The 121,896-nt window shown below is 45.3% G+C and overlaps 2 protein-coding genes and 1 long non-coding RNA gene across 3 annotated transcripts; all 3 read right to left on the bottom strand.

Moving 5' to 3' along the window:
* Nucleotides 1-15,655: 15,655 nt before the first annotated feature.
* On the bottom strand, nucleotides 15,656-52,779 carry LOC142824860 (maestro heat-like repeat-containing protein family member 2B). The gene is made up of 19 exons (XM_075916649.1): nucleotides 52,370-52,779; nucleotides 51,775-51,910; nucleotides 51,510-51,605; nucleotides 50,556-50,660; nucleotides 45,267-45,390; nucleotides 43,746-43,855; nucleotides 41,184-41,336; nucleotides 39,845-39,999; nucleotides 38,196-38,358; nucleotides 37,556-37,752; nucleotides 34,614-34,751; nucleotides 34,294-34,405; nucleotides 29,666-29,812; nucleotides 28,484-28,666; nucleotides 27,444-27,599; nucleotides 26,277-26,411; nucleotides 23,979-24,081; nucleotides 22,940-23,005; nucleotides 15,656-15,984 (listed from the first exon to the last, which is right to left on the bottom strand). Exons 1-19 carry the CDS (start codon nucleotides 52,390-52,392, stop codon nucleotides 15,911-15,913), a joined length of 2,376 nt encoding a protein of 791 aa, XP_075772764.1. The 5' UTR covers nucleotides 52,393-52,779; the 3' UTR covers nucleotides 15,656-15,910.
* A 72-nt stretch (nucleotides 52,780-52,851) lies between these two features.
* On the bottom strand, nucleotides 52,852-58,103 carry LOC142824850 (maestro heat-like repeat-containing protein family member 2B). Its single transcript, XM_075916638.1, has 5 exons — nucleotides 56,650-58,103; nucleotides 56,193-56,312; nucleotides 55,809-55,931; nucleotides 54,497-54,649; nucleotides 52,852-52,986 (listed from the first exon to the last, which is right to left on the bottom strand). The coding sequence occupies exons 1-5, from the start codon at nucleotides 56,863-56,865 to the stop codon at nucleotides 52,852-52,854; spliced, it is 747 nt and encodes a 248-aa protein (XP_075772753.1). The 5' UTR covers nucleotides 56,866-58,103.
* Nucleotides 58,104-87,045: 28,942 nt separating this feature from the next.
* Nucleotides 87,046-89,401, bottom strand: LOC142824837 (uncharacterized). The gene is made up of 2 exons (XR_012899405.1): nucleotides 89,175-89,401; nucleotides 87,046-87,188 (listed from the first exon to the last, which is right to left on the bottom strand). It is a non-coding gene; the product is annotated as an uncharacterized LOC142824837 (long non-coding RNA).
* Between the last annotated feature and the right edge of the window lie 32,495 nt (nucleotides 89,402-121,896).

Genomic DNA, 121,896 nt, shown 5'->3' with positions numbered 1-121,896 from the left:
TTTATTGCTTAATTTGATTATTGCAAAAAGATACTGCTGTATTTAGGCATTTTGTTTTATAGACAAAACTCACTTGCACTGCCATACCTCCATTAACAACAAATGACTGCAAATACGATAAGAAGATTGTGAATCCATAGGGTTGAAAGACATTCTGCCCTATTGCTTAATTAGTGAGGGCTCAAGTTCTTCTCCAGTGTCATAGTAACAGGAGTGGTCTCAAAGAAGATTTTGGGGCCTTATTGCAATAGAATGTGCAGAAAGAGGATTTAGGGGAGGCTAGAGGATTTAGGGGAGAAGGTGGCCTCCTTACTAGCCCCCAAACTAGGCAAAGGACAAGCACACTGGCCCATATTCTCAAGATATTTAGGAACCTAATTCCCATTGAAATCCAAGGGGAGTTTGGCACTTAAATATCTTACACAAGCAGGGACAGTGCCTCCAAGCCTTCTTGAGGGAAGGTGACTACTAAACACCTTTCTAGAAGATGAGGCATGTAATGTAGTAAATAATGATGGTGAGAGACCAGCATTGCACAACATCTTGGCTGCATCTAGACTGGAAAGTTTTTCCATAAAACCATGCGCTTTTGTGCAAAAACTTGCCAGCTGTCTATACTGGCCGCTTGATTTTGCGCAAAAGCACTGACGTCCTACTGTCCGAAATCAGTGCTTCTTGTACAAATGCTTTGACGTTCCCATTCGGGCAAAAGCCCTTTTCCGGAAATGTTTTTGCGCAAAAGGGCCAGTGTAGGCAGCTAAAAACTGTTTTGAGCAATAAAGCCCCGATGGTAAAAATGGTGATCGGGGCTTTCTTGCACAAATCCGCATCTAGATTGGTACGGATGCTTTTCCGCAAAAAGTGCTTTTGTGGAAAAGCGTCCGTGCCAATCTAGACGCTCTTTTCCACAAATGCTTTTAACGGAAAAACTTTTCCGTTAAAAGCATTTGCAGAAAATCATGCCAGTCTAGACGTAGCCCTTCAGCAAAGGATTCAAATCAGTCTTGAGCTTAATTTAGTTAGAGCACAATGACACTCTGGTTCTGCTGGCAAAACAGACTATAAAGTTGACACCCTGTTACTTGTCACCTACAGAATCGAACAACAGTAGAACCTCAGAGTTACGGGCACAGTCTGGGAATGGAGATTATAACTGAAATATTCGTACTACTGAACAAAACAATATGGTTGTTCTTTCAAAAATGTACAACTGAGCACAGACCAGTATAACTTTGAAAATTTACTAGACAGAAGAAAAATGCTGCTTTTAATCATCTTAATGCACATGAACAAGCACAGAAACAATTTCCTTACCTTCTCATTTTCTTAAATTTCCCCCCTTTATTGTTTTAGTCCTAAACATTTTTCATGGTACTAGACTGTATTTTTTGGGGGGGGGGGGGTGGTTTTTTGGGGGGGTTTTTTGTCCCTTCTGCTGCCTGATTGAACAGTTTCAGTTCCAAATGAGGTCTGGGGTTTGACTGGTAAGTTTGTAATTCTGGTGTTTGTAACTCTGAGGTTCTACTGTATTTCTAATTGTTAGATAGCTAGAAATGGGCATATCTGCTGAAAGAATGTGAGTTTGAGAAGACAGCTGTCTGAAAGCAGCAGTCCTTTCCCTCCCTGAGAATCCTTTGGTGTACAGTGAAAGTCAGTGTTAAGTTAATTTTTTTCCCCCAACATTACTATGAGGTGGTTTACACTAGAATATTAGATCAGTTTCACTACTTCAGACAGAGGTGTGAAGAATCCACACTTCTGAGTGGAGTGAGGTGACAGAACTAGCTACTGCCTCATGGGAGGGAGGATCACCTACTTTGGCACGGTAATCCCTTTGGTTGGCATAAGTAGTATCTACACTTACCTGCTACAACGGGTCTCCTGCAGTGGTGCCACTATAGTTTAAATGTAGACAAACTATTTAAAAGTGCCTCCACACTCATCTGTTCTGTCAATCTGTCCAGTCAAAGCAATAGTCACTTCCTTACTTCCCAAAATACATTTTTACCATCTTTAACACCAGGTACCACTGCAAAACCAATACAGATATGGGAGAGTCTAATGTGGCTGCCCCGGCTCATCCACTTCTAATGGAGCAGTTAATTAAGTTTCCTGTGCACGTGCTTAGCTTTTCCTTCCCAGCTCCAATAAAGACAATGAGCTTCTGTGGGTGTAACTGAACACACATAATGAAAACAATGGTATTGAATAAGTGTAGCAGAGTTATCATCAGACCTGCAAAGTCTTTATTACTGGAGACAATGAGCAAACTAGAAAGAACATAACCTGAGTTCCTATTCCAGGATAGAATTTGTATGGATGGCAATTAGGAAATAATATATGTACTCATAATTGGCATAAAACCGACATGAAAAACTTTTATTATTAACAACAGCATCCCAGTAATGCCTAGAGACCCCAGATAAGATCAGAGACTCATTCAGATAGGAATTGTGCAAATATGGAAACTACACCTCGCCTGAGGAACTTTCAATCTAAATAGATCAGCAGAAGTGAGGGAGAAAAGAAGCAATTTGATCCCTATTTTACAAATGAGGAACTGAGGCAGAGTCATTTAAGTAACTTAGTCTAGGTCACACAGGAACTTTGTAGCAAACCCAGGCATCAAACCCGGAAGGCCAGGAACAATGATTTAACCACATGCTCAGACTTCTTAGGTAGATTCACCATACTGAAAAAATGACCCCTCCCACGTCATTTATTTTAAACATAGATTTTGTTCAGTTCCATAAAATCTATGTGGGTTCTTGAAAGTCATGAGCTTCCAAAGGCTACTTCTACACTGTTCGTTTTTTGCAGAAAAGGAAATGCAAGTGAAGTGCTCATTAGCAAATCTTGCACTCTCATTTGCACATTCTCTTCCGATCCTTTTTGTGGAAGAGGTTTTTGAAAAAAAAACAAAAAACCCCACAGTGAATAGGAATAAGGGTTCTTGCGTAAAAGGTTTTTTTTTTTTTTCCAAAAAATGGCCCCATTTACACTGCATTTTTTCCATAAAAACCTCTTCCGCATATGCAAATGAGAGTGTAAGATTTGCTAATGCACACTTCATTTGCATTTCCACTTCTGCAAAAAACGAATAGTGTAGACGTAGCCAAAAGGAAGCTTAAAAACCTGTTAAAAAGGGAAGAATCCTACGCACTGGGGTTATAATAGAGGAGATGTTTGCAACAAAGGGAGACAGTTTACATAGAAGCTGAAGTTAACCTATGGAATTCACTCTTGCAAGAAATAAGTCTGATCACAGACTTCTCCCCACTTGCAGCAAGAAATGCAAACTCATTTATTTGACTGAGCTGCTTGTGACAGATGCAATAATCACAAACAACAAAAAACCCATAAGCCAACTAAACATTTTCTCCTAAAAAAAAGAAAGAAACATTTTGCATACTGTGATAAGGATTAGAAAAACAAACAGAATAATGAATAAGTGGCACCCCGTGTGAAGTTAATGCATGGGAAATCTTGTGGGGGTTGCCTCTGCTGAAATAAACTTGGTTAAGAATAGTTAGAGAGCACAAAAGCAAAAGTGAGTAAAAAAATTAACAGAATAAGTTCTTCATTTCAGCCTATGGAGGAAGTTCTGAAAATGAGTCACTTTAAACAGGACTCTTGAGTTAAACAGTACTTCAGCCTCTGTTTCAAATATTGCCAGCGCCTGCCTTTAAATATGGGACATTTGAGCCTACCGTAGGTGTGAAAGTAAAGTTCCTGCACCAGGGTTTTTCTAACTAACCTGACAAGTGTAAAAGGCGTGGTCAGGTAGAAAGTACTACCACTCCTTTCCTAAACTATCACTACACAAATCCCAACTGCAGGAATCAAATTTTCCCCCTTTAACATGGAAACTCAGGTCATTCAAGTAGCAGACTGGCAACCGTCCTCCACAGCACCTCAGAGCTATTCAGAGCACACAGGCAGGCGTAAGGGCAGGCAGCCCAGAATGAAGCACTAATAGAGCCAATAGCAGCCTCTGTCCTCATCAGGTCTGGGGTACAGGTTGGAGGAAGTGTCTTACAATCACCTGTATGTAACTGCCTCTCTGTCCATGCCTGCGTACTAACCAGACAAGTGGATCTCTCCTGGTGGTGCAGAGGTGAGCCCTTCCTCTTCAGTTTTCACAGCCAGAGAATGCACTCTCCTGGTCAACGAGAGGACCACATGTACTTTGCCCCGGGGGGCTGTGGAGCAAGTTCTTCAGCCGTCACCTAGGACTTTGTGTGGAAATGCTGGGGGAGAAGGACCCACTAGCAGTCCTTCTGGGATTTGGCTTCACATTGTGCTTTTCACAAGGAACCCATTCTGGAAACCATTCAGCATCTAGTTTAAGGCTAGTTTTTGCCCTCCTCTTATGTGGCCGTGCAAGAGACAGTAAGACCCTGTCTACTCTCAAATGGCCATGGAAAGGGCCACACAGAATGGCAGCCTCTATGCTGAGGGAAGTGCAAGGGCTAATGCAAAGATGATTTCCCCACAAACCTCAGGGAAAAATTCAGCAGAGGTGGGATAGGGAGAAAGTGAACTCATGCTTCCCTCCTCCCTGCATGTACCAGCAAATAAAGCCTACAGTACAGGGCAAAGAGGCTGCACCCCTTAAAGGGGTACGGTGCATCAGTGCTGCGTCTGAAGTGGTGCAGCTTCATTTGGCACCTAGTGTGTATAAGACCTGCTCCAAAGCTTACTGAAGACAATGGAAGTTTTTCTGTTTACTTCAGTGAACTTTGGAGCAGGCCTATAAAATGGATGAGCCTCATTTCAGGAAAGATCATAAGCATTCAATGAGTCTACCCTACCATTACTTAATTGTACGGGGTCCTAACTTACCACTTACCAGGCCCAAATATGGAATGAAGACCAAACTGAGGGACACACAAATATTATTCATGTAGAACACTTACAATGTTGTGAGATTACTGTAATCAGCTCTACATCTAATCTCCCTCTTATGACTCTGCATTTGTAATCTTCGTCATCTCCAGCAATAAAAGTGGAAGGACAGAAAATTTGCCATTTGATGGGTATAAAGGCGAGATTGGAAGGTGAATGACAATTTGGCTCCGTGTAAAACTTCCAGCAGGCTCAGAATGTAGGAGCAGACTCTGAATATAATCTTCATAAATGGTCAATTTTTCATAAATAAAAATGTGAACTGTAGCTTTTCCTGGTGAATTTAATAAATGCAGATATGAAAAATATATTTGTCAGACTGAATACTCAGACAGCATAGCAAAAAGGATTGAATGTCTTAGCTATCAAAAGTCTTGTAATAACAGATGTACAGTATAATAAAGTTCACAAGTGGGCTAACAGAAACGTTTCTCATGATTTCATGACTTTTTATGGTAATTCTTTCTTCCGAGCATCAGCCAATACACTTGAGTCACTCTTGAACTCTTCATTAAGGACAGGGTCAAGTGTTGCCTAAAATACATGTATTCAGAACTTGTCTCAGTTCTCTCATCCAACACAATGACCAGTGAATATTCAACAGTGAATCACTAGATTCTACTTCACTTTTTCACATATCTGAAGAAGATTAAAAACACTGAATGACAAAATATAGAATGTATTGTATCAGAAATTATAGATACTTCCTAGTTCAATGGGAAAATGCTGATAGGCACTTTTGCCTACAGCACTAAAATTCCCTGCTCAGTCAGTGGGACTATTCAACAAGCATTGTTTCTCATAGAATGATTACTTACCAGCATAAAGATCCTAGGTATGAAGCTTTAGATGGCAAAGTCATGAGGTATTTTTATATAGGATTAAGATGCTTCATTGTGTGGAAAATAAATATTACAAAATAAATATTACAGAACAGCTTTTAGTCTAACATGCTATCGCTTTCAATAACTTTCATCTCCGAGGTTGAAATTTCCCAATTTGGGGCCAGACTTTCTATTGCCCTCAGTTTCCATTAAGTACAGCAGAGTGAGGGGTGCTAGTGAGCTGGTTGTGGCTCCCTGATTCTCTGGTTCAGCTTTGGCCCTTGCCCCTGTAAGAGAATCCTAGATGCTGCTCTAATTAGTGTGGGCTAGTCATGGGCTTCATTGACCTTGGAATTTTTCTGATTTGTATGAGGAACAAGATCATTTCCCTGAATGACATTTCCTCAGAATGACAGAGCACAACGTGGCTTACATCTGTCTTTTAAGTATCACCCATTTTCAGCTGTGCCAAAGCACAGCTCAGCCACAGGCATCTTTGTATTAGCTTCAGTCAGAATAAAATGGGGCCCTAGGGGCCCTCTTCTGCAGTTAAATACACGCTTAACTTTATGCATGTGAGTAGTTCCATGGTGAAATACAACAGATACCTCTTACGCAGTCACAGTGCCGGATACTGCTGGGAGGAGGGCTATTTCTCCTTGTGCTGCAGCTTAGCTCCATTGTCACTAAGCTGTGCACCCAAAATGCAACAGTACGCTGATATTTGGCTGAAGTACCCTATGAAAGAAATTCATCCATTGCTTGCTGTAGCATTCCATGGAGCGCAAATGAGGCCTGCTGCTCACTGAAATCCACCATAACTGAGTACGGCTCCTTACTCTTCCGTAGAAGCATCTGGGATTTTTTTCCACATAGGATCATTCTAGCTCCTTTATTTTATACTAAATAATCCTTTTTAAAGACTGATTCATCAGAGCTCATCAGATTTGAGGTCAAAAAACTTTAAGGGACTCCATAATCTTTCCACATATAGAAGTGGCCAGATTCAGAGCTTAGTTAAATCTGGACAAACCTTATTAGCATCACTAAATTTCCTCTGGATTTTCAGAATTTGTACTAGAATGCTTAAATAGAAACTTTCACACGGGCAGGTATTACAAAGCATGTAGTTTTCAGTGATTTCGCTCGCACGGCACTTACACTTATGTAGTCACGTCCTCTGCAGTCAATCAACACATGTAGACTAGATATCAAGCCAGAAGTGTGCTGCAATGTGCATTAATGGCACCAAGGTAATGTTGGAAAGCTGAGATTGGTCAGCAAGCAAATTTGTTGACTGAGGTTAAGAAAACTACCATCCCTCTGCCCCTGTGGTTTTTGCACCTGAATCATATGAAAGGAAGATAAAGAAAGTTGGCTGCTCTTAAATATCTCCAGAGATGGAGATTCCACAACCTCCCTAGGCAATTTATTCCAGTGTTTAACCACCCTGACAGTTAGGAAGTTTTCCTAATGTCTAACCTAAACTTTCTTTGCTGCAGGTTAAGCCCATTGTGTCTTCTCCTAGGCTACGTCTACACTGGCCCCTTTTCCGAAAGGGGCATGGTAATTTCAGAGATCATAACAGGGAAATCCGCGGGGGATTTAAATATCCCCCGCGGCATCTAAATAAAAATGTCCGCCGCTTTTTTCCGGCTTTTTTTGCCTCATTAGAGACAAACACAAATACAACACAGCTTCTTTCCACTGTAGTCCAACGCAAGGGGGACTATTTTGGATTACAGTTTTATTTTAGGCTTCCAAGAAGTCTGAAAGGGGGAGAATGTGTGTGTATACGCACACATGCACATACTTTAGTTCCTCTCTCACTACAACTACAGGGCACCCCTCTTTCACAAAAGCCTATGCAACTGAAGCACCGATTAGCATATTGTCATGCTTCATTTGCATAATTCATTAGTGGCCATTTTTGCGCAAGAGTCTTTGTGCAAAAAAGAGCCATCTACACAGCTCCTTTTTGCACAAAAACACCCTCTTGCGCAAGAGCTATTCTTTCTGAAAAAATTGAGAAGAATGGCTCTTGTGAAAGAGGGTGTTTTTGCCCAAAAAGGAGCTGTGTAGAGGGCTACTTTTTGTGCAAAAGCCTCTTGCGCAAAAATGTCCCCTGATTAATTATGCAAATGAAGCAGGGAAATATGCTAGTTTGCATAGGCTTTTGTGCTAAAGAGATGCAGTGTAGACATACAAGTGTTAGTCCTCCTCTTAAGTGCTGTTTACACTAGTTTTTTATTTTGATAAAGCTATGTCCCTCGGTCGGCCGTGTGAAAAATCCTGACCCTTGAGAGTCATCTATACTAGCCAGTGTAGACTAGTGCTAGGTCAAGAGGAGACTTCTCCCATTGACCTAGCTACCCCTTCTTGGGGAGGTGATGTACCTCCACCAAGGAGAGAACTCCTATTACTGTGGGCGCTACTTATGCTGAAGTGCTACAGTGGTGCAGCTGTAGCATTCTGAGTGTAGCCAAACCCTTAAAGATTCATCCCCAAACATCCAATAGTACAATAATGTTGTACTGTCTTCCTGGGTTATGAATTTTTGACAACTGTCCTGCAAATCCTTGAATTCCAGCAAGAAATTGTAGCCCTTCTTATAGGCAGAAGAGGAGAGTCAACCTTTTCCATCCAACCTCCAGCTGAAGATCCAGACACCTCAGCCACTCTTACGGGAGATTCTAACAGAAGACACATTAAATTAGTTTACCAAATGAGAGGCTCAGTTTTTCAAAGCAGTGGTTCCCTAAAATCATGCACTTGAAGTAGTACAGATAGTGCAGGTAGCATAATCTATCCTTATTATTGCCCAATGCTGTCAATTCTAGGACCTTGCCTTCAGACGCTTATAACTTTGCAAAACTTAAGCCAGACATTTTCTCACTTGGTTTCAGCCTCAGGCTGAAATTTTGGAAAGTTTCAGAGAAGATGATTCAGCCATTGCTGAGAAAATGCCCTTCATGAGACAGAAGTCCATGGGAAAAAATAGTTTGCAATCATGGAATTAAAAACTGGACCATAATGTGCACACACATGGGAGCTGAGTTCATTGAACAGGCAATCTTAAGTGTGACATTTCCTACCTTTTGAATGTTTGACTTTGCAACCTTAACATCATTTTAGTCTCATTTTAATATATTATTATCTACAATGAATAAAAGCAAATTCTAAACTTCAAGATATGTAACTGTGTTTAAAATGAATCATTGTGTTAATTGATGACATATTAATTTCCTTTCCTATGCAGCACACGGCGACCAGTCTCCCTTTGATGGAAGGGGGGGGGGAGGGGGGGAGTACTGGCTCATGCCTTTGCACCAAGCCCAGGGATAGGAGGAGATGCTCATTTTGATGAAGCTGATAAATGGTCACAAAATCATATAGGTAAAGTATTTCCTGTGCCCTTCGCAACAAATTCAGCTCCTTCTACACAAAGCCCTGGCGTTTTCTTCCTATAACTGTTCGTCCCTCTCTCTTATATATAATGTAACATACTTACCTTTGCCTGCCATAGCATATATATAAGGTCTGTATTCTGTGGAGCTTAAATCACATTACAAAAGTGGGAGAGCAATATTATCCTGGTGTTTTTGTAAGTTAGACACAACTTTAAGTGATTTGCCTATGGTCAAAAGGTGGGCCATTAACAAAAGGAGAGTCAGGAATAGATTGCAGGTTTCCTGACTTCCCATTCATGGCCTCTGAAAAATACTTACTAAAACATGGGAGAGCAGATAAACTTAAATTAAACCTATAGGATTTCATCACAATGAAAAGATGTGAATTCTTCTGCTTGTGATTCTCTGTTCCATTGTATGTTAACAATTCTTTTCCTCTTTTTTATATATGAAAAATTTAGGAACAAATTTGTTCCTTGTTGCTGCTCATGAATTTGGCCATTCTTTGGGACTGGGTCATACAAATGTTCAAGGTGCTCTGACGTACCCTATTTATCGCTACTGGGATCCAAACACCTGTAAGCTCCTTTTCCTCCTCCGTGTCTTGGCCAAACCCACATACGGCCAGACCTTCAAATATGTTCAAACCATGTTCATATATGTTATGGACTGTTATAAAGAGAATGTGATCAACTGTTCTCCATGTGGACTGAAAGTAGGAGAAGTAGCAATCAGCTTAATCTGCAGCAAGGGAGATTTAGGTTCAATATTAGGAGAAACTTTCTAAGTAACTATAAAAACAGTTAAGCTACGGAGTAGGCTTCAAAGGGAGGTTCTGGAATCTCCATCACTGCAGGTTTTTAAGAACCAGTTAGACAAAAGTGTGTAGGAATACTTGGTCCTGCCTCAGCACAGGGAGCTGGACTAGGGGGTCTTTCTAGGTCACTTCCACCCTGCATTTCTATGATTCTCTGTAGAGCTTAACTGGTGATCATCACAGCGAAACTGACCCTCCAGCCTTCACCCAGCTCCCGTCCAATGTGAATTATTAACAAATGAGCTGGTCCCTGATATAGAGAAGTCATAAGACCAGTGAGCCTAGCAGCCCTGTCAGTGATATCTCAGGACAGCCATTCCCTCATAGAACAGTGGGGGAAGCTAGGGGATCCAATCGTTCCTCCCTGATAAAGGTCTGCAAAGCACAAACAGGGACTTAGCTTAAAAAAGCAGAGATGCCTTCCCTCAATCACTATTACAGGCACCTATCCTAAGTCTGTAAGTAAACACATGGGCTACGTCTACATTGGCCCCTTTTCTGGAAGGGGCATGTTAATTTCAGAGGTCGTAATAGGGAAATCCGCGGGGGATTTAAATATCCCCCGCGGCATTTAAATAAAAATGTCCGCTGCTTTTTTCCAGCTTTTAGAAAAGACGGAAAAGAGCGTCTACACTGGCCCCGAACCTCCAGAAAAAACACCCTTTTCCGGAGGATCTTATTCCTACTTATTCAAAGTAGCATCTACACAGCCAAACTGCTATTTCGAAATTAATTTGAAATAGCGGAGCACTTATTCCAAATTTGGTAAACCTCATTCCATGAGGAATAAAGCCAAATTCAAAATAGCTATTTCGAAATAAGTGCTGTGTAAACACATCAAAATAGGGGGCCTCCAGCCTTCCCAGGGTGCCCTGGTGGCCACTCCAGCCTCAACCAAGATCACTCCTCTCCTTCCTCCCTCCCCGGAGCCTTTAGGGGTTGACTCTGGCCACAGTGTCTGTGCCAGTTCCAAGCCTGCCAGGCCAGAGCCAGCAGTCACTACCCCTGACCCATTGGCCCCCAAACATGAGCCAGCAAAGACTGGCAGCCAGCCCTCCACCACTCGCCAGGAGCAGTCTGCCAGCTCCCAGGAGCCTGACAGGGGCTGGAGAAGGCGGGCGCCTTCCTTGTCCAGGGTGGAGATCATGGACCTTATTCAGGTTTGGGGGGATTGGCCCCAATGTCCATGATCTCTGCGCTAGAGAGAGGAATGCGGCCATCAATGGCAGGATAGCTGCCAGCGTGGCACTAAAGGCCACATGTGAACCCAGGAGCAAGTTTGCGTGAAAATCAAGTTGGTCTGGAGAGCCCCCCCAACCCTGAGCCTTGACCTTCCCCTTCCCTTTCTTCCCCTTGCTTCCTCCCCCCAAGTTTTCACCCTCCCCTCTCCCCCCCTCTCTTCTCCCCTCTCCCACCTCCGTTCCCCAGTCTCACCAGAGTTTCATTCTCCCCCCTCTCCCCCGGGGTTTTGTTAAATAAAGATAGTTTGTGTTCATGAAAATACGTGTATTTTATTTGACATCAGGAAGGGGGGTTAGGGAGAGGTCAGTGGAAGGACGTGAGGGAGGAATGAGGCACAAGCCCCCAGTGGGGCAGACCAGAGAGGCTCTGAGGGCTCCTCAGGATGGAAGCTCGCCCGCAGGGCCTCCTGGATACTGACAGCCCCCTGATGGACCTCTCAGATGGCAGCCTGCAGAAAGTTCAGACAGGTCCGCAGCAATGCGTCCATGAAAAGCACCAGAGTGCCCAGAGGCAGCTCTGGCTTCATGTTGCAGAGTGCTGTGATGTCCCGAGTGAAGGCAACCAGAACACACAGAGACAAAATGGTTTCCTGTCCCTCATGGAGGTAGGCAAGCAAGCAGGGAAACCTGAGAACTGGCTGTCCAGGGGGGTGCCTTTAAGCACAGGCCTCAGACAGCCTCAGGCAGCAGCCACACGAAGTAACTCCTGACCTGATGCCCTGCCGGACCTGGTTCTGTCCGGCCTTAAATGCGATTCACCGTCCACTCAGTGTGGACGCTCTATTTCAAAATAGCAAAAGGCTATTTCAAAATGCATTTTGTGTGTAGACGCGCTATTTCGAAATAAGATATTTTGAAATAATGCTGTAGTGTAGACATACTCTGAAAGAAGAAATCAGGCCCCTGAGTAATTGAAACAGATACTTCAAAGAGTTTAATTGGAAACATGTGCACAGTAAATACAAACACTATATTATTTACAGGGGAGGGTTATTTACAGGTGACTGTTTGTGACACACAGCATGGCCAACACCTGAGAAATAAACTTAAAGAGTCATCAGCATTTGTACAATGCCCCTTAATAAATATAATAACATGGGTTGGGATTAAGCTGCTGGATATGGAATGGAAAACAATCTCCAAAACAGGAAACACCACAAGATTAGGGGAACTCCTATTACCTAATATAGTGAATTATCAGAAAGTGTCAATTCAACAGGGGAAAACACTGATCCCCTTCCCATATTCAGCCATCACAGGAAGATTCTCTCCCCACTGAGAACCACAGACAATGATATCCCAGACCCCCTCAGCCTTTTACCCTCCTTTGCTAACTGTTGTCTGGTGACTCCTCATAGGCCCAGAACCCAGGAGGGCAAGAGTAAAGTGCTGAGAGAGACTAGAAACCTAACTATTCAGGAAACTTTTTCTATAAGGTGGAGGATCATAGCCTCTAAATTTGGTGGACGAATGATAAGTGCACAGTAAATACAAACACTATATTATTTACAGGGGAGGGTTATTTACAGGTGACTGTTTGTGACACACAGCATGGCCAGCACCTGAGAAATAAACTTAAAGAGTCATCAGCATTTGTACAATGCCCCTTAATAAATATAATAACATGGGTTGGGATTAAGCTGCTGGATATGGAATGGAAAACAATCTCCAAAACAGGAAACACCACAAGATTAGGGGAACTCCTATTACCTAATATAGTGAATTATCAGAAAGTGTCAATTCAACAGGGGAAAACACTGATCCCCTTCCCATATTCAGCCATCACAGGAAGATTCTCTCCCCATTGAGAACCACAGACAATGATATCCCAGACCCCCTCAGCCTTTTACCCTCCTTTGCTAACTGTTGTCTGGTGACTCCTCATAGGCCCAGAACCCAGGAGGGCAAGAGTAAAGTGCTGAGAGAGACTAGAAACCTAACTATTCAGGAAACTTTTGCTATGAGGTGGAGGATCATAGCCTCTAAATTTGGAGGACGAATGATATCTGCTGAGTACCTTCTTTGAAGGGCAGAGTGTTCTGAACTCCCAATAACATCAGAGGGAGTTTGAGGACACTCAGCAACTTATGGGACTGGACAATACAAGCACAGTTAAAGGCCCTGGATATCTAAAGGAAATCACCAAAATCCACAGTTAGATGTTTAAATGCCAATTAAAGCCACCCTTAGTGAATTCCTCCCGCATGTGTAATCCCCTAAGTAGTATAAGGGCCCTACCATCAATCAAACGTTAGCCCTGCCCCCTGCCCCCGGAAGTCCCGCCCCCTGACCGCCAGAATTCCCTTCTCCCCTGTCACCGGAAGTCCGGCCACTGGATGGTAGTACATCCGGGTCAAGAGGGACAGCTGACCGGGTGTCATGTGACCCCCGTTAGGCCCGTCCCCTGTCACCGGAAGTCCCGCCCTTGGGGGTAATACATCCGGGGTCAAGAGGGGCAGGTGACCGGAAGTAAGGGGTGTCATGTGACCCCTCTAAGGACTTGCCCCACCTCCCTCTACCAATCAGGAAGGGTTTTTCCCCTGTAGGACCGCCCCGCGAACCGCTTTGACCAATCGGGGGGGCAGTTCTGGGATCCGATGACTCGCCGAGCAGTGGGTCGTGTGACCCCTCTAAGAACTTGCCCCGCTGCCCTCTACCAATCAGGAGGGGGTTTTTCCCTGTAGGACCGCCCCGCGAACTCCTTTGACCAATTGGGGGGCAGTTTTGGGACCGGATGACCCGCCCAGCAGTGGGTTGTGTGACCCCTCTAAGAACTCACCCCGCCTCCCTCTACCAATCAGGAGGGTTTTTTCCCTGTAGGACCGCCCCACGAATTGCTTTGACCAATCCGGAGAGTGTAGTTCCGGGACCCGTTGACCAGACCGGAGGCGGGTCGTGTGACCCCTCTAAGAGCTTCCCGTGACACCCTTTGCCAATCAGAGCATAGAACTTCCCCGTAAGTTCTAGCACCACACAAAAGAGGCCCTCTTGTTCCAAGAGCGCGTGTTTCAGAGAGCGTGCAAACGCTGAGCGGAAACATGGCTTCTTTCACCAACTTTGTTTTGGTGCCGAGAAGAAAGCGCTACATCAGCGACAGTTCCGAGGAGGAAGGAGAAGTTGAAGGGAGCCCTTTGGCCCAGCCGCTGATGGATACACCAATATCTGACGCCGAAACCCAACCGCTCACGATGCAGCCAGACAAGCTAGATGGCCTGGAGGAAGAAGGTGCCCATGGCTCCCAGGAGTCGGACAAGATGCATGGAAAAGAAGCCAAATAGGTAAATGAAAGATCGAAGTTGGGGCATCATGGGGTTAGGAAACCGGGATTTTGAAAACTTTAAAAAAAAAATGACCAGAGCGTCTTACATTATTTCTTTCTGGCAATCTTTTGACAGCTTGATGATGCCTTTCTAGCTGACCGTCAGACCCGGGACAGCATTGCATCGGACGAGGAAGACGAACCGGGCCCACCTTGTTTTTGCTCAATACTGATACAAAGCATTGAAGAGAACGCCAAGGATGATACTGGTGTATCCAATAGCAGAGGGGGCAAAGGGCCCCTTTTCGCCTCTCCCTTGTCCTCGGAACTGTTGCTGATGTGGCGCTTTCTTCTCATGTGGTGGAAGGCCCTTGTCACCAAAACAAACTCCAAACTTCTGGTGGGGGTGGTGAAGGAGTCCATGTTTCCGCTCAGCGTTTGCACGCTCTCTGAAACACGCGCTCTTGGAACAAGATGGCCTCTTTTGTGTGGCGCTAGAACTTATGGGGAAGTGCTATGCTCTGATTGACAGAGGGTGTCACGGGAAGCTCTTAGAGGGGTCACACGACCAGCTTCCGGTCTGGTCAACGGGTCCCAGAACTGCACCCCCCAAATGGTGAAAGCGATTTGTGGGGCGGTCCTACAGGGAAAAAAACCTTCCTGATTGGTAGAGGGAGGGAGGGTGAGTTCTTAGAGGGGTCACACAACCCACTGCTGGGCGGGTCATCCGGTCCCGGAACTGCCCCCCGATTGGTCAAAGCAGTTCACGAGGCGGTCCTACAGGGAAAAAACCCCTCCTGATTGGTGGAGGGAGGTGGGGCGAGTTCTTAGAGGGGTCACATGACCCACTTCTGGGCGGGTCATCCGGTCCCGGAATTGCCCCCCCATTGGTCAAAGCGGTTCGCGGGGCGGTCCTACGGGGAAAGCCCTTCCTGATTGGTAGAGGGAGGTGGGGCAAGTCCTTAGAGGGGTCACATGACACCCCTTACTTCCGGTCACCTGCCCCTCTTGACCCCGGATGTATTACCCCCAAGGGCGGGACTTCCGGTGACAGGGGACGGGCCTAACGGGGGTCACATGACATCCTTTTTACTTCCGGTCACCTGTCCCTCTCGACCCGGATGTACTACCCTCCAGGGGCGGGACTGCCGGTGACAAGGGAGAAGGGACTTCCGGGGAGTCGGGGGCGGGGGGGACTTCCGGATTCAGGGGGCGGAGCTAATGTTTGATTGATGGTAGGGCCCTTATACTACTCCCTTACCCCATAGAGAGCTAGCAGATATATCGTTCAGTCACTGTAGCTGGCCGCATACCACCAAGCTGAAACAGAAGCTGGCACAGACAGAGCACATTGTTCTCCAGCAATCCCCAGTGAAGCAATTGATGTGACAAGGTAGCAGGAGCTCTTCGTTCTATTTGTCTGTGCTTCAGTCCCCGAGCACTCATCCAGGTCAGATGTCTCTTAGGACCTGAGTTGCCACCAGCTGGACAATGGGACTTGGGTCATTCTGTAGGACCTGGAGAGCTGGAATTACAGAGAATATGACTCACTTTTCATATAGTCACCTATGTGTAAGGGGACTGTTACCCCTTACTAAAACTCTGTGGGAGTTTTTTGGTTTACCAGCTTCAGAAGGGGAAGGGTTCATGAGACTGACAGACCCCAGAGACAATGGAAAGCAGTCAACACTCCAGCTCAGCCTGACTGACAGGTTGTAAGTGGGGATTGTTCTGGCTCTGTCTCTGAACAAACAAGCTGTGTGCAGAAGAGGTCCTGCAAAGACAGAGAGCTGAGGGTATGTCTACACTAGAAAGTTAGTTCGAACTAACGGACGTTAGTTCGAACTAACTTTCCTATGCGCTACACTAGCGCTCCGTTAGTTCGAACTTAATTCGAACTAACGGAGCGCTTAGTTCGAACTAGGTAAACCTCATTTTACGAGGACTAACGCCTAGTTCGAACTAGCTAGTTCGAACTAAGGGCTGTGTAGCCCTTTAGTTCGAACTAGTGGGAGGCTAAGGCTTCCCAGGTTTCCCTGGTGGCCACTCTGGCCAACACCAGGGAAACTCTATTGCCCCCCTCCCGGCCCCGGAGCCCTTAAAGGGCCACGGGCTGGCTACTCACTTTGTGCCAGTTGCAAGGCTGCAAGCACCCGTGCCTGCACAGCCTGCACCTGCCACACTATGAGCCAGCCATCCGAGGGCTCCCAGCCCTCCACTGCTCCCCACGACCAGCCTGGCGGCTCCCGGGAGCCTGCCCGGGGGCGCAAAAGGCGGGCGCCCGCCTGGTCAAGTGCGGAGATCGTGGACCTCATCGAGGTTTGGGGGGAAGCCTCAAATGTCCACGATCTCCGCACTAGCCACCGGAACGCGGCCGTCTATGGACGCATGGCTGCCAGCCTGGCCGCCAGGGGCCACCAGCGCAGCCGGGAGCAGGTGCGCTGCAAGATTAAAGACTTGCGGCAGTCCTACTCCCGGGCCTGCCTGCCAGGGGCTGACCCGGAGGCCTGCCCCCACTTCCATGCCCTGGACCGCATCCTGGGGCCTCATGCCGTCCCTGCCCCCCGGGACGTGATTGACCCCGGGGCAGAGGGACCGCTCCTGGACACCGAGGAGGAGGAAGAGGGCTCTGAGAGCCAGGAGCCTGCTGCCAGCCTTCCCAGGACCCGGGACCCCCGAGGCACCCCACAGAGCCGCTCGCCTGCATCATCAGAGGCCGGGGAGGCGTCCACCTGTGAGTACCCTCGTGTTCCCCTTATGTGTACGGGGGGCTGGGGCGAGAGGGAGCCCCGGGACCGTGCGCCTGGGCCTTGCCCACTACGGAGCAGCAGCTGGGGATCCTGCAGGGGCCCTGGCCTTGCAGAGGGGAGCTGGGTTTCACACACCTGGGCCCCTGGGGTAATTGACCGCTGGTCTTCTTGCACCACAGCTGCAGCACCGGGGACTGCAGGGCGCACCACCCCGCCTGCAGCAGCCGCCCGCGCCCGGGCAAGCAGGACAGCCAGGAACCAGGAGGACTACCAGAGGCGGCATCTCCGGTTCCTGGACCGACAGCTCCGTCTCCAGGACCACTGGGTCCAGGAGGACCTCAGGCTGCGCCAGAGGAGTCTGGAGGCCCTGGAGGAGCAGGGCCGTGCCCTGCGAGGCCACCTCCAGAGCCTGCTAGACCGCTTTCCATTTCCTCCTCCCCCTGCTCCCCCTCTTGCTCCCCCTCTTGCTCCCCCTGCTCCCCCTCTTGCTCCCCCTCTTGCTCCCCCTGCTCCCCCTCTTGCTCCCCCTGCTCCCCCTCTTGCTCCCCCTCTTGCTCCCCCTGCTCCCCCTCTTGCTCCCCCTCTTGCTCCCCCTCTTGCTCCCCCTGCTCCCCCTCTTGCTCCCCCTGCTCCTCCTGCTCCTCCTGCTTCCGCTCCTGCTTCCTCCACACCCCCTGTCCTCTCTGCCCCCCCCTCCACAACCATTCCCCACCGACGCCCCCGGACCCGCAGTGTGGCGAGACGGGAGAGGCACCCAGACTCCCACCCCTGAGCTTTCCTTTCCCTTCCTCCCTTCCCTCCCCTCCCCTTCCAGCTCCCTCGTCCCAGGTTTCCCCCTCCCTTCTCCCACCTTCATTCCTCCCTCCCCCACCCCAGTTCTGTGAAATAAACAGACGTTTTTGTTGGAAAAACAGGTGTCTTTATTTGACAGTAGGTAGGGAGGGGAAAGGGGAAGGGGGGGGTAGGGTGGAAGAAGGCCCCGGTGGGGCATGCAGGGAGAGGTCAGTCCTCCTCCTCCTCCACCTGGAAGCTCTCCCGCAGGGCTTCCCGGATCCGGATGGCCCCCCGCTGGGCTTCCCGGACGGCGGCGGTGCGGGGCTGACCGTAGTGTCCAGCCATGCGGTCAGCCTCAGCCATCCAGGCTGGCAAGAAAGCCTCCCCCTTCCGCTCACACAAATTGTGGAGCACACAACATGCCGCCACCACGGGAGGGATGTTGTGCTCGGCCAGGTCCAGACGGGTGAGGAGGCATCGAAAGCGGGCTTTCAGTCGCCCGAAGGCCCCCTCCACCACGATGCGGGCCCTGCTCAGCCTGTTATTGAAGGCCTGGCGGGAGGGATTGAGGTGTCCCGTGTAGGGCTTCATGAGCCAGGGCTGCAGTGGGTAGGCGGCATCCCCCACCAGGCAGACGGGCATGTCCACGTCCCCGACCCTGATGTGGCGGTCGGGGAAGAAGGTCCCGTCCTGCAGCCGCTGGCACACGGAGGAGTTCCGGTACACCCGGGCGTCGTGTGCTTTGCCGGACCAGCCCACATTTATGTCCGTCAACTGTCCCCGGTGGTCACATACGGCCTGCAGGATGACGGAGAAGTACCCCTTGCGGTTCACGTACCGGGACGCCTGGTGTTCCGGGGCACGGATGGGGATGTGCGTCCCGTCGATGGCCCCCCCGCAGTTGGGGAAGCCGAGGGCGCCGAATCCCCGGATGACGGCATCCGGGTTGGCGAGGCGGACCACCCTGCGGAGCAGCACCCGGTTGATGGCCTTGACCACCTGCGGAGAGAGACACAGCAAAGCGTCAATCAGTGGGGCGCCCGGGTGGCTGGGAGCGTGCGTGCCCTGGCAGTGCCCCGCGCCCCACTCCCGGAAGCAACCCCCCTGGCGGCGTGTAGTACGGCCGGGACAGCCCGACCCCTCCGGTGCGGGGCGCCTTCGCCTCCTCCCGCCCCCCCCTTTGTCCCTGGGGCGGCCCATCCCCTCCTCGCAGCCCCCCTCCCCCCCGGCTCGGTGGCCGACGAGCGCCGTACCTGCATGAGCACTGCTCCGACAGTGGATCTCCCCACGCCGAACTGGTTCCCGACGGATCGGTAGCTGTCCGGCGTGGAGAGCTTCCAGAGGGCGATGGCCACCCGCTTCTGGAGGGGGATGGCGGGCCTCATGCGAGTGTCCCTTCTTTGCAGGGCAGGGGCGAGCCACTCGCAGAGCTCCAGGAAGGTGTCCCTCCTCATCCTAAAGTTCTGGGTCCACTGTCGGTCGTCCCAGTGCTCCAGGACGATGCGGTCCCACCAGTCGCTGCTGGTGTCCAGACGCCAGATGCGGCGGGGCACGCCGGTGCCGGGGCGCTGCCGCGGCTCCTCCACGGCCCCCAGGGCGGCCAGGCGGAGAGGCAGGGGGCTGACGTTCCCCAGGTGGTGCCAGGCAGCCTCGAGCCATTGCTGGCAGGCTTGCAGCAGCAAGTCCAGAACGTGCACCAGAAGGTGCAGGGCGAGCCGTGGCTCCATGTTGCCACCTGCGGCGGCCCCCCCGAAGGGAAGCACCGACACAGACGGGCACAGAGACCGACGCTTTGCTGTCCCTCGGCGAGGTTGGCAAGCAAGCAGGAAAAGCTGAGAACCGGCTGTCCAGGGGGGGTCCCTTTAAGCACGAGCCTCAGATAGCCTCAGACAGCAGCCACACAAAGCAACTGCTGACCTGATGCCCTGCCAGAACCGGTTTCAGCTGCCCTTAAATGCCCCCCTGCGTCCAATCAGTGTGGACGCGCTAGTTCGAACTAGCAAAACGCTAGTTCGAACTAGTTTTTAGTTCTAGATGCGCTAGTTCGAACTAGCTTAGTTCGAATTAACTAATTCGAACTAAGTTAGTTCGAACTAGCGCTGTAGTGTAGACGTACCCTGAGAGAGGAGTACAAGAAGAAGTCCTGCAGCGACAGAACCAGACACAGACTGGCTAAGCAGTGCAGACCCTGTGTTGAGCAGCAGACTGGCAGTGCTCAGAAAGCCAAAAGGAACAGAGAAACAACACAAGGAGCTGGAACTGGCCAAGCAGCACAGCCTGCAGCCGGATGTGGTGAGCTACTGGGACCTGCAAAGTGTGGGGAAAGGCTCTGGACTGGGAGAGGGGTCTGGCCACTTAGAGACTGAGGCTGTGTGGTCACTGCCAGTGCAAGTGTGTCCAGCCTGCAGCCCCTTGCAGCACTTCCAGGGCTTCTAAGGAAGAGACTGTGAACTGTCCTTAAACTCTGCAGACTGCTGTGTTGATGTCCCTGTGCTACAGAGCAGGGCTGTGTGTTCTCATTTAACCATTCTCATTGTTTCTTATTCTATTCTCTTTAATCAGCTGATGTTTAATAAATTGTATTTGCTTTGAACCTTATGAAGTGATCACTGGGCCAAGAAGGCCTGCAGTGTAAAGAGAGCACCTCGGAGTGGGGACACCCTAACTCCTGCCCCTAGTGATTACAAGGTCAGGGATTAAGCCCCAGGAAACCTGGGCCCAGCCTTGTTGGGGTTTCAAGGGCTCTGCTACTCAGGAGAGTGGAGGGGGAGCCCTCAGGATCAGGGAGCCGTGGGGTAAAGGAAGTGGGAGCGGGGACTCAGATCCTTTCGCTGGTTCATTTCACCGGGGTGTATAGAAGCCAGGAAAGTTCCCCACAAGAGCGGGACCATTCCCCCGCTTACATATGCCTGCAGTAGCTGGAGATTTAGTACCAGTGAGTACCAAGCTACAGCAGCTCTCTGTCCAAACAAAGCTTTAGGTTCCTCCATTGGGATCCTTCCAAGCTCCAAACTGAGATGGAGGAGGGGGGAGAGGGGAGACCCTGACCCTACCAGAAACTCATCCAATTGGAAGGTGCTCCATTGACTCAATAGCTTCTGCTTTTAAGTTATTTTACATCTCCTGACAGAAATAAATCTGATGGTGTGGAGTTTGGGGTAGCAAAAAGTGGCTCCCAGGGAGCCGATGGAGCCCAAAGAGTGGATCACACAGGTTGGGAAGAGGCATTGCCAGGATAGCCAGGAGATGCACTGACTTATATCACACTGGCTGCAGTTTCCTCCAGGTACGTCTACACCACAAAGTTAATTCAAAATAACAGCTGTTATTTTGAATTAACTTTAATAGCATCTATACATGCAAACCGCTATTTCGAAATTAATTCGAAATAGCAGAGCGCTTAATTCAAATTTGGTAAACCTCATTCTACGAGGAGTAACACCAAATTTGAAATAGCTATTTCAAATTAAGTGCTGTGTAGACAATTAATTCAAAATAGGGGGCCTCCAGCCCTTCCCAGGGAGCCCTGGTGGCCACTCTGGGCACAACCAGGAAAACTTGCTCTCCTCTCCCCCTGGCCCCAGAGCCATTAAAGGAATAGACCCTGGCCCGTGCCAGATCCAAGCCTACCAGCCAAGAGCCAGCAGTGGCCACCGGGGCCCCTGAGCCAGTAGCCACAAAACGTGAGCCAGCAAGGCACTGGCAGCCAACCCTCCACTGCTCCTCAGGAGCAGTCTGCCAGCACCCAGGAGCCTGACAGGGGCTGGAGAAGGCGGGTGCCTTCCTGGTCCAGGGTGGAGATCATGGACCTTATTCAGGTTTGGGAGGGATGCCCCAGCATCCATGATCTCCGCACTAGACAGAGGAACACGGCCGTCAATGGCAGGATAGCTGCCAGCCTGGCCACCAAAGGCCACATGCGAACCCAGGAGCAGGTTTGCATGACAATCAAGTTGGTGCGGTGAGACCCCCAACCTTGGGCCCTGATCTTCCCTTCTCCTTTCTTCCCTTTGCTTCTCCCTTCCAACTTCCTCCTCCCAGGTTTCACCCTCCCCTCTCCCACCCACTCTATTCCTCTCTCCCACCTCCTTTTCCCAGTCTCCCCAGAGGTTCACCCTGTTGTTCAATAAACCCAGTTTCTATTTTTGAACATACATGTCTTTTATTTGACATCAGGAAGGGAGGCTAGGGAGGAGTAAGTAGATGGACGTGAGGGAGGAATGGGGCACGAGCCCCCGGTGGGGAGGACCGGGGTGGCTCTGAGGGCTCCTCGGGGTGGACACTCTCCTGCAGGGCCTCCTGGATCCTGACAGCCCCCCGATGGACTCCCCGGACGGTAGCCTGCAGCAAGTGCAGCTGGGCTGATGGCAACAACCCTACGAGACGCACCGGTGTGCCCAGGGGCAGCTCTGGCTCCATGTGGCCGAGTGCTGTGGTGTCCCGAGTGCAGGCACTCAGGGCACTCCAAGACAGGACTGCTTTGCTGTCCCTCATCGGGGTAGACAAGCGAGCGGGGAACCCAAGAACTGTCTGTTCGGGGTGGGGGTAGGGTCCCGTGAAGCACGGAGCTCAGTTAGCCTGAGGCAGCAGCCCCACACACTATGTCCTAACCTGATGCCCTGCCAGCACTGGTTCCGGCCAGCCTGAACTTCGGTTCAGGGTCCACTCAGTGTAGACACGCTATTTCAAAATAACAAAATGCTATTTTGAAATAGGTTTTGTGTATAGATGCATAATTCGAATTAGCTTATTTCAAATTAACTATTTCGAATTAAGTTAACTTGAATTAACGCTGTAGTGTAGACGTACCTCTTTCAGAGCAGACTAAAGCTGAATCTGTCCTTTGATGTGTGGCTGATGCACTTCACACCTGTGGTATCAGTTACTGCTTGCTTGTCAGCTAAATTTCTTTATAACTCACTAATGAATAGGATTTCACCTGTATTTGTTACTTACAGGTCAACAGATGTTCCATGTCCAGCCATTTCATATTCTTGGTGTCCGTATGTTCCAGGATGATGCCTAAATAAGCAGTGTAAAATAAACATCAATAAAAAACCTTCTCTTGTTAAGTGCAAGGTGATAACATTGGCCCTTTGGCTTCTATTGTGAGTCTAAGGTGAGCTGTAGGCAAGACAATACTAGAAAAGTTTAGCGTCCACACTGAAGAGAATAAGAGAAAAAAATTAAGAATGTTTACATAAAACCTCATTTGCTTTAAACAATCTATGTTCCTCTTGCCACTGCTGTCAGTTATTGGAGATATACTAGGATAGTGTATTAATCTAGTGGTGTGAACAAAGGGGCTGGGGCCAGGAATAAGTGCGTACTAAGCAAGGATCTCACCTGGATAAATTAATTAGGCCACACTGCTTGCCTGGCTTGCATGGGTGTGCTAAGGAAAGGATGGCACAGGGCCAAAGGGGAGGAATCTAGTGCTTCCTGGGCAAGGCAATCAGGAACCTGCAACAGCAGGCACTGTGTGGCGGTGGGCTGCCTACCTCCCAGTGATGAAGCACCAGTCAGGAACAGTGAACAACACTGAGCTTAGGTCTATAGTTTGAGTCCACACTAACTCTGACTACTAAAAATAGAGTGCAGGTAAGATGACAGAAGCAGTCGGAGGAGCTAGCCACCTTGAGAACAGACTTTTGGGTTTGGATGGGATCATCCTTGGAATAGTTAACCCCTCCTGCTACTCCTGCCACAGCAACTCTATTTTTAGCACACTAGTTTGATCGGAGAATAAACATACCCTACGTGACAGTGTGCCAGCCTCTGCTACTAAATGACTGCGCCATCTCAAAGCATTCAATTGCAAATTACAAATTCCTCCTAACACCACACTGAAGAAGTAGGAGAACATTAACATCTCCATTTATGCATGAGAAGTCACAGCACGGAGAGATTAATAGTAGCTCAGTGCTGCACACAGGGACTTTTTCTGTCTACCTCAAAGGGAATACCAAAAGGGACACGGCACACTTTCTCTCACCAGCTAACTTGGCTGCAGCTGCCCGGATCTCTTCCCAGCTGCTGCGGAAGTATCTGATGGTGCTTTTGTAAAAGTTCTCCAGTAGCTCAGCCTTCTCTTTGGCCTAGAGAAAATCAGGGACACATGAGCTCTCTCTGGCTAGAAATGCCCTTTGACTGCCAACACATGCCTTTACAAACCACAAGTAAACAGTCTGTGTTCCTCTTGCCACTGCTGTCAGTTATTGGATTCACTCAGACTTTTTTTTTAATTTAAACAAGTAAATAGAAGAAAGGACAGGAGGCTGTGTAGAAGTGGGGAAAGTGGGAATCTATGGCAGATTTACATTCCTCTCACCCTCAGTCCTGTATCCCACTCTAATAGGGTACGTCTACACTCCAATGTTAATTCGAACTAACTTAGTTCGAATTACTTAATTCGAACTAAGCTAATTCAAACTAACGGATCTAGACTAAAAAACTAGTTCGAATTAGCATTTTACTAATTCGAACTAGCATGTCCACATTAAGTGGACCCTGAACCGGGCTTAAGGATGGCCGGAAGCAGTGCCGGCAGGGCATCAGAGGAGGACTTAGAGCGTGGAGATGCTGTCTCAGGCTAGCCGAGGGCTGTGCTTAAAGGGTCCCGACCCCCACCCCGGACAGACAGTTCTCAGGGGTGCCCCGCTTGCAAAGCAGTCTTGGCTTGGAGTGCCCGGAGTACCCACACTGGGCACATCACAGCACTTGGCCATCAGACCGGCTGCACTTGCCGCAGCCTGCCATCTGGGGAGATGGGGCAATTGGGGGGCTGCAGGAGAGCTTCCACCCCAAAAGCCCGCAGAGCCAGCCCAGTCCTCCCCATCGGGGGCGCGTACCCCATTCCTCCCTCAACTCCTTCCCCTTACCCTTCCCTAGCCCCTCTTCTTGATGTACAAAATAAAGGACAATTGTGTTCAAAAATGGAATATGTCTTTATTGAACAAAACTGGGGGAGACTGGGAAAAGGGGGTGGGAGAGGGGAGGGCAACTAAAATGATCAGGGGTTGGGAACAGGTCTCATATGAAGAGAGGCTAAAGAGACTGGGACTGTTCAGCTTAGAAAAGAGGAGACGGAGGGGGGACAGGATAGAGGTCTCTAAAAGCAGGAGTTGGGTGGAGAGGGTGCATACAGAAAAGTTCTTCATTAGTTCCCATAAAGAAGGACTAGAGGACACCAAAGGAAAGGAATGGGTAACAGGCTTCAAACTAGTAACAGAAAGTTGTTCTTCACAAAGCACAGAGTCAACCTGTGGAACTCCTTGCTGCAGGAGGCTGTGAAGGCTACAACTAGAACAGAGTTTAAAGGGAAGTGAGATCAAGCCATGGAGGTTGGGTCCATGGAGTGGTATTAGCCAGGGGGTAGGAGAGGTGTCCCTGCCCAAAGTTTGTGGAAGGCTGGAGAGGGATGGCACGAGACAAATGGCTTGGTCACTGTCTTCGGTCCATCCCCTCCAGGGTCCCTAGGGTTGGCCGCTGTCGGCAGACAGGCTACGGGATAGATGAACCTTTGGTCTGACCCAGGATGGCCATTGTATGCTCAGGGCTCAGGGTCGTGGGGTCTCAGTGGACCACCTTGATTTTCATGCACTCCTGCTCCTGGGTGGCCAGGCTGGCAGCTCTCCTGCCCTAGCCGGCCACCTTCCTGTGCCTAGTGCGGAGATCGTGGACGAGGTCCACGATGTCCGCACTAGCCCAGGAGGGAGCCCGCCTTTTGCGGTCCCGGGCAAGCTCCCAGGACCCGCCAGCCTGGTCCCGGGAAGAGGGGGAGGGCTGGGGGGCATCGGGTGGGTGGCTCGATCCGCACCAGGTGCAGGGTCTGCTGGCTGGGTGCTGGCAGGCTTGCACCTGGCACGGGCACCGTAGCCATCCCGTGCCCCTTTAAGGGGTCCGGGGCCGGGAGGGGGGCATAGAGTTTCCCTGGTGTTGGCCGGAGTGGCCACCAGGGAAACCTGGGGAGGGCTAGCCTCCCACTAGTTCGCATTAAGGGGCTACACAGCCCTTAATTCGAACTAGTAAGTTTGAACTAGGCTTAATCCTCGTGGAATGAGGATTACCTAGTTCGAACTAAGCGCTCCGCTAGTTCGAATTAAATTCAAACTAACGGAGCGCTAGTGTAGCGCCTATGAAAGTTAGTTCGAACTAACGTCCGTTAGTTCAAACTAACTTTGTAGCGTAGACATACCCATAGATACTTACATTGCCCATCACACATTCCCCCTGCTTCTACATCACAAGCCTATGCTGTCAATAATCTCATATAATTCTATAGGTCACTCACAAGGTGTCTGCAGATATCCATCTGGAGCTCCTCAGGGTTCAGCTCGGTTCTCCAACTAAGATGCTCATTAAGTATAGTTTGGAGCCTCTTCAGTCCCAAAAATGGGGCACAGAGATGAAATGTAGCTCTGCACTCCTGAAAAAGAGGGTTGCACCAGTGAATTGTTCCATAACACGTATTGTGCTCATTCAAATGGAACTCATGTCCTTGACTGCTCATCTACCCCAAGAATAAAAGGGATTCCCCTGAAGTAATAGACAGAAAATATGCCAGCATGACTTTAATAGGGGGAAAGGGATTCTACTTCTGGAGTATTGCATCCAATTCTGGGCACCCCATTACTTAAAAAATGTTGATACATTGGAGAAAGTCCAACGGAGGGCAACAAAAATGATTAGGAGGCTGGAACACATGATTTACAAGGAGAGGCTGAGGGATTTGGGATTATTTAGTCTTCAGAAGAGAAGAGTGAGGGGAGCTTTGATAGAAGGCTTTAACTACCTGAAGGGGGATTTCAAAGAGGATGGAGAGAGGCTGTTCTCAGTGGTACTAGATGACTGAATGAGGAGCAATGGTCTCAAGTTACAGTGGGGGAGGTCTAGGTTGGATATTCGGAAAAACTATTTTACTAGGAAGGTGGTGAAGCACTGGAATGGGTTACCTAGGGAGGCAACGGAACCTCTAAATCTAGAGTTTTCAAGTCCTAGCTTGACAAAGCCCTGGCTGGGATTGTTTAGTTGTGGCTGGTCCTGTTTTGGGCAGGAGGTTGGACTCAGTGACCTCCTGAGGTCTCCTCCAAACCTATGGTTCTATGATTTTATAATACTGAAAACTGGAGATAGCAGCAATGTTTTTTCAGAACAGATGTAGCTATGAAAGCTGCTTCACTAGGCATAGCTGTGATCTTTCCTCTGTTGTGGGGAGGCAGGAACGTGGGGTGCAGAGATAGGCAGGAATGAACTCTTGGGATCAGACCCATGACCTATCCTGAACTCCAGTGAGACAACCCTGGCTGCTAAGGACCAGCCTGTCTGGGATTGACTCAAAAGGAGGGCAATGAACTGAGGGAAGAATTTAGGTCTCCACTGCAGGAAGGAATAGCAGAGCTCCCCTGGCAACAGGAGGAAGATTCTTTTTGCTTAGTATTTAAGTCACTGTCATTCTTACCATTGAAACTTCAGGGCTTGGATCTTGCAGGTGCAGCAGAAGCGTGACCCAGCTCTGTCTAACCTGCTTGGCAAAATAGTCCTTCCATTTTCTCTTTGCAGAGCCGGCCAGGATACCAAACAGGACAAAGGCCAATGCACGAAGAGTGTTGTCCTTCTATAGCCAAGAAAGCCACACAGGTTGGTAACGAAGAGATAACCACATCATGTATCTAGCACAGCTGTCTCTTCTACATTAGAGTAGAGTGATTCCAACTACAGAAGTTTAGAAGAACTGGAATTAATCAAGTTTGGGCCAAATGTGTTGATTCTTCAAAATACTTTGAAGACAGTTCAATTTTGACAAAATTCTTCCAGAAGCCAAGTAGGGGTACTTGGTCAGCTTCTTGGTGACCCATCTAGCAGGCTAACTGAGATCTTGGGCTTCCTGGCCCTCACCTTCAGAACAGCCTGTTTGGCAGGCTGACAAGGAGCCAGGAAATGTGTACCCTGGCACCTCTAATTCCCAGTGCTTCCAGGTTCCCTGTCTCCAGCATAGTCTGCCAGTAGACTGCCCTCAGGCAAGGCTCCCAGTAGAGCTGGGTTGAGAATAGTATTACTGTTTCACAAAGAGATTTGAAATTTGGGCTGGGGGGTGTGTCCCCCAAATAGGAACAAAACCAAAATTTGAAATCTCAAACTTCTCTGCAAAATGGAATAATTTCAACCAGGTGACATAAAAATCGTATGGAGCAGGCCCAAAACAGTCCATTACACCCTGTATGCCCATTTTCCTTGTTATGCAGCTACCTAATCTAGTATTCATACTTCCTTTGCCATTCTCATTGGAAATAAAGATGAACAGAAGGGTGAGACTGAAGGAGCAGGGATGGCATCCTCATTTTCTTAATTCTCTGCTCCGCCATAAAACACATCTCTTCCCTAAGGCCTAAAATCACTTCATTCTGACATGAACAATGCCCAGTGAGGACACATCATGCATTGTAAATGGAGCCTCATCAATGTCAGCTGAACTGGGGTTGAAGGCTTCTGTTCACGTACATTATCGAAGTACTTCCGGATCTGTATGGTGAGGTCTCTGAAGGAAGAACCTATGTCCTTCCCTTTCAGCTCCTTCAGGACTTTGGCCAGTGCCTTCATGCATTCGATAATGATTTCAAAACTGAAAGTCTCTTCTAAAGTCCTGATCAGTGTCTCCAGAAGAAACTTCTTGTACTTTTTCACCTGTTCAGACATATGACATTAAAAAACACTTTCCACTAACCACATTTCTAATATGTTTTTTTAGCAATTATGAAGCAGTGGGAATTTCATCTGCCCCCTAGTGACCTATAGCTATATTTTACATCAGGTACTAGCTACAATAAGCCAAACTCTGTGCCATATTACACCTATGTAATCCTATTCGATTTCTAATTACTTAGATTTGAAGGCCAAAAGGGACCATTGTGACCTCCTTCACAACACAGAACCTCCCCAAAATAATGTCTGTTTGACTAGAGCACCTCTTTTAGAAAAACAGCCCATCTTGTTTTTAAAGTTGCTACTGATAGAGAACCCACCACAACCCTTGGTAAATGGTTCCAATGATTAAAATTACCATTAAAATGTATGCCTTACTATCAGTCTGAATTAGTTTAGCTTCATTCCTCCCCCCCCCCCCCCCCATTGAATCTAAAGGCACATTTTCTAGCCCTTTGAAAATTCTTGTGACTCTTCTCCAATTTATCAGCATCCTTCTTGAATTGCAGGCATGATCCTGACATAGTATTCTAACAGTTCTCACACCAGTGCCATAAGCAGAGGTAAAATAACTTCTTTATTCTTATTCAGAATCCCTCTGTCTATGCCTCCGAGGATCACCTCAGCTCTTTTGGTCACAGCTTTGTACTGGGCGCTTACGTTCAGCTGATTATCTATCATGATTTGAGTTTTTTAGTGTCTCTGTTTCCTGGAATAGAATCTCTCATCTTGGAAGTATGGCCTACACTCTTCATTCCTAGGAGTATACATTTACATATGATCATATTAAGTACATATTGTTTCCTTATGCCCAGCTTACCAAGGGAACCAACCTGCTGTGTATTGACTGCAAAGAGGTTACAGGGGTATGAGAGAGCAGAAGTTGGCCTAGTGCATTGTGCATGGCCTCTGTAAATCCTGAGCAATTGTTTCCTTTAGTTTCTCTAGTTATGCTGCATTGTATTCAGTATTCTATCTTACCTTCTCAGGTGCCCCATAGACTACATTTCCCAGGCCTCTTACAGCCATTCGACGGACAATCCAGTAGTTGTCCTCTAACCTTTCTTCTAAGATGTGTAAGACAGACTTAAGCAACTTCTTCTCCCTGAGTATGGGATCAGTCATTAGCTGAAATAAAATCAACATGTCCATTAGCTCTAATATGTTCATTAAGATAGCGAATATAATTTGAGGAGACACGCAATACACTGTAATTTATTATTCTATATGAATGAGTACTGTGTTAAAAACATGGATTTTTCCTTTTAGGCACTATAATGGGTGATTGCTCATCCCTTGAGAGCCTCTCAGTGACTGCATTTGATACCACAGTCCTTTTCTCGCCCAGGTGCATCCTGCCAGTCGATCTTAGTGAGTCTTCCATGGCTCAGCCCTCTGGCCAAGTCCCAAAGTCCAAACAAATGCCTTTTAGGTCCTGTTGCCCTCACTAGGGTCTTCAGCCCCAACTCTGGACCCTTTATATTCTGTTCTTTGTTCAACCTCTCCATAAGCCCTGTCCCCTTCATCGGGTTTATGCCACTGGGGAACCTGGGCCTGCCCACTACTCTTGGTTCCAACCTAGAAATAGCAGCGAGTCATTGCTTCATTTCAGTTCATTGCTACTTTTTCCTTGGGTTCTTCCTATGGGGCCACTTTCAGTTTCTCCCTCAAATTATATGTTTAAGGCTCGTAAGGACTCTCTCTCTGCAAATTCAGCTTCAGAAAATGCTGCCTGAAATAAACCCCTGTGAATTGGTTTGGCCAGAGAATAGCATCCTTTCTTGGCCCTCCACTTCCTGAAAGAAACTGACCTAATAAAGCCCTGTAGCTCCATATATCTGAGCCAGCTGGGCTCTGATTGGCAGCTTTCATGAGGCCTCTCTAGGCAGACCTTGAAAACCCACGTTTGTGACTCCTTTCCTAGGTGGGGTGTAGAAAGATTTTGGGGCACAAACAGATTCCTAGAACCACCAGATGAGCCTCTAAAATAGCGACTTAGCGTAAATGTGAAATATGACACAGACGTTATAGCAAGGCTGTGGAGAGGGAGGATGCTCCAGTAGTTAGCAGCCTAGGACTTAGGAGGTTCCAGTTCAATTTCCTGCACCCTCAAAGACTTCCTAGATGATGTTGGGCAAGTCACTTAGGCCTTCTGTGCATCAGTTTCCTCTTTGCAAAATGGGACTAATAGTGTTTCCCTGCCTCACAGGGGTATTGTAGGGATACATACTTTTAAAGAGTTTTGAGGCACTCAGATACTACATTATCATTTTGAAGTACTCAGATAATACAAGTTTCTAAAAGGATGTTTTAAGGAAGATGGAGAAAAATTGTTCTCCTTGGCCTCTAAGGATAGGATAAGAAGCAATGAGCTTAAATTACATCAAGGGAGGTTTAGGTTGGACAGCAGGAAAAACGTCCTGCCTGTCAGGGTGGTTAAACCCTGCAATAAATTGCCTCAGGAGGTTGTGGAATCTGCATCACTAGAAATATTTAAGAGCAGGTTAGACAAACACCTGTCAGGGATGATCTAGACTGTGCTTGGTCCTGCCGTGATGGCTGGGGATTGGACTCGAAGACCTCTCAAGATCCCTTCCAGTTCGAATGTTCTATGAATCTATTATTCTACATTAATGAGAATCTAAGATAGATGTTAATGTATTTGTATGTTGCTTATTTTATAGTATTAGGACACTAGATTCATTTAGAAGATTTGCTGAGCTAGACCAAAATCAGGAGCTGTTGGTTAGTATTAGCCCTAGGAATTGTCAGAAAAGGTCTAGTAACTCAAATTCTATGGCTACATCTACATTGGCATGATTTTGCGCAAAAGCAGCTGCCTGTCTACACTGGCGGGGAGTTCTTGCGCAAGAACACTGACATTCTAATGTCTAAAATCAGTGCTTCTTGCGCAAAAACTATGATGCTCCCGCTCAGGAAAAAGCCCTCCTGTGCAACTGTTCTTGCGCAAGAGGCCAGTGTAGACAGGCCACATTAATTTCTTGTGCAAGAAAGCCCAATGGCTAAAATGGCCATCGGAGCTTTCTTGCGCAAGAGAGCGTCTACACTGGCACGGATGATTTTGCACAAAAGCGCCTCTTAGCGCAACAGCACATGCCAGTGTAGACGCTCTCTTGCGCAAATATTCTAACGCAAAAACTCTCACGTTAAAAGTATGGGTATGTCTACACTACAAAGTTAATTCGAACTAACAGCCGTTAGTTCGAATTAACTTTAATAGCGGCTATACATACAAACTGCTAGTTCGAATTTCAATCGAACTAGCGGAGCGCTTAATTCGAACTAGGTAAACCTCATTCTACGAGGAGTAACGCCTCGTTCGAATTAAGTAGTTCAAATTAAGGGCTGTGTAGCCACTTAATTCGAACTAGTTGGAGGCTAACCCTAATCAGGTTGCCCTGATGGCCACTCTGGGCCAAACCAGGGAAACTTTTCTGCCCCTCTCTCAGCCCCAGAGCCCTTAAAGGGGCACGGTTTGGCTACAGTGCCTGTGCCAGTTGCAAGCCTGCCAGCACCCAGCCAGCAGACCCTGCACCTGGCATGGCATGAGCCAGCCACCCGCTGCCACCCAGCCCTCCGCCTCTTCCCAGGACCAGGTTGGCGGCTCCTAGGAGCCTGCCCAGGGCCACAAGAGGCAGGCGCCCGCGTGGTCTAGTGCGGAGATCGTGGACATTATCGAGGTTTGGGGGGGAGGCCTCCAGCGTCCACGACCTCCACACTAGGCACAGGAATGCAGCCGTCTAGGGCAGGATAGCTGCCAGCCTGGCCACCAAAGGCCACATCCAAATCCAGGAGCAGGTTTGCATGAAAATCAAGTTGTTCCAGTGAGACCCCCGACCCTGAGCCCTGCGCTTAGAACATAAGAACATAAGAATGGCCGTACTGAGTCAGACCAAAGGTCCATCTAGTCCAGTAGCCTGTCTGCCGACAGCGGCCAACACCAGGTACCCCAGAGGGGATGGACCGAAGACAATGACCAAGCGATTTGTCTCGTGCCATCCATCTTCAGCCTTCCACAAACAGAGGCCAGGGACACCATTCCTACCCCCTGGCTAATAGCACTCCACGGACCCAACCTCCATGAATTTATCTAACTTCTCTTTAAACTCTGTTATAGTTCTAGGCTTCACAGCCTCCTGTGGCAAGGAGTTCCACAGGTTGACTATAAGAAGAACTTTGTGTGAAGAAGAACTTTCTTTTATTAGTTTTAAACCTGATGTCCATTCATTTCATTTGGTGTCCTCTAGTCCTTATATTATGGGAACTAATGAAGAACTTTTCTTTATGCACCCTCTCCACACCACTCATGATTTTATAGACCTCTATCATATCCCCCCTCAGTCTCCTCTTTTCTAAGCTGAAAAGTCCCAGTCTCTTTAGCCTCTCTTCATATGGGACCTGTTCCAAACCCCTAATCATTGTACTTGCCCTTTTCTGAACCCTTTCCAAGGCCATATCTTTTTTGAGGTGAGAAGACCACATCTGTACACAGTTCTGAAGATATGGCGTACCATAGTTTTATACTTCCCCTCCTCCTTCTTCCCCTGGCTTCCCCCTTCCAGCTCCCTCCTCCCAGGTTTCCACCTCCCCTCTCCCACCCTCTTTCTTCCCCTCTCCCACCTCCTTTTCCCAGTCCCCCAGAGGTTAACTCACCCCCCCCCCCCGCCCCCAGTTTTGTTAAATAAAGAGAGTTTCTATTTTTGAACACGTGTCCTTTATTTTTTACATCAGGAAGAGGGGGCTCGGGAAGGGTAAGTGGAAGGAGGTGAGGGAGGAATGGGGCACGAGCCCCCGATGGGGAGGACTGGGGTGGCTCTGCGGGCTCCTCGGGGTGGAAGCTTTCCTGTAGGGCCTCCTGGATCCTGACAGCCCCCTGATTGACCTCCCCCAGATGGCAGCCTGCGGCAAGTGCAGCCGGGCTGATGGTCGAGTGCTGTAATGTGCCGAGGGCATTCAGGGCACTCCAAGACAGAACTGCTTTGCTGTCCCCATCGAGTTAGACAAGCAAGCGGGGAATCCTGAGAACTGTCTGTCCGGGGTGGGGGTCGGGTCCTTTTAAGCACAGCCCTCGGCTAGCCTGAGGAAGCAGCTCCACACCTTAAGTCCTAACCTGATGCCCTGACGGCACTGGTTCTGGCCAGCCTTAACTTCGGTTCAGGGTCCACTCAATGTGGACATGCTATTTCGAATTAGCAAAATGCTAATTCGAATTAGTTTTTAGGTCTAGATGCACTCATTTGAATTAGCTTATTTCGAATTAACTAATTCGAATTAAGTTAAATTGAATTAGTGCTGTAGGTTAGACATACCTTATTTGCGCAAAATCTTGCCAATGTAGACGTAGCCTATCTATATCTTTCTCACTCTCTCTTAACCAGCAACTAGAATAGGCAGCTAGGCCAGGCTAGTATAGACCCCAAAAATAACAAAGAGAAAATGATTAAGAAAGGTGTAATGAAGTTCCTTGTGAGATTTCCTTACAAAGGACACATTCTACTATCTAAAATGAATTCCTATGAAGTGAACTGTACAACTCCTCAGAGAAAGGTAAACAACAGATAACAGCCTAATGGTGGAACTGCTCATACCTGAGCAAAGAAAGCTGTGCTGGTGCCTCGCTGATTTTCTGATGGGGAATTTACCCAGGGGAGGAGGCTCTGTATGATCTCCACTGTTATTAGTCCAGATCTTTGCAGAACACTGGAAGACAAAAGGAACCACTTATGGGGCAGACTGTGCACTTCAAAAGCTTAGCTGCTATGACCATACAACTCTAAAACCTACGCATGGAAGCTCTGTGTTTCTCACCCAGGACACCCCACACAAAGCTATACCTGAAAGTTCCCTGTCAGTCACTCTATTTGTTGCCGATCCCTGAGGATGAAATGCTGTCTCCTAGATCTCTTACCTCACCAGCAAACACACCCCCTCGTGGTGAGTCTGCGGATTTTCAAGAAGCATCCAAGTTCTCTGCTTCCAGAGTGTTCTTATCAGCTTCTCATTCACAGCCTTGAAAAGCACAGCCTCTAATGCTTCAATAGAAAGCCTGGGGGAAAAGAGGCACAGAACTGTAGTAACCAATAGAAAGGCACAGCCTAAGCAGTCAGGAAACCCCAGTTACTTGTCAGGTCTGTTGTTCATTGACAGTTCATCCATTGACAGTATCCTGGGGACCACTGTTTTTGGAAGGACTTAATTCCAGGAGGTATTTCAGTCTCATACATCTCATATTACTAGTGTTGCTATGGACAACATTTTGCAGTCACTTTCTCCTATCTGCAAGGCGTATGGGCACTAGCACAGTACAGTAATATGGAAAAAATTCACAATCAGACCCCAAAAGCTGGGACACAGAGAGATTAGTGATCACTAATGGATATTTTGGGGCCCTATCTCCAGCGAGATGTGACAGGGTGCTGAGAGCTTGTACTTGGGGTCAGCACTCTGGTAACTACTAGTACTAATTAGCTTCCCCAGAGAAAGCCTAATTGGATAGAAATGTACCTGATTGCCTGGCTAGAGTGGGGCTATAGAATCAACAAACCTATTATCCCATTAATAAGGAATCTGCCTAAAGGGACACACAGAGGAGTGTTTGAGGGAAACAGAGAGCAAAAGAGACAAATGCTAGGAGAGCCTTTCAAAGGGAGTTCTCTGAATGGAAACACTTTCCCTCCATCTGGAGGAGGGACTAGAAAGCTGAGATATAATGTAACGGTGCTATGCATGGACAGGCGGATTAAAACACTGCACATAGTCTACACATCGGTATGTACAGACAAGAAAGTCTCAACACGGGCAACGACTCCTCCGAAGTTTGGAGAGTTTTATGACAGGAAATGGAAACCAGCCACAGAAGGTAGCGTTCTGCAAAGTGGGGCCTGAAAATAACCCTGATGTAGTTTTGGCTACCCTTAAAAGAGCAGCAGGTGGACCTGCGAGACACAGAGCAATGTGTGCCCTTCAACTGACACCACACAGCAGTGCGGATGGGAGGAGCTGCTGGTGCAGGACACTGGTTCCCAGGCATGACAGGGCCATGCGCCTCTCTGTTGGTCACAATGGCTCTTGGGAGCAGAGCCCTGTGGATGTGCAGAACCCAATGTCTATCTGCAGATCTCCATGTCCAGGGGTAGATGTTTGTATTCGCGCAGGGCTCTAACCATTTTTTGCCTGTATTCTAACTCATTATCACTGACATCTCTGTTCTTTGATAATATACCAGTTCTTGTTTTCCCTATAAATACATCTAAGTGTTGTATGTTTTCCAGAGCTGAGTTCTAAAGTATAAGTGTAAGCAGGGCAGTGTGTGCTGAGCTTGTGTTTCTCTGTTTGGTTTAGTTTGGTGTTTGTTTGTTTGTTTGTTTGTTTGAAGGAGCTTCTAAAAGGTTTGAAATCTAGAAGCCTATGTTAATTGGCTGAGCCTCAGTGGGGGGAGGGGCTACCAGAGCTATATAAGCCTGTGAGTCCGCGAACAGGGAGCTTGGAGAGGGACTTTGGAGTGGGAGTTTAGAGGGCACTAGTGACTTCTGATCTTCTTTAAACCTAACTTTTATAATAATCTATATTCCAGAGATTTAATAAGCCCAGTTTTTACTTAAATTTATTCATAAAAAAATGGAGACAGAAGCCCAGCAGCAGAGTGGGGGCTATCCTGTTTATTACGTCGAGTGTAACATGTATGATTACCTGCCCTGTGGGCGAGTGGCGTATGTGTGCACCTGTTGCAAGGAGCTCCTGGCCCTCAGAGACCGAGTTCGGGCTTTGGAGGCCAGGGTGGCTGAACTGGAGGAGCTAACAGAGGTAGAGAGCTATGTTGATGAGACTTTCCAGGACACTGTAGTACTGTCCCACCTCCAGTCTGAGAGTCCCAGTGCTCTTAAGGAGGATGAAAGTCTCAAGGGAACAGAGAATTCAATGGGAGCAGAGGGAAACCATCCCGTAGTTGGGACCCTCCTTCCCGAGGATGTTGCGGTATCCTCTCGCACCAACGATACCTCTGAGGGGGAGGGAATGCCAGATGTTAGGAAGAGGCAGGTGTTAGTAGTGGGTGATTCGATCGTTAGAAACATAGATAGTTGGGTTTGTGATGACCAGGAGAACTTTATGGTCACTTGACTGCCTGGTGCAAAGGTTGCGGATCTCTCGAGGTATCTAGATAGACTTATGTCTAGTGCTGGGGAGGAGCCGGTGGTCGTGGTACATGTAGGTATCAATGACATAGGGAAGGGTAGGAGAGATGTCTTGGAGGCCAAATTTAGGTTGCTAGGAAAGAGACTGAAATCCAGGACCTCTATGGTGGCATTCTTGGAAATGCTTCCAGTTCCACGCGCAGGACCAGGTAGGCAGGCAAAGCTTCAGAGTCTCAATGCGTGGATGAGAAGAGGGGTTTGGATTTATCAGGAACTGGGGACACTTTTGGGAGAGGGGGAGCCTATACAGGAAGGATGGGCTCCACCTAAACCAGGGTGGAACCAGACTACTGGCACTAAACATTAAAAGGCCGTAGAGCAGTTTTTAAACTAAGAGATGGGGGAACGCTGATTGGTGCGGAGATGCACGTACATCGCAGGGAGACTTCTCTTAGAGGAGAATCCGTTGATAGAGATTCTCTAAGCTGTAGTCAGAAAGAGAGGACAAAGAGACTGAGGCCTGAGGAGACCTAGATAGTAGTGTTTGTATTGCCAGAGGTTGGTGGTTTCAGGGAACTGACCTATAGCAAGCACAAACAAGACTTTCTCATATTAAAAGCAGGTGATGGTAAGGTGCCTCATAACCCTGAGAACTCCTGGGGAGTGTCACACAAATGGACTGGGATTCTCTTTGTTTTGCTCCCTTTCTTCTAATTACCTGCAAGGGTTGCCCTCACATAGTTGTTGTCCTTTTCTGAATAACCTCCTTCGGCTGCTCATCCTGGGCAAAGGCATCTTTTGTCTTAGGGTTTGGCTGATCTGCTGCAGGAGAACAGTAAACAACTCCGGGAACAGCTCCTGCACAGTTTTGCTCAGCTGCAATGCTGACACCACTTCAAAGATGGCACATGTTGCCTGAAAGGAGAGCATGGTAAAAGAAGAGGTCTCTTCCTAACACTATCACACTCTCTCCCCTTCTGATACCTGCTGGACTAAATTCTCACTCCTGTCACTAACTTGATGAATGACCGAGAGCAATTCACTCCATGTGTGCCTTAGCGTCCCATAGCTGTAAAAATGTGTACGACCTATCAAAGCATGTTGTGAGTTGTACAAAACATCTGCAAAGCACTGTAAGAAATCTGATTCAAAGACTTTCTAATTGCCAGATAGTATTAAGTGAATCAGCCACATACTCTAAATCTGCCATCTGTTGTTCCACAGAAAGCACAGCTGGAATCCAGGAAACAGTACTTCAGAAAAGAAGTGCCCATATGACAATATTATACCACTCATCTAGCTTTCCATCAGCATGTTTGTCACAAGGCAGAGAAATACATGTCTGTCGTCTAACTTACTGTGAGAGGTACAGCAGCTGCTAAATGCAGGTCAGTTTTTGTCTCTGAGGTCATCCTTCCTTCTTGGCTTGTTGGAGTCTTTATTTTTTCTATTAGGACCTTTAGGACTTGAGGGGCGAGCAAGGGATCTGTCCCCAGAGATCTCCACAGCTCAGTGGTGTCACTGCAATTTAACATAAGTTATATGTGACCCCCTGGAGACTTTTGTGGCTCTGACTATATGCATCATATTCAAGTAAAGAACACATTTTCTCCTTGACTATGATCAGGGCTCACCAACCGCGCTGTCCGGCGAACAGTGCATGCACAGATCGTTCTGCGCATGCACAGGTCGCCCGAACCCGGCTCTTCCAGGTTACAATCTACACGCCATGGGTGAGTAGATTGTATTATTTGTCAAGCCCTGCCTATGATGAGCAAGTTCAGAGTGCTGTCCTCCTTATATGGTCCTCATGTTTTACATATTGAGTTTCTAGTTACAGAACTAAGTTAAGTATCCCGAAATAGCTACCCCACATTTACACAAGCAGCCCGTTATTTTGAAATATTTTTCAAAATAATGGGCACACTATTTTGCCATCCCAAGAAACTTTGTTGCATGAGGGATAAGGGATGGCTTGAAATAGCGCATTATTTCGACATTTGGTGCTGTGTAGAAGCACCACATTACAAAATAGGCTATGCAAAATATGATACGCAATTTGCGGAGTGCAAATTGTGCATCTTATTTCAAGTTTAGGGTGCTGTATAGACACAACCCTAGTCTTACTGCACCATAACCATTAATGCTAGACTTCAGAAGGAAAGGACACAGAGCTCTAATCACAGTTCCTGTTTTCCTACTTCTCAGTAGATATGGAATCATGAGCATATGATGCCCAAAGATCTGGGGCCTGGGAGACAAGTTGAAGAAAGAAAAATGATCTTCCTACTAACTGGATGTACAACTACGAGAACAAATATTTGTGGCTAGCCCATGACCTCTTCACAAATGGCATTCCCTGGCCTCTATTTGCCAGAATGGGCATGTTCTGTTCACTCCCTATGGGGCACCTGGCATTGGCCACTGTCTGAAGACAGGGTCCTTGGCTAGATGGACATTTGGTCTGACCCACTACAGCCGTTCTTATGTTCTTAGATTCCAGCACTGATGACTGATAATTCAGCTAGGGATGTTTGAATGAAATGATAGATATGCTTACCGCCCTGTCTTTAAGTACCAAGAATGACAACTCCATTCCAGCAGCCATACCCTTGCTGATACCAAAAGCCTGGTACCCTATCCTGGCTAATCAGCCAGGAATTTGGATTTGAAGCTTTCATGCTACCAGAAAACGAACAGTCACTGGCAATTTCCAGGGTGATGTTAGTTCAGGGGTCTGGAGAGGCAAAAATCCACTCCAGTGATGCCAGTAAAGGGAAGTCTTTAGGATGCCAAAGCAACTATTAATTAATGGAAACAGAATGACACTTAATTTCTCCCTGCACCCACCTTGACATGGTCTTGGACCTTTCTGCAGAAAGACCCAAGCTATTAACCTTTAGGAATGATCTCAAACTGTCTGTGGCTTAAATGAAGCCTTACATCTTCCAGTGAAGCCGTGGGATCCATGGTTACCAAAATGAACACTGTAAGGAGCAGTATATACCTGTCCATCGGCAGATGTTTGATGAGGAGGCTGAAGATCACTGCCTCTAGGTGATGGTGAGCAAGAATGGACACTGACTCCACCAGGAACTGCCTCAAGCTACCCTGCTTGATGGTAGGCATATAAATATATATTCTACTCAGGATATCTGACACCTGGACAGAATAAAACCAGAAAAAATGTCCCTTTTCCATTCTCTCCATTCATTCTGCAGAACCAAAACGTTTATTTAGTCGTTTAGCAATTTGCTGTTCTTGTAGAAAATCCTCCCTTCAAAAAACAAGTATTTAGACATGGCTGCATAGATTTAACCCACAAAAATTATACATATCTCTGCGCATACCTGGCTGCAACACCGGGTTAAGACATGCTGAGGCCCGAAGCTATGTCAAGTTAAAGAGGCCTCATTGCATTTCCAAAAAAACCATGTATTATTCTAACAGAAAGGAAAATGAAAATAGAAATAATAAAGTTATCTATCTATCTATCTATCTATCTATCTATCTGTACATAGGCAAAGAGGCAAGTAAAAACTAGCAATTTTGGGGTATTTTTAGAGACCCCTCATTATCTGAGGCCCTAAGATGTAGTTCACTTAGCTTGTCTCTTGGGGCCGGATATTCTCTTTTTGCATTTTACTCGGAGTCTAATTTTTCCAAGCCTTTCATGGCTGGAAACTGTGACAACAAGATAGACAAATAATCAAGCATCTTCCTTTTCACTTGGGGTACGGTTACACTAGCTCGTTAGTTCGAGCTAGGTAGGGTAATGAGGGCAAGCAGAGTTGCAAATGAAGCCCAGGATTTAAATATCCCGGGCTTCATTTGCATGTTCCCGGGTGCTGCCATTTTAAAATCCCCCTTAATCCGAACACCGTGCCCGCGGCTACATGCGGCACGGAGTAGGTAGTTCTAATTAAAGATCCTAATTCCATGAGGAGTAACGGTAGTTCGAATTAGGATCTTTAATTTGAACTACCTAGTCCATGCCGCATGTAGCCGCGGGCACAGAGTTCGGACTAAGGGGGATTTAAAAATGGTGGTGCCAGGGAACATGCAAATGAAGCCCGGGATATTTAAATCTCGGGCTTCATTTGCAACTCCGCTTGCCCTCATTACCCTACCTAGCTCGAACTAACGAGCTAGTGCAGATGTACCGTTAGATTATCTCTGTCTTCTGCTGTTGATTCCCCCATTGCCTGACTCAGGATAGGAACACAGATGGAATTAACTTCCAATCCCAGGGGGAGAAACAGCAAGACTTGTGTTCACTGCAAATGATGGCAAAGACCTGAAAGCCTGCAGGTTAGCCAGAAAAACCTCTCCAGCTTCTATTTTACCTCATCCAGCATGGCACCTCCACACTCCTTCAGGATGATCTTCATCCACAGACCGGCTGCTGTGGCACAGGAGGGACTAGCAGACAGCATACCATCCAGTATGGCCTCAATAAAATCTGTGGCTTGGTCAGAGGGAAAGTACTTACTAACCACCTGTGGACAGATCAAAACCAGGAAAGATTGCAATGATAGTCGGCTCTAGTACTTTTAAGAAAGGAGGCCTAAGAGCTGTATAGGAAAATATGTATTCATCAGCAAATTGCTAATTGGGCTCATATCTGGCAAGGCAGTTGCAATTAAAATTTTCTCTGTAATCTTTCTAGCTACCACATCTCTATTCTACACTAATAATATCAGGTTAGATCTTAGGTTGTACAGTTAGCACAACATTGTATGGGACAAACAGGATGTAAATTTCCAGTTTATATTCTATGATGTACATGACATCTTTTCACAAAATATAAAAATATGCAAAGAGATGCATGCACACAAATATAGGTTCAGGAAAACACACAAGGTGCCAAGACTGGTTTCTCAGCTTGATGTCCCGCTCACATATTTCCCCCCTGGATGGATGGATGGCTGGATGGCTGGATGGATGGATGTGCGCACGCACATGCATGGGCATGTTCATGCAACTGTCTGGAATCTGTTTTTTACATGGCATTCATAGCATATACCTATGAAAAGCATGTTACTGATTACACATGAATGCCTCACTCCCATAGCTCGCTCCCAGTGTGGAAAGACATCACGAAAGCATAAAACAATCATGGAAACATAGAATACTAGGACTGGAAGGGACCTTGAGAGGTCATCGAGTTCAATCCCCTGCCCTCATGGCAGGACCAAATACTGTCTAGACCATCCCTGATAGACATTTATTTAACCTACTCTTAAATATCTCCAGAGACGGAGATTCCACAACCTCCCTGGGCAATTTATTCCAGTGTTTGACTACCCTGACAATTAGGAACTTTTTCCTAATGTCCAATCTAAATCTCCCTTGCTGCAGTTTAAGCCCATTGCTTCTTGTTCTATCCCCATAGGCCAAGATGAACAAGTTTTCTCCCTCCTCCTTATGGCACCCTTTTAGATATCTGAAAACTGCTATCATGTTCCCCCTCGAGCTTCTCTTTTCTAAACTAAACAAACCTAATTCCTTCAGCCTTCCCTCATAGGTCATGTTCTCTAGACCTTTCATCATTCTCGTTGCTCTTCTCTGGACCCTCTACAATTTCTCCACATCTTTCTTGAAATGCGGTGCTCAGAACTGAACACAATACTCCAATTGAGGCCTAACCAGCGCAGAGTAGAGCGGAAGAATGACTTCTCATGTCTTGCTCACAACACCCCTGTTAATGCATCCCAGAATCATGTTTGCTTTCTTTGCAACGGCATCACACTGCTGACTCATATTCAACTTGTGGTCCACTATAACCCCTAGATCCCTTTCTGCCGTACTCCTTCCCAGACAGTCGCTTCCCATTCTGTATGTATGAATCTGATTGATCCTTCCTAAGTGGAGAACTTGGCATTTGTCTTAAACTTCATCATATTTACCTCAGACCATTTCTCCAAGTCATTTTGAATTATGACCCTATCCTGCAGATTAGTCGCAACCCCTCCCAGCTTGGTATCATCTGCAAACTTAATAAGCGTACTTTCTATACCAATATCTAAATTGTTGATGAAGATATTGAACAAAGCCGGTCCCAAAACAGACCCCTGTGGAACCCCACTTGTTTGCCTTTCCAGCAGGATTGTGACCCATTAATAACTACTCTCTGAGTATGGTTATCCAGCCAGTTATGCACCCACCTTTTAGTAGCCCCATCTAAGTTGTAAATACCTAGTTTATTGATAAGAATATCATGCGAGACTGTATCAAATGCCTTACTAAAGTCTAGGTATACTATATCCACCACTTCTCCCTTATCCACAAGACTTGTTATCCTATCAAAGAAAACTATCAGATTGGTTTGACATGATTTGTTCTTTACAAATCCAGGCTGGCTGTTCCCTAGCACCTTGCCACTTTCCAAGTGTTTACAGACGATTTCCTTAATTACTTGCTCCATTATCTTCCCAGGCACAGAAGTTAAACTAACTGGTCTGTAGTTTCCTGGGTTGTTCTTATTTCCCTTTTTATAGATGGGCACTATATTTGCCCTTTTCCAGTCCTCTGGACAAGGGAAAATGAATGGTGCACAGCCACTAGAACAGTCACTTAGGGTACGTCTAGACTACAGGCTTCTGTCGACAAAGAGCGTCTAGACTACATTGAGTTCTGTCGACAAAGCAAGCTGCTTTGTCGACATGGCAGTGTAGTCTAGACGCAACCCTACAGGCAATAACACCATCTGTCGACAGAACTCTGTCGACAGAAGGTGTTATGCCTCGTAAAATGAGGTTTACCAGCGTCAAGAAAACTGCTGAGTTCTGTCGACGTTATGTTGACAGAACTCAGCGGCAGTGTGGACGCAGGTATAGTTTTGTCGACAAAAGTCCACTTTTGTCGACAAAACCCTGTAGTCTAGACACACCCCTAGTGTCTGTTACCTTAGCCATTTTGCAAGATGCTTGAAACAGAGCCTCAGGGTCTGGAGTTGTTAGTGCCTCACGGAGACATCTCAGCTCCTCCTCTGCTGACCCCAGGTTTCTGCACTGACCTAGGATAGAGAAAAGGAGAAAAAGTATGGCAACATTTAATAAAACTGAACCTCTGATCCATAGATAATCATACAGGCGGATCTATGGGGGTATGTTATTACCAGCTGTGTGTGAAATTTTGGCCCCACTAAAGCCAATGACGAAATTCTTGTTGACTTTAATGGAGTTAGAATTTTACCATCAGGCTATGTGTGGACTATATCCCTTTTTCGGAAAAGGGATGTAAATTAGACGTATCGCAATTGCTAATGAAGTGGGGATTTAAATCTCCCCCACTTCATTAGCATAAAAATGGCTGCAGCTTTTTTCGGCACGGAGCTTTGCTGGAGAAAAGCGCCAGTCTAGATGCTGATCTTGTGGAAAATTAAGCCTTTCCCGAAAGATCCCTTATCCCTCCGAAAAAGGGATGTAGTCTAGACGTAGCCCCTATGTCTGAAAGTTAACAGTAATGGCATATGATTCATTGTGATTCATACAGGATTAAACAGGCACTGTATTCTGTGTGGAGCATCTTTCTCTGTATATCTGGTTTCAGTAGCCACTCTGCTCTCAATATTTAAATCTAATCTCTTAGTCAAGCACAACTCATGTAGATTGTTCTGAGGTTCTGATTTGGAGGAGAATCCCTCTACTGAACTCTCATTGTAAAAGAGATGGGGCTGACCAAAAGCTTAGGTAGGAAACCCAGGCTCTTCGCTCACTTCTAAATCATGAACTGTCTCTTTAAGGGAAAGCTGTCCTGCTCTGTCATCTCCCTCTCCCCACCCCACTCTGCAGAGGGGGGGACATATGGGCATATGGCAGGGGAGAGAGTGTGTGTGAGACAATGTGTGTGTGTGTGTGTGTGAGAGAGAGAGAGAGAGAGAGAGAGAGAGAGAGGGACATGCTGGCTGCCAGAGAAATCTTAGAAACAGTGCACTGCCTCTTTAGATAGGCACTCCGTTACTCACCATACTTCAGACTGGAGCAGCACTATTGTATGTGTCCCTCTCCCCAAACTCTGCTCTGCAGAGATGATGACAGGGGCAAAGGGGTCACCCTGACTTCTGCACGCCTCCCTGCTCACCTCCCCTCCACACACCACTAGCAGCAGATAGGATGGAGCAAGGTCGGAGAGGGGCAGCTGAACACATGCTGCTGGCATGCTTGCTAATCAGCTGAGCGCTCCAGACAGAAATTCTGGGGAGAAGGGCAGATCTGGCCTGTGTGCTATATTTTGCCCACCCTCTAATATTTGCAGATTATTTATTATTTGTGCAGTTCTCTTCCAGCAATGTACTTACAAGGCCCCAATCATTCTGTTATATAAGTGTCGCTAACAAGACAGAAAGAATTACAGATGGAAAAAAGGGTCATTACAACAATGAAAGAAAGTGAAGGGTTACTTACACCTGCTCATGGTCTCCTCACCTTGTATATTGAGAATACAGTTGATACAGTCAACCACCCACTGACGCGATGAGGTAATTGAAGCACAGGTATATGGTGCTAATAGCCCAATCAGATATCCAAAGTGATCAAAAGTTTCCTGAGGCTAATTAAAAAAGAATGAAGAATGAAAGTTCTCCGGCTATACTGGACATTATTTGCCTTCCTTATTGTGAACTCCATTACTGTACCTGGGTACGGCACATTGGAAAACATAATCCTTGTTGTACATGCAAATTGATGGGGTCTAAATTAGCTGTAGCACTCAAGAAAAATCTCAGAGTCATTGTGGATAGTCCTCTAAAAACATCTGTTCAACACGCAGCTGCAGTTAAAAATGCTAATGGTATGTTAGGAACCACTAGGAAAAGGGATGAATAATAAATATGATAAATAATAATAAATTAGCAATAGGGATATATTACCGACCACCTGACCAGGACAGCGATACTGACATTGAAATGCTGAGGGAGATTAGAGAGGCTACCAAAATAAAGAACTCTATAATAATGGGGGACTTTAATTACCCCCATATTGACTGGATACATGTCACCTCAGGAAGAGAAGCGGAGATAAAATTTCTCAATGGCTTAAATGACTGCTTCTTGGAGCAGCTGGTGCAGGAACCCACAAGGGGAGAGGCAATTCTCGATTTAGTCCTGAGTGGAGTGCAGGATCAGGTCCAGGATATAACCGTTACCGGACCGCTTGGGAATAGTGACCATAATATAATAACATTCAACATTCCTGTGGTGGGAAGAACACCTCAGCAGTCCAGCACCCTGGCATTTAATTTCAAAAAGGGGAATTACACCAAAAATGAGGAGGTTAGTTAAACAGAAATTAAAAGGCACAGTGACTAGAGCAAAGTCCCTGAAAGCTACATGGAAACTTTTTAAAGACACCATAACAGGGGCCCAACTTAAATGTATACCCCAAATTAAAAAACATAGCAAGAGACCTAAAAAAGAGTCACCGTGGCTTAACCACCATGTAAAAGAAGCAGTGAGGGACAAAAAGGTATCTTTTCAGAAGTGGAAGTCCAATCCTAGTGAGATAAATAGAAAGGAACATAAACACTGTCAAATCAAGTGTAAAAATGTAATAAGAAAAGCAAAAAAAGATTTTGAGGAACAGCTAGCCAAAAACTCAAAAAGAAATAACAAAATGTTTTTTTAAGTACATTAGAAGCAGGAAGCCTGCTAAAAAACCTGAGGGTCCCTTAGATGATTGAGCTATAAAAGGAGCAATCAAGGACTATAAAGCCATTGCTGAGAAACTAAATGATTTCTTTGCTTCAGTCTTCACGGCTGAGGACGTTGGGGAGATTCCTGAATCTGCACCGTCCTTTGTGGGTGATGAATCTGAGGAACTGTCCCGGATTGAAGTGTCTTTAGAGGAGGTTTTGGAACAAATAGAAAAACTTAATGTTAACAAATCTCCGGGACCGGATGGCATTCATCCAAGGGTTCTAAAAGAACTCAAATGGGAAATTGGTGAGCTATTATCTGTAGTTTGTAACCTATCCTTTAAATCGGCTTCCGTACCTAATGACTGGAAGGTAGCTAACGTGACACCAATATTTAAAAAGGGCTCTAGAGGCGATCCTGACAATTACAGACCGGTAAGTCTAACTTCAGTATCGGGCAAATTAGTAGAAACAATAGTAAAGAATAAAATTGTGAAGCATGTAGAAGAGCATAATTTATTGGACAAAAGTCAACATGGTTTCTGTAAAAGGAAATCCTGTCTTACTAATCTGTTAGAGTTCTTTGAAGGGGTTAACAAACATGCAGACAAGGGGGATCCAGTAGTTATAGTATACTTGGATTTTCAGAAAGCCTTTGACAAGGTCCCTCACCAAAGGCTCTTGTGTAAATTACATGGCCATGGGATAAGAGGGAAGGTCCTTTCTTGGATTGAGAACTGGTTAAAAGACAGGAAACAAAGGGTAGGAATAAATGGTAAATTTTCAGATTGGAGAGGGGTAACTAGTGGTGTACCCCAAGGGTCAGTCCTGGGACCAATCCTTTTCAACTTATTCATAAATTATCTGGAGAAAGGGGTAAGCAGTGAGGTGGTAAAGTTTGCAGATGATACAAAACTGTTTAGGATAGTCAAGACAGAAGCAGACTGTGAGGGACTCCAAAAAGATCTCACCAAACTGAGTGATTGGGCAACAAAATGGCAAATGAAATTTAATGTGGATAAATGTAAAGTAATGCACATCGGGAAAAATAACCCCAACTATACGTACAGTATGATGGGGGCTAATTTGGCTACGACAAATCAGGAAAGGGATCTTGGAGTTATTATGGACAGTTCTCTGAAAACTTCCACGCAGTGTGCAGCGGCGGTCAAAAAGGCAAATAGGATGCTGGGAATTATTAAGAAAGGGATAGAAAATAAGACCCAGAATATCTTATTACCCCTGTATAAAACTATGGTACGCCCACATCTTGAATACTGTGTACAGATGTGGTCTCTTCACCTCAAAAAAGATATTTTGGCCTTTGAAAGGGTTCAGAAAAGGGCAACTAAAATGATTAGGGGTTTGGAACGGGTCCCATATGAGGAGAGGTTAAAGCGACTGGGACTTTTCAGTTTAGAAAAGAGGAGACTGAGGGGGGATATGATAGAGGTCTATAAAATCAAGAGTGGTGTGGAGAGGGCTGATAAAGAAAAGTTATTTATTAGTTCCCATAATAGAAGAACTAGAGGACACCAAATGAAATTAATGGGTAGCAGGTTTAAAACTAATAAAAGAAAGTTCTTCTTCACACAGCGTGTAGTCAACCTGTGGAACTCCTTGCCAGATCAGGCTGTGAAGGCTAGGACTATAATAGAGTTTAAAGAGAAGCTAGATAATTTCATGGAGGCTAGGTGCATGAAAGGCTATTAGCCAAGGGATAAAATGGTGTCCTTGGCCTCTGTTTGTCAGAGGCTGGAGAGGGATGGCAGGAGACAAATCGCTTGATCATTGTCTTCGGTCCAGCCTCTCTGGGGCACCTGGTGCTGGCCACTGTCGGTAGTCAGGATACTGGGCTAGATGGACCTTTGGTCTGACCCAGTACGGCCGTTTTTATGTTTTTATGTTCTTATGTTCTTATGTTCTTATCATGCCACTGTTTCAAATCCATGGTACACCCACACCTTGAATACTGCAAGCAATTGTAGTCCTACAACTTAAATAAAGTTAGGTTATAATTGGAAAAAGTTCAGAGAAAAGCAACAAAAATGATATGGGATATGGGACAACTCATACAAGGAGAAGTTAAAAGGACTGGGACCATTCATCTTAGAAAAGAGATGCTTACAGGGGGGTATGATAGAGCCATATAAGATGATCAGAGATGCATGATATGGGTGTCCCTATATCTCTGACTGCCTGGGGCTGGGACTGGACAACAGGGGAGAGATCACTCAACAATTGCCTTGTTCTGTTTGTTCCCTCTGATGCATATAACACCCACCACTGTCAGAAGACAGGATACATGAACCATTTGTCTGGGGGATCCAGAATGGCCATTCATGTTTTATGTTCTTATCTGATTAAATAGAAATAGAAATTCAACTTTAACAGCCTGAGAGTATAAGAATGCATCTATGACACTGACACAGCCAACCTATGTGTGACCCACAATAACTTAACAAGCGGCACTGCAATTGTATCAAGACAAGTCACTTATATGTTATTTCAAAGGGTGTGTCTAGACTACTGAGTTTTGTCGACAAAAGTGGACTTTTGTCGACACAACTATACCTGCATCTACACTACCGCTGAGTTCTGTCGACATAACGTCGACAGAACTCAGCAGTTTTGTCGACGCTGGTAAACCTCATTTTACGAGGCATAACACCTTCTGTCGACAGATTTCTGTCGACAGAAGGTGTTATTGCATGTAGGGTTGTGTCTAGACTACAGGGTTTTGTTGACAAAGCAGCTTGCTTTGTCAACAGAACTGAATGTGTCCAGACCCTCTTTGTCGACAGAAGTTTTGTCGACAGATACTGTCGACAAAACTTCTGTCGACAAAACCCTGTAGTCTAGACGAACCCAAAGAAAAGTCCTAGACTAGCGATCACCAACATCATGCATTTTGGTAATAGATATGAAAGGTAGATGTTATGTATTATTGTCTGTATTTATATCTTGCTAGAAGTTTAACATAACCAAATTAGCTTGTAGATTCCAATTCCTTTTCATGTCTTAATTGCCTTAATGATATGTAACTGTCTTCAGTTAACCTTAAGATCAAAGATATAAGACAGTACAAGAAAATATTTTTTACATTGCCTTCAGCTTAACTATCTGTGTTGTAATGGAAGACCACGATCGGCTAATTACCTTATGTGAATGACTATCACCCATTTACCAGTGTATGCATAGGAAATAGAAAATTAACTTCAAAACAAAGCACGACAGGAGATCTGCATGACCTATTCTTTCTCAGGGAGAGATCCTGCTTCGACAATTTCTGTGAGGAGGCTTGCCAACCGGCTAGAATAACTATAAAAGACAAGTTATGGGACTGATCTTCTCTCTCCAGTCTGCTTAAACTTTGAACAGGGGACGTGTAAGCCATAGGACATAGATCTTCCAAATAATTATTTGGAATAGTCTGGGAAATGCATGGAAAAACTAACAGCCTTTGCATCTAAACTGATTCTGGATGTTGACCGGTTAGCATGATTCCAGAGAGACTTTTACAAGCCAGCCGTTTATTCCACCATGGTTGTGATCCTGAACTATGAAAAGTGAAAGTCATTTTAACAAATATCTATCACTTAACCATTTGTAACTCTCTTCTTTTTCCTTTTAACAACAAATCTGATATTCGGTTATTAAGGATTGGCTGATATTTAGGGAAGACCTGTGATTCATATTAACCTAAGGATAAGTGTCTAGTCCTTTGTGATTGGTGATTATATTAGACTTAGTTGTCTAGATGGGAACCAAGGTCTGGAATGCCTAAAGGGTACTATTGTTTGGTATTTTGTTAACCAGAGTAGAAGCTCTTTTCTTACTGGTTTGGTGAATCTAATTATAAAATCACTCGTCTGGGGAACTGCCTGCCCTGTTTCTTATAGTCTGGCCTGAGTGCTGTCACAGCACTCTTATGGAAACCTTTCTCTTATGGAAGCAGAGGGATCTTAGTCACTTTGAGGCCCCAGCTGCAGGCCTAGTAGAATTTCTCATGCATTCACGTTGAATGTCAGATTTGATTTAAGTGGGGAAGTCAGCTCAAGGAAGAGTAGAACTATACTCACTGTGCTATTAACTATCTCCTGATAGGCAGTTAGCAGCCAGACACTGGCCTGCAAGGCCCTTCCTCTCTCCCACTCCTTCTCTGAACTGAGCCAGGTCTCTAGTAGCTGTTGGCAAAGCAGGAGAATGGACAAAGTTAGTACCAGAAAATCCCTCCCAAACGTTTCTTTTAAATAGGTTTGATTGTCACTAAAATCCCTCTCCAAAGCATTTAACTTCCATATAGCAAAAGATTTATATGTCTCCAAAAAGAGACCCTTGTATATACAAGTCCCAGGGACCAGATTCACCTCTGGTGTACATAACTCCATCAAAGCCAAAGGAGTTACATGAGAGATGAGTCTGGCTCTGTGTATGTGAGGGCTTCTGTAGACTGTCTGATGGCAGCTGTCTAGCACATTGCATGCAGTTTGGGGTCCGGTGCTGTGTTCTCTTTCCTGGACAGCTTCTCCCATGCTGAGTGGCAAATGACAGAGAGGAGCAGAGAAGTCTCCCCAGCCCAGCTCCTTTTATAACTTTATTTTCATACCAACGTTGCACCTAACTCCCCTCCCCTCAGCTCTTCAAACTATTCTGTTTATGTCTGAAGAGCAGGAAGTCTTTGGTGAATGAGTTTCCATACACAGAGCTTAACTCAATACTAATTCATTCCTTTTACAAGAGGTGATCAGTTCTCACTGGTCCTCTTGAATTTGGTTACTGCACTGATGATTTTCTTTCCTGTCCATGTAGTGTTAACTATACTGGAAAAACTAGATCTCAGTCCACCACTGGCATAAAATGGAACAGCTCCCATGGATTTCAATGGGACACATTCCCACTTACTTCAGGAAAAAATTGATGCTTTCTCCCTAAAATTCACCCGCTGCGGAAAATTCCTCCACAACAGAAGCTTGAGCATCATCCCTGCTATAACACAAGAAACAATTATCACCCTGGTCCTATGGGCTACTCACATGAAACATTTCCTGGAACCAGTCTGGGGTTGGTTCTTCCTCAAGCAGGATCTTCATTAGCTCACTAAGGGCTTCGAAGGAGCACTCATACATCAACTGAAACCAGAAGAGAAGGAGTGAGGCTCAACACCAGATAATTTCTGCAGGAGGTGGAGGTGAAGTTAGCCATGACTTTGCAGGGAGGCCATGTGTGGCTGCTATCACCCAGTGCTTGCTGGGCAGAGATCTCAGTGGAGTCTGCCAGAGGGGAATTGGTGTCATATACCTCTATGTGCAGAGTATCCTCTAGTTTCTTGCCTTCCTCTTTCATCTTCTCCAAGGGAGGAAGGGGAAATACACTTTTAAAACACAGATCAAGGATCTCACGGTTTTCCTCCAGGGTCAGAGATGGTTTGAGTTTGCTGTCAGAAGACAGAAAGAGAAGTCACGTGTTAGATTCAATACCATAGCCAAGTAAAACATGGGTTAAATGAATAAAGATTATCCCAATCTAGAACCCCAAATGCAAACAGCCCTTCACTTTGCAGCTGTGCACCTCTTTGTACCTCTGTTAATTATTTGCTCATCTAGAAGTAAAGCTAAAACTTCAATTCCCTTTTTAGAGGAATCCACCAGCTTCCTTCCCCCTGCCAGCTAGCCAGACACCTCCATCCCCACCTGAACTCTTCTCCGTAGTATGGCATGCCCCACAACCTCCACTCTTGTGCCTTTCAAGCACAAATCTCCAAACAGACATGACGCATTCAAACCCTCAAAACAAAAACACCATGTGAGCATCAGCCTGCTCCCAACCCGACACTCATGAATTAACAAATGAGAAGACATCACAGTGCCAAGAAATATGGCATAGAATATCCTACCACAGCTGTCCAATCGCAAACATTGCCTCGTAACGAACTGGAGACACCAGGGAATCCAATGGTTCCTTTTTAATGAAGTCCTGAAATGCATGAACAGAGACATAAAAATAGGAAGTGGGTTTGAAAGGCAGAGAAGCCTCCCCCTCACCTTCTGAAACAGGGCTTTATGCCAGACCTGTAAGAAACAGACACTGTTTCAGTGGCTCTCTGCCTCAGAAATGGACCGTAGAGACATCTGCTATACACAGGTCAGCAAGCTGTATCCTGGCAACTCATCAGACACTATCCATTCCTTCCAGTTACAGCCCACAATATGCCAGCATCCCGGCCAAGCACAGTGGACCCAGCATTCTGGGTGCCAGGCAGGTAAATCATGACACTGCAGTAGTATAGCTACAGCCAATGGAAAGAATAACATCTACCCGGACAATCAGTCTCATTACATAATAACAAAATCCCTGGTAGCTCAGGCTTCAAAGTTCCTAATCACTCACCATCATGTAATCAAGGAGCTCAAGTTTGTAAGAGAATTCAAATGCCTGGGAGTCTCCAGTCTTCAAAACTGCACAGCTAATCTCTGTTGCATTCTGGATGAGGGTTGATTTCAGGTCCATGTCCTACATTTCCAGGAAAAACAAGAGGATGTGGGTGAGAAACTGAGAGAATCAGATTCCAGAAGAGTAGAAATTAGATCTAGTCTCAGGAGAAGTGTCTGCAGACCCCAGAAGACAGAGAACCCCAGCTCTACACCCATCTGAGAAAAAGAAAAGGCCCAGGTTGATCAAGTAAACCCAGGTCCATTTACACAGAGTAGTCATGACTCCTGCTTGATGTGGGAGGGAAAACAAATTTTATGCAATTTAAACAAGAAACTTGTGCATAGTAAATGCACAAGATACGAGGGCAGATTATTTAGAATTTAACTTGTTCGCAACATTGATCCCCAACACCTGAAAAACAAAATGTAAAACCGCTACTAGCAATTTCTATTGTGCCACATTATGCACATTCTACAAATATCCTGGTTAATGAACATGAAGTAGAGAGATATCACTATTACTGACTCTTCCAAAAAAGCAGGAAATGTGCCCAGTCTGGGTGTGTTGCAGTGGACAATAGCAGGGGCCATAGTTCTTAATATTTGTATTTGTGAACTACTGGAAAATGTCAACTTGGTTCATTTGTGATCAACTTTTTTTGACAATGAGAGTCTCAGTTAGGCTAAGTCTAGACTGCAAAGTCTGAAAAAGATATGCAAAGTATGAATCTTTCTCTGCTTTTCTTTCAAAAAAGGCTTTTTCGAAATTTGGAAAAACCTGCTCTTTCAAGCCATCCCTTCCTTCCTCATAAATCAAGGTTTACAGGGATGGTGAAAGAACGCATCCACTTTTCCAAAAAGTGGATGCGGTATTGCTTTTCTGGGATACCTCTGGGATCCCGGAAAAGTACTGCAGCCTAGACATAGCCTTAGACAGAGTAGAATGGAATGGCAAAGTGATGTGGAGAGATTAGAACTATGCACTGAGACCAGAATCAGGGCTGGCAAGTGGACAGCCATATATCTAAGGAGCAGAAATAATGAGCAGGCAGACAAATAGGAAGACAGATATGGGGAAAGGGAAGTAGATAGTCCAAGAAACAGTGATAGCAAATAAACTAAATACAAGCACTATTCCAAAAAGTCCCTTAACCCTCGTGGAACAAGGTTTACAGGGATGTTGGGATAGTGAGCCCGTTAGATTTCAAAATAACAGGCGCACTCAAAAGATGCGGAATAGCTATTTCGGGATACTTCTGATACCCTGAAATAGGTTCACAGTGTAAACATAGCCTTAGAGTGTTATACTGCACAGCCTGAGTGTGACTGCATCTGAAATACTAACTGTGACCTAGAGAATTTCAGAAGAACACAGAAAAACTAGAGAAAATACAAACAACAGCAACAAATAAGATATTTGTTACAGCTCACACTCCATCCATGAAGGTTTTAGATTTGATGCACATGACAAACAGTTGTTCAAAGGAGATTTTTAGAAAAATAAGCCCTCTCTTAGTAAACTCAGGTCCAGTGGAGGCACTGATCTAACTTCAGAGTAATATCCCCAACACTTATGCAAAAACTCTTACTTGGCAACCGGTTCTATAATGGTGTAGGATGTTCTCTGTGATGTCTGCCTCCACCCGAGACAGAAGTTGCTCTTTTGGAGCATGCATAGCCACTTTGCTGTATGTCAGCATCAGCGTGCTGCGGGTCTTGGCTCTTTTCCCATGATGGTAGTCCTGGACAATTGGAAATGTCACAAGAGACAATTACTTCTGATTCATTTTGCCTTGAAATTCTGATCTGTTGCTGACTGAGGAATTGCTTTTGGCAGCGATAATAGCTTGTACTTGAAAAATGTATTTAAGCCAAACCATAACTGCGTGAGGCACAGAGGTATTGGTGTCTCAAACATACTGATTGGATAATTCTGACACAGAGAGCCCAAAGTTTTGACCCTACCCCAGTGACATAAATGGGAGATTTGTCATTGACACTGATAGGCACAGAATTAGGTGCTAAATGATATGCCTAGATCTGCACAGTGAGTAAACAGCAAATCTGGCAATGGTGGCCAAGAGACCTAATATGCTGTTTTATCCTCTGGATAAATGGTTCTCAACCAAAGGTACGCAGAAGTTTTCGAGGAGGACAGATCAGATCATTTCGATATTTGCCTAGTTTTAGAGCAGGCTACCTAAAAAGCACTAGCAAAGTTACAAACTAAAATTTCATACACACAATGACCTATTTACACTGCTCTATATACTGCACATTGAAATGTAAGGAACATATTTATATTTAAATTAATTTATTTATGAAATGGCGTATGGCATATGAAAATGGGAAATTAAGCAATTTTTCAGTAATAGTGTGTTGTGACACTTTTTTGTATTTTTATGCCTGATTTTCTAAGAAAGAAGGTTTAAAATGAGGTGAAACTTGGGGCACACTAGACAACTCAGATTTCTAAAATGGGTATATTAGTGTGGAAAGTTTTAGAACCGCTGCTCTAGAGCACAGGGTCCATAACAGTTGTCCAGAGAGCAGGTTGGTTAGTCACATGTTGCTTGCAACACCTCCTCCTTTACAGCTACTAACCTGGATTGAAAAAACAGCTACAAATACATTCAACACTTTTCCATATAATTAACTGGTATAGTTCCTACACACTGTGCATAGGAGAGGCATTCAAGCCATGAAACATCAGATGCTAAAAATCAGTTGAGAGAGCCACGGATCCAGATTGTGCTCCTCTCTGCTTAAATGTAAGCATCACACAGAGCACATCCATTGGGGGACAGGGTTAGCTGACCAATGAGACTCTACCGGGGGCAGGAGATACTGTCTCTAGTTTAGAGGGAGAGGAAGTTTGAGAGAACCCCCTGGCTCCTTTACCTTCAGGTGACCAATAAACCCAGAAATCGTAAGTTTATCCATTGCTGCCCCAAACTCCTGCAGTGTGTTCAAGATGAGGTCCAAGTGGCTCTCGGCAGAGAATGAAAGGATGGAAATGACTCCCTGTTACTCAAGAAAAATATTGGTTAGTGAATCTGACCAGGTGCCCAATAGACCCCCACAAGTCAATTCCTTTCACCCAAAGTAGTGTAAAGTGCCAATTAGGCCTGAGACCTATGGGAGGGGGGAGCAAAGGGTGAGTGAAATAGCAACAAAGAGGACATGAAGCAAAATGGCATCTGTCCCAGGACAACTGAGAGCTGAGTTGCCCAGGGGACATTCAGAGGGTACATGATAAGGTAGGGAGAGGGACAGGGTCCTTACCAGTCTATCAGGGGCTTCCATGTAATCTGTTTTCTTCAGAAACTTCTGAATCTGTGATTTAATATGGACCGGGTCCTGACAAACTGCCAAGCAAATTCCTAGTGCCTTATACAGGAAACACTGAAAGAAAGAGGCCAGCATTGAGATATCAAGAACACCACATGCTTGTCAGTATAGAACCAACCCAGCAACACACACTGACACAGGAAAAAACAACCGAGCCAAGACCAAGCACCCCTGCTGCAGACACATCCCATCATCTTCCACCACCCAGTTAGGGAACAATTCAGTACCAATAGCTGCTCCAAGCAAATGCCAGCAGGGGAAGAGCAGGGAACAAGCAAACACAAATTTTATACACAAAAAAACCAATGAAGCAGAGAGAAGTCTCATGCAGCCCTCCAACAAGAATTCCAAGAGCAATTAACTAGAAACTAAACCTTAACAGAGAACAAACCTTCTCTTTGGAGGGGCTGGCATAGCCGGCCATCTGCTGGCTCAACTCAGAGCTTAGCTGGCTGCTCCAGGCATTGTCATTTATCTGCTCCAGAGATGTTCTGAGGAACTGTGTGTAAAACAAGAGCTGGTTTATTGAAAGAATTTTTGGTTGGGGCTTGAGAGTTTTTTCCCTTCCTTGTTCTCTGTTGTAACCATTCCAATATTCAGGTGTCATAGAAAGATTATTTCCCTATTGAGAACTATGAGCATTGACAACCCAGACTTCCTCTGCCGGTTGTTCTTTAACCTTTGCCTTATGATTCTGCTCAGTCCCCAAACTCAGATGCACAGCAAATTGGAGAATGAGATCTGACCATTGATTTTATAGCAGACAGAGGATAGGTCTAGTGAACTTTGATCAATGGGCCATCATTAACAAAGAGCCAAGCACCTTCTCTGAAGTGCTACAGACTCTTCATAACACTTTCTGCGGGTATGCAGGGTTGTGAGGTATCTCACTACCACCTGCCCTTGGCATGAGGAAGCATTCTCTATGCCTGCCAGGTGTCAGCTCCTGACTCTGCCAGACACAGGAAATGCAAGCACACCCTTCTCACCCGGACCCAGCTTTGCTGTCCTGCAGATAAGCAATAGGCATGCTTCAATCATCACACCCTCTACATATTCCCAGAAGGTCCAGCCCCTGTTCCACTGGACACTCCCAGAATTCACAGGTTTACTACTTACCACCTTACTATTTTCACCTCAGCATCACTGATCCATTTAACACACCGCTCTTAGGTGCATATACAGTGAAAATAAGTAGAGTTTCATTCACAAAGAATGGAAATTTGAGAAGCAGCAAGCAGAATTAATGGAAACAAAGATTACGTAAAAGTAAAATCACCACACACTTCCTAAAGGTTAAACTTAGATAACCAAACATTCCTCTGTCTCACAAAGGATAGCTCTCCCAGCTTGAAGCACCCAGACCAAATGTGATCCTCCTAAGTCAAGCAAGTTGGCAGCTTATTCCCTAGATGAAGGATAACTGGTACAGGATACCTCTGGACCTCCCAAAATAGTTTCAAGCATCTCACTAGTAAACAGGTATCCCCTATTGTTTGGTTTTCTTGGATAGAGTCGCCTCTGGAGACTTTGCAATCACTTAATTAGAATTTTCTCAGTCAATTAACATCCATTGTGAATAATTACTCAGTCTACATACAGCCAGACAAAGTTGCTTTTCACCTTCTGGTGACCAGCCTCAACTCATAGACCTCAAAAGCATAAATTTTCAGTATACATCCAGAAGTAGTATTCCCTCTAAGGCTACGTCTAGACTGCAAGCCTCTTTCGAAAGAGAACATCTAGACTGCAACCACTTATTTCAAAAAAGCGAGCCGTTTTTTTGAAAGAGAGCACCCAGGCAATCTGGATGCTCTCTTTCGAAAAAGCTCCATTTGCATTCAATAAAGCCTTTTTTCGAAAAAGCCCCATTTGCATTCAATAACACCTCTTTTCAAAAAAAGGCTTTATTCCTTTTAAAATGAGGTTTACCACGGTCGAAAAAACGGCTGCATTCTTTCAATTTAATTTCAAAAGAATGCAGTGGCAGTCTATATGCAGAGGAAGTTTTTCAAAAAAAAGGCCACTTTTTTCGAAAAAACCCGGTAGTCTAGACACACCCTGAGATTTCCGATCCATGAACGGAATGAGTTTTGTCTTGTGCGCTGCTGTGGCACCTACCAGTTATTAACATACATATATATACTGTATATATATATGCAGTCTTTTTCTTTCTTCAGACTGCCATCATATTCTCTCAAATCATAACTTTTTAAAAAGTATGCAGAAAAGAAATGTCTGTTCTTTTTAAAGTTTGCAAAACATTATGGTGATACTTAAAATAGTGTGCATTCTAACCTACTTGAAAAAGCACATTTGTACAATTTAAAAAAAACCTCTTAAAACCCCCAAAGCAGTTGACATTTTAAAAATTCAGGTTTTTTCAGAGAGCTGTAGTTGTGAAGACTCTTTAAAATGTGAAGCAAGTGCAACTAAGAGACATGGTGATAGCTGCACGTATTTTCAGAAAATCATAAAAAATAGCTCTGCTACACATGAATTGCCTTATTTGGGTCAATCATGAATTAAGTTGGATGCCCAATGATGATATTTAAATGTATTCATTGGTTATTGTGTTGCTCATACAAAGCATGTAATATAGTGAGGACATCAGTCAGTCTATTCTGAAAGGCACTTCACTTTGGTCTTAGGAGTGAGTGGCAGCTGGTTACCGTAATTTATGTCTTCAATTTGACCTGTAAAGCCATCAAACCAGAAAGAAGGAACAGAGCCTGAGGGACTCTTGATCCCTACCAAGAGAAGCCAATCCCTCAGGGCCCAACAGAACTGACGAAACTGGGTTTCTGTGCCCAAAGTATCCAGTACAAGCCAATTCAGGAGCCAAGCTTGAGTAGCTCAGCAGAGCCCATACGTCGCAACATGAGGAAATTAAACCCAAGATGCTTGCCAGATCCCACTGCAGTATCCAAACTCCACTGAAGGGATAGCAGAGGACTGAGGTATTTGTGATGTTACTTGTTTGTGATGAAGGTGATTGGTCCTGCCTCAGCTTATTACTGGAAAGTTAGGAGAAAGCCACCCAAACAGCCGCTGCTGGCAGCCAAAGCCACCCAAACAGCCGCTGCTGGCAGCCACCACTGGCCACGCGGCTCGAGCCCCGGCCGTCCAAGCAGCTACCCCTGGCCACCTGGCCCCACCAACGGGGCCATGGTGGCCTGTCCACTCCAGCTGGAACTGGAGCAGCGAAAGCCTCACCATGCCCTGGCTCCAGCCGGAGCAAACAGGGGCAGGGCAGCCTGCTTGCCATCATGCAGCCCTGCTAAACTGCCTCTGTCACCACTCACCTTCCGATCCAGCAGGACAGTGAGAGGAGAGTGCTGCTGCGTGGCTCTGCAGGCGAGGTGTGTGGGCTTAAAATTTGTTGTGCGTGGCCATGCAGACACGCAGCTTGTAAGGCCTGTCCAGAAGGCCTTATATATTATCCATCCAGACATTTTGCAATGATTATGATGATCAGTGTGGCCAGCAGAGGCTTTACATGATACTCTTTGATGAACTGAAATGTAGAGATCAGCTCTAGAGGATCCTGGCAATTCTATGCACCCCGCTACCTCTGTCAGTTTCCAAAGTCATACCCTCAACTCCCATTGAAGTCAGCAGGAGATCCAAATTTTGAACAGCAGCCAGGTTATACTGGAAACCTCACAAGAGAGCCTTCATGGAGACATATATAGGTCCCTGCTGACCTACCGTCCATCCAGTTCCTTCATGCCAGCCTACTCTGACAGCGGGGAGGGGTGGGATTTGGAAAGGACATGACCACACATCTCGAACAGCAGTTACAAAAAGGTAGGTAACTGGTTTGTTTCTTTTTCGAGGGCTTGCTCATGTCTATTCCGATAGATGACACCCAAGCAGTTCCCATGGAGGAGGGAGCCAGAATTAATTGAAACATCACATCACCCCTTACCTGTTGGGTGATGGTGTGGTGTGACATGACGGTGCAAATAGAGGAACACGTTGCTGCCCTGCAAATATCCTCAATGGGAATCTGTAGGAGGAACGCTGCCAAAGATGCCTGTGCTCTGGTGGAGTGAGCTGATGGCGCTGGAATTTTGGCAAAGTAATAACAGGAAATATCCACAATGAAATATACTGGGATGAGATGAGAAGTCCCTTCATTCCTTCAGCCATGACAATAAAGAGCTGTGGTGATTTACAAAATGGCTTTGTGCATTCAGCGTAGAAGGCTAGGGTAGGGTCTGTCTGACACATGGTTGGCATGATGTTTTGGGAAGAAAACCAAGAGGAAAATGTCCTGGTTTAGATGGAAGAGGGAGACAACCTTGGGTAGGAACACCAGATGCGGACAGAGCTGCACTTTGTCCTTACAAATGACAGTGTATGGAAACTCATAGGTAAAGGCCCGGAGCTCTGAGACCTAACTAGCCAAGGTTATAGCCACCACAAAGACCACCTTCCAAGAGAGGCAAGCTAGAGGGCAGATTGCTAGGAGCTCAGACAGCAGTCCCATAAGTCTAGAGAGGACCAGGTTAAGGTCCCACTGTGAAATGGGGATGTCTGACCTGGGGATACAGCCTCTCCAAACCCTTAAGGAAACATCCCAGCATAGCATTGCTGAACAGAGATCTTTCCCCAGCCCCAGGATGGAAGGCAAATAACCACTACGTGGACGTTAATGGATGACAGTGTCAGTCCCTGGCACTGGTTAAGGTATAAAAAGTAGTCAAGCACAAGGGAGATGGAGGTTTCTTGTAGGGGGATGTACTTTTCGAGGGACCAAACTGAAAATCACTTCCAGATTGTTAGGTATGTTGCCCAAGGGGAGGGTTGCCTCCTGCCCAACAGAACCTTTCTAATGGAGTCTGAGCACTGTAGCTCGAGCTGGTTTAACCATGGAGTTTCTGCACCATGAAATGGAGGTGCCCCGGGTGAGGGTGCTGTAACTGGTGATGGTCCTCGGTGATGAAATCAGGATATGGAGCAGAAGGATTATCGGTCTGTCTACAAATTGGTTCACCAGGCTGCTGAGCCTATGCTGCTGCAGCTACACTGCTGCTCTGAGGATGAGTTCCGCCTTGTCCTGCCAGATCTTGAGGAGAACCTTGTGTACTAGAGGAAAGAGCAGAGACATGTACACCAGGTGACTGGACCACGATATCTTGATTGCATCTGCTACCGATCCACAACTGTGGGTCTGGAAGGAACAGAACTGGATGCACTTATTGTTGCTCCTTGTGGCAACCAGGCCCATTTAGGGATAACACCAACTTTGGAAGACAGAAAGGACAATATCTGTCCTGAGGAACCATTCACGGGTGTTGACTGAGCAGCTGAAATGGTCTTGTAGGTTTTTTTGCATCCCTGACGGTAAGAGGCGAACAGGTAGATGTGGTGATCTACACCGAAGTCCCACAGGTGAAGGGGTTCCAGGCATAGAAGAGAGAAGCAAGCACCGCCTTGTTGGTTTATGCAGGGCATCACTGTTGTTCTGTCTGTCAGTAATGAGACACACCTGCCCTGCAGTTGGGGAAGGAAGGCGAGGTGAACTGCCCTGAGCCCTCTGACACCAATGTGCAGCAGTAGTTCTGATTGTGACCACAGGCCCTTAGTTCTGAGCTGCCCAGGTATGTCCCCGCAGCCTGTATCCAATGCGTCCAGGACCAGAGAAAGAGAGTTGGGATTGGCAAAGGGCACTCCCTCACAGACCCCTGAGGTTGAAGCCACCAGTTGAGATATTCTAGATTAGAACTAAGGTGAGAAGGGTGACCAAATTATGCAACAAATCCTTGTTGGGCTTGTACACTAACCAGGCCTTTAAAAGGCAAAGCCACAGCGTGGCATGCTATAGGACAAATTTGCAGGCCTCCATGTGCCCAAGAAGCCTCATGTAGCTCCTTTCTGCAGTGGTGGTGAACCACTGGAGGCTGCCAATGAGGTCTATGATGGTGTGAAACTGGGATTTGGGCAGGAAGACTCTTGCCCACGTGGAGTCTAGAACTCTGTCTCTTGTGTCGGGAGGGACCAGTGTGGACTTAGGTACATTCAGAATGAGACCTAGGTCACTAGAAGTGGCTTACATCAACACCCCAGGATCGAGAGCCTGTTTCTAAACTTGGCCATTGATGAGTCAGTCATCCAAGTACGGGAAGATCTGTACCCAATTTTTGTTCAGGAAGGCTGCCACTGCACTCCTATGCACTTTGTGAATAGAGGTGGGGTCATGGAGAGACTGAATGGGAGCAGAATGAATTGGTAATGCAGGGCTGTTGAGTACAAATCTCAGGAATTTGCTGTGTGCGGAGATGATTGAAATATGGAAGTACGTATCCTTCAAATCGAGGGTGGCATTCCAGTCCCCCGGGTCTAGGTAGGGGATAATGGTGGCCAGAGAGGCCATATGAAACTTGAACCTTCTTATGAATGTGTTGATGTTTCGAAGGTCCAGAATGGACCTGAGCCCACTGTTGCCCTTGGGGATAAGGAAATATCAGGAGTAGAAACTCCTGTCCCTGAACTCCTGAGGAACCCCCTCTATCGCCGCCAGTGTAAGGAGCCATTGCACCTCCTCGACAAAGAGTTACTTGTTAAAGAGTCCCTGAAGAGGGATGTGACAGGTGGGTGGGAGGGTAGGCGGGTAACGAACTAGACAGAATATCCCACTTCTACTGTGCTCAGCATCCAGAAATCTGTGGTGATCTGATCCGGTGCCAGCTCCAGAACTGGAGGTAGAAGTGCAGACTCTATAAGCAGGAGTTTCAAGTGCCAGTCTCTTTCTTCCTTTGTTCTGGGCATAAAGCCTTTGCAAATGATGCACTTATTTAGCAGATGGCCTCCACCTAAGCACGTGAAGCAAGCAGCATGCAAGTCCTCTCTGGACCTAGTCTAGCCTCAGGAGTCACAGTGCTTAAATCCCTAGGGTTGCTACATGCCCCATGAATGGGGAGAATGGAAAACAAAAAGAGGAAACCCCCCCCAAGGAAATTTACTATTGACTACTAAAAATGCTAATTATTACACTGAAATGACAATTAAGTCAGAACAACGTACAATAACTACAGCAAGAGATGCCTTGCAAAACATGAAATCAAATTCTCCAAAGACCATCACTGGCGGTAGGAAGGACCTGGACGGCTGATCAGCTCAGGAGGGATCAACATACATTGCTCACCCTGAAAGCGCCACTCCAGAAGTTTCCAAATCTGATCCAACAGTACTGCTAGTAAAAAAGCTACGTCTATATTGGCATGATTTTCCGGAAATGCTTTTAACAGAAAAGTTTTCCGTTAAAAGCATTTTCGGAAAAGAGCTTCTAGATTGGCACGGACGCTTTTCCGCAAAAGCACTTTTTGTGGAAAAGTGTCTGTGGCAAATCTAGACGTGCTTTTCCGCAAAAAAGCCCCAATCGCCATTTTCGCGATCGGGGCTTTTTTGCGGAAAACAAATCTCTGCTGTCTACACTGGCCCTTTTGAGCAAAAGGTTTTCGGAAAAAGACATTTGCCCGAACGGGAGCAGCACAGTATTTCGGCAAAAGACCTGACAATCTTACATGAGATCGTCAGTGCTTTTGCGGCAATTCAAGCGGCCAGTGTAGACAGCTGGCAAGTTTTTCCCCAAAAGCAGATGATTTTGCGGAAAAACCTGCCAGTCTAGACACAGCCCTAGTGATTGTGTGCATGGAACATGCACACACGTATTGGAATGGACAGGAGCAAGCACTTGAAGAAGAATGGAAAATTCTGGTGAGTAATCCAGAATTTCCCCAGACCTTCTCAGGCTTATCTGTCACTAAGTTCTTTCATTTCGTTTTCAGCACTTGCCACAAAAATGTTCCTTGTCTCGATTTACACGAGACTGTAAAGAGCTCTAACTAGAAAAAGATACATGAGAAAGTCACCAAACCTTGTCTTGTCTTTGCTGCTTTTTAGGTTTTCACATCATAGATTTTCTTTTGAATGTAAAAAGTAAGAAAGACTCCTTTACGAGTACCCCAGTGATGCACTACCATCATTAGCATGCTGGTTTTCAGGTTAAGTTCTGTGTCATTCCCAGTGGTACTATGAAGCTATTTATAATTAGAGCAGTCTGAAAAATGGTAAGTCTGTTTCGCAAAACAGGTGGAATTTTTTGTTTGTTTGTTTTCTTGATTTTCAATGCCACAAACAAAAAGTGAAAAACTAAAACCATTTTTCAGTTCTTTGTTTTCTCCTTTTCTTACCCCTCATCACCATCCCTTTTTTCCCTCTTCCATTTTCTGATTGAAAAGAGGATAAAAAAAGAAATAAACAGGAAAACTACTGAAAGCCCCTTCCCCCCATCCGTTTAAAAAAAACCTAAATATTTTCTGTTTGGGTTGGGGTTGTTTTGTTTTTGGTCGAAAGATAATACAAAATAAAAAGTTTCCATGAAAATGTTTTTGAAAAAAAACCCCATATTTCATCAAACAAACATTGCAAATAAAATGATTTGTCCCACTCTGCTAATAATGAATAATTTATAATTAATTCTTTCCCAGCTGATACATTTGGGTGCGGGGATGTATGCTAATACATCTGAAAGTCATCCTGTACCTGAAGCAGCATGTGCTCCCACTGTTCGTGGTTCAGAGAATTCTCTGTGTTTCCTATAAAGCAGGAGGCAAAACAACAGTGTAATTTACAACAGCAAGAATAGCTGTCCCCACTATACCCTCTGCAGTCAATCTTCTTAAAACTACCTGAGCTTTCAATGATAAAAGGGACCGATGCCAATGTAACACACCTGGGATTTCAATGATAAAAAGGACCGATGCCAAAGTTCTCTACTGGGCTAAGAACAAGTATCATTTTTATTCAGAGTCAGTCAACCCACGAGGAGCGAGATGCTGGACACTCCATAGGATACTTTGGGGTTGCCACCCCAGCTCCTACTTTGGGAGAGCCCATGGTGGCCACCTCAGTTGTCCTATGGATGGGTCCAAGAGAGACCCAGCAGCCTGCTCTGCCCTGCCCCACCCTGCCACACTGCCCTCTCCCAGCCTGCTGTGTGCATTGTATCTGTGGCAGTAGGAAGCAAGGTGCCCCGGCTCCAAGGCAATGCGCTTCCCATGGCCACGGCGATGCTGGGAGAGGGCTGTGGGGCAAAGAAGCGGGCTGCCGAGCCATTGTCACTCCTGTTGCTTTGGTGATTTTGAAGGCAGGAGCCCATCCTACTGCCATCCTGCACCAGGACCCCCCAGTAATCCCTCAGCTCAGAAGAGGGGGCTTCAGCAGCAGGGCAGAGCAGGGGCAGAAAGGGATAGGGTAGGGCAAAACAGGGGCAGAGTTTGGAGAAAAGGTGAAGCAGAGGCAAGGTAGGGCCTGGGGCTGGTGGGCTGCCCTAAGCCTCACCCCTGGGGAGTGTCCCAAGCCCTACAACCCCTGACAGCCCTGCTCCTAATTACTTTTGACTTCAATGGGAGCTGAGGGCACTGGACGTCTCATCAAACTATTTAGCACTAGGGACATTAAATATCGTTTAATCGACTAATTGACTAGTTGATGAATTTTCCATCGACTAGTTGATTAGTCACTAAGCGGGGGAGCCGCAGCAGGGTTAGCTCTCAGTCCCGGCAGCTAACCCTGCTGCGGCTCTACCTTTAAAGTGTATTAAGAGCTGACAGGCTCTTAATACATATAAAAGGCTGAAGCGCGAGCCGGGATACCTGACTGCTGGCTCACGCTAGCTCTCCCCTGCTGAGCTTCTGATTTTTTAATGTATTAAGAGATGGCAGGCTCTTAATACATTTAAAAAGCAGAGTCGCAGCATCTGGGATGGAGCACAAGTCAGGAATAAGCTGATTTCCGGCTCGCATCCAGTACCCGCTACTACCCTGTCTCCTGCGGAGATGGTGCTTGGGGGAAACCAGCTTTTAAGCCGGCTCTCCCCAGCACTGGCTCCTGCTCCCCCCACTTGCTGTCGCTGCTAGATGCAGCAAGAGGGGGGGAAGCAACTGGTCAAGGAACTAGTCATGTATCCGATAAGCTTTTGCTTATCAGATAGTCAACTAGTTACTTACATTCCTATTTAGAACATCAGAAAACTGGACTTAAATATGCATGCACATTTTTCCTGCATAATACAAGATTCTGACTTGATCCTAAACTTGTGTAGCTTTACTGAAGTCAGTGGAATTATACTGATTTACATCGACTAAGAATCTGGCCCTGTTTCTGAACAGCCGGCTCTAACTTACCCTTCTTTAATGTCTGCAGAACATAGTGCTGTGGACTCTGTACAGAAACAGCAGCCAGGGAAGATACAGCTCTTTTTTTTTTAATAGCAAGCCCACTTGAAAATTGTCGGGTCCAATATATATCAGAAACACATTGGGATTGTGCGTCACTTAGGGTATACCTACACTAACCACTCGATCAACAGGCAGCGATTGATCCAGAAAGGGTCAATTTATTGCCTCTAGTATATATGCGATATATTGACCACCAAGTACTCTCCTATCAACTCCAGAATTCCACCAGAATGAGGACAGTAGGTAGAGTTGACAGGAAAGCATCTGGTAAGTAGATCTAAGTGTATCGATTTCAGATACATTATTCACATAACTGAAGTTGTGCAACTTAGCTTGCTGGCTCACAGTTACATAGTACAGAGACTATATTGTCCTAGCTTTGTCACTATAACCATATTGACATAACCCCGTAGTATAGACCCAACCAACGCTAAATTTTTTCCCACTGATGTCAATAGTTTCATATGACTGTAAAATTGGTGAAAGACATCAGGCCTACAATACGTAGATTACACATTATATGTAGGGCACCCACTTGGTCAACGTAGCTTTGTTGTGACAGGCATGGATTCTATCGCTAATATATGGATTAAGTTTCCTAACAGAAAGAAAAACTGTGGATTTTTAAATTGAACTAATCTTGACAAGAAACATAGGCTGAGTCTAGACTGGCAAGTTTTTCTGCAAAATCATCTGCTCTTGAGGAAAAACTTGCCAGCTGTCTACACTGGCCGCTTGAATTTCCGCAAGAACACTGATGATCTCATGTAAGATTATCACCTAGCTAAGATCAGGAAGATACTGCTGTAAAATGGTCATTCAACTGAAACCTTCCTGGCCTGATTCCATCCTAAGTGATTGGCCCCCGGTTTGACACTGGAGTTAGCTCACTGGTTCACAATTGTAGAAAAATTTTGTGAGGTGTCTAGAACCCCAGTTTCAATTCCACACTATTCCCACGGACTGCAACATGCATGGCACCACACATGTCAATAGGAATCTGCATTTTCTGCTTTCTCTTCTATCCTCCATGGACCACGTCACTCCCAACTAGCACTTTACCTTCAAGGTGCTGCAGCAGAGCTGGAATCTTTACTCCCCACATCTCACCCACTGCTGCATGGATATTTTGGTGCAAGGCTTTTAGCAGCTGCAAGACAGAATATCCGTGTCCTTCTCTTTCATAAGGAGATGAGGCTACAACCTGTCAATGAGGGAGAAAGCACAGGCTAAGTTCTGCAGCAAGATACCAGCTTGTTCCTGAAGGAGGAAATATTTCAGATTCTCTCACTGTGGAGACTACACACTGTAGAGCTGCTGCTTCTACTGCAGTGACTTCCTAAAGAAGAAAGTATTCTAACTAGCATGAGGGTGTAGAACAGTGTGTCTCTGTCTGATCGGGGAGGGTGGAGAGAGACCCAATCATACACATTCTTCAGCCTAAAGCATTTAGCTGGAAAACTGATTTTTATACTTAACTGTTCCACTTCACATTTCTCAGAAAACCTGTCCTCCATGGTCTACTTACCAGGAGTCGTGCCAGCAATCCCTGAGGTGTAGGGAGTTTCCCTGGGAAAAGAAATAGAAGATCATTAATTATGCCAGACTTTGGAGAATCCCGCTGATGTTGTTCACCTAGCCATTTCCAATGTGCCCACCAGCGTTGCATGCAGCTGATAATATTTGCATTTCCATAGTGTTTTCAGGCAGAGCATCTCAAAAGTGTTTTACAAACATGAGTTAATTCCTCCTCATAGCACCTCTAAGAAACTGGCGTTAATTAGTCCTCAATTTCACAAGTGGGAAAGCTGAGAGAGAGCAAGTGATTTCCCCAATGTTAGATCAGAATTTTGGTGGTGATCTGGAACCAGAACCCCCAATTTCTAGCTCCCTCCCATTGCCATGTTTTAATCCCAAGATCATCCTGCATTCCTTTTAGTCTCTTGACTGAAGATGAGAGAATTGGAACAGGCTGAATCTGGTCATTTCATAGTGGCTGGTGAGAATAAATGAAAGAGTTTCTGTTATAAACCTTGTCCACTATAGTCCAGGCAAGCAGCTTTTCCTCCTTCTTGCATCTTTTTCTCAGCCATTTCCTGGAGGCATCTGCAGAGAGGCTTCAAAGTGCCAGTATACTGAGTTGGCACCACATACGTTAAAAGCCTTGGCCATAACACCTGCACAGAAGAGCAAGACAGTTCAACACTTGGCTATTTTCATTCCCCCACCTCCTACTGGCTGAATCCTTCTGTCATGCACCTTCTCCATTTAGTCATCACTGACCCTTCCCTATCTCGTTACCTTATCTCGATCTCACTTTCTCCTCCCCTCCGCCATCATCTCACTCTACCTGTCCCAGTGATCCCTCTCTCTACATTTTAAGTACACTGCCTTGTTTGGAGAGCATTAGCAATCTGGTTCTCATCCGGAGATGAATCATCTTTCCCTGCATTATAAAGCTACTTAGACAGCACCATAAATTCATCCTGCACTTTTCAGACATACAGAAGGCACAATCACGGCCCCAATAACTGTTTAAATACAGGATCACCAAGTCTACATTTCCAAGGTATTCATGGGGAATCTAAGGAGACGTTGCACTCAGGCAATCGTGGTAATTAACAGAAGACCACTGCATTATGGTTCCTTCCAGTGAAGTTCCTTTTTATTTTGTCTGTACTGTGAATCGCTTCCTCCATGATACAGAGGTCCCATCATCTCTGACATGAACTTGACATGCTGTACCTCCATTATCCTGACTGGCAAGAAGCTTCCTTATGGAGAGGTACAGTAGATATACGGAAGAATGTCTTTATTTCACGAAGCAGTAGCAACATGTCACTTACTTGGGTCATTCCAGTGACTGATATGTCCAGGCCTTGCAGGATGTGAATGCACATAGTTTGGATAGTGCTTTCTTCCTGAACATCCTGGGAGGGAAGTTTTGTCCCCTGCTATGAGATAGATACATAGAATTTACTAGCTAGTGGGAAAACACTGGCTGTAGAAGCGGTGTCTATTTCTTACAAAGCCTTTCTGAATATTGACCTAGGAGAGCTTTTCCATTGCATTAGGAGTGCACAAATCATAAAATCATGGATTAAGGATGGAAGGGACCTCAGGAGGTCATATAGTCCAACCCCCTGCTCAAAGCAGGGCCAGCCCCAACTAAATTATTCCAGCCATGGCTTTGCCAAGCCTGGCATTAAAAACCTCGAATGATGGAGATTCTTAAGGGAAGAGAATAACAGAAACACCTAACTGGTGGGTCAGAACCCAGGCTTAGGAAAACCCCAGCACAAGGGGACACAAAGAAGATGGAGAGAGGCTGTTCTCAGTAGTGACAGATGACAGAACAAGAAGCAGTGGTCTCAAGTTGTGTGTGGGGGGGTGGATCTTAGGAAAAACGATTTCACGAGGAGGGTGGTGAAGCACCGGAATGGGTTACTGAGGGAGGTGGTGAGATCTCCATCCCTAGAGGTTTTTCAGTCCCAGCTTGACAAAGCCCTGGCTGAGATGATTTAGTTGGAATTGGTTCTGCTTTTAGCACGTTCTATGATTCTATAAAAGAGTTCCCTGAACAGTATTCATTTTTTGAAAAATTTTCAAAAAAGAACATTTCTTCTTTTTATCTCTGAGGAGAGCCACTCAGACTCTGCCCAGTGGAAATAAATATGCAGAACCTAGAGGGAGCCATTCTGTTTGTTCTGATGCCCCAAGCAGCTTGATCATTCTGTGCATAGTGAATGTGAGTCTATCTATAGGCTAAATTCTGTTCTTCCTTACACCAAACTAAATATTGATCAGCTCTACTGATTTCAGTTTAAATAAGAGCAAATGTGGCCTGATGAGAAAGAGTTGCCTCCTACTTTCTTTGAGATGGGTAGCATGAAAAAGAGGCAGTTGGTGAGTACTGCCATAAGCTCCCACTTCGTAGCTAAAGGGCCAGGCAGAGCTAAGATCCTCAACAACTTACTGTAAAGTTAATGTATATCATGGATCCCATCATGGAACTCTGTGTCTGGAGTCCATGACTCTGCCCATAGCTGGAAATACCCATTGAAAAGATTTTGAACTAGTACACATAGAACAGAGTATGAAGTGTGCAGCAAACTTTTCCAGGTTCTAGACATCTTGATGTAGGCTGCATAACTTCAGTGTTTTGCTAATAGTTGATGTATGCTTCAGCAGCCACAGGATTGGGCACCAGTGTGTTCTTTGGAGAGTCTATTTATAAAAAAGATGTGCTTCCTTATACAAGAGCATTTCACTGAAAGATTGTGTTGTCAGAATTTTCACTGACTTGCCCAAGGTCTAAGGAATGTAGGTCGCACTGTCAGATGTAAATATCCAGAATCAGATTCTGGTCTCTGTTACACTTGTGTAAATCCAAAATAATGCCACTGAAGTCAGGGGCATTACCCTGGCTTTACACGAATATCACTGATCAGATTCTAGCTCTAATCCTTCAGTCCAGCTGCATCCTTGAGCATCCAAAGCTCCCACTGAAGTCAAGGGGAACAATCAGCATGCCAGAATGGCAGAACTGAGTCCTAAGTGTTAAGAACTCTCCTTACCAGATTTCTGGTGGACACATCGAACTCTCTGAAAACGTATGCAACCATATCCCCTGCTGCACAATTCTCCACACTTCCTGAACTGAGCAGCTTCAGGACAAAATGGAGAGCTGCCATCCTCACCTGCAAGGGTAGAGATTATGCACGAGTTATTATTATCCCTTCTGCATGCAATATGAGACAGGATATGAGAGTCCTTTTGCTTTTGCTTTTATCTCTTTGGAATGGTGGCTGAAGTACAAATGATTAACACATCCGTTATGTAAATTCCTTGCAACACTGGCTACAGAAGTACCATGCAAATGCCAGTTTTCACTTTCAGGTGACACTGTAATTAGGAAAAAGGCAGCATTTTCTCCTATAAATGTAAACAAACTTGTTTGTCTTAGTGTCTGGCTGAACAAGAAGTAGGTCTGAATGGACTTGTAGACTCTAAAGTTTTACATTGTTTTGTTACAGTTAACAAAAAATATCTACATTTGTAAGTTGCATTTTCACGCTAAAGAGATTGCTCTACATCACTTGTATGAGATGAATTGAAAAATAGTATTTCTTTTGTCATTTTTACAATGCAAATGTTTGTTATAAAAATAATATAAAGTGCATAGTACACACTTGTCATTGTGTTGTAATTGAAATCAATATATTTGAAAATGTAAAAAACCACAAAAATATTTCATAAATTTCAATTTTTAATCCCATTAATTTTTAGTTAACTGTGATTAATTGAAACCCTATTAATAATCTCAGCCTAAAAATGTGTCTCATTGCCAGACTCTCCACTGAGTGAAATACTTCCCAGATATTAACAGCAATACCACTATTCCACACACAATCTTACCTTAGCACTCTGATCACTGAGAGCAGATTGCACTGCCTTCACAATCAGAAACTTTCTAACTCTTGTCTCAGGCACTGAAAGATAAGGAGAAGTGTGCAGTATAGTATATCTTTGTTCCAAACACTCATGCTCCACATTAGAATGTGTCCTGGGCCCTATTTAAGAGTACTACCAAGCTTCACTCGTATACAGAATCAGCGGGGAAAATATAGGACCAGGCTCTGATCTCAGTTACACCAGTCTAAGTCTGAAGTATTTCCACTTCTGTAAATAGCACCATCATACTATCCTGATGGAAATATTGTAAGAGAGTTAGACAAATGGAGGTCAGTGAAGTTAGTCTGTGTTTACCACCAGTATAGCAGAATTCGGAATCTATTCTAGAGTGTCTAATACTTATTCAGTCAGGAGTACTATTTTGTTTTTATCTCATTATTATTAACATGCATCCGCCACAAGATTACATTTGTATTTGAACCTTGAAAATATCTTAGGCTACATTCAGCACTTAATTAACCCTGTTGATTTCTGTGTGACCACATGGGAGTAACTTAGAGCAGCACTGGGTCCCTTTAGTGAATTTCCAACCCTCTGGTGAGCATGCAGCTAAAAGGGTGTCGCAAGGAGAAGGGAGAAAAATTGTTCTCTTTGGCCTCTGATGATAGGACAAGAAACAATGGGCTTAAATTGCAGCAAGGGAGGTTTAGGTTGGACATTAGGAAAAACGTCCCAACTGTTAGGTTGGTTAAACACTGTGAAAAATTGCCAAGGGAAGTTGTGGAATCTCCACCACTGGAGTATTTAAGAGCAGATTGGATAGACACCTATCAGGGATGATCTAGACAGTGCTTGGTCCTGCCATGAGGGCAGGGGACTGGACTTGAGGACCTCTCAAGGTCCCTTCCAGTTCTAATAATCTATGACTATATGACTCTATGTGTTACAGCAGGAGCAGATGACCATTTTGCGGGGCTCCGGGCAGCATAATGCCGCGGGGCCCCCCCTTTGCCACGGCGCATGCACAGTGACGTCATGTGCATGCGCGGTGGCACCACGGCGCGTGCGCGGGGCTTTTTGAAGCGCGGGACCCGGGGCGGCCACCCCGCTCGCCCTGCCCTATATCCGCCCCTGTGTTACAGATCCTCTGTGCCCCATTTGCAGAGATCATGAGTATGTTATAGCCCTACCATGCCTGCAAAGCCTTGGTTCTTTAGAGCAACCTATAGCAGCTCATGCTTTTAGCTCTGGATGTCCCCAACTCAACCCCCAGCACGATGGCGATGATCGCAGCAGTCACAGTTACTCCTGTGTTACTTACAGTCAGCACCAATAATAGCTGTGAGCAGATTCAGGGATGCCACACGAACAGTCTCATTCTTAATCTTCAGCTGCGAGTGCAGAAAAGCTATGAGGTCATCAGGAGAAGAACGGGCTGCAAAGGAAGAAATCACATCCTCACTAACAACTGAAAGCTCATTCTTACCACACCTACAAAAGAAGGAAGTTACAAGGAAACTACTGTGTAATTTGGAGTCTCTTCCCCTACCTAGCAGTAGGATACAATAGCACAGCTCCATTTGATTTTCCATGATGAGCTGCTGAGTTGGAGAACAGATCTGTGGGAAGAAGAGAAGTGATCAAAGGAAAACTAATCAGAACAAGCAACTGAAAAGAAGATGCTCAATTAATTTCTAAGCACTCACTTCCTACCTTTCCAAATAGGGCTCTGAACCCAAAATAAATGGTACTGACTGCACAACAAGAATCAGAAACAATGACCGATGCATTGGATAACAGAAGTTCCTGCTTTCAAAGTGTTTTTAGCAGCAGAGCTAATTGAATCAAGACTTGATCCTTGGTAACTGGTTCAAATGGTTAATTATTCCACCATAAAAATGTAGGCCTTATTTGCAGTCTGAATTTGTCCAGCTTCATTTTCTAGTTATTGGCTCACGTTATGCCTTTCTCTGCTAGATTATTACATATGTTTCCCCACATAGATATTATAGACTGCAATTAAGTCACCCTGTCACAGGCTAGGTCCTCCCCATTTGGATGGGATCAGTTTTTACTATATAACTCTAACTCCCTCTAATAACTGGCTTATGCTAAAATTGCTTTACAAACTGAGCTGGATTTTAGCTAATAAAATGAGACCACTATCTGCTTATTCTTAAGCCAGCAGAAACCAATAAGGCATAAGAAGGTCTCCGAGCTCTTCACTAGCATTCAAAAGATGTTTATTGTTAATATGCTTCAGATCTGCTGTGCTTAAGCTCAAGTGATACAAGAAGAAGTTCCCCTCACCCGGTTGTGCAGAGCACTGCAGATGGCTTGAAATTTCCTTTTAGGTAGAAGGATCTTATATTCACCAGACACTTCCAAGAGCTGCCTCAGACTCTACAACAGAGGGTGAAAGTTAGAAGGTGGGCATACAAAGGAGCAATATTCAATGACTGAAGCAGGTTCATGGAATTCATAGATTCCAAGGCCAAAAGGGATGATTGTCATCAACTAGTCAGGCCTTCTGTATGACACAGGCCTTAGAAATTGCCAAAATAATTCCTAAAGCAGAACTTTCAGAAAAAAATCCAATCTTGATTTTAAAATGATCACCTTGACTCTTGGAAAATGGTTTGAATGGCTAATATCCCACCACTGAAAAGGTAGACCTTATTTCCCATCTGAATGTATCCTGTTTCAGTTTGTAGCCACTGGATCATGTCATGCCTTTCTCTGCTAGGTCATTACATATATTTCCCCATGCAGATATTATAGACTGTAAGTAAGTCACCTGTCACAGGGTAGGTCCACCCTGTTTGGATGGTATCAGGTTGTGGAGGACTTAAAGAACTAAGGCAGCCCAAGTGGCCTAGCCTCCCCAACCACCATAGCAGGCCTGGTTCTTAGAGCAGCATTGCCTAATAGTCAGGGTCAGTGCAGCAGCCCTTTGATGAGGCTCTTCAGCTCAATGACCCAAGCCCTTCTAGGTACGACCGTTCAACCTAGTGCTCAACTACTCTTTGGGGCAAACCAGTGTTGCCTAGTGGCCAGCCCTTCTCCACCAGGCTCTACCTACTCCACAGGGTCCCAGCCTAGGGCCTTGTCTTGCAGCTCAATGGGGTTTCTTCCAAAACATGCAGAGTCAAAGTCTAATACCTCAACTCAATAATGCTTAGTTCACATAGATTACTTCCCACCATTCTTCTGCAGCAGGTCATCTCAGTAACTCCGTGGTCTCTCCTCCATCTGTGGCATTGGATGGTTGTGGGGAGGGAAGGGGGGTCAACTGGAACCACAGGCTGGCTGGTTTCTGCATCCTAGGGCACTGTCAGTCCCTCCACAAAAGCCTGCAAAGCACCTCTGCTCCCTTCAGCTGTCAGCCTAGACAGAACTGAGCTGCTCCCTTTTATATCCTGGTTTCCTGGTTCCAGTTGGAGCATTCCCAGCAAGTATGAAGGGGCATAGCCCACAGATCATGATTAGCTCCCGCTGAACCATGCATGGTGGGTATCCTCTGTCACAAACACTCCCCCTTAAGAGGGTGTCCATTGGTGGACCTTCCTCTTCATCGTCTCCTTCCACTTGGGAGAAGTCTGTGTTTGCATAAGCCTTCCCTGGCCCAGTGTAACATACAGAAGTCATAGGGTTGGAGCGGGAAGTACTACCTCATGATTGAGGCACTGGTGTCCTTCATGTTATTAATCCACCTGAGGGATGCGTGGTTGGTGACCAGTTGAAAGGGCTTCCCCAGTACATAATATCCCAGACTAAAAAACTAGTTCGAATTAGCGTTTTGCTAATTCGAACTAGCATGTCCACATTAAGTGGACCCTGAACGGGGGTTAAGGATGGCCGGAAGCAGTGCCGGAAGGGCATCAGATGACGACTTAGAGCATGGAGCTGCTGCCTCAGGCAAGCTGAGGGCTGTGCTTAAAGGGACCCAACCCCCACCCCGGACAGACAGTGCTCAGGGGTGCCCCGCTTGCAAAGCAGTCCTGGCTTGGAGAGCCCTGAGTGCCCACACTGGGCACATCACACCACTCGGCCATCAGCCCGGCTGTACTTGCCGCAGGCTGCCATCTGGGGAGAGGGAGCAATTGGGGGGCTGCAGGAGAGCGTCCACCCCCAGAAGCCCGCAGAGCCAGCCCATCGGGAGCTCGTACCCCATTCCTCCCTCACCTCCTTCCACTTACCCCTCCCTAGCCCCCCTTCCTGATGTACTTGTGGTCAAAAATAGAATCTCTCTTTACTGAACAAAACTCGGGGAGACTGGGAAAAGGGGGTGGGAGAGGGGAAGAGAGAGGGTGGGAGAGGGGAGGGCAACTACAATGATCAGAGGTTTGGAACAAGTGATGGAGGGTGGGTCCATGGAGTGCTATTAGCCAGGGGGTAGGAGTGGTGTCCCTGCCCAAGGTTTGTGGAAGGCTGGAGAGGGATGGCACGAGACAAATGGCTGGGTCACTGTCTTCGGTCCATCCCCTCCAGGGTCCCTAGGGTTGGCCGCTGTTGGCAGACAGGCTACTGGGCTAGATGGACCTTTGGTATGACCCAGTATGGCCATTGTAAGCTCAGGGTCAGGGTCGGGGGTCTCAGTGGACCACCTTCATTTTCATGCACACCTGCTCCTGGGTGGCCAGGCTGGCAGCTCTCGTGCCCTAGACGGCCACTTTCCTGTGCCTAGTGCGGAGGTCGTGGACGAGGTCCACGATGTCCGCACTAAACCAGGCGGGTGCCCGCCTCTTGCGGTCCTGGGCAGGCTCCCGAGAGCCGCCAGCCTGGGAAGAGGGAGAGGGCTGGGTGGCAGCGGGTGGCTGGCTCGAGCCGTGCCAGGTGCAGGGTCTGCTAGCTGGGTGCTGGCAGGCTTGCACCTGGCACGGGCACCGTAGCCAGCCCGTTCCCCTTTCAGGGGTCCGGGGCGGGGAGGGGGGCAGACGAGTTTCCCTGGTGTTGGCCAGAGTGGCCACCAGGGAAAGCTGGGGAGGGCTAGCCTCCCACTAGTTCGAATTAAGGGGCTACACACCCCTTAATTCGAACTAGTAAATTCGAACTAGGCTTAGTCCTCGTACAATGAGATTTACCTAGTTCGAACTAAGTGCGCCGCTAGTTCGAATTAAGTTCGAACTAGCGGAGCACTAGTGTAGCGCCTATCAAAGTTAATTCGAACTAACATCCGTTAGTTCGAATTAACTTTGTAGTGTAGACATACCCCCAGGGTGTAGATCACCCACTTGATGGCCAGGGCCTCCCTTGCTATAGTAGGGCAGCAGGTCTCTCAGGAGAACAGCTTGCAGCTGAGATAAAGGATCTGGTGCTCCTTCCCACCTACTTCTTGAGATAGTACCACTCCTGGTCCTACCTCCGAGACCTCCATTTGAAGGATAGAAGGCTTTGTGAAGTTGGATGGGATAGGACCAGCTCTTGGTTCAGCTGCTTTCACAGGGCCTGGAAGGCTTCCTCACAGTCTTCTGATTACTGGACTTTCTGTGATTGGGTGTTCTTCATCAGGTCCAATAATAGGGTGCCCAGTGTGATGAAGTTGGGTACTAAGCAGCCACTGTGTCTGAAGTAATGTGGCACCTGTTTCTTTGTCATGGAGGTGGGGCAGTCACACAAGCCTTAGACCTTATTTATCAAGGAGCTATAGTTTTCCCCTTCCTACTGTGTTCACTAAGATGGCACTTGGCTGGATTCACAGTGAGTCCTGCATCTATTGGGGCTTACAATACCTTGCTAAGATGTCAGAGGTGTTCCCCCCAGCTGGTGCTGTGGATGACAATATTCTTAATGCACACGGCTGTATATTGCATATATGTTTGCAATATTTGGTTCATGAGCTGCTGAAAAGTGGCTGAGGCTCTGTGCAGCCCAAATGGCATCCTGCTGAATTGCTATAAGCCAAGCAGGGTGTGGAAGGCACTCTTCTCACAGGAAGCCGGTATCAGGGGTATCTACCAATATCTGTTGGTCAGTTCTAGTGTGGAAATGAACTTTGCATTTCCCACTGTATTCCTCCTTGAGATTTCCCCATGTATGCATCCCAGTATCACTTCAGCTTTTTTGGCCACAGCATCGCATTTGTAGGTCATGTTCAGCTGAGTATTCACCAAGTTTCCCAAAATATTTTTCAGAGTTACTGCTTCTCAGGAAGCATCCCTCAACATGTATGTATCACCTAGATGCATCTATTTACATTCAGCCATATTTAAATGCACATTTATTGTTAGCATCCAGTTTACCAAATGATCTATATCACTCTGAATCAGTGAGTTGTCCTTTCCATTATTTACCACTCCCCAATTTTTATTTCATCTGCCAATTTTATCAATGATGATTTTATGTTCTCTTCCAGGCTATTGATAATGAGATGACAGTCTAACTCCTTCCTGTACCTACACACTTTTCTTCTTTGCTGCTTGAAGCTTTCAGGATATCTCTGATGAAATCTACATATTTTACTACATTTAGGCTCTTGTGTAGTCCTCTGATACTTTTAGTCAAGTCTATGAGGCATTGATTCCCTCAAAGTCATGGGTATTCCAGTCCCAAAAGCAACCACATATTCTGGACCAGAAAGCCAACATAGATTGGGAGTAAACCATGGGGGAAGTGGGGAGGGGGGAAGGGCAGCAGGGTTGTGGCCCTGGATTTGCTGCTTGGCTTGTACTGAGCCAGCTCACATAGACTGAGCATGTTAAATCATACTACTGAAGCCAACTCCCCTCACTCCATCCTCTCACTATCAGCAGACAAGAGTTACCTTGGTCATGTGATACTGAGGGTAGATGAAATAAGAGAGACAAGGTGGGTGAAAAAATATCTTTAATTATATTATCTCACCCACCTTGTCTCTCTAATATCCTTGAACCAACACAGCTACAACAGCCCTGTACACAACGGTAGATGAAATAGACAGTGATTTTATATCTATCTAGTTATATAATCTAAAGCAATGCACTTCAGGCCTTCTTAGTATTAATTTTCAGCTACTGGCCGTTTACTTAATACTGCCCAGAGACAACACACAGCAGCCCCTGCTCTGAGGAGTTTATTTATAATCTAAAAGAGAGACACAGAGTTGATAGGATGTACCAATAAATCACAAGGAGGGAGTATCTTGTGGGGGGGAGGGGCAGGTGTTTTGTTTCTTACCTCCTTAGCATCTCCAGGAAACAGAAGATACTTTTCATGAGAGGCTTTTACCTACAAAACTTGTCACCTGGGTCACCATGTCTATAAAATCAAGACTTGTGTGTTTATCTATTATCTAACAAGTCACTATGTAGACCAGGAAACGCCACTGGTAGCAGCTAGTGCAGTTCACCTATGCGCACACATTGATAGTTATTTTAATAAGTATCTCACCTTGGTGGCATGAAAAACATTAACATCCTCTTTATATTGCTCAAGGAGCCATGGGATCTGTTCGAACACCTGATCTTGATACTCTTCTTTATGCAGGAGGAGGCTCATCATGGGACCAAGGGCTTTGATGATGGCCTGCTTGAGCTACAAAGAGACACAGAATTTATGTTCCTACAAATTCATTCAATATCATGCAATGGGCCCATCTTTTCTACGTCTGATGAGTGCAATTTCCCTTTTCCACTGTTGAAACAGCCCTATCTCAATATTTCCTGGTAAAGAATTAAGACTCATGGGCTACGTCTACACTGGCATGATTTTCCGAAAATGCTTTTAACGGAAAAGTTTTCTGTTAAAAGCATTTTCGGAAAAGCACGTCTAGATTGGCAGGATGCTTTTCCGCAAAAGCACTTTTTGCGGAAAAGCGTCCGTGGCCAATCTAGACACGCTTTTCCGCAAAAAAGCCCCAATCGCCATTTTCGCGATCGGGGCTTTTTTTGGGGAAAACACTACTGTGCTGTCTACACTGGCCCTTTTGCGTAAAAGTCTTTCGGAAAAGGACTTTTGCCTGAACGGGAGCAGCATAATCTTTCCGGAAAACCACTGACGATCTTACATGAGATCGTCAGTGCTTTTCCGGAAATTCAAGCAGCCAGTGTACACAGCTGGCAAGTTTTTCCAGTCTAGACACAGCTATGATGTTGGTTTCAGAATTATATTCTAGTGCACCTCACAACTTTCCCAAGTGGGATATTTCCCCAGATTAGTATGCACACTAAACCAACTCATTCCTGCTGTAACTCTCATGGAACTGAATAGACATCTGCCAGGAATGAATTTAGCCCATTCTCCTGTATTCATCTGCATGTCAGGTGACAAAACTGGAATCTATGTACACTATGTACAGACAGAATTTCCATGAGCTTGTGACATTATAATCTTTTTTAAATGTTTTACATCATACTCTGTTCTATCCCAAAGAACCTGCCATTGAACTCCATCATCACAAAGAATGCCATACACAGAGAATTTAACAATACAATTTCTCATAAAGGTTTAGAAAACCTACAATTCTCACCTCCAAATCTTTACATGTGGTCCATTTGCTTGTCACATGACGATAGAGGGGAAGAATTTGATCACAGAATTGAGATTTACCCATTCTGGGAAATGGGCACTTTTCCCAGTTACTAAAATATACATTTACTGCCCTTGACCATTTTTCCAGAACTGCATGGAAGGAAAAAAGACAGGCAATATGAAAAGGATGCAATAGTAATAAGGATACGTTGCTTCATCAGTGAAGACACCCAGGCTTGTAGTTTATTACAATTCCATGCCCAATTCAGGAACAGCTGATGAAATCCAATAACAGTTTTGAATTATTTCTCTTCCCTCCTTTCCATTTCTTGTTTCTCAAAAGGCTTTCTTCTCTTTTGCCTCTCTCCATCTCTTTTTAATTCCCATCATTTGAAAACATATTTTTTCTCCCTTGTTACCTCTTAATTAGAGCTGATTGAAAAGGTAGTTTAAATTAAATTAAAAGTGTTTACTCTTGTTTTTTTCAAAATTTCAAATTACAAAGATCATTCACATGTTTCAAAAATCAACAAATTTCAGCCACCTTTTTAGCTGCACAAAAACACTGAACACATCCTGATTAAAACTGTCATTGACATTTTTCAGTTTAATATTCCATCAAATTGGAAACAAATATGAAACATATAATAAAAAAACCAAAATATTTTCACCAGCTGTTTTCTGAATGATTCATGTCCTCTGCAGTTATTGCTTATTTAGCCCTAAAACTGTATGATTTCCTATTGGGTTACAGTTTGTCTGAAAGATGTTCAGTGCCCCTAACTCCTATTAGCTATACTGAGATTTGACAGCATTTTGCCCTAAAATTAGATGCACCCCCTGCCCTTGAAAGGAAAATTAAGGCTCAATCCCATGTTCTATGACGCTGATGGCAAAATTCCCATTTATCTCAAAGGTGCAGGATTAGGCCCTTAGGCCTGATCTACACTAAAGGGGAAAGTTGACTTAAGGTACGCAACTCCAGCTATGTTAATTATGTAGCTGGAGTTGACGTATCTTAAATAGTGTTTTCAGACTGTCCACACAGTGGAAGGTTGACAGGAGTGTTATTCCTCATGAGAAGCAGGACTACCGGTGCCAACGGGAGCACCCACTCAGTTCGAATTAGTGGGTCTTCACTAGACCTGCTTATTTGGACCCTGGTGATCAACTGCAGCAGCATTGATCTTCTGCATAGTGTAGACGTGGCCTTACTTGAGCATCAACTAAAAAGCAAAGGAAGAGAGAAGTGGAGAAGACCAGAGGACAGAGAAAGAGGGTGAAAGGAGATGATAATTAAGAAAATAAAGAGGAGGAATGGGTGGAGGGGTGGAAAACGGGAAATTTTTAAATGTAATTCAATCTGTTGCCTGCACATTCTCCCCCAGGAGTTTCCTGGCACATGGGCAGCATCAGCTTTTGTTTATTTTTAAAATATCCACAAGTCATAAAGTGCCTGAACTTACAAATGCTCAGCCCCTCCAGCAAAGTAAGGAGCACTCTCAACTCCACTTAGTGCCACAGGAGCATGAGGACTCAGCCCCTGGTACAATCCAGTTCAGAGCCTGTTTGTAAACGATCAGTCACTTAACTCTGTACCAAGGCCCCTAAATATCCATTTTGGACATCTACAATAAGTGCTGGCACTTACCACCACAAAATGCTTGCCTCAGCCTGCTCTCGTCGACTAACATCCTCATGGAGCTCATGCCGTACAGGGTCATTCCCACAAAAGGAATGCACTTGAGTGCTGAAAAGAAGGACCAGAAGAAAAGGAAGACAGACAATTGACTGTTATCTGCCTTCTTACTATCGCATTTAGAAACACCGCTGGGTCGGATGCTATGGGCTCCTAGGTCATTTTGTGCTGCGTACAGAAATGATAAGCAGCAGTAAAAAATCAGTGGGGGATTTACCCTGAGGAGGAGCATTCTCCACCAATGTGCAGCTGTGCCGGATGCCCAATCCTCTCCCAGAGTAGGAGAGAGAGCACTGGGGAGGGATGAGAAATGGAATGGAGAAGAGCTCCACTAGACCTGATTTTCCTCAATCCTGTCCTTTAAGAACTTCAAATGGGGCATAAGAGCTTGCACCTTGGTGTGGATAGCTCATGGTCTAGCAACTAGAACCAGCCACAGCAGTTCATCTCATGCCCCCCAAATAGCACTTTGTGTAGCTGTACAGAGCGTGAACCTCTGTCCTTAAATGGAAGACAATAACTTTGAAACAAAAGATGGAAGTTGACATACTATAGGCTGATGATAGGTTGCCCAGTGTAATCAAAGTGAACTCGTCAGACAGCTCCAGTGGTTTCAGATGACATTGAAGCTCATACATCACCTCATTGAAATAGCAGCGTGCCAGAGCCACTAATGTGTTGCTCGCTGCCACTTTTAGTTCATTTGTTGCTTCCTTAAAAAATACAAAAAGAGAGAGACTGAAGTGATTAAAGCCAACTATACCAGCCAATGCTGCTCAAATGAATCAAGTTTTTATTTCTGTTTTCCACCCAACTTTCTGTGAACAGAATCATTAGTCATAAATAATCATTGAATCGTTTGGCTAAACACTTGTCAGCCTTTCAGTTGTTTGCAAGCTGCTTAGACTATTCGCTATTAGCTATTTGTGGTGGATGATTGGCTATCATAGTGACATGATATTTTTCCCTCAGAGGAGGTGGGCAGCTTCAAGATATTCAGAGAATTTTCCTGAATAAACTATACTCTAAATCCAAATACTGCTTCTTTTGGAAGTAGCTCAGATTCTGTTTTAAGGTTTCATCCTGCTGCTTAACACCATAGTATCAGAGCACCTTCCACAGAAAATCAGTATCAATAATGAAATCCCTAGTAGACTTCACAAAAAACTTGCTTGTTAAGAAACGGTAGGCCTCTCTGCATCTGATATATGTCACAATATCCTGACCTTACAAAGCACTTAAGCACATGTGTAACTTGAACAAGATGAAACTAGTCACATGCTGCTTAGGACCTGGGATTTCTGGAGGATGGTGTGGGGATCTATGGGCCCCTAGCAGTCATTAATCCTGGAGTTTCAGTATATAGTTTACAAAAAATGTTTTAATTAGTTTAAGCTTTCATTCCTGTCATTAGCATATAGGGAAAACTAACTTACCTGAGTATCAGAGGGGTAGCCGTGTTAGTCTGAATCTGCAAAAGCAGTAAAGTGGGTCTTTGACCACAAAAGCTTATGCTCCAACACTTCCGTTAGTCTAACTTACCTGAGTCTCTCTCATGTGGTTTGAGGCAAGTGTTATTATTTTGCTCAGTAGCCTTCTCTCTAGGACCTGGGCATCCTGCTGTAATACTTTCTCCAGGATACAGTAAATGTCTACTCTGTTTTTCTGGGGACAAAACATAAAAGAACAATTGGGGAAAATGTTTCCTTGATGACAATATAGTAATGCTATAAGCTAATATAGTAACGCAATATAGTAACACTTACGCTAATAAGCTTCTGCCCAAAAGAGTTTACAATCTAAACATGAAACAACTAGCCCAGGCTAAAAGAGCAGATCAATAGCCAGGAAAATAATTCAGGTCTTCTGATTCACTATCTGGAGTCCTCTCCACTAGACCACACTGATTCCACAGCCTGCATACTCACTCAAGTAACCCCTTGTCTTCATTTGTGTAAAACTTGCTATGCCCTCCACAATCACCCCAGCTAGCAGCACTTCAGAAGAAGCTGAGCAATTCACAAATTTTTTAATCAGAATAAGGGCCCTGCACTGCCCCCTTATCTAATTTTGTTTATTATTGTTGTTATTATTATGATGATTATTGTTATTGTTGTTGTTATTATTATTAGCATCTTGCCCTTTTTTATCCACTCCAGGCAGAATTTGTAAATACAATTATAAAATACCCAACTCCTGCAGTAAATCTTCTGCAGCTTTTAGGGAAAATTAGCTCAGGAGTTACCTCTACATTGACAGTAGCACACTTGAAGGTCTCTTTTATGGGGTCCATCAAAGTTGAAATTCACAGATGATACTAAATATGGAGGAGTTGTAGGTATGAGTTGTGACAGAGAAATAATAAAGAGGGGCACAGAGAAATTAGAAACCTGAGCAGAACAAGACTGATTTCAGAGAACTGCAAACTAGCGCACCTAGAGAGGGGGTCAATATAACTGACATAATGAGAGGGAGAAAAGTGGGAAACAACAAGTGACCTGGAGTGACAGTGAAAAAAAAAGACAGCCATCTGGGCTGGGTTTGTTACATACAGGAATCTTGTCATAAAGCAGGAAGTTTCTCATTGTTCATCTGAGGTGTGACTGCTTCTGGCTTATTTCACTTTTTTGGCACCACATTCCCCAGAAAAGATCAACAGCTTGGAAGTAATTCAGGAGAAAATTTTAAAAAGTGCAGGAAGGCCAGCAGAACTGACTTTTAAATAGAGACCTGCAACCTCTATGGGATCTGACCTCATGCATCAGGGTGAGGTTGGGTGGGTGTAGGGGAGCCTGCCTTGACAGTAAATGGCCATGTCTCCCTTTAACACGTGCGGATCTCTAACAAGCAAAACCCAGGCCTGTCTCAAGTCTGGTGAACATAAACATGCAGGCAAGGTCATGGGAGAAGCTGTGAGAGGAAGAAATGTTTTGCATAACAATGCAGATGAAGCGTGGTACCTGAGACCATGTCAAGAACACATGGCAAGCAATCTTGTACAGGTACTTCTGTTTCTGATAACCACAAATTACAGATGCAGCCATACAACTGTCAACTATGCACATAGCAGCAACATCCTGAGTGACAAGATGTACTCCAGATAGGGTATTGGGCATGTTACATATCCTACACAATACGTAATCAATTGGTAAGTATTATTAGAACAACCAAGTCTCGCTTTGCTATAAAATGGGCTTAGTAAGAACAATCAGTGGGAGGGAATGAGCAGGATTGACCCACAGGTACTGCTCGATGTAACTAGAAGTAAATAGGCCCTTCACACCGGTGATCCAGTGCATGGTGTTCCAATGCATGGGAAGAAAAGGAACCCTGACCTCCTGCCTGCTACTGTAGGTAGCATATGGGTGAAGTGTAAGTGAACTAGTCTTTATTATTGTATTATAGTAGCTCTTTTATTAATTGCTTTTGCATTGCTTTGCACTATATTATTGCTTTAGAATGTATGGCATTTAAGGTTTAAATTGTGTAGTAATTGTTTTTAAGGCTTGTAAAACTTAAACAACTGTAATAACTGCTTAAAGCTTGCAATAAATAAGAAAGTGGTTAAGTACCCCTGGAGTGTCCCGGTTTCTCTTGGATCTAAAATAAATCGAATCACATCACACTGGGAAAACAACTGGACTCCCGTGGGCTCAGATCAGGTCAGCTCTCCTCCACAGAGTCAGCACAACCATGACTGCCTACTCCAGCCAGCCACCACCTCCTTGCTGCATAGTATGCACTGTGGAGTGAGGATGCTTAGGAGTCAGTGTTTCCTACCCTGCAGCACATACATTGCACAGCAGAGAGCAGTATCAGAGACATAAAATTTAGACTTTAACATCAGGAAAAATGCCCCAGCTATAAGACATCTATCAGGTTATTACATAGTCTTCATTGGAAAGTGGTGGAAACCCAGTCACTAGGAGCTTTTAAAATTGGTTTGGCCCCAAAAAATGAAAAAGGCACTGCTGGGAAATTGGATGATCCAACAAGCCTTTCACATCTGTCTCCTGTGAGTCTATAACTCTGAATTCAGGCAGCTGAAGGTGTGAACTGCCTGCTAAGGTCATAAAGCACTTTGGAATGTTCAAAGCCAATGGTTGGCTACACATTCCAGTGGTTGTGCTTTTAAAGGATGCAGCTGCAAACTGCTATCACTGCTCTAGTGGGGAGAGGCTCTGCCTCTTTCCATTCATTTTTAAATGTAAGGAGGATTTTCAATTGAAAATCATAATTGATAACTTATGAATACATGAGCCCCACACTATTCAAGCGAGTCAGAAATGAACTGCTTGTCTTGGCTTCCTGGTACTTGAAACTAAAATGCCTTCTGTGTTGACCCTTAATAGAGAAATGGACTTTGCTGGATGCGAGTATTAATAAAGGAAAAAGGGGTTTGGATTATTTAAGAACCCTTCAAAGCTATATCCCAATCATATGTCATTATAATTAAGAAGTGTTGTCTTGGATTTAGAGCAGAGAGTCAGTTCACATGGGTTTTATTCACCATTCTTCTACTAACTCACTAGGTGGTGTTGAGCAAGTTATTTAATTCCCCATGACACAGCCCATCAGTAAATAGGGAAGTTTATCACTCTCCCAAAGGTGCTGTAAAACCTAATTCATGAGTAAGTAGGTAAGTGCTTTGAGGTTTTTGGATGAAGATGCTAAAGGAGGACAAAATACTGCTATAAGAGATTATAGATACCCCTACAGTGCACTTTTATAATATACAGCCCATGCACTCCAGTGTGTACAAAAGGACAGTGCTCCTCTGAGTGTCTCTTTATTATATCATCCTGACCTGTAACAGAATTTTGCATGATGAGTTTTGCATGAAGACAGAAGGGTAAATACTGATTACACTGAAGGTGGGCTGAGCCAAGTTCTGTATTGAATTACTTCCATGAAGTCAAACAGAATTTGGAGTGGAAGCATGGAAAACAGATGTGATTTGATGAAACTGCCCTACCTCATCCTGCTGAAGTTTTTCTAGCAGAACAGTCACAACGACAGCCAGTTTGGTCTCAGCAATCTTGACAATCTGAAGGGCAATAGTGGCCTTATCTTGATTGTCCATATGGTCCAGGAGTAAAACAACCTCGCTGTAAACAACTGAAATTAAAGGAAAGGATTCTGCTGGTTATCATTGATATTGGGATTCGGTGCTTGTGTCTTTAATTCACTATCTAGTAAAGACTCTGTAGGAGACCAGACATGGTGATAAGTGGACCTGGGAGTCATGCAAATCCTTTTCTTCCCTCATGGTGACCATGTCTGTTTGCAGAACTATTGTGGGGGGACGGATTATAATAAGGAAAAGCTGCTCCTTTTAAATAAGATCCCCACATAAAATCATCTTTTCCACCTTTACTATTAATTTAGGCATTTTGCTAGCACACAGAATAATTTATAGCCAAGATTTTTAAAACTGGGTGCCTAAACTAAAACTCCTAAATCCATATTAACACGCCTACATCCTGATTCAGCAACTTAATCACATGCCTAACTCTATGCCAACAAATAAATCTAAAGTTAAACACGTGCATGCTGAAGTGTTTTGCTAAGCCAGGGTGTCATTTCCAAAAGTGCTGAGCACCCAGAATTACCTATGGATAGTGCAAAGAACTTCTAGGGGTTCAGTATCTCTTGAAAATCAAGCCACTTTTTAAAGACCCCACTGTATGAATTTAGAAGTCAAACTTTATGCACTCTGTTTTGAAAAAAAGGCTTCAGTTTTATTTTATGGTCATTTAAATACTTGCAGAGAAGACACACGGACTAGGTATTTGTCCAGTTGCCTCTAGAGACCCTAAAAGATTTTCCCCCAATGCACAACATAAGAACATAAGAACGGCCGTACTGGGTCAGACCAAAGGTCCATCTAGCCCAGTATCCTGTCTGCTGTGTTGACATACCCTTCAAGAGTGACAATTTTTAGTCCAAGACAAGTTTTGGTTTCAGCATAGGGTTGCTAGGTGAAACGTAATGGTTTGTGACATACAGAAGATTAAAGTACATGATCTAATGACCTACCACCCTTAAACTCTATGAAACTGTGAAATAGTTGATGTATTAATAAAATCAGAATTTTATCTCCTATGTGTGTCTCAGCAGAAATTCTCCTGGAGACTTAATATTTAACAAGAAATCTGAAATGCCATATTTATCTGTCTCCATTATAACAGCATTCCAAGGCATGGAGGAGGAATTGATCAGAATTTACCCTTCCCATGAAAGATTGCTCAAGATTAGGCGATTACCCATCCTTACCCTTCGATTCCAACACCCAGATGCAGATGGAATCAGAACTGTAACTTACCTTGCCCATACAGTTGCAATAGTAATGGTGTAGGATTAAGAGCACTAGTGTTGCTAAGAAACGCTTGGTTATCCTCCATTTAATATGCTAGCTATCCACTTAATATCTTAAGTAGACAGCAGGTACATCTAGACTGCAGAGTTTGTCCAGGATACCAGAGATATCCCAGAAAAGCTCTGCCACGTCCAAGGAATGCGTCTGCTTTTCCAAAAAAATATTGGAAAAGCAGACATGTTTTTTCAGCATCTTTGTAAACCTCGTTCTACGAGGAAGAAGGGATGTTCTGAAAGAGGCTTTTTTTCTGACATTTGGCCCAGTGTAGATGGGCCAACTGTCAGAAAAGCCTCTTTCAGAAGAAAAGTGATCGAACTTTGTAGTCTAGACACAGTCAGCTAGAAGAGAAGTCCTTCTGTGTTTTCTCTTCTAATTTCTCCCATCTCTGATGCTTTGCACCACTAGATTTTGGCTCCAAGGATGCAGAAGCCATAAAATAAGGACCCATATTAAACATAAAACAACTGGAGAAAGGAAAGAAGACCTTCCCCATAACATCCAAGAGTGACACAGATTGTCAGGAAAGTTTCCAGGTTCAGAGGCTGTAGGCCAGTCCTTCAACTCAAGTCAATTAAAAGGGAAGTCAGCAGAGGCTCACTGGATTTACAGCAGCTAATGATCTGGTCATATAAATGGAGAATATTACACGTTTCTATGCACCCATGCTCTTGAATGTGTATGTGTGGATACAGGTTGGATATAAAAAATACAATAGTGACCCTTACCTCTATCAATTACCTCCTGTTCACTCACAAATGTATTCATGGTTTAGTCTTTCCTCAACACCTTCTCTCAATCCTTTCTCCAACTAGCTCCAGTACTGAGAGATAGATGGCCTCTCAGTCTGTCAACCAGAACTTCCAGTTGAAATTACACAAGCACTATTGTGACATCCTTGTGACCAAAGCAAATTCCATAAACTGTTGATGACCAGGTAGGCACACAGGGACTCTGTCACTGTGCTGGAGAGAACTATGGTTAAGATGGCCTGTCACCTGTCCATGACTTTTACTAAAAATGGCCCTAAATAAATTTTAGGTGCTGAGGATAGGCAGCGCTCCAGCAGACTCCACTGCTCTGAGAGCAGGCTAGGGTGCCACTACTACTTCCACTCCAGGTGGGGGAACTGCCCAGGGTACCCTGACTGCTCTCCAACCAATGCTCCAGCACAGCATCTGGCCCCAGGGATGCCCTGAGATGTACCACGCCAACTACTGTGGAAATCACAAAGGTCCCAGAATGTCCCAGAATCCATGATTTCTGTGATAGAAATGTAGCCGTGTTAGTCTCGTGTAGCTGAAACAAAAACCAGGACTATGTAGAACTTTAAAGACTAACAAGATGGTTTACTAGATGATGAGCTTTCTTGGGCCAGACCCACTTCCTCAGATCAAATAGTGGAAGAAAATTGGCACAACCATATATACCAAAGGACACAATGAAAAAAATGAACACATGAAATTTGATTTGTCCTTTTCATATGTGTACATTTTTTTGATTGTATCCTTTGGTATATATGGTTGTGTCAATTTTCTTCCACTCTTTGATCTGAGGAAGTGGGTCTGGCCCACGGAAGCTCATCACCTAATAGACCATCTTGTTAGTCTTTAAAGTGCTACATAGTCCTGGTTTTTGTTTCATGATTTCTGTGACCTCCATGAATGATTCACAGCCTTATTCATAATCACTTTCACCCAAATAGGCCTCTACCTACAGGTTCACAACCATCTCCTCCCTGTTGGTCAGAATCAATTCTTAAATGCCTATGCCCTGGGTTACTTCCTTCAGTTTCTGAAACAAAGCATTGTCCCCATGACATTCCAAGAACTTATTGGATATTTTGTGTTTTCCCATATTACTTTTCCCACTGATGTCTAGGTAGGTAAAGTCCCTCATTACTATTAGGGCCTGTGTTCTGGATATTTGTTTTATTTGTTCTAGAAATGCCTCATCTCCCTCCTCCTCCTGGTTTGGATGTGTTTTCCCCACTTCGTCTTTACCCAGAGACTTTCAACTGGTCTGCCTCTTGCCTCTTTCTGGAACTCAGAACAAGTGTACAATACACCACCACCGCCCTTTTATTCCTACATGCTCTTCCTGAACAAGATGTACCCCTCTATGCCAATACTGCAGCCAAAGGGAGCCATGGGAAGCAGCAGCCACAGCTCCTTTTGCTATGACTGGCTAACCAGAGCCAAAGGGACCTGCAAGGCTCCGTGGCCTCACTGCTGGTAAATAAACACACCGGCGCGGCCGGTTAGCAACTTTCTCAAAGTGGTTTCACGGACCACTTTGAGAAACACTGATCTAAGGTATTGATCAAATTCCCCCCAGGGATTTCCCTCTTGTTGCTCCTGTAATTCTACTCTAATTTTCCATATCTGATTCTCCCCAAAGAACTAGTCCTCTATTAAAGATACCTTTTGAACCTAGTTGCCTTTTGTCACCTGCCCCTACTCAACTTAGTTTAAAGCCCTTCTAATAAGATTGGTGAGTCACTGCATTAAGATGTCCTTCCCTTTTGTGGTCAGATCCACCCCATCTCTTCCCAGCAAACTTCCTTCCTGCAACAGTATGCCATGACTGAGGAAGTCAAAACCTCCCATCCATCCATCCATCCTCATCACACTATTGTGTGGACATGCTTACCATTTAGTGTAAAGAGCAGAAAAAAACACTCAGTGCAGGAAACAAGGAGACTCAAACTGAAGCTGTCAAGTTCACATGCTTCCATTTTCAGTAACTGATCCATCTGGATCTCTCAAGTTAGTGGGGATGTCCAAGGCAGAAAAATATTTCTGTAGATCAGCATGTGAGTATTTGTATTGTGGTACTGCCTCATAGTCCCAGTCATAGGCCAGAATCTCATTGCCTTAGGACCTGTACAAACTCAGAATAAGATGGTCCTTAACTGTCATTAAGTAATATTTATTCACAGCACAACAGAGAAGATAATTAAGCAAGAAGATAAGCCTACTTTGACCAGGTACCAACATGAAACTAGTGTAATACTACTACATATTTAGGAAACTTTCTCCCTGATTCAGGGTCTGTCGTGGCTAAGCCCCAGTTCCATACCATTGTGCAAACTGGGGTCTTATACAACTGCGCTAGATAGAAAGTGTACAGCAGTACAGTTCAAGAGTACTCCATATTTAATACATGCACAGGAGGCCACTTCCTCAAGAAGCTAAGGGCATGGTCAGCACAGAGAGACTTCCTGTCTCTGCTAGTTTTACGCATCCCTCACTGTCTACACCTGCTCCATAAGTTCAGGCCTTTCAAAAACACCGCATCATGTACAGGTAACTGTAACAATGCTTGTTCGTTGTATCTGTTCACATGAGGGCAAGGCATCCAATATCAGTCCACTATGGGTGGATCAGCAATAGGAATAATGTTTGTGCATGTGACAAAGAACCCCAGGACCACAGAACAGATTAAGGACACCAATGTGTGTGGCAAAGTCATCACAAACACCGTGCAGACGTCAGGGAGCTCATAAGTTAGCATATAACCTTAATTCAGATCTTGGTGCAATAGTATATCCTCAAAAGGAAACTTTCCTTATTAATTGATTGTATTTTACTTATCAGTTGGTTGTATTTTACAAGATAAAAAGCTGAATCGTTGGTTGAATGTTAGTTTATGTGCCCCAGGGCCAGATTTTTACAAAAACAAGTCATGTGCACATACACAACTAAGAGTTCTGCAGCAACGCACACTGTCCTGCAGCAATTAGTAGTGGGATCCTGCCCTTAGCAAGTCCTGGGCTTACAATTCACAGGCTTATCTCACTAATGAGTATCAATTGATCAGCCTGTACTGAATATGGCTTGACAATTTGCCATCACTCAAAACACATTACAGTCAGAGAGGATGATAAATATACCATTTATTCACCATTATGTACAAAGTCCAACATGTCCAAGGAGGCAAGAAAACAAAACTGGTGAATACAGAAAAAACATTACAGCCTCTCTCCGAGTTACAGACCAAACACTTGGCTGTAACTCGATCAGTTTGTAACTTGGACCCCATTGAGTTACACGTGACCGCGCTGTTTGTAAGCGTGGGTCACATTCGTAACTCAGGGACCGCCTTTCCGACTGCTCCATGGGAGCTTTGGTCGTAAGTGCGAACGGTCGTAACTCGACCATTCGCAACTCGGGGAGCAGCTGTACTGCAAAAAATAGACTGATAGCAAGAAGCTTTTGTACAATGTGCAGTAAGATGCACACCTTAATCCCGCTCAGTGTTTGACTGACTCTAATTCAACCTAAGTTTTGTCAGAGTAGGGTATGAGGCCCAGATCCTCAAAGGTATTTAGACTAATTTCCATTGAAACCAATGGGAGCCAGGAACCTCAATACCTGGGAGGATCTGAGCAAGGATGGCAGAATTTGATGCAACAACAATATGCATTTCTAGAGAGATTTTCTTTTTTAAATAATTTTACTAACTCTCTGATTCAAATATAAGCCATTATTAGCAAATAATTATATTTTTTCTATCCCTATTAGAGCACAGACAAATAGGAGAGTGGAAATAACATGATTTATTTAAAAGATTTTAACCAGGTTCTTTCATGGAAAAAAATTAAAGATCCAGCTCTGTACAGATCACTCTACTGAGATGTGAGCCAAATGACTTAAAGCAGAATTCCAATCTTACTTCTCTTTTTTGAAAGTTTTCTCACAAACTCCTCAAAATATCTGCCTCCACCTAGTGGTGTGGGTTTGCATAACTTTTGTTCTTTATATTCCCTGTTGTAGAAATACATCAAATTATACTCCGCATGATTCTATGATTCTGTCTGTAGGGACAGGGACAGGGACAGGGACAGGGACAGGGACAGGGATAATCCTGGGAAGAGGCTCTTTTTTCCTTCACTACTCTATAGAGGTTCTTATACTGCTTGTTGTCAGCAAGACATGAGAAGTCATTCTTCCGCTCTACTCTGCGCTGGTTAGGCCTCAGTTGGAGTATTGTGTCCAGTTCTGGGCACCATATTTCAAGAAAGATGTGGAGAAACTGGAGAGGGTCCAGAGAAGAGCAACAAGAATGATTAAGCAATGGGCTTAGACTGCAGCAAGGGAGATTTAGGTTGGACATTAGGAAAAAGTTCCTAACTATCAGAGTAGTCAAACACTAGGGCTGTGTCTAGAATGCATCCTTTTTCCGTAAAAGGGATGCAAATTAGACACATCACAATTGCAAATGAAGTGGGGATTTAAATCCCCCCCACTTCATTTGCATAAACATGGCTGCCGCTTTTTTCTGGCTCGGAGCTTTGCCGGAAAAAAGTGCCAGTCTAGATGCGGATCTTTCGGAAAATAAAGCCTTTTCCAAAAGATCCGTTATACCTCTTAAAAAAAGGAATAAGGGATCTTTCGGAAAAGGCTTTATTTTCCGAAAGATCCCCGTCTAGACTGGCGCTTTTTCCGGCAAAGCTCCGAGCCAGAAAAAAGCGGCAGCCATGATTATGCAAATGAAGCAGGGGGGATTTAAATCCCCGCTTCATTTGCAATTGCGATGTGTCTAATTTGCATCCCTTTTACGGAAAAAGGATGCAGTCTAGACACAGCCTGGAAGAAATTGCCCAGGGAGGTTGTGGAATCCCCATCTCTGGAGATATATAAGAGTAGGTTAAATGAATGTCTATCAGGGATGGTCTAGACAGTATTTGGTCTTTCCATGAGGGTAGGGGCCTGGATTCGATGACCTCTCAAGGTCCCTTCATCCATAAACATTTTTACAGACAAAGGGAACGTGATGCAATTGACCTGACCTTGGGATCCCCTCCCGGAGGCCCTATGGTCCGACCATACCCTGCCTAGAGAGACAATAGAAAAGTCCTCCAGGCAGACTGGAGTGGCTGTGGGAGAAGCAACCAATCAGGGCCAGGAAAGTCCTATAAAAGCAGCTGAAAGACCAGTATCAGTCAGTGTCTCTGGAGGCCACAAGGTATGCAGAACCAGGAGACAGGCTGCCTGAGAGAGTGGCAGCACTGCAGACAGCTCCTTGTGAAGAGCTATTGGTGAGTGCTGGACTGTGATGGGACTTTGAAAGAAAGCCCTGAGGTAAGGGCAAAAATGCTGTATTTTGGTGGGGTAGCTCTGGGGACACCACTCTCTTTGAGTGGGGAACAAACTTGAAAGGACATAAGAGAGCTACCCAAGATAGGCGCCGATTAGATGTGTACCCTGGAAGGGGTTTTGATGAGCACACACAATGAGTGAGACTCGGCCAGAGACTGTGTCACCGAAGTCAGACAAGAGAGTGCAGGCACATGTGCTTAGCCAGAAGGGGTACTCAAGAGAGGTGAATGCTGCTCTGTTACAGAGAGCAGTCCAATATGCACATAAGGGGTGTGGCGCTCCCTGCCTCCGAGCTACCCAAAGTGTGTGGTGCTCCAGCAGCAATTTATAGGGTCTTGGGCTCTGGCTGCTGCTGCATTAGCAGCAGCCCTTATTGGAAAACTTGAGAGCCCCAAGCCCTCTCTATCCCTTCCCCCAAATCCCACTCCTGCTTCACCCCACTGGGTACTGAGACTAGGGCCAGGACACTCTGCTTCCCGGCCACCACCATAGTGAAGTAGAGCAACCCAGCTGGGAGATGGTGGAGCACAGTAGGCTGTTGGTTGTTCCAGTTCCCACCACTGTGGTGTGTGCTTAGGGGCATGACCCCCTCTGACCGCCCTGTGCTAGATTTCCCCAGATAATTCCCTGGGCACCATGGGTCCCATCCATCAGATGGTTGAGACAACCACTGTGGGGCCTGGACAGCTCGCATGGGCCAATACAAACTGCCTCCTGTGTTGCATCATTTAATGAAGCATCTCTTGTAAACAGGCAAGACTAGGAAGAGCTGACAATTACGCTTACCATTGTTCCCAACTGGATGGACTGGACGCCATTCACAGCGATGGTGTCCCATCCCTCTGCTCAGGAAAGATGATAACCCTAAGCTGACTCAATGCAATGGTAGCCACGTCAGCTGACAGAACAGTAGCACAAAAGAGTGGCAGGGGAAACTCAGAACAATATTTTTTTTTTAAAAAAGAGAAAATTGAAAGTTTCAGCAACAAGACAAAAAACAGGAGAAAATGACTCAAGTGGAGAATTAGGTGGGAGTGAGGGAGTGAGGGTCCGTCTACACTACAGCGCTAATTCGAACTAACTTAGTTCGAATTAGTTAATTCGAACTAAGGTAATTCGAACTAACGCATCTAGAACTAAAAACTAGTTCGAATTAGCGTTTTGCTAATTCGAACTAGCATGTCCATATTGAGTGGGCCCTGAACAGGGCTTCAGGATGGCCGGAAGCAGTGCCGGCAGGGCATCAGAGGAGGACTTAGAGCATGGAGCTGCTGTCTCAGGCTAGCCGAGGGCTGCGCTTAAAGGGACCCGACCCCCACCCCGGACAGACAGTTCTCAGGGGTGCCCTGCTTGAAAACCAGTCCTGGCTTGGAGTGCCCGGAGTGCCCACACTGGGCACATCACACCACTCGGCCATCAGACTGGCTGCACTTGCCGCAGGCTGCCATCTGGGGAGAGGGAGCAATTGGGGGGCTGCAGGAGAGCTTCCACCCCCAGAAGTCCGCAGAGCCAGCCCAGTCCTCCCCATCGGGGGCTCGTACCCCATTCCTCCCTCACCTCCTTCCACTTACCCCTCCCTAGCCCCCCTTCCTGATGTACAAAATAAAGATAACGTTTCTTCCAACATGGACTCCGTCTTTATTGAACAAAACTGGGGGAGACTGGGAAAAGGAGGTGGGAGAGGGGAAGAGAAAGGCTGGGAGAGGGGAGGGCAAGTAACATGATCAGGGGTTGGGAACAGGACCCAGATGAAGAAAGGCTACAGAGACTGGGACTGTTCAGCTTAGAAAAGAGCAGATGGAGCAGGGACAGGATAGAGGTCTCTAAAAGCAGGGGTTGGGTGGAGAGGATGCATTCAGAAAAGTTCTTCCTGAGTTCCCCTAAAGAAGGACTAGAGGACACCAAAGGAAAGGACTGGGTAGCAGGCTTGAAAGTCGTAAGAGAAAGTTGTTGTTCTTGACAAAGCAAAGAGTTAACCTGTGGAACTCCTTGCTGCAGGAGGCTGTGACGGCTACAACTAGAACAGAGTTTAAAGGGAAGTGAGTTCAAGTCATGGAGGTTGGGTCCATGCAGTAGTCTTAGCCAGGGGGTAGGAGTGGTGTCCCTGCCCAAAGTTTGTGGAAGACTGGAGAGGGATGGAACGAGACAAATGGCTTGGTCACTGTCTTCGGTCCATCCCCTCCAGGGTCCCTAGGGTTGGCCGCTGTCGGCAGACAGGCTACTGGGCTAGATGGACCTTTGGTCTGACCCAGGACGGCCATTGTAAGCTCAGGGCTCAGGGTCGGGGGTCTCAGTGGACCCCCTTGATTATCATGCACACCTGCTCCTGGGTGGCCAGGCTGGCAGCTCTCCTGCCCTAGCTGGCCACTTTCCTGTGCCTAGTGGGGAGATCGTGGACGAGATCCACGATGTCCGCACTAGCCCAGGAAGGTGCCCGCCTCTTGCGGTCCAGGGCAAGCTCCCGGGAGCCGCCAGCCTGGTCCCGGGAAGAGGGGGTGGGCTGGGGGACATCGGGTGGGTGGCTCTGTGCCATGCCAGGTACAGGGTCTTCCAGCTGGGTGCTGGCAGGCTTGCACCTGGCACGGGCACCGTAGCCAGCCTGTGCCCCTTTAAAGGGTCCGGGGCCGGGAGGGGGGCAGACGAGTTTCCCTGGTGTTGGCCAGAGTGGCCACCAGGGAAAGCTGGGGAGGGCTAGCCTCCCACTAGTTCGAATTAAGGGGCTACACAGCCCTTAATTCGAACTAGTAAGTTCGAAGTAGGCTTAATCCTCGTAAAATGAGGTTTTCCTAGTTCGAACTAAGCGCTCCGCTAGTTCGATTCAAATTCGAACTAGCGGAGCGCTAGTGTAGCGGCTATGAATGTTAGTTCGAACTAACATTGTAGTGTAGACATACCCTGAGGGAGTCTTTCTTAGTATACCTGCGGGGCAGGAAACCCTATTCAGACCTAAAGGGCAGACACCAAGTCTAAGGGCCTTATGCCCAGAACCTCAGAGGTATTTAGGCTCTTAGGGTATGCCTGCACTGCAGTGTTTTTCCAGAATAACTGCCGTTAGTCCAGAAAAAAAGACTTGCATCCATACTGCTATTGCATTCTTTTGACAAAAAGTTGAAAGAACGGAGGGGTTCTTTCACGAGGAAGACGTCTTTGTCTGAAAGAGCAGAAGAGGGAGTTCTTTTGAAAGAAGAGGCCTCCAGGAAATAGCACAGGTGCCCTGGTGGCCACTCCGTCCAAACTAATCAGAACTCTATAGTCCCTGTCTCCGGCCAGCTGTTAAAGCTGCAGGCACCTGGGACAACACTTGTGGCAGGGGGCTGGCCCAGAGAGCTCAGCCAAAGGCCAAAGAGGTTTGTGCCATTGTGGTCCGGGGCAGAGATCCTGGCCTTCCTGTAGGTGTGGGGTGAGCAGGAGACCCTGCAGGATCTCGGCTCCCAGTGGCACAACGCCGACATATACGGTCGGATGGCCGAGGCTCTGGCCACAAGAGGCCACCACTTCCAGAACCTCATACAAGTATGGAGCAAAGTGAAGGAGCTCTGCCAGCGCTATGCGAGGGCAAGGGAGCACAGCTCTCTCTCTAGGGCAGGACCCCACTCCTAGCCCTACTACGCTGAGCTCCACTACATCCTGGGGGGTGGTTCAGCCCCTTCCTCACCCCTGGTGGTGGACTTGAGGCTGGAGACGCTCATCTTTGCCAACCCAGGGCTCCCAGGCCAGGAGGAGGAGGAATCCGACGACGAGCTGGAGGAGGAGGAGGAGACGGCCAGCACAGTCACCCTCACCCTCAAGCCCGTACCCCAGGGCCCGGATGTCTTAAACGCATTCTCTGAGCACGGGGAGGAATCATCAGGTGAGTGCTCTGTTTTTCACACACACAGGGCAGGGAAGGCGGGCGCAGAGGGGATGGGATGCAATCATCGCTTGGTCATCTTGGCCTGGATATTGTGCTACGCTCCGTGCACGTGGAACTACATGCAGTGCCAGTCTGCAACATGCAGCCCCAGGAGGCAGCCCCAAAGCACCTCCAGGCAGGGCTGGCCCGAGCCCTTTGGCACCCTGGGCCCAGGCATGCGGCGCCACCCCCAGGCGCAGGGAGCATGTGTGGGCCCGCCCCCCAGGGTGCTCGGCGCATGCGCGAGCTGGTCACGGCCATTGGCGCGCAGCCCGGGGCCTGCCCCCAGGGTGCACAGCACATGCGCTGCCCAGCCTGGCCCGGCCAGCGCTGCTGGCACGCACGCCGGGCCGTGCAGGGCCCCGCAGCCATGGGTGGAAGGGTGCTGTTGGCCAGCGCCGCGGGGCCAGCGCTGCGGGATCCGGGCACGTGGCTCCTAATGGCAGCTGTAAGGGAAACCCCTTACAGCTGCCATCAGGCGCCCCTCATCGGTTGGCGCCTTGGGCAGCTGCCCGGCTCACCCATGCCTCCATCCGGCCCTGTCCCCAGGGTCCTGTTCACGGGCTCTGGGGAGGCCACACACACATCTGACCCCTGGGGGAGATGGGGAGATGCCCTCCCACCACTAACCACTGCTGGAAGCAGGCTGGGGACAAGGGCACACACATGGCTGCACACAGACTTAGGAGTGCTGCACACGACGCACGGGAATGCCTGCACACTTGAGGCACCACCCACTTCCACGGACAGCGCTGGCAGGTGTGCGTGCAGCCCCCATGGAAGAGCAGACTGCTCCAGGCCCCTCTCCTGCCCATGGCATCCCACTGTGGCCGACCACTTCCCTTGCCCTGCCTGTCTGTGGGATGAGGATGGGGGGGAGCAAGAAGCATGGTCCCCTGGGCACCTCAGGGCCTCTGTGAGGCAGGGCCGATGTCCAGGCCACACATAGCCTTGCTCCAGGAACATTCCTGCCCTCTAGCCTGAGGACTCTTGTTCTCAGCTCACAGAGGGCACGGACTCAGGGACAGTGTCTGCATGGATGACTGACCGCCTCTTCCTCTTTATTCTCCACAGCCGGACTAGTGTCACTAATGGGCGATCACCGCCAGCTGAGGCAGCCGCCTGACCCTGGGGGAGCCACAAGTGCAGGAGGGTCCAGGGGGACCTGATGAGACAGCACGTGGTCATCCTCCAAGGCATGCAACGGATCCTGGCCCAGAAGGACCAGGAGGACGCTCAGGGGCTGTGTCTACATTTGCAAGATTTTGCGCAAAAACTTGCCGCCTGTCTATACTGGCCGCGAGTTCTTGCGCAAGAACTATGATGGCCATCGGCGCTTTCTTGCACAAGAGAGCGTCTACACCGGCACGGATGCTTTTGCGCAAAAGCACATCTCTTGCACAAAAGTACATGCCAGTGTAGACGCTCTCTTGCACAAATACTTTAACGCAAAAACTCTTGCGTTAAAAGTATTTGTGCAAAATCTTGCCAATGTAGATGTAGACAGGGTGTGTCTAGACTACAGGGTTTTTTCAAAAAAAGTGGCCTTTTTTTGAAAAATCTTCCCCTGCATCTAAACTGCTGCCATGTTCTTTTGAAAGTAAATCGAAAGACCATGGCTGGTTTTTTAACTATGGAAAACCTCGTTTTACGAGGAATAACGCCTTTTTTCAAAAGTGCTCTTTCAGAAAAAGGCACTATGTATTGCAAACTGTGCTTTTTCGAAAGAGAGCATCCAGACTGTCTCGGTGCTCTCTTTTGAAAAAGTGGCTTGCTTTTTCAAAAGTACCGGTTGTAGTCTAGATGCTCTTTCGAAAGAGGCTTGCAGTCTAGATGGGACCCAAATATGGGCTCAGATGGTGCAGCAGAGCCAAAACATGTGTGCTACCATATATGAAATGATGGCACACCCAGCAACTGTCCCTGTCCCTGTCCCTGTCCCTGTCCCTGTCCCCGCTGCTCCCACTGCCCTCCCTGCTCCAGCTTCTCCTGTTGTCCCAGGCTCCACCCACCCCCCGAGGTTGCCGAGGTCCTGAGACCTGAGGTGGCACTTCCAGCTGCACCACGCACCACTCCCAGCCCTGAATCCCCCTCCTCCTTGGCCCTATCCAGGGAAGAAAAGGAGGAGTTGCACTATATGTAAGAGAGCACTATGACTGCTCTGAACTCCAGTATAAAGAGGGAGAAAAACCTGTTGAGAGTCTATGGGTTAAGTTTAAAGGAGTAAACAACAGCAGTGATGTTGTGGTTGGTGTCTGCTACAAGCCACCGAATCAGGTGGATGAGGTAGATGAGGCTTTCTTCGGACACCTGAGAGAAGCTTCCAGATCTCAGGCCCTGGTTCTTGTGGGGGACTTTAATCACCCTGACATCTGTTGGGAAACCAAAATGGCAGTACACAGGCAATTCAGGAAGTTTTTGGACAATATTGGGATAACTTCTTGACCCAAGTGCTGAAGGATCCAACCAGGGGCCATGCGTAGCTTGACCGTCTGCTCACAAACAGGGAGAAACTAATAGGGGAAGTAGAGGTGGGTGACAACCTTGGAGGCAGTGATAATGAGATGGTAGATTTCAGGATCCTGACCAAAGGAAGAAAAGAGAGTAGTAAAATACACACCTTGGACTTCAAAAAAGCAGATTTTGACTCCCTCAGAGACCGGATGGGCAGAATCCCCTGGGATGCTAACATGAAGGGGAAAGGAGTCCAGGATAGCTGGCAGTATTTTAAAGAAGCCTTATTGAAGGCACAGAAAGTAACCATCCCGACACGTAGCAAGAGAGGCAAACATGGAAGGAGACCGGATTGGCTTACAGGGGAGATCCTTGGTAAACTTAAGCCCAAAAAGGAAGCTTACAAAAAGTGGAAACTTGGACAAATGACCAGGGAGAGCTATAAATGTATAGCTCAAGAATGCCGGGGGGTTATCAGGAAGGCAAAAGCGGAAATGGAATTGCGATTGGCTAAGGATGTGAAGGATAACAAGAAAGGTTTCTACAGGCATGTTAATAATAAGAAAGTGATCAGACAGGGTGTGCGGCCTCTACTGGATGAAGGAGGTAACCTAGTGGCAGATGATGTGGGGAAAGCTGAAGTACTCAATGCTTTCTTTGCCTCTGTATTCACGGACAAGGTGGGCTCCTGGACTAATGCGCTAAATGACACAAGATGGGATGAAGATGGACAGCCCTTGGTGGGTAAAGAACAGGTTAGGAACTATTTAGAAAAGCTAAACGTACACAAATCCATGGGTCCAGACTTAATGCATCCGAGGGTACCGAAGGAGTTGGCAAATGTCATTGAGGAGCCTTTGGCCATTATCTTTGAAAAGTCGTGGAGGTCGGGAGAAATCCCGGATGATTGGAAAAAGGCAAATGTAGTGCCCATCTTCAAAAAAGGGAAGAAGGACGATCCAGGGAACTATAGGCCGGTCAGTCTTACCTCGGTTCCTGGAAAAATCATGGAAGGGATCCTTAAGGAATCCATTTGGAGATACTTGGAAGAGAGGAAACTGATTAGGAATAGTCAGCATGGATTCACAAAGGGCAAGTCATGCCTGACCAATCTGATTAGCTTCTATGATGAGGTAACTGGCTCTGTGGACGTGGGAAAGTCAGTGGATGTGATATACTTGACTTTAGCAAGGCTTTTGATACCGTCTCCCACAATATTCTTGCCAGCAAGTTAAGGGAATGTGGATTGGATAAATGAACGGTAAGATGGATAGAAAGATGGCTAGAAGGCCGGGCTCAGCGGGTAGTGATCAATGGCTCAATGTCAGGATGGTGGTTGGTTTCTAGCGGAGTGCCCCAAGGTTTGGTTCTAGGACCGGTTTTGTTCAATATCTTTATTAATGACCTGGATGAGGGGATGGATTGCACCCTCAGCAAGTTTGCAGATGATACTAAACTAGGGGGAGAAGTAGATACGCTTGAGGGCAGAGAGAGGGTCCAGAGTGACTTAAACAAATTGGAGGATTGGGCCACAAGAAATCTGATGAGGTTCAACAAGACGGAAGAATCCAAAGCATAGTTACAAGCTGGGGACCAACCAGTTAAGTAGTAGTTCTGCAGAAAAGGACCTGGGGGTTACAGTGGATAAGAAGCTGGATATGAGTCAACAGTGTTCCCTTGTAGCCAAAAAGGCTAATGGCATATTAGGTTGCAATAAGAGGAGCATTGCCAGCAGATCCAGAGATGTCATTATTCCCCTTTATTCGGCTTTGGTGAGGCCACATCTGGAGTATTGTGTCCAATTCTGGGCCCCCCACTACAAAAAGGATGTGGACGCATTGGAGAGAGTCCAGCAGAGGGCAACCAAAATGATTAGGGGGCTGGAGCATATGACTTATGAGGAGAGGATGAGGGAGTTGGGTCAGTTTAGTCTGCAGAAGATAGGAGTGAGGGGGGATTTGATAGCAGCCTTCAACTTCCTGAAGGGAGGTTCCAAAGAGGCTGGAGAGAGGCTGTTCTCAGTAGTGACAGATGGCAGAACAAGGAGCAATGGTCTCAAGCTGTGGTGGGAGAGGTCCAGGTTGGATATTAGGAAAAACTATTTCACTAGGAGGGCAGTGAAGCCTGGAAGGGTATGTCTACACTAGAACGTTAATTCGAACTAACTTAGTTCGAATTAGTTAATTCGAACTAAGCTAATTCGAACTAACGGATCTAGACTAAAAAACTAGTTCGAATTAGCATTTTGCTAATTCGAACTAGCATGTCCACATTAAGTGGACCCTGAAGCAGGCTTAAGGATGGCCGGAAGCAGTGCTGGCAGGGCATCAGAGGAGGAATTAGAGTGTGGAGATGCTTTCTCAGGCTAGCCGAGGGCTGTGCTTAAAGGGTCCCTACCCCCACCCCGGACAGACAGTTCTCAGGAGTGCCCCGCTTGCAGAGCAGTCCTGGCTTGGATTGTGTGGACTACTGTCAACCGACGGTCAGGGCAGTGAGTCCCTTATGACCGGCTGAAGTTCTTTTTAAATTGTGCTTGGTTCTGTTACAGCAACTGAAGGAGTCAGGTTAAAGCTTAAACAGTTACTATTTTATTGTTACAGGGTAAACTTAGTTGTTAAATGCTACTACTGTGTTACAGATAACACAGACACTACAAAGGACAGGACAGAAATTACACTAATAAGTCACTTACAAGTACCATGAAACCCTTTGGTTCTCTGAGCTCTTATTAAATGCATGCAAAATAGACACATAGCAGGTATATATTCTCACCCCTGCGTTCCAGACTTGGCATGGCCAGCGTCTTTCTCTCAATCCCTCGGGAAGAAGTAGGGCGAGGTTGGGTGTCCCACAGACCTCGGGAGACAATCAATACCTGCCAGCAGGTATAGATGATTGGAGCTCAAATGGGGTGGGCTGCTGAACCTCTTTTATACCCCTTGGGTCATGAAGGCTTCTTCCTAGGCTCAAGTGGCCAATTAGGAAAAATGGCTTTGAATGCCAAGTTTCCCACGAAGGGTGCAAAGCATAATTTACACCTGGGAAAATGCAGACAATGGGCACCTCTGGTATGTGATGGGCGAAGATTCCTCTCCTGGGACAGTGCAGGCGTGTCAATTACTGGTACTAGCCATCAGGGCGACGGGAGGTCCCGGGTCGTCAGCTAGCCCATTTACTGTCTGGTTTCTGTTTATGGTAGAGTCAGGGACAGGCAGCACACCTGCGTTCCCAGGGCATCAAAGGCTGACTGCCTTTCTCTTGCTCTCTGGGGGGGGCGGGGGGGGAAACAAGATGGGGTTTGTGGAAAAACAAGATGGGGTTTGTGTCTGGCTACATTCCACCCCCTTGACACGCCTCACTATGTCCCAGAACGCAAGATGGCGATGATGCCAGCACCCTTTGCCCTCCTTGGAGGAAGCTAAAATCGCCCTATCAGCAGGGTCTGATCAGATAATTTGGATCAAGGGATTGATTAGGATCGCTTCCCAACGCCATATACCAGATTTGTGCAGAGGAGGTAGCAGTGTACACAAAATGCCTAACAATACATAGTCCTAGGTGTTGGGCTAGACAATCTAGCCATGAGGCTTTACATTTTTAGTTACAGCATGTCTTATCCCATACCGTTTGTTGCCACTTCCCTTGCCTCCCCCCTTAACCTCCCCCCAGAGTTATTTAGAGGATTGCGGTAGTCGCTGTCATCGAACCATACCGGTCCCCATCGGAAGATGTCACTTTGTTTCACCAGTCATTTGGGCTGAGAGGGACAAACTCGATTCCCAGTCCAGTAGAGGAGTCAAGTAAGGTGTTCTGGTACAGCAGTAGCAGTTGGGATGAGGAAGAAGACCATGGCGAGTTGGAGTGCCATGTCTCATTTCAATAGTCTGTAACTAACAACAGTGGTTGCAAGCGCTACAACAGCAAGCGGTGTGTATATATATATACAAAAGTTCATGGTCGTTTCCCGGATCCACACCAGCATTGGGAGGGATCCATCCCACTGGAGCACTGTTCAGGGTCATTGCCTCAGTTTCCTGTGATAAAACATAAGGTTCGCCGGTCTTGGATACAATCCAAGCCTCAGTAATGGTTATTGGTGTTAGCCCAGCATCTGCAGTGGTCCAGACTCCTTTTCCCTTGTAGGAGTGCAGTAAATGGGTTTGTGTTCCCAAACTGGGGTGTTGGGACCAGGGCTATTAAGTGGTTTAGTCCCATGACTGTAAACAACCCTGTTGCCACTGGGGTTGAGTAAGCAAAACCAATTCCTGAAACAATTTTTACTCCAGTTAAAACATACTCCCACCCTTGCTTACTGCTGGGCGGTGGACCAATATACTCTCCTTGCCAGGTTGCCCATAGCATTTTTCCATCTCTTAGCCTGGCAAATCATTGCCTTTCTGTTATATGTTTCTGAGTTCAGCACATAGGGTGCAAGCTTGTACCAGATTTCTGGCTTGTTTGTGGGTGATAGGCCACCCCCTGGCATGTGCCTGCCGCACCAGCTTATCGCTCTCTGCGTGTCCCAAGGTTTCATGTAGCCAAATGTACAGGCGTTCCCAATCCACCTGGACAGCAAAAATTTGTACTGCTGCATCTGCTAGGTTATTTAGCTGTGCAGCTAGAGTATTATTCTTTTGGACACATGACTTATGCTTAAGGCATGTGGGGTTGCATGCTGGTATATCCATTTCCAATATTCCAATCTCCAAACAGGTTTTCCTATTTCCCAGTTATTATTCTTCCAATTAGTTATCCACTGGGTGGCTCCAGCCCATACAGCATAGGAGTTAATGTAGATGGTACTGGCCCCTGCCTCACAAGCTAATTGATTGCTGCCAGCTCTGCAAGCTGAGCTGTTCCTTCTATGTTTGTGGACAGGGGTGCAGTGGATGTGTCTGCTGAAACAGCAACAGCCTTCCCTGTCCACTTTCCTTTGAAATAGCCAGGCAGCCTGTATTCACATATAATGTTGAATTTAAAAGCAAGCCAAAAGTGTTATCAACTCAGCCTTGAAAGAGACAGTTAAGTTTTAAAGCTTGAGGTTTTAAACTAATAAGTTGGTTTCTAGAAAGTTAAATGTCCTTAAAAGTTGAATGCCCAACACAAGCACTAACTAATTTGTGCCTTGTCTGTTTGCAATTTTAAGCAAGAGGACATTATCCAAAACAAAATAAAACTAGTTCATTTGAAACCCACAAAATAGGGTTACAATATATAGAGCTCATTCTTTATGCAGTTAACCAATTAAGTTTCAGTAGAATCCTTAATTTTCCTTTGCAGATTTAACAAAGGTGTCCATAGACAAAATGTTTACATTTGATTGTTTCTTTGCCTACATGATTTGCACAGTGCTTAAGGAAGAGGCTGCAAAGAAACAAGGTGTCATTTTAAAACAAGATTTCCCTTTACATATTACAACCACCACTTAGTTCCTTCCACACTCCCATGGAGTCCACCTTTATCTTCACATTCCCTCAAATCACTTGCTTTGTCCTTTCAAAGAAAATGTTTCTCATTCCTAGTAACTTTCCAATGTTTGCTCTACTTTCCTTATTCCTTCAACTATGCCCATAGGGCTCCAAACTTTTTGCTTTCCCCTTCTTATGGTCCATCCTAATTCCTGCTAAATGACTTTTTACAATGACACATGTTTGTCTACTATTAATTTGGTAAGGAGGGTGAGCTTGTTTACTAAGCCTCATACCTCCTGGTCCTTTTCTTAAACATATTCCTGAGGGAAGAAAAAAAAATAAATCTGAGAGTTGCTTTAACTCTCAGCACCCATCCTTAAGGGAATCTAGCTCTGTCTGGGTACTGAGGGACATGCATTTCTACCTCTCCACTTCTGCAGCAGAGGGTTTTACATTTTTGCAGTTTTTACTCATTCTATAGTGTACATGGCATGTTACAGGAAAGTGTGCAATCTTTGTTTACAACACTACTTAGCCACATTCAACTTTGCATAGAGTGTAACTCTTTCTTTATGCTTACAGTTTTTTTGTACCTTCATTAAACAACTTGGACTAAAATGGTCTTACTGAAAATAAACCAAACCAATTTGTTTTAAACCTACAAACAAACAAGATTACTGGACCTTAAAACTTCATTTATTTACACTATATATATATATCTACACAGAGTTACACATACATTCTCTCTGAACCTTTCTTACACTACTTCTACATAGCTGTACAACAATTACATTCCCTTTTTATTCATTGGGGTAGTTCAGTTCCAATAGAACCCTCTCCCTTTAGAGTTCTTTTAGCAGTCTCTCTAATCAAATGTTCAGATTTGAGTCAAATTTGCCTGGGTTATTTACAGACATTCCTTTGGAAAAAGGGCCCATTTTTCCTTCAGAATGACTGTAAAGAAACCACAGTTTTCTATCTACACCATTTTAGCATTTGCACAACTGCTCAATTCTCTCCATTCTCTGCAGAGTTTAAATTCTCAGTTTCTCTTTTCTTAAAACACTTTCTTATCTCTAAAATAAAAACTGGCCTTGTTTCAGATATTACACTTGTAAGTATGTTTAAGGATTTAGATTTCCAGTACTTACAGCCTTTTTCTCAGTTCTCCACAAGGCTTTCAATCTTATCTGTTACCTGCCTGCTTGTCTGGGCCTGATCCTGTTTTCCTTTTCTGCCTGCTTGCCTGGGCCTGATCCTGTTTTCCATTTCTGCCTGCTTGTCTGGGCCTGATCCTGTTTTTCTTGCTAAATGGAAAGTGGCTCCTTTCCACAGACTCAGGCTTTGTCCCATTCTTTAGCTTGCAGGCAGTTCTATACTTACAGAAGTGCACCCACAACTCCTCAGGATTTCCCCAATCCTCTTCTAACATTTCTCTATCCAATTTTGGGTTGCCCCAACCACCCTGGGCAAACCCTTTCTCTATACCACTAAAATCCATGTCTATCATGACAGGCTTCATGTTGCTGTATGTGAACCAGTAGCACAATCCTACCGACTACGCCAATTCTGTCAGCCGACGATCAGGGCAGTGAGTCCCTTATGACCGGCTGAAGTTCTTTTTAAATTGTGCTTGGTTCTGTTACAGCAACTGAAGGAGTCAGGTTAAAGCTTAAACAGTTACTATTTTATTGTTACAGGGTAAACTTAGTTGTTAAATGCTACTACTGTGTTACAGATAACACAGACACTACAAAGGACAGGACAGAAATTACACTAATAAGTCACTTACAGGTACCATGAAACCCTTTGGTTCTCTGAGCTCTTATTAAATGCATGCAAAATAGACACATAGCAGGTATATATTCTCACCCCTGCGTTCCAGACTTGGCATGGCCAGCGTCTTTCTCTCAATCCCTCGGGAAGAAGTAGGGCGAGGTTGGGCGTCCCACAGACCTCGGGAGACAATCAATACCTGCCAGCAGGTATAGATGATTGGAGCTCAAATGGGGTGGGCTGCTGAACCTCTTTTATACCCCTTGGGTCATGAAGGCTTCTTCCTAGGCTCAAGTGGCCAATTAGGAAAAATGGCTTTGAATGCCAAGTTTCCCACGAAGGGTGCAAAGCATAATTTACACCTGGGAAAATGCAGACAATGGGCACCTCTGGAATGTGATGGGCAAAGATTCCTCTCCTGGGACAGTGCAGGTGTGTCAATTACTGGTACTAGCCATCAGGGCGACGGGAGGTCCCGGGTCGTCAGCTAGCCCATTTACTGTCTGGTTTCTGTTTATGGTAGAGTCAGGGACAGGCAGCACACCTGCGTTCCCAGGGCATCAAAGCCTGACTGCCTTTCTCTTGCTCTCTGGGGGGGGGGGGGGAACAAGATGGGGTTTGTGGAAAAACAAGATGGGGTTTGTGTCTGGCTACAACTACCCACACTGAGCACATCACAGCACTCGGCCATCAGACCGGCTGCACTTGCCGCAGGCTGCCATCTGGGGAGAGGGAGCAATTGGGGGGCCTCAGGAGAGCTTCCACCCCCAGAAGCCCGCAGAGCCAGCCCAGTCCTCCCCATCGGGGGCTCGTGCCCCATTCCTCCCTCACCTCCTTCCACTTACCCCTCCCTAGCCCCTCTTCTTGATGTACAAAATAAAGGACACGTGTCTTCCAAAATGGAATCTGTCTTTATTGAACAAAAGTGGGGGAGACCAGGAAAAGGAGGTGGGAGAGGGGAAGAGAGAGGGTGGGAGAGTGGAGGGCAACTACAATGATTAAGGGTTTGGAAAAGTCCCATATGAAGAGAGGCTAAAGAGACTGGAACTTTTCAGCTTAGAAAAGAGGAGAGGGAGGGGGGACAGAATAGAGGTCTCTAAAAGCAGGAGTGATGTGGAGAGGGTGCATACAGAAAAGTTCTTCATTAGTTCCCATACTAGAAGGACTAGAGGACACCAAAGGAAAGGAATGGGTAGCAGGCTTCAAACTAGTAACTCAAAGTTGTTTTTCACAAAGCAAAGAGTCAACCTGTGGAACTCCTTGCTGCAGGAGGCTGTGAAGGCTAGAACTAGAACAGAGTTTAAAGAGAAGTGAGATAAAGTGATGGAGGTTGGGTCCATGGAGTGGTATTAGCCAGGGGGTAGGAGTGGTGTCCCTGCCCCAAGTTTGTGGAAGGCTGGAGATGGATGGCAGGAGAAAAATGGCTTGGTCATTGTTTCGGTCCATCTCCTCCAGGGTCCCTAGTGTTGGCCACTGTCGGCAGACAGGCTATTGGGCTAGATGGACCTTTGGTCTGATCTAGTACGGCCATTGTGGGCTCAGGGTCAGGGGTCTCAGTGGACCACCTTGATTTTCATGCACACCTGCTCCTGGGTGGCCAGGCTGGCAGCTCTCGTGCCTTAGACGGCCACTGTCCTGTGCCTAGTGCGGAGATCGTGGACGAGGTCCACGATGTCCGCACTAGCCCAGGCAGGTGCCCGCCTCTTGCGGTCCCGGGCAAGCTCCCGGGAGCCGCCAGCCTGGTCCTGGGAAGAGGGGGAGGGCTGGGGGGCTCGATCCGTGCCAGGTGCAGGGTCTGCTAGCTGGGTGCTGGCAGGCTTGCACCTGGCACGGGCACCGTAGCCAGCCCATACCCCTTTAAAGAGTCCGGGGCCGGGAGGGGGGCAGACAAGTTTCCCTGGTGTTGGCCAGAGTGGCCAGCAGGGAAAGCTGGGGAGGGCTAGCCTCCCACTATTTCGAATTAAGGGGATACACAGCCCTTAATTGGAACTAGCTAGTTCGAGCTAGGCTTAATCCTCGTAAAATGAGGGTTTCCTAGTTCGAACTAAGCGCTCCGCTAGTTCGATTTAAATTCGAACTAACGGAGCGCTAGTGTAGCGCCTATGAAAGTTAGTTCAAACTAACGTCCGTTAGTTTGAACTAACTTTGTAGTGTAGACATACCCTTAGAGTTCTTTGAAGAGGTTAACAAACATGCGGGCAAGGGGGATCCAGTAGATATAGTATACTTGGATTTTCAGAAAGCCTTTGACAAGGTCCCTCACCAAAGGCTCTTGTGTAAATTACAAGGCCATGGGATAAGAGGGAAGGTCCTTTCTTGGATTGCGAACTAGTTAAAAGACAGGAAACAAAGGGTAGGAATAAATGGTAAATTTTCAGATTGGAGAGGGGTATCTAGTGGTGTACCCCAAGGGTCAGTCCTGGGACCAATCCTTTTCAACTTATTCATAAATGGTCTGGAGAAAGGGGTAAGGAGTGAGGTAGTAAAGTTTGCAGATGATACAAAACTTTCTAGGATAGTCAAGACAGAAGCAGACTGTGAAGGACTCCAAGAAGATCTCACCAAACTGAGTGATTGGGCAACAAAATGGCAAATGAAATGTAATGTGGATAAGTGTAAAGTAATGCACATTGGGAAAAATAACCCCAACTATACGTACAGTATGATGGGGGCTAATTTGGCTACGACAAAGAAAGCCTTTCTTGATCGGTACAGGTATGCCTCGTGAAACCAGGTTTACCTGTGCCCATCAAGAAAGGCTTCTTTGTCGGCGCGGCGCGTCTAGACTGCCCCGATCTGCCGACAAACAGCTGATCGGCAGAGCGGGGCAGCCATTTAAATTTAAATGAAGCCGCGATTATTTTAATCGCGGCTTCATTTCCCTCTGCCGATCTGGCTAATCTACATGCCTCCGTCAACAGAGGCATGTAGTCTAGACACACCCTATGATATATGGTTTTGTCTGCCGGATTGCTTTTGCCCACAGAAACAGAAGCCACAAAGGACATTAGAATGTATACCTCTTCCCAGCAACCCACATTCCACCCATGTTGAAGATAAAGAACTTTGCCCTATGAGACCCAAGATACCATCATTCATTTGCCTGAGGCAGAGATGAGGAAAGAAAAATCTCCCATAGCCAATATGAAGACACAGAGGGTATGTCTAGACTACATGGCTGTTTGGCGGCACAGCATGGTAGTCTGGACACTCCGCGGTTGACAATGGAAGCCTTTGTCGACCACTCCCGTAAACCTCATTCCACGAGGCATAATGGAGCGGTCGACAAAGGCTTCCATTGTCGATTGCGGAGCGTCCAGACTACTGTGCTGTGCAACCAAACAGCTGATGGGCACAGCACGGCAGCCATTTTGATGTAAATGAAGCAGCGATTATTTAAATTGCTGCCTCATTTTCCTATTTCTAGTAAACTCATCAACATGGCTCCGTCGACGAAGACATGTAGTCAAGACATACCCAGACTCTGAACACGCTGGTGTTATTATGGAGTAATTATGTGAACTGTGTGGCATGGCTCCAGGTGTATAGTTTACTGAGATAACTGACATTACAATCTGACCCAAATGTGTTAATTTTTGTAACTGATTCCACAGAAAGACCAACTATTGAAACGTCCCTTTCATTGACGTCTTTTCCATTAAAATTAGAACTGTTCATAGAACGATAGCTTCACAATTGTGAATTATAGCCCAGTTCATTGTTATGTAGCCAAAGAAACATCCCTGTTACTGAAGTGTTGCTGGAAGTGGTTTAATTGCAAGTGTAGACAAGATCTGTATTCTTGTGTGTATGTTAATTAATTCTGTTAGCATCCAATTAAACATTCGGGTTTATTTTCAGCTCACTTCCATTGTTGCTTAAGCTGATTCTCTAGCAATCTTAAAACATCATGTAGGAGAGGTACCCTATAATATCTATTATTTGTGTTACTCTAGTGCCTAGAAACCAGTCACCCTGCAGGACTCCACTCTGCTACGTGTAATACACAAAGATTGAGCTTGCCCCAAAGACCTTACCACATAAAAGGAAAGTTATAGAAGAACTCCCTTGTTGTTATGGCAATTAGCCATTTTGGTTGTATATGGATGCTTCTGCTCTGATTTTCTGAAATTTCATCTCCTTTTCTTTGTGACTACTTGATTTCTTTAGGGCCTGATAGTGTGGCCCTTGGCCATGCTCGTGAGCAGTTACATACTCAGTACCATTGAAGTTAGTCAGACAGTCATGAATTACTGATAGAAATAGCCGTGTTAGTCTGGTGTAGCTGAAGCAAAATACAGGACTATGTAGCACTTTAAAGACTAACAAGATGGTTTATTAGATGATGAGCTTTCGTGGGCCAGACCCACTTTTTTTTTTTTTTTTTTTAATCTGAGGAAGTGTGTCTGGCCCACGAAAGCTCATCATCTAATAAACCATCTTGTTAGTCTTTAAAGTGCTACATAGTCCTGAGTATGAATTACTGTTTACTGTTATAGGGGCAAGTTGCACAACTACTCCCCAACTACAGTAGTTTAAAACTATGGCTCTAGGTAGTATTCCCTGGCCTACCCTTATAGAGAACAATGTGCCATCCAGAACTTCAGTGAAGAGAAGAGTCACTCTGAGTCGAGTTCATTTGGAGGGTTTTCTTCTTCATGCTCCTCTGCTCTCTCGAGAAATTCGGGAGTGAGATCTAGGAATCTTTCATTGGATGCTGATCAAATTAATGAAGCCGAATTTAGTTTTAGCTCCTCAATTTTCTAAAAATAAAAGCCCCATAGAATTTTTCAGAATAAATTTCACAACATGGTTTCCAATCAGGATAGTAGGATTAAAAGAATCAATTAAAATGGTGTAACCAGATCTCCGAATGAAAAATCCTGCAGCCACATACTAAAAGTTCCATAGCACTCTCAATATTCACCTTAGCAAGCCACACACTTTGTCTCTTAATAGACAAGCCCATATCCTCTAGGGTAGGAGTTAGGCCCCTACAGAACTTTCAGGCTTTGGGCCTCTGTGGCTGATTCTGACTATTCCGTATTTGCCAGAGTCTGTCATTTATTTTTGCATTATTATTAATGGTATTGCGGTCATGCCTACAGCCCCAGCCTTAGCCCCCACTGTACTAAGCACTGTATAAACACAGAATCAAAAGGATGCTCATGACCCAAATAACATACTGTCTTTATTTTAGACGAACAGATTTATTTGGACATATGTTTTCGTGGGCAAAAACACACATCTGATGAAGTGGGTCTTTGCCCACGAAAGTGTATGCCCAAATAAATGTTAGTTTGTGAGGTGCCACAAGATTCCTTGTTGTTTCTGCAGATACAGACTAACATAGTTACCCCTCTGAATCTTTATTTTGTAATTTATTTTTAATTACATTGGTGAAATTCCTAACGTGACTCTATAAAGACTAAGAAAATGCTTGCAACTTTTAAAATATGCCAGTTACTTGCTGTTTGATGCACAAAGCTATTTTTAAAAAATTCCAGTATGTAATAGGTACTTTCCAGGCAGAAAAGAAAGAATCATCCCTGCTCCAAACAGCTAACAGTCTAAGCTTAGGTTATTGGACAAATAGACATTGAATTATAGGTTCTTTACCATTCCTGCCAATCCTTTTTTGTGTGGCTATTCTTTCTGCTTCCAAATCAAATTTAATACAACAAAAATTGCTTTCCAGAAAAAAAAAATCTTATATAACGCTGGTATGGGTCGGTCACCATGAAATAAAGAGATTAGATGTCTATGTAGATCAGGGTCCTGCCTTGATCTGGCCCCAAGACTCAGGGTTCCCATCTTCCTTTTTTTTTTTTTTTTTTTTGCTTCTCTCTTGTGTGTAGTTCCCAGCTGGCTTTTCTGTGGGTCAATGGCCCCAACCCAACTGTAGATGATCAAGGAAGTACAAAATGAAATAGATAAAATATTAGATCTAGGTATAACGTAGGTAACATTTTCAGGAATGTACATCCTGTTGTGGTTTATTGCTTAATTTGATTATTGCAAAAAGATACTGCTGTATTTAGGCATTTTGTTTTATAGACAAAACTCACTTGCACTGCCATACCTCCATTAACAACAAATGACTGCAAATACGATAAGAAGATTGTGAATCCATAGGGTGAAAGACATTCTGCCCTATTGCTTAATTAGTGAGGGCTCAAGTGTTTCTCCAGTGTCATAGTAACAGGAGTGGTCTCAGAGAAGATTTTGGGGCCTTATTGCAATAGAATGTGCAGAAAGAGGATTTAGGGGAGGCTAGAGGATTTAGGGGAGAAGGTGGCCTCCTTACTAGCCCCCAAACTAGGCAAAGGACAAGCACACTGGCCCATATTCTCAAGATATTTAGGCACCTAATTCCCATTGAAATCCAAGGGGAGTTTGGCACTTAAATATCTTACACAAGCAGGGATAGTGTCTCCAAGCCTTCTTGAGGGAAGGTGACTACTAAACACCTTTCTAGAAGATGAGGCATGTAATGTAGTAAATAATGATGGTGAGAGACCAGCATTGCACAACATCTTGGCTGCATCTAGACTGGAAAGTTTTTCCACAAAACCATGTGCTTTTATGCAAAAACTTGCCAGCTGTCTACACTGGCCGCTTGATTTTGCGCAAAAGCACTGACGTCCTACAGTCCGAAATCAGTGCTTCTTGCACAAATGCTTTGATGTTCCCATTTGGGCAAAAGCCCTTTTCCGGAAATGTTTTTGCGCAAAAGGGCCAGTGTAGACAGCTAAAAACTGTTTTGAGCAATAAAGCCCCGATGGTAAAAATGGCGATCGGGGCTTTCTTGCACAAATCCGCATCTAGATTGGTACGGATGCTTTTCCTCAAAAAGTGCTTTTGTGGAAAAGCGTCCGTGCCAATCTAGACGCTCTTTTCCACAAATGCTTTTAACGGAAAAACTTTTCCGTTAAAAGCATTTGCGGAAAATCATGCCAGTCTAGACGTAGCCCTTCAGCAAAGGATTCAAATCAGTCTTGAGCTTAATTTAGTTAGAGCACAATGACACTCTCTGGTTCTGCTGGCAAAACAGACTATAAAGTTGACACCCTGTTGTTACTTGTCACCTACAGAATCGAACAACAGTAGAACCTCAGAGTTACGGGCACTGTCTGGGAATGGAGATTATAACTGAAATATTCGTACTACTGAACAAAACAATATGGTTGTTCTTTCAAAAATGTACAACTGAGCACAGACAAGTATAACTTTGAAAATTTACTAGACAGAAGAAAAATGCTGCTTTTAATCATCTTAATGCACATGAACAAGCACAGAAACAATTTCCTTACCTTCTCATTTTCTTTAATTTCCCCCCTTTATTGTTTTAGTCCTAAACATTTTTCATGGTACTAGACTGTATTTTTTTTGGGGGGGGGTGGTTTTTTGGGTGTTTTTTTTGTCCCTTCTGCTGCCTGATTGAACAGTTTCAGTTCCAAATGAGGTCTGGGGTTTGACTGGTAAGTTTGTAATTCTGGTGTTTGTAACTCTGAGGTTCTACTGTATTTCTAATTGTTAGATAGCTAGAAATGGGCATATCTGCTGAAAGAATGTGAGTTTGAGAAGACAGCTGTCCTTTCCCTCCCTGAGAATCCTTTGGTGTACAGTGAAAGTCAGTGTTAAGTTAATTTTTTTTCCCCAACATTACTATGAGGTGGTTTACACTAGAATATTAGACCAGTTTAACTACTTCAGACAGAGGTGTGAAGAATCCACACTTCTGAGTGGAGTGAGGTGACAGAACTAGCTACTGCCTCATGGGAGGGCGGATCACCTACTTTGGCACGGTAATCCCTTTGGTTGGCATAAGTAGTATCTACACTTACCTGCTACAACGGGTCTCCTGCAGTGGTGCCACTATAGTTTAAATGTAGACAAACTATTTAAAAGTGCCTCCACACTCATCTGTTCTGTCAATCTGTCCAGTCAAAGCAATATTCACTTCCTTACTTCCCAAAATACATTTTTACCATCTTTAACACCAGGTACCACTGCAAAACCAATACAGATATGGGAGAGTCTAATGTGGCTGCCCTGGTTCATCCACTTCTAATGGAGCAGTTAATTAAGTTTCCTGTGCATGTGCTTAGCTTTTCCTTCCCAGCTCCAATAAAGACAATGAGCTTCTGTGGGTGTAACTGAACACACATATTGAAAACAATGGTATTGAATAAGTGTAGCAGAGTTATCATCAGACCTGCAAAGTCTTTATTACTGGAGACAATGAGCAAACTAGAAAGAACATAACCTGAGTTCCTATTCCAGGATAGAATTTGTATGGATGGCAATTAGGAAATAATATATGTACTCATAATTGGCATAAAACCGACATGAAAAACTTTTATTATTAACAACAGCATCCCAGTAATGCCTAGAGACCCCAGATAAGATCAGAGACTCATTCAAATAGGAATTGTGCAAGTATGGAAACTACACCTCGCCTGAGGAACTTTCAATCTAAATAGATCAGCGGAAGTGAGGGAGAAAAGAAGCAATCTGATCCCTATTTTACAAATGAGGAACTGAGGCAGAGTCATTTAAGTAACTTAGTCTAGGTCACACAGGAACTTTGTAGCAAACCCAGGCATCAAACCCGGAAGGCCAGGAACAATGATTTAACCACATGCTCAGACTTCTTAGGTAGATTCACCATACTGAAAAAATGACCCCTCCCACGTCATTTATTTTAAACATAGATTTTGTTCAGTTCCATAAAATCTATGTGGGTTCTTGAAAGTCATGAGCTTCCAAAGGCTACTTCTACACTGTTCGTTTTTTGCAGAAAAGGAAATGCAAGTGAAGTGCTCATTAGCAAATCTTGCACTCTCATTTGCACATTCTCTTCCGATCCTTTTTGTGGAAGAGGTTTTTGAAAAAAAAACAAAAATCCCCACAGTGAATAGGAATAAGGGTTCTTGCGCAAAAGGTTTTTTTTTTTTCCAAAAAATGTCCCCATTTACACTGCATTTTTTCCATAAAAACCTCTTCCGCATATGCAAATGAGAGCGTAAGATTTGCTAATGCACACTTCATTTGCATTTCCACTTCTGCAAAAAACGAATAGTGTAGACGTAGCCAAAAGGAAGCTTAAAAACCTGTTAAAAAGGGAAGAATCCTATGCACTGGGGTTATAATAGTGGAGATGTTTGCAACAAAGGGAGACAGTTTACATAGAAGCTGAAGTTAACCTATGGAATTCACTCTTGCAAGAAATAAGTCTGATCACAGACTTCTCCCCACTTGCAGCAAGAAATGCAAACTCATTTATTTGACTGAGCTGCTTGTGACAGATGCAATAATCACAAACAACAAAAAACCCATAAGCCAACTAAACATTTTCTCCTAAAAAAAAGAAAGAAACATTTTGCATACCGTGATAAGGATTAGAAAAACAAACAGAGTAATGAATAAGTGGCACCCAGTGTGAAGTTAATGCATGGGAAATCTTGTGGGGGTTGCCTCTGCTGAAATAAACTTGGTTAAGAATAGTTAGAGAGCACAAAAGCAAAAGTGAGTAAAAAAATTAACAGAATAAGTTCTTCATTTCAGCCTATGGAGGAAGTTCTGAAAATGAAGTAGTGCAGCTTCATTTGGCACCTAGTGTGTATAAGACCTGCTCCAAAGCTTACTGAAGACAATGGAAGTTTTTCTGTTTACTTCAGTGAACTTTGGAGCAGGCCTATAAAATGGATGAGCCTCATTTCAGGAAAGATCATAAGCATTCAATGAGTCTACTCTACCATTACTTAATTGTACGGGGTCCTAACTTACCACTTACCAGGCCCAAATATGGAAGGAAGACCAAACTGAAGGACACAAAAATATTATTCATGTAGAACACTTAAAATGTTGTGAGATTACTGTAATCAGCTCTACATCTAATCTCCCTCTTATGACTCTGCATTTGTAATCTTCGTCATCTCCAGCAATAAAAGTGGAAGGACAGAAAATTTGCCATTTGATGGGTATAAAGGCGAGATTGGAAGGTGAATGACAATTTTGCTCCATGTAAAACTTCCAGCAGGCTCAGAATGTAGGAGCAGACTCTGAATATAATCTTCATAAATGGTCAATTTTTCATAAATAAAAATGTGAACTGTAGCTTTTCCTGGTGAATTTAATAAATGCAGATATGAAAAATATATTTGTCAGACTGAATACTCAGACAGCATAGCAAAAAGGATTGAATGTCTTAGCTATCAAAAGTCTTGTAATAACAGATGTACAGTATAATAAAGTTCACAAGTGGGCTAACAGAAACGTTTCTCATGATTTCATGACTTTTTATGGTAATTCTTTCTTCTGAGCATCAGCCAATACACTCGAGTCACTCTTGAACTCTTCATTAAGGACAGGGTCAAGTGTTGCCTAAAATACATGTATTCAGAACTTGTCTCAGTTCTCTCATCCAACACAATGACCAGTGAATATTCAACAGTGAATCACTAGATTCTACTTCACTTTTTCACATAACTGAAGAAGATTAAAAACACTGAATGACAAAATATAGAATGTATTGTATCAGAAATTATACATAGTTCCTAGTTCAATGGGGAAATGCTGATAGGCACTTTTGCCTACAGCACTAAAATTCCCTGCTCAGTCAGTGGGACTATTCAACAAGCATTGTTTCTCATAGAATGATTACTTACCAGCATAAAGACCCTAGGTATGAAGCTTTAGATGGCAAGGTCATGAGCTTTTTTTATATAGTATTAAGATGCTTCATTGTGTGGAAAATAAATATTACAAAATAAATATCACAGAACAGCTTTTAGTCTAACATGCTATCGCTTTCAATAACTTTCATCTCCGAGGTTGAAATTTCCCAATTTGGGGCCAGACTTTCTACTGCCCTAGGTTTCCATTAAGTACAGCAGAGTGAGGGGTGCTAGTGAGCTGGTTGTGGCTCCCTGATTCTCTGGTTCAGCTTTGGCCCTTGCCCCTGTAAGAGAATCCTAGATGCTGCTCTAATTAGTGTGGGCTAGTCATGGGCTTCATTGACCTTGGAATTTTTCTGATTTGTATGAGGAACAAGATCATTTCCCTGAATGACATTTCCTCAGAATGACAGAGCACAAAGTGGCTTACATCTGTCTTTTAAGTATCACCCATTTTCAGCTGTGCCAAAGCACAGCTCAGCCACAGGCATCTTTGTATTAGCTTCAGTCAGAATACAATGGGGCCCTAGGGGCCCTCTTCTGCAGTTAAATACACGCTTAACTTTATGCATGTGAGTAGTTCCATGGTGAAATACAACAGATACCTCTTACGCAGTCACAGTGCCGGATACTGCTGGGAGGAGGGCTATTTCTCCTTGTGCTGCAGCTTAGCTCCATTGTCACTAAGCTGTGCACCCAAAATGCAACAGTACGCTGATATTCGGCTGAAGTACCCTATGAAATAAATTCATCCATTGCTTGCTGTAGCATTCCATGGAGCGCAAATGAGGCCTGCTGCTCACTGAAATCCACCATAACTGAGTATGGCTCCTTACTCTTCCGTAGAAGCATCTGGGATTTTTTTCCACATAGGATAATTCTAGCTCCTTTATTTTATACTAAATAATCCTTTTTAAAGACTGATTCATCAGAGCTCATCAGATTTGAGGTCAAAAAACTTTAAGGGACTCCATAATCTTTCCACATATAGAAGTGGCCAGATTCAGAGCTTAGTTAAATCTGGACAAACCTTACTAGCATCACTAAATTTCCTCTGGATTTTCAGAATTTGTACTAGAATGCTTAAATAGAAACTTTCACACGGGCAGGTATTACAAAGCATGTAGTTTTCAGTGATTTCGCTCGCACGGCACTTACACTTATGTAGTCACGTCCTCTGCAGTCAATCAACACATGTAGACTAAATATCAAGCCAGAAGTGTGTTGCAATGTGCATTAATGGCACCAAGGTAATGTTGGAAAGCTGAGATTGGTCAGCAAGCAAATGTGTTGCCTGAGGTTAAGAAAACTAACATCCCTCTGCCCCTGTGGTTTTTGCACCTGAATCATATGAAAGGGAGATAAAGAGAGTTGACTGCCTGTTCTGTCAGTGTGACATCAGCTGTGCTGTCATCAAAAAGTTAATGTTTCTTCATTTACATTTTGGAATAAAGACACCTTAAAAGCATTACAGCAAATAACAAAACCACAGAGGAAGCCTAAAAATGACTCATGAAACCTGTTACCACACACACACACCAGTCCAGGCCTATATAAGCTTTATAGCTGTGACCATCAGACACAGAAGACCTCAGATTTTCCTTTTTCAGCAGTGACCATCTGATAACACCATGAAATACATCCTTCTCTGCATTGCACCGTTCTTGCCTGGAATTCTTGGTCTCCCAGGTTCGCTTAAACCAGAGCCATGGAACTCCAACAACCAGAAGCGTATAGAGGTATGTCATGAATGGGCTATCTGTCAGGCTGTTCAACTAACCCGCAAATATACTGCTTTTCCATTGTAAGTCTACATCTTAATAATTATATTTCTTTCCAGAGAGCAGGTGACATTGTATTTTATTTCAGTGGTATGTAGTTGTTACAAGTCAGTTGACAAAAAATAGAAGGTATAAAGTAAAATTTTGAAAGCCCCCTATGTGAAATTGCAAAAGTGAATTAGGACCAGGTATTAAAGATATAAAATTACCCAAAGATGAGAGAGAGAGCGAGAGAGAGAGAGAGATCATGGCTATTTTTAGTAAAAGTCAGGAAAAGCTTCCATCAATTTTTCTTTTTTGCCCATGTCCTCTCTGTGACTTTTACAAAAATGTCCATGAAAAAATCTTATCCTTAATATTATTTATAAATGACAGGGTGGTATGATTCTCATGACCACTAAGGGTCTTTTATAATACCAGATGGGTAATATAAAGGGACTTTACAATGAATGTAAATTTACACCCATTTTAAGATCCCTTTACACTACCAAAATGGTGTACAAAAGGCACTGGTGTAAATGAGAAGTAGGAGCCTAAGTTCTTAGGCCTGAAAAGGTCCAGGCATAAGCAATTACTCAAATCCAGAACTAACTAACCCTTGCACAACACTCTTTTGTGTATTTCATAAAAGACAGAATAGAGCACTGCAGCATTTTGATATGAAGTAAGATTAAGTACAGAGTTCTCAAAGGAGAAAGGTAGTGACAATTTTAACACAAATCCACATTGTTATTTTAGAATCATAGAATACTACAACTGGAAGGGACCCCGAGAGGTCATTGAGTCCAGTCCCCTGCCCTCACGGCAGGGCCCAGTACCATCTAGACCATCCCTGAGAGATGTCTATCTAACCTGCTCTTAAATATCTCCAGAGATGGAGATTCCACAACCTCCCTAGGCAATTTATTCCAGTGTTTAACCACCCTGACAGTTAGGAAGTTTTCCTAATGTCTAACCTAAACTTTCCTTGCTGCAGTTTAAGCCCATTGTGTCTTCTCCTAGGCTACGTCTACACTGGCCCCTTTTCCGAAAGGGGCATGGTAATTTCAGAGATCGTAATAGGGAAATCCGCGGGGGATTTAAATATCCCCCGCGGCATTTAAATCAAAATGTCTGCCGCTTTTTTCCGGCTTTTAGAAAAGCCGGAAAAGAGCGTCTACACTGGCCCCGATCCTCCGGAAAAAGCGCCCTTTTCCGGAGGATCTTATTCCTACTTCGAAGTAGGAATATTTAAATCCCCCGTGGATTTCCCTATTACGATCTCAAAAATTACCATGCCCCTACCGGAAAAGGGGCCAATGTAGACGAGCCCCTAGTGTTCATTTATATTGGAAAAGTGGTCTCATATCT

Source organism: Pelodiscus sinensis, unplaced genomic scaffold (genome assembly GCF_049634645.1).
Source record: "Pelodiscus sinensis isolate JC-2024 unplaced genomic scaffold, ASM4963464v1 ctg44, whole genome shotgun sequence".
Classification (NCBI taxonomy): domain Eukaryota; kingdom Metazoa; phylum Chordata; order Testudines; family Trionychidae; genus Pelodiscus; species Pelodiscus sinensis.
Note: the sequence above shows the minus strand (reverse complement) of the source record. Positions and strands in the feature narration are given on the sequence as shown.

What these genes read in the sequence shown, in the direction of transcription:
- LOC142824860 (XM_075916649.1), bottom strand. Translation starts at nt 52,392, where the DNA reads ATGTTTGCGATTGGACAGCTGTG. An exon ending in GCACAGCTTTCTTTGCTCAG is followed by an intron (nt 29,813 to 34,293) that starts GTATGAGCAGTT and finishes ATTTTATTTCAG; the next exon opens with CTAATGACTGATCCCATACT. An exon ending in CAAGCCCTGAAGTTTCAATG is followed by an intron (nt 26,412 to 27,443) that starts GTAAGAATGACA and finishes CCTCTTTTTCAG; the next exon opens with GAGTGCAGAGCTACATTTCA.
- LOC142824850 (XM_075916638.1), bottom strand. Translation starts at nt 56,865, where the DNA reads ATGACACCTGAATATTGGAATGGTTACAACAGAGAACAAGGAAGGGAA. An exon ending in TGGAAGCCCCTGATAGACTG is followed by an intron (nt 55,932 to 56,192) that starts GTAAGGACCCTG and finishes CTTGAGTAACAG; the next exon opens with GGAGTCATTTCCATCCTTTC. An exon ending in GGTTTATTGGTCACCTGAAG is followed by an intron (nt 54,650 to 55,808) that starts GTAAAGGAGCCA and finishes CCAATTGTCCAG; the next exon opens with GACTACCATCATGGGAAAAG.